Genomic DNA, 144179 nt, shown 5'->3' with positions numbered 1-144179 from the left:
TGAAGATATCCACTAAATGAGGGAATAATATGTGTGAGGGTACCCCAGGAGAGTTCCAAATGTGTTTGGGTAGAATATATATCCCACGGGAGTAAAATTGAATCAAGTTTAAAAAAAAATTTTTTTGGACTTAGTCATTTTTCCGGCGTTTATCAGACTTTCAGATAGGGGAAATGTCAGTGAGCATTCCGATTTCAGTTCCAGAGCGATTTGCCCAATGAGTCCTTGATATTTAGTCGTTTTCAGCCAATTTTCTGGATTTTTGAAAATTTCACTTTTTTGTGAAAATATCCACTAAATGAGGGAATAATATGTGTGAGGGTACACCAGGAGAGTTCCAAATGTGTGTGGGTAGAATATATATCCCACGGTTGTAAAATTGAAAAAAGTTGAAAAAATTTTTTTTTGTACTTACTCATTTTTCCGGCGTTTATCAGACTTTCAGGTAGGTGAAATGTCAGTGAGCTTTCCGATTTCAGTTCCAGAGCGATTCGCCGGATCAGTCCTTGATATTTAGTCGTTTTCAGCCAATTTTCTGAATTTTTGAAAATTTCACTTTTTTGTGAAGATATCCACTAAATGAGGGAATAATATGTGTGAGGGTACACCAGGAGAGTTCCAAATGTGTGTGGGTAGAATATATATCCCACGGGGGTAAAATTGAAAAAAGTTGAAAAAATTTTTTTTTGGACTTAGTCTTTTTTCCGGCGTTTATCAGACTTTCAGATAGGGGAAATGTCAGTGAGCATTCCGATTTCAGTTCCAGAGCGATTCGCCCAATGAGTGCTTGATATTTAGTCGTTTTCAGCCAATTTTCTGGATTTTTGAAAATTTCACTTTTTTGTGAAAATATCCACTAAATGAGGGAATAATATGTGTGAGGGTACCCCAGGAGAGTTCCAAATGTGTTTGGGTAGAATATATATCCCACAGGGTTAAAATTGAAAAAAGTTGAAAAAAAATTTTTTTTGGACTTAGTCATTTTCCGGCGTTTATCAGACTTTCAGATAGGGGAAATGTCAGTGAGCTTTCCGATTTCAGTTCCAGAGCGATTCGCCCAATGAGTCCTTGATATTTAGTCATTTTCAGCCAATTTTCTGGATTTTTGAAAATTTCACTTTTTTGTGAAGATATCCACTAAATGAGGGAATAATATGTGTGAGGGTACCCCAGGAGAGTTCCAAATGTGTGTGGGTAGAATATATATCCCACAGGGGTAAAATTGAAAAAAGTTGAAAAAATTTTTTTTTGTACTTAGTCATTTTTCCGGCGTTTATCAGACTTTCAGATAGGGGAAATGTCAGTGAGGGTTCCAATTTCAGTTCCAGAGCGATTCACTCAATGAGTCCTTGATATTTAGTCGTTTTCAGCCAATTTTCTGGATTTTTGAAAATTTCACTTTTTTGTGAAAATATCCACTAAATGAGGCAATAATATGTGTGAGGGTACCCCAGGAGAGTTCCAAATGTGTGTGGGTAGAATATATATCCCACGGGAGTAAAATTGAATCAAGTTTAAAAAAAAAATTTTTTGGACTTAGTCATTTTTCTGGCGTTTATCAGACTTTCAGATAGGGGAAATGTCAGTGAGCATTCTGATTTCAGTTCCAGAGCGATTCGCCCAATGAGTCCTTGATATTTAGTCGTTTTCAGCCAATTTTCTGGATTTTTGAAAATTTCACTTTCTTGTGAAAATATCCACTAAATGAGGGAATAATATGTGTGAGGGTACCCCAGGAGAGTTCCAAATGTGTGGGTAGAATATATTTCCCACAGGGTTAAAATTGAAAAAACTTGAAAAAATTTTTTTTTATACTTACTCATTTTTCCGGCGTTTATCAGACTTTCAGATAGGTGAAATGTCAGTGTGCTTTCCGATTTCAGTTCCAGAGCGATTCGCCGGATGAGTCCTTGATATTTAGTCGTTTTCAGCCAATTTTCTGAATTTTTGAAAATTTCACTTTTTTGTGAAGATATCCACTAAATGAGGGAATAATATGTGTGAGGGTACCCCAGGAGAGTTCCAAATGTGTGTGGGTAGAATATATTTCCCACAGGGTTAAAATTGAAAAAACTTGAAAAAAATTTTTTTTTGTACTTACTCATTTTTCCGGCGTTTATCAGACTTTCAGATAGGTGAAATGTCAGTGAGCTTTCCGATTTCAGTTCCAGAGCGATTCGCCGGATCAGTCCTTGATATTTAGTCGTTTTCAGCCAATTTTCTGAATTTTTGAAAATTTCACTTTTTTGTGAAGATATCCACTAAATGAGGGAATAATATGTGTGAGGGTACACCAGGAGAGTTCCAAATGTGTGTGGGTAGAATATATATCCCACGGGGGTAAAATTGAAAAAAGTTGAAAAAAATTTTTTTTGGACTTAGTCATTTTCCGGCGTTTATCAGACTTTCAGATAGGGGAAATGTCAGTGAGCTTTCCGATTTCAGTTCCAGAGCGAATCGCCCAATGAGTCCTTGATATTTAGTCATTTTCAGCCAATTTTCTGGATTTTTGAAAATTTCACTTTTTTGTGAAGATATCCACTAAATGAGGGAATAATATGTGTGAGGGTACCCCAGGAGAGTTCCAAATGTGTTTGGGTAGAATATATATCCCACGGGAGTAAAATTGAATCAAGTTTAAAAAAAAATTTTTTTGGACTTAGTCATTTTTCCGGCGTTTATCAGACTTTCAGATAGGGGAAATGTCAGTGAGCATTTCGATTTCAATTCCAGAGCGATTTGCCCAATGAGTCCTTGATATTTAGTCGTTTTCAGCCAATTTTCTGGATTTTTGAAAATTTCACTTTCTTGTGAAAATATCCACTAAATGAGGGAATAATATGTGTGAGGGTACCCCAGGAGAGTTCCAAATGTGTGGGTAGAATATATTTCCCACAGGGTTAAAATTGAAAAAACTTGAAAAAATTTTTTTTTTGTACTTACTCATTTTTCCGGCGTTTATCAGACTTTCAGATAGGTGAAATGTCAGTGAGCTTTCCGATTTCAGTTCCAGAGCGATTCGCCGGATGAGTCCTTGATATTTAGTCGTTTTCAGCCAATTTTCTGAATTTTTGAAAATTTCACTTTTTTGTGAAGATATCCACTAAATGAGGGAATAATATGTGTGAGGGTACACCAGGAGAGTTCCAAATGTGTGTGGGTAGAATATATATCCCACAGGGTTAAAATTGAAAAAAGTTTAAAAAAAAAATTTTTTGTACTTAGTCATTTTCCGGCGTTTATCAGACTTTCAGATAGGGGAAATGTCAGTGAGCTTTCCGATTTCAGTTCCAGAGCGATTCGCCGGATGAGTCCTTGATATTTAGTCGTTTTCAGCCAATTTTCTGAATTTTTGAAAATTTCACTTTTTTGTGAAGATATCCACTAAATGAGGGAATAATATGTGTGAGGGTACCCCAGGAGAGTTCCAAATGTGTTTGGGTAGAATATATATCCCACGGGAGTAAAATTGAATCAAGTTTAAAAAAAAATTTTTTTGGACTTAGTCATTTTTCCGGCGTTTATCAGACTTTCAGATAGGGGAAATGTCAGTGAGCATTCCGATTTCAGTTCCAGAGCGATTTGCCCAATGAGTCCTTGATATTTAGTAGTTTTCAGCCAATTTTCTGGATTTTTGAAAATTTCACTTTTTTGTGAAAATATCCACTAAATGAGGGAATAATATGTGTGAGGGTACACCAGGAGAGTTCCAAATGTGTGTGGGTAGAATATATATCCCACGGTTGTAAAATTGAAAAAAGTTGAAAAAATTTTTTTTTGTACTTACTCATTTTTCCGGCGTTTATCAGACTTTCAGGTAGGTGAAATGTCAGTGAGCTTTCCGATTTCAGTTCCAGAGCGATTCGCCGGATCAGTCCTTGATATTTAGTCGTTTTCAGCCAATTTTCTGAATTTTTGAAAATTTCACTTTTTTGTGAAGATATCCACTAAATGAGGGAATAATATGTGTGAGGGTACACCAGGAGAGTTCCAAATGTGTGTGGGTAGAATATATATCCCACGGGGGTAAAATTGAAAAAAGTTGAAAAAATTTTTTTTTGGACTTAGTCTTTTTTCCGGCGTTTATCAGACTTTCAGATAGGGGAAATGTCAGTGAGCATTCCGATTTCAGTTCCAGAGCGATTCGCCCAATGAGTGCTTGATATTTAGTCGTTTTCAGCCAATTTTCTGGATTTTTGAAAATTTCACTTTTTTGTGAAAATATCCACTAAATGAGGGAATAATATGTGTGAGGGTACCCCAGGAGAGTTCCAAATGTGTGTGGGTAGAATATATATCCCACAGGGTTAAAATTGAAAAAAGTTGAAAAAAAATTTTTTTTGGACTTAGTCATTTTCCGGCGTTTATCAGACTTTCAGATAGGGGAAATGTCAGTGAGCTTTCCGATTTCAGTTCCAGAGCGATTCGCCGGATGAGTCCTTGATATTTAGTCGTTTTCAGCCAATTTTCTGAATTTTTGAAAATTTCACTTTTTTGTGAAGATATCCACTAAATGAGGGAATAATATGTGTGAGGGTACACCAGGAGAGTTCCAAATGTGTGTGGGTAGAATATATATCCCACAGGGTTAAAATTGAAAAAAGTTTAAAAAAAAAATTTTTTGTACTTAGTCATTTTCCGGCGTTTATCAGACTTTCAGATAGGGGAAATGTCAGTGAGCTTTCCGATTTCAGTTCCAGAGCGATTCGCCGGATGAGTCCTTGATATTTAGTCGTTTTCAGCCAATTTTCTGAATTTTTGAAAATTTCACTTTTTTGTGAAGATATCCACTAAATGAGGGAATAATATGTGTGAGGGTACCCCAGGAGAGTTCCAAATGTGTTTGGGTAGAATATATATCCCACGGGAGTAAAATTGAATCAAGTTTAAAAAAAAATTTTTTTGGACTTAGTCATTTTTCCGGCGTTTATCAGACTTTCAGATAGGGGAAATGTCAGTGAGCATTCCGATTTCAGTTCCAGAGCGATTTGCCCAATGAGTCCTTGATATTTAGTCGTTTTCAGCCAATTTTCTGGATTTTTGAAAATTTCACTTTTTTGTGAAAATATCCACTAAATGAGGGAATAATATGTGTGAGGGTACACCAGGAGAGTTCCAAATGTGTGTGGGTAGAATATATATCCCACGGTTGTAAAATTGAAAAAAGTTGAAAAAATTTTTTTTTGTACTTACTCATTTTTCCGGCGTTTATCAGACTTTCAGGTAGGTGAAATGTCAGTGAGCTTTCCGATTTCAGTTCCAGAGCGATTCGCCGGATCAGTCCTTGATATTTAGTCGTTTTCAGCCAATTTTCTGAATTTTTGAAAATTTCACTCTTTTGTGAAGATATCCACTAAATGAGGGAATAATATGTGTGAGGGTACACCAGGAGAGTTCCAAATGTGTGTGGGTAGAATATATATCCCACGGGGGTAAAATTGAAAAAAGTTGAAAAAATTTTTTTTTGGACTTAGTCTTTTTTCCGGCGTTTATCAGACTTTCAGATAGGGGAAATGTCAGTGAGCATTCCGATTTCAGTTCCAGAGCGATTCGCCCAATGAGTGCTTGATATTTAGTCGTTTTCAGCCAATTTTCTGGATTTTTGAAAATTTCACTTTTTTGTGAAAATATCCACTAAATGAGGGAATAATATGTGTGAGGGTACCCCAGGAGAGTTCCAAATGTGTGTGGGTAGAATATATATCCCACAGGGTTAAAATTGAAAAAAGTTGAAAAAAAATTTTTTTTGGACTTAGTCATTTTCCGGCGTTTATCAGACTTTCAGATAGGGGAAATGTCAGTGAGCTTTCCGATTTCAGTTCCAGAGCGATTCGCCCAATGAGTCCTTGATATTTAGTCATTTTCAGCCAATTTTCTGGATTTTTGAAAATTTCACTTTTTTGTGAAGATATCCACTAAATGAGGGAATAATATGTGTGAGGGTACCCCAGGAGAGTTCCAAATGTGTTTGGGTAGAATATATATCCCACGGGAGTAAAATTGAATCAAGTTTAAAAAAAAATTTTTTTGGACTTAGTCATTTTTCCGGCGTTTATCAGACTTTCAGATAGGGGAAATGTCAGTGAGGGTTCCAATTTCAGTTCCAGAGCATTTCACCCAATGAGTCCTTGATATTTAGTCGTTTTCAGCCAATTTTCTGAATTTTTGAAAATTTCACTTTTTTGTGAAGATATCCACTAAATGAGGGAATAATATGTGTGAGGGTACACCAGGAGAGTTCCAAATGTGTGTGGGTAGAATATATATCCCACGGGGGTAAAATTGAAAAAAGTTGAAAAAATTTTTTTTTGGACTTAGTCTTTTTTCCGGCGTTTATCAGACTTTCAGATAGGGGAAATGTCAGTGAGCATTCCGATTTCAAGTCCAGAGCGATTCGCCCAATGAGTGCTTGATATTTAGTCGTTTTCAGCCAATTTTCTGGATTTTTGAAAATTTCACTTTTTTGTGAAAATATCCATTAAATGAGGGAATAATATGTGTGAGGGTACCCCAGGAGAGTTCCAAATGTGTGTGGGTAGAATATATATCCCACAGGGGTAAAATTGAAAAAAGTTGAAAAAATTTTTTTTTGTACTTAGTCATTTTTCCGGCGTTTATCAGACTTTCAGATAGGGGAAATGTCAGTGAGGGTTCCAATTTCAGTTCCAGAGCGATTCACTCAATGAGTCCTTGATATTTAGTCGTTTTCAGCCAATTTTCTGGATTTTTGAAAATTTCACTTTTTTGTGAAAATATCCACTAAATGAGGGAATAATATGTGTGAGGGTACCCCAGGAGAGTTCCAAATGTGTGTGGGTAGAATATATATCCCACGGGAGTAAAATTGAATCAAGTTTAAAAAAAAAATTTTTTGGACTTAGTCATTTTTCTGGCGTTTATCAGACTTTCAGATAGGGGAAATGTCAGTGAGCATTCTGATTTCAGTTCCAGAGCGATTCGCCCAATGAGTCCTTGATATTTAGTCGTTTTCAGCCAATTTTCTGGATTTTTGAAAATTTCACTTTCTTGTGAAAATATCCACTAAATGAGGGAATAATATGTGTGAGGGTACCCCAGGAGAGTTCCAAATGTGTGTGGGTAGAATATATATCCCACAGGGTTAAAATTGAAAAAAGTTGAAAAATAAATTTTTTTTGACTTAGTCATTTTTCCGGCGTTTCTCAGACTTTCAGATAGGGGAAATGTCAGTGAGCGTTACGATTTCAGTTCCAGAGCGATTCGCCCAATGAGTGCTTGATATTTAGTCGTTTTAAGCCAATTTTCTGGATTTTTGAAAATTTCACTTTTTTGTGAAAATATCCACTAAATGAGGGAATAATATGTGTGAGGGTACCCCAGGAGAGTTCCAAATGTGTGTGGGTAGAATATATATCCCACAGGGTTAAAATTGAAAAAAGTTTAAAAAAAAAATTTTTTGTACTTAGTCATTTTCCGGCGTTTATCAGACTTTCAGATAGGGGAAATGTCAGTGAGCTTTCCGATTTCAGTTCCAGAGCGATTCGCCGGATGAGTCCTTGATATTTAGTCGTTTTCAGCCAATTTTCTGAATTTTTGAAAATTTCACTTTTTTGTGAAGATATCCACTAAATGAGGGAATAATATGTGTGAGGGTACCCCAGGAGAGTTCCAAATGTGTGTGGGTAGAATATATATCCCACGGGAGTAAAATTGAATCAAGTTTAAAAAAAAATTTTTTGGACTTAGTCATTTTTCCGGCGTTTATCAGACTTTCAGATAGGGGAAATGTCAGTGAGCATTCCAATTTCAGTTCCAAAGCGATTCGCTCAATGAGTCCTTGATATTTAGTCTTTTTCAGCCAATTTTCTGGATTTTTGAAAATTTCACTTTCCTGTGAAAATATCCACTAAATGAGGGAATAATATGTGTGAGGGTACCCCAGGAGAGTTCCAAATGTGTGTGGGTAGAATATATTTCCCACAGGGTTAAAATTGAAAAAACTTGAAAAAAAATTTTTTTTGTACTTACTCATTTTTCCGGCGTTTATCAGACTTTCAGATAGGGGAAATGTCAGTGAGCATTCCGATTTCAGTTCCAGAGCGATTCACGCAATGAGTCCTTGATATTTAGTCGTTTTCAGCCAATTTTCTGGATTTTTGAAAATTTCACTTTTTTGTGAAAATATCCACTAAATGAGGGAATAATATGTGTGAGGGTAGCCCACGAGAGTTCCAAATGTGTGTGGGTAGAATATATTTCCCACAGGGTTAAAATTGAAAAAGATTTTTTTTTGTACTTACTCATTTTTCCGGCGTTTATCAGCCTTTCAGATAGGGGAAATGTCAGTGAGCGTTCCGATTTCAGTTCCAGAGCGATTCGCGCAATGAGTTCTTGGTATTTCGTCGTTTTCAGCCAATTTTCTGGATTTTTGAAAATTTCACTTTTTTGTGAAAATATCCACTAAATGAGGGAATAATATGTGTGAGGGTACACCAGGAGAGTTCGAAATGTGAGTGGGTAGAATATATATCCCACAGGGGTAAAATTGAAAAAAGTTGAAAAAATTTTTTTTTGTACTTAGTCATTTTTCCGGCGTTTATCAGACTTTCAGATAGGGGAAATGTCAGTGAGGGTTCCAATTTCAGTTCCAGAGCGATTCACCCAATGAGTCCTTGATATTTAGTCGTTTTCAGCCAATTTTCTGGATTTTTGAAAATTTCACTTTTTTGTGAAAATATCCACTAAATGAGGGAATAATATGTGTGAGGGTACCCCAGGAGAGTTCCAAATGTGTGTGGGTAGAATATATATCCCACGGGAGTAAAATTGAATCAAGTTTAAAAAAAAATTTTTTGGACTTAGTCATTTTTCCGGCGTTTATCAGACTTTCAGATAGGGGAAATGTCAGTGAGCATTCCCATTTCAGTTCCAAAGCGATTCGCTCAATGAGTCCTTGATATTTAGTCTTTTTCAGCCAATTTTCTGGATTTTTGAAAATTTCATTTTCCTGTGAAAATATCCACTAAATGAGGGAATAATATGTGTGAGGGTACCCCAGGAGAGTTCCAAATGTGTGTGGGTAGAATATATTTCTCACAGGGTTAAAATTGAAAAAACTTGAAAAAAAATTTTTTTTGTACTTACTCATTTTTCCGGCGTTTATCAGACTTTCAGATAGGGGAAATGTCAGTGAGCGTTCCGATTTCAGTTCCAGAGCGATTCACGCAATGAGTCCTTGATATTTAGTCGTTTTCAGCCAATTTTCTGGATTTTTGAAAATTTCACTTTTTTGTGAAAATATCCACTAAATGAGGGAATAATATGTGTGAGGGTAGCCCAGGAGAGTTCCAAATGTGTGTGGGTAGAATATATTTCCCACAGGGTTAAAATTGAAAAAGATTTTTTTTTGTACTTACTCATTTTTCCGGCGTTTATCAGCCTTTCAGATAGGGGAAATGTCAGTGAGCGTTCCGATTTCAGTTCCAGAGCGATTCGCGCAATGAGTTCTTGGTATTTCGTCGTTTTCAGCCAATTTTCTTGATTTTTGAAAATTTCACTTTTTTGTGAAAATATCCACTAAATGAGGGAATAATATGTGTGAGGGTACCCCAGGAGAGTTCCAAATGTGTGTGGGTAGAATATATATCCCACGGGAGTAAAATTGAATCAAGTTTAAAAAAAATTTTTTTGGACTTAGTCATTTTTCCGGCGTTTATCAGACTTTCAGATAGGGGAAATGTCAGTGAGCATTCCGATTTCAGTTCCAGAGCGATTCGCCCAATGAGTCCTTGATATTTAGTCTTTTTCAGCCAATTTTCTGGATTTTTGAAAATTTCACTTTCCTGTGAAAATATCCACTAAATGAGGGAATAATATGTGTGAGGGTACCCCAGGAGAGTTCCAAATGTGTGTGGGTAGAATATATTTCCCACAGGGTTAAAATTGAAAAAACTTGAAAAAAATTTTTTTTTGTACTTACTCATTTTTCCGGCGTTTATCAGACTTTCAGATAGGGGAAATGTCAGTGAGGGTTCCAATTTCAGTTCCAGAGCAATTCACCCAATGAGTCCTTGATATTTAGTCGTTTTCAGCCAATTTTCTGGATTTTTGAAAATTTCACTTTTTTGTGAAAATATCCACTAAATGAGGGAATAATATGTGTGAGGGTACCCCAGGAGAGTTCCAAATGTGTGTGGGTAGAATATATATCCCACAGGGTTAAAATTGAAAAAAGTTGAAAAAAAATTTTTTTTTGACTTAGTCATTTTTCCGGCGTTTCTCAGACTTTCAGATAGGGGAAATGTCAGTGAGCGTTCCGATTTCAGTTCCAGAGCGATTCGCCCAATGAGTGCTTGATATTTAGTCGTTTTAAGCCAATTTTCTGGATTTTTGGAAATTTCACTTTTTTGTGAAAATATCCACTAAATGAGGGAATAATATGTGTGAGGGTACCCCAGGAGAGTTCCAAATGTGTGTGGGTAGAATATATATCCCACAGGGTTAAAATTGAAAAAAGTTTAAAAAAAAAAATTTTTGTACTTAGTCATTTTCCGGCGTTTATCAGACTTTCAGATAGGGGAAATGTCAGTGAGCTTTCCGATTTCAGTTCCAGAGCGATTCGCCGGATGAGTCCTTGATATTTAGTCGTTTTCAGCCAATTTTCTGAATTTTTGAAAATTTCACTTTTTTGTGAAGATATCCACTAAATGAGGGAATAATATGTGTGAGGGTACCCCAGGAGAGTTCCAAATGTGTGTGGGTAGAATATATATCCCACGGGAGTAAAATTGAATCAAGTTTAAAAAAAAATTTTTTGGACTTAGTCATTTTTCCGGCGTTTATCAGACTTTCAGATAGGGGAAATGTCAGTGAGCATTCCCATTTCAGTTCCAAAGCGATTCGCTCAATGAGTCCTTGATATTTAGTCTTTTTCAGCCAATTTTCTGGATTTTTGAAAATTTCACTTTCCTGTGAAAATATCCACTAAATGAGGGAATAATATGTGTGAGGGTACCCCAGGAGAGTTCCAAATGTGTGTGGGTAGAATATATTTCCCACAGGGTTAAAATTGAAAAAGATTTTTTTTTTGTACTTACTCATTTTTCCGGCGTTTATCAGCCTTTCAGATAGGGGAAATGTCAGTGAGCGTTCCGATTTCAGTTCCAGAGCGATTCGCGCAATGAGTTCTTGATATTTCGTCGTTTTCAGCCAATTTTATGGATTTTTGAAAATTTCACTTTTTTGTGAAAATATCCACTAAATGAGGGAATAATATGTGTGAGGGTACACCAGGAGAGTTCGAAATGTGAGTGGGTAGAATATATATCCCACAGGGGTAAAATTGAAAAAAGTTGAAAAAAAATTTTTTTGGACTTAGTCATTTTTCCGGTGTTTATCAGACTTTCAGATAGGGGAAATGTCAGTGAGCGTTCCGATTTCAGTTCCAGAGCGATTCACCCAATGAGTCCTTGATATTTAGTTGTTTTCAGCCAATTTTCTGGATTTTTGAAAATTTCACTTTTTTGTGAAAATATCCACTAAATGAGGGAATAATATGTGTGAGGGTACCCCAGGAGAGTTCCAAATGTGTGTGGGTAGAATATATATCCCACGGGAGTAAAATTGAATCAAGTTTAAAAAAATTTTTTTTTGAACTTAGTCATTTTTCCGGCGTTTATCAGACTTTCAGATAGGGGAAATGTCAGTGAGCATTCCGATTTCAGTTCCAGAGCGATTCGCCCAATGAGTCCTTGATATTTAGTCATTTTCAGCCAATTTTCTGGATTTTTGAAAATTTCACTTTTTTGTGAAAATATCCACTAAATGAGGGAATACTATGTGTGAGGGTACCCCAGGAGAGTTCCAAATGTGTGTGGGTAGAATATATTTCCCACAGGGTTAAAATTGAAAAAAGTTTAAAAAAATTTTTTTTTTGTACTTGGTCATTTTTCTGGCGTTTATCAGACTTTCAGATAGGGGAAGTGTCAGTGAGCTTTCCGATTTCAGTTCCAGAGCGATTCGCCCAATGAGTCTGTGATATTTCGTCGTTTTCAGCCAATTTTCTGGATTTTTGAAAATTTCACTTTTTTGTGAAAATATCCACTAAATGAGGGAATAATATGTGTGAGGGTACTCCAGGAGAGTTCCAAATGTGTGTGGGTAGAATATATATCCCACGGGGGTAAAATTGAAAAAAAACTTTTTTTGGACTTAGTCATTTTTCCAGAGTTTATCAGACTTTCAGATAGGGGAAATGTCAGTGAACATTCTGATTTCAGTTCCAGAGCGATTCGCCCAATGAGTGCTTGATATTTAGTCGTTTTCAGCCAATTTTCTGGATTTTTGAAAATTTCACTTTTTTGTGAAGATATCCACTAAATGAGGGAATAATATGTGTGAAGGTACCCCAGGAGAGTACCAAATGTGTGCGAGTAGAATATATATCCCACAAGGGTAAAATTAAAAAAAGTTGAAAGAAATTTTTTTTTTACTTAGTCATTTTTCCGGCGTTTATCAGACTTTCAGATAGGGGAAATGTCTGTGAGCGTTCTGATTTCAGTTCCAGAGCGATTCGCCCAATGAGTCCTTGATATTTAGTCGTTTTCAGCCTATTTTCTGGATTTTTGAAAATTTCACTTTTTTGTGAAAATATCCACTAAATGAGGGAATAATATGTGTGAAGGTACCCCAGGAGAGTTCCAATTGTGTTTTGGTAGAATATATATCCCATAGGGTTAAAATTGAAAAAAGTTGAAAAATTTTATTTTTTGGACTTAGTCTATTTTTCGGCGTTTATCAGATTTTCAGATAGGGAAAATGTCAGTGAGCATTCCGATTTCAGTTCCAGAGCGATTCGCCCAATGAGTCCTTGATATTTAGTCGTTTTCAGCCAATTTTCTGGATTTTTGAAAATTTCACTTTTTTGTGAAAATATCCACTAAATGAGGGAATAATATGTGTGAAGGTACCCCAGGAGAGTTCCAAATGTGTGTGTTTAGAATATATATCCCACGGGGGTAAAATTGAATTAAGTTGAGAACATTTTTTTTTTGGACTTAGTCATTTTTCCGGCGTTTATCAGACTTTCAGATAGAGGAAATGTCATTGAGCGTTGCGATTTCAGTTCCAGAGCAATTCGCCCAATGAGTCCTTGATCTATCGTCGTTTTCAGGCAATTTTCTGAATTTTTGAAAATTTCACTTTTTTGTGAAAATATCCACTAAATGAGAGAATAATATGTGTGAGGGTACCCCAGGAGAGTACCAAATGTGTGTGTGTAGAATATATATCCCACGGGGGTAAAATTGAAAAAAGTTGAGAAAATATTTTTTTTAGACTTAGTCATTTTTCCGGCGTTTATCAGACTTTCAGATAGTGGAAATGTCAGTGAGCATTCCGATTTCATTTCCAGGGCGATTCGCCCAATGAGTCCTTGATATTTAGTCGTTTTCAGCCAATTTTCTGGATTTTTGAAAATTTCACTTTTTTGTGAAAATATCCACTAAATGAGGGAATAATATGTGTGAAGGTACCCCAGGAGAGTTCCAAATGTGTGTGTTTAGAATATATATCCCACGGGGGTAAAATTGAATTAAGTTGAGAACATTTTTTTTTTGGACTTAGTCATTTTTCCGGCGTTTATCAGACTTTCAGATAGAGGAAATGTCATTGAGCGTTGCGATTTCAGTTCCAGAGCAATTCGCCCAATGAGTCCTTGATCTATCGTCGTTTTCAGGCAATTTTCTGAATTTTTGAAAATTTCACTTTTTTGTGAAAATATCCACTAAATGAGAGAATAATATGTGTGAGGGTACCCCAGGAGAGTACCAAATGTGTGTGTGTAGAATATATATCCCACGGGGGTAAAATTGAAAAAAGTTGAGAAAATATTTTTTTTGGACTTAGTCATTTTTCCGGCGTTTATCAGACTTTCAGATAGGGGAAATGTCAGTGAGCATTCCGATTTCATTTCCAGGGCGATTCGCCCAATGAGTCCTTGATATTTAGTCGTTTTCAGCCAATTTTCTGGATTTTTGAAAATTTCACTTTTTTGTGAAAATATCCACTAAATGAGGGAATAATATGTGTGAGGGTACCCCAGGAGAGTTCCAAATGTGTGTGGGTAGAATATATATCCCACGGGAGTAAAATTGAATCAAGTTTAAAAAAATTTTTTTTTGAACTTAGTCATTTTTCCGGCGTTTATCAGACTTTCAGATAGGGGAAATGTTAGTGAGCATTCCGATTTCAGTTCCAGAGCGATTCGCCCAATGAGTCCTTGATATTTAGTCATTTTCAGCCAATTTTCTGGATTTTTGAAAATTTCACTTTTTTGTGAAAATATCCAATAAATGAGGGAATACTATGTGTGAGGGTACCCCAGGAGAGTTCCAAATGTGTGTGGGTAGAATATATTTCCCACAGGGTTAAAATTGAAAAAAGTTTAAAAAATTTTTTTTTTTGTACTTGGTCATTTTTCTGGCGTTTATCAGGCTTTCAGATAGGGGAAATGTCAGTGAGCTTTCCGATTTCAGTTCCAGAGCGATTCGCCCAATGAGTCCTTGATATTTCGACGTTTTCAGCCAATTTTCTGGATTTTTGAAAATTTCATTTTTTGTGAAAATATCCACTAAATGAGGGAATAATATGTGTGAGGGTACTCCAGGAGAGTTCCAAATGTGTGTGGGTAGAATATATATCCCACGGGGGTAAAATTGAAAAAAAACTTTTTTTGGACTTAGTCATTTTTCCAGAGTTTATCAGACTTTCAGATAGGGGAAATGTCAGTGAACATTCTGATTTCAGTTCCAGAGCGATTCGCCCAATGAGTGCTTGATATTTAGTCGTTTTCAGCCAGTTTTCTGGATTTTTGAAAATTTCACTTTTTTGTGAAGATATCCACTAAATGAGGGAATAATATGTGTGAGGGTACCCCAGGAGAGTACCAAATGTGTGCGAGTAGAATATATATCCCACAGGGGTAAAATTAAAAAAAGTTGAAAGAAATTTTTTTTTTACTTAGTCATTTTTCCGGCGTTTATCAGACTTTCAGATAGGGGAAATGTCTGTGTGCGTTCTGATTTCAGTTCCAGAGCGATTCGCCCAATGAGTCCTTGATATTTAGTTGTTTTCAGCCTATTTTCTGGATTTTTGAAAATTTCACTTTTTTGTGAAAATATCCACTAAATGAGGGAATAATATGTGTGAAGGTACCCCAGGAGAGTTCCAAATGTGTGTGTGTAGAATATATATCCCACGGGGGTAAAATTGAATTAAGTTGAGAACATTTTTTTTTGGACTTAGTCATTTTTCCGGCGTTTATCAGACTTTCAGATAGAGGAAATGTCAGTGAGCGTTCCATTTCAGTTCCAGAGCGATTCGCCCAATGAGTCCTTGATATTTAGTCGTTTTTAGACAATTTTCTGGATTTTTGAAAATTTCACTTTTTTGTGAAAATATCCTCTAATTGATGGAATAATATGTGTAAGGGTACCCCAGGAGAGTTCCAATTGTGTTTTGGTAGAATATATATCCCATGGGGTTAAAATTGAAAAAAGTTGAAAAATTTTATTTTTTGGACTTAGTCTATTTTTCGGCGTTTATCAGACTTTCAGATAGGGAAAATGTCAGTGAGCGTTCCAATTTCAGTTCCAGAGCGATTCGCCCAATGAGTCCTTGATATTTAGTCGTTTTGAGCCAATATTTTGGATTTTTGAAAATTTCACTTTTTTGTGAAAATATCCACTAAATGAGGGAATAATATGTGTGAGGGTACCCCAGGAGAGTTCCAAATGTGTGTGGGTAGAATATATATCCCACGGGGGTAAAATTGAAAAAAGTTGAAAAAATTTTTTTTTTGGACTTAGTCATTTTTCCGGCGTTTATCAGACTTTCAGATAGGGGAAATGTCAGTGAGCATTCCGATTTCAGTTCCAGAGCGATTCGCCCAATGAGTCCTTGATATTTAGTCGTTTTCAGCCAATTTTCTGGATTTTTGAAAATTTCACTTTTTTGTGAAAATATCCACTAAATGAGGGAATAATATGTGTGAAGGTACCCCAGGAGAGTTCCAAATGTGTGTGGGTAGAATATATATCCCACGGGGGTAAAATTGAATTAAGTTGAGAACATTTTTTTTTTGGACTTAGTCATTTTTCCGGCGTTTATCAGACTTTCAGATAGAGGAAATGTCATTGAGCGTTGCGATTTCAGTTCCAGAGCAATTCGCCCAATGAGTCCTTGATGTATCGTCGTTTTCAGGCAATTTTCTGAATTTTCGAAAATTTCACTTTTTTGTGAAAATATCCACTAAATGATGGAATAATATGTGTCAGGGTACCCCAGGAGAGTTCCAAATGTGTGTGGGTAGAATATATATCCCACGGAGGTAAAATTGAATTAAGTTGAGAACATTTTTTTTTTGGACTTAGTCATTTTTCCGGCGTTTATCAGATTTTCAGATAGAGGAAATGTCAGTGAGCGTTCCGATTTCAGTTCCAGAGCGATTCACCCAATGAGTCCTTGATATTTAGTCGCTTTCAGGCAATATTTTAGATTTTTGAAAATTTCACTTTTTTGTGAAAATATCCACTAAATGAGGGAATAACATTTGTGAAGGTACCCCAGGAGAGTTCCAAATGTGTGTGGGTAGAATATATATCCCACGGGAATAAAATTGAAAAAAGTTGAAAAAAATTTTTTTTTGGACTTAGTCATTTTTCCTGCGTTTATCAGACTTTCAGATAGGGGAAATGTCAGTGAGCATTCCGATTTCATATCAAGGGCGATTCGCCCAATGAGTCCTTGATATTTAGTCGTTTTCAGCCAATATTTAGGATTTTTGAAAATTTCACTTTTTTGTGAAAATATCCACTAAATGAGGGAATAATATGTGTGAGGGTACCCCAGGAGAGTTCCAAATGTGTGTGGTTAGAATATATATCCCACGGGGGTAAAATTGAATTAAGTTGAGAACATTTTTTTTTTTGGTCTTAGTCATTTTTCCGGCGTTTATCAGACTTTCAGATAGAGGAAATGTCAGTGAGCATTCCGATTTCAGTTCCAGAGCGATTTGCCCAATGAGTCCTTGATATTTAGTCGTTTTCAGCCAATTTTCTGGATTTTTGAAAATTTCACTTTTTTGTGAAAATATCCACTAAATGATGGAATAATATGTGTAAGGGTACCCCAGGAGAGTTCCACATGTGTGTTGGTAGAATATATATCCCACAGAGTTAAAATTGAAAAGAGTTGAAAAATTTTTTTTTTTGGACTTAGTCTATTTTTCGGCGTTTATCAGACTTTCAGATAGGGAAAATGTCAGTGAGCGTAACAATTTCAGTTCCAGAGCGATTCGCCCAATGAGTCCTTGATATTTAGTTGTTTTCCGCCAATTTTCTGGATTTTTGAAAATTTCACTTTTTTGTGAAAATATCCACTAAATGAGGGAATAATATGTGTGAAGGTACCCCAGGAGAGTTCCAAATGTGTGTGCGTAGAATATATATCCCACGGGGGTAAAATTGAATTAAGTTGAGAACATTTTTTTTTTGGACTTAGTCATTTTTTCTGCGTTTATCAGACTTTCAGATAGGGGAAATGTCAGTGAGCATTCCGATTTCAGTTCCAGAGCGATTCGCCCAATGAGTCCTTGATATTTAGTCGTTTTCAGCCAATTTTCTGGATTTTTGAAAATTTCACTTTTTTGTGAAAATATCCACTAAATGAGGGAATAATATGTGTGAAGGTACCCCAGGAGAGTTCCAAATGTGTGTGTTTAGAATATATATCCCACGGGGGTAAAATTGAATTAAGTTGAGAACATTTTTTTTTTGGACTTAGTCATTTTTTCTGCGTTTATCAGACTTTCAGATAGGGGAAATGTCAGTGAGCATTCCGATTTCAGTTCCAGAGCGATTCGCCCAATGAGTCCTTGATATTTAGTCGTTTTCAGCCAATTTTCTGGATTTTTGAAAATTTCACTTTTTTGTGAAAATATCCACTAAATGAGGGAATAATATGTGTGAAGGTACCCCAGGAGAGTTCCAAATGTGTGTGTTTAGAATATATATCCCACGGGGGTAAAATTGAATTAAGTTGAGAACATTTTTTTTTTGGACTTAGTCATTTTTCCGGCGTTTATCAGACTTTCAGATAGAGGAAATGTCATTGAGCGTTGCGATTTCAGTTCCAGAGCAATTCGCCCAATGAGTCCTTGATCTATCGTCGTTTTCAGGCAATTTTCTGAATTTTTGAAAATTTCACTTTTTTGTGAAAATATCCACTAAATGAGGGAATAATATGTGTGAGGGTACCCCAGGAGAGTTCCAAATGTGTGTGGGTAGAATATATATCCCACGGGGGTAAAATTGAAAAAAGTTGAAAAAAATTGTTTTTTGGACTTAGTCATTTTTCCGGCGTTTATCAGACTTTCAGATAGGGAAAATGACAGTGAGCGTTCCAATTTCAGTTCCAGAGCGATTCGCCCAATGAGTCCTTGATATTTAGTCGTTTTGAGAAAATATTTTGGATTTTTGAAAATTTCACTTTTTTGTGAAAATATCCACTAAATGAGGGAATAATATGTGTGAGGGTACCCCAGGAGAGTTCCAAATGTGTGTGGGTAGAATATATATCCCACGGGGGTAAAATTGAAAAAAGTTGAAAAAATTTTTTTTTTGGACTTAGTAAAGTCATTTTTCCGGCGTTTATCAGACTTTCAGATAGGGGAAATGTCAGTGAGCATTCCGACTTCAGTTCCAGAGCGATTCGCTCAATGAGTCCTTGATATTTAGTCGTTTTCAGCCAATTTTCTTGATTTTTGAAAATTTCACTTTTTTGTGAAAATATCCACTAAATGAGGGAATAATATGTGTGAAGGTACCCCAGGAGAGTTCCACATGTGTGTGGGTAGAATACGTATCCCACCGGGGTAAAATTGAATTAAGTTGAGAACATTTTTTTTTTGGACTTAGTCATTTTTCCGGCGTTTAACAGACTTTCAGATATGGCAAATGTCAGTGAGCATTCCGATTTCAGTTCCAGAGCGATTCGCCCTATGAGTAGATGATATTTAATCGTTTTCAGCCAATATTTTGAATTTTTGAAAATTTCACTTTTTTTGTGAAAATATCCACTAAATGAGGGAATAATATGTGTGAGGGTACCCCAGGAGAGTTCCAAATGTGTGTGGGTAGAATATATATCCCACGGGGGTAAAATTGAAAAAAGTTGAGAAAATTTTTTTTTTGGACTTAGTCATTTTTCCGGCGTTTATCAGACTTTCAGATAGGGCAAAAGACAGTGAGCATTCCGATTTCAGTTCCAGAGCGATTCGCCCAATGAGTCCTAGTTATTTAGTCGCTTTCAGGCAATATTTTAGATTTTTGAAAATTTCTCTTTTTTGTGAAAATATCCACTAAATGAGGGAATAATATGTGTGAGGGTACCCCAGGAGAGTCCAAATGTGTGTGGGTAGAATATATATCCCACGGGGTAAAATTGAAAAAAGTTGAAAACATTTTTTTTTGGACTTAGTCATTTTTCCGGCGTTTATCAGACTTTCAGATAGGGGAAATGTTAGTGAGCGTTCCGATGTCAGTTCCAGAGCGATTCGCCCAATGAGTCCTTGATGTATCGTCGTTTTCAGCCAATTTTCTGGATTTTTGAAAATTTCACTTTTTTGTGAAAATATCCACTAAATGAGGGAATAATATGTGTGAGGGTACCCCAGGAGAGTTCCAAATGTGTGTGGGTAGAATATATATCCCACGGGGGTAAAATTGAAAAAAGTTGAAAACATTTTTTTTTTTGGACTTAGTCATTTTGCCGGCGTTTATCAGACTTTCAGATAGGGGAAATGTCAGTGAGCGTTCCGATTTCAGTTCCAGTGAAATTCGCCCAATGAGTCCTTGATGTATTGTCGTTTTCAGTCAATTTTCAGAATTTTTGAAAATTTCACTTTTTTGTGAAAATATCCACTAAATGAGGGAATAATATGTGTGAGGGTACCCCAGGAGAGATCCAAATGTGTGTGGGTACAATATATATCCCACGGGGGTAAAATTGAAAAAAAACTTTTTTTGGACTTAGTCATTTTTCCGGTGTTTATCAGACTTTCAGATAGGGGAAATGTCAGTGAGCGTTCCGATTTCAGTTCCAGAGCGATTCTCCCAATGAGTGCTTGATATTTAGTAGTTTTCAGCCAATTTTCTGGATTTTTGAAAATTTCACTTTTTTGTGAAAATATCCACTAAATGAGGGAATAATATGTGTGAGGGTACCCCAGGAGAGTTCCAAATGTGTGTGGGTAGAATATATATCCCACGGGGGTAGAATTGAATTAAGTTGAGAACATTTTTTTTTTGGACTTAGTCATTTTTCCGGCGTTTATCAGACTTTCTGATAGAGGAAATGTCATTGAGCGTTGCGATTTCAGTTCCAGAGCAATTCGCCCAATGAGTCCTTGATGTATCGTCGTTTTCAGGCAATTTTCTGAATTTTTGAAAATTTCACTTTTTTGTGAAAATATCCACTAAATGAGGGAATAATATGTGTGAGGGTACCCCAGGAGAGTTCCAAATGTGTGTGGGTAGAATATATATCCCACGGGGGTAAAATTGAAAAAAGTAAAAAAAAATTTTTTTTTGGACTTAGTCATTTTTCCGGCGTTTATCAGACTTTCAGATAGGGCAAATGTCAGTGAGCATTCCGATTTCAGTTCCAGAGCGATTCGCCCAATGAGTCCTTGATATTTAGTTGCTTTCAGGCAATATTTTAGATTTTTGAAAATTTCACTTTTTTGTGAAAATATCCACTAAATGAGGGAATAACATTTGTGAGGGTACCCCAGGAGAGTTCCAAATGTGTGTGGGTAGAATATATATCCCACGGGGGTAAAATTGAAAAAAGTTGAGAAAATGTTTTTTTGGACTTAGTCATTTTTCCGACGTTGGTCAGACTTTCAGATAGGTGAAATGTCAGTGAGCTTTCCGATTTCAGTTCCAGAGCGATTCGCCCAATGAGTCCTTGATATTTAGTCGTTTTCAGCCAATTTTCTGGATTTTTGAAAATTTCACTTTTTTGTGAAAATATCCACTAAATGATGGAATAATATGTGTAAGGGTACCCCAGGAGAGTTCCAAATGTGTTTCGGTAGAATATATATCCGACGGGGTTAAAATTGAAAAAAGTTTAAAAATTTTTTTTTGGACTTAGTCTATTTTTCGGCGTTTATCAGACTTTCAGATAGGGAAAATGTCAGTGAGCGTTCCAATTTCAGTTCCAGAGCGATTCGCCCTATGAGTCCTTGATATTTAGTCGTTTTGAGCCAATATTTTGGATTTTTGAAAATTTCACTTTTTTGTGAAAATATCCACTAAATGAGGGAATAATATGTGTGAGGGTACCCCAGGAGAGTTCCAAATGTGTGTGGGTAGAATATATATCCCACGGGGGTAAAATTGAATTAAGTTGAGAACATTTTTTTTTGGACTTAGTCATTTTTCCGGCGTTTATCAGACTTTCAGATAGAGGAAATGTCAGTGAGCGTTCCGATTTCACTTCCAGAGCGATTCGCCCAATGAGTCCTTGATATTTAGTCGTTTTCAGCCAATTTTCTGGATTTTTGAAAATTTCACTTTTTTGTGAAAATATCCTCTAATTGATGGAATAATATGTGTAAGGGTACCCCAGGAGAGTTCCAAATGTGTTTTGGTAGAATATATATCCCACGGGGGTAAAATTGAAAAAAGTTGAAAAATTTTTTTTTTGGACTTAGTCTATTTTTCTGCGTTTATCAGACTTTCAGATAGGGAAAATGTCAGTGAGCATTCCAATTTCAGTTCCAGAGCGATTCGCCCAATGAGTCCTTGATATTTAGTCGTTTTGAGCCAATATTTTGGATTTTTGAAAATTTCACTTTTTTGTGAAAATATCCACTAAATGAGGGAATAATATGTGTGAGGGTACCCCAGGAGAGTTCCAAATGTGTGTGGGTAGAATATATATCCCACGCGGGTAAAATTGAAAAAAGTTGAAAAAATTTTTTTTTTGGACTTAGTCATTTTTCCGGCGTTTATCAGACTTTCAGATAGGGGAAATGTCAGTGAGCTTTCCGATTTCAGTTCCAGAGCGATTCGCCCAATGAGTCCTTGATATTTAGTCGTTTTCAGCCAATTTTCTGGATTTTTGAAAATTTCACTTTTTTGTGAAAATATCCACTAAATGATGGAATAATATGTGTGAAGGTACCCCAGGAGAGTTCCAAATGTGTGTGTGTAGAATATATATCCCACGGGGGTAAAATTGAATTAAGTTGAGAACATTTTTTTTTTGGACTTAGTCATTTTTCCGGCGTTTATCAGACTTTCAGATAGAGGAAATGTCATTGAGCGTTGCGATTTCAGTTCCAGAGCGATTCGCCGAATGAGTCCTTGATATTTAGTCGTTTTCAGCCAATTTTCTGGATTTTTGAAAATTTCACTTTTTTTTGAAAATATCCACTAAATGAGGGAATAATATGTGTGAAGGTACCCCAGGAGAGTTCCAAATGTGTGTGTGTAGAATATATATCCCACGGGGGTAAAATTGAAAAAAGTAAAAAAAAAAATTTTTTTTGGACTTAGTCATTTTTCCGGCGTTTATCAGACTTTCAGATAGGGCAAATGTCAGTGAGCATTCCGATTTCAGTTCCAGAGCGATTCGCCCAATGAGTCCTTGATATTTAGTCGCTTTCAGGCAATATTTTAGATTTTTGAAAATTTCACTTTTTTGTGAAAATATCCACTAAATGAGGGAATAACATTTGTGAGGGTACCCCAGGAGAGTTCCAAATGTGTGTGGGTATAATATATATCCCCCAGGGTGATAAAATTGAAAAAAGTTGAAAAAAATTTTTTTTTGGACTTAGTCATTTTTCCGGCGTTTATCAGACTTTCAGATAGGGGAAATGTTAGTGAGCATTCCGATTTCATTTCCAGGGCGATTCTCCCAATGAGTCCTTGATATTTAGTCGTTTTCAGCTAATTTTCTGGATTTTTGAAAATTTCACTTTTTTGTGAAAATATCCACTAAATGAGCGAATAATATGTGTGAAGGTACCCCAGGAGAGTTCCAAATGTGTGTGGGTAGAATATATATCCCACGGGGGTAAAATTGAAAAAAGTTGAGAAATTTTTTTTTTTGGACTTAGTCATTTTTCTGACGTTTATCAGACTTTCAGATAGGGGAAATGTCAGTGAGCATTCCAATTTCAGTTCCAGAGCGATTCGCCCAATGAGTCCTTGATATTTAGTCGTTTTTAGCCAATTTTCTGGATTTTTGAAAATTTCACTTTTTTGTGAAAATATCCACTAAATGATGGAATAATATGTGTAAGGGTACCCCAGGAGAGTTCCAAATGTGTTTTGGTAGAATATATATCCCACGGGGTTAAAATTGAAAAAAGTTTAAAAATTTTTTTTTTTGGACTTAGTCTATTTTTCGGCGTTTATCAGACTTTCAGATAGGGAAAATGTCAGTGAGCGTTCCAATTTCAGTTCCAGAGCGATTCGCCCAATGAGTCCTTGATATTTAGTCGTTTTGAGCCAATATTTTGGATTTTTGAAAATTTCACTTTTTTGTGAAAATATCCACTAAATGAGGGAATAATATGTGTGAGGGTACCCCAGGAGAGTTCCAAATGTGTGTGGGTAGAATATATATCCCACGGGGGTAAAATTGAATTAACTTGAGAACATTTTTTTTTTGGACTTAGTCATTTTTCCGGCGTTTATCAGACTTTCAGATAGAGGAAATGTCAGTGAGCGTTCCGATTTCAGTTCCAGAGCACTTCGCCCAATGAGTCCTTGATGTATCGTCGTTTTCAGGCAATTTTCTGAATTTTTGAAAATTTCACTTTTTGTGAAAATATCCACTAAATGAGGGAATAATATGTGTGAGGGTACCCCAGGAGAGTTCCAAATGTGTGTGGGTAGAATATATATCCCACGGGGGTAAAATTGAAAAAAGTAAAAAAAAAATTTTTTTTTGGACTTAGTCATTTTTCCGGCGTTTATCAGACTTTCAGATAGGGCAAATGTCAGTGATCATTCCGATTTCAGTTCCAGAGCGATTCGCCCAATGAGTCCTTGATATTTAGTCGCTTTCAGGCAATATTTTAGATTTTTGAAAATTTCACTTTTTTGTGAAAATATCCACTAAATGAGGGAATAACATTTGTGAGGGTACCCCAGGAGAGTTCCAAATGTGTGTGGGTAGAATATATATCCCACGGGGATAAAATTGAAAAAAATTTTTTTTTGGACTTAGTCATTTTTCCGACGTTTATCAGACTTTCAGATAGGGGAAATGTCAGTGAGCATTCCGATTTCATTTCCAGGGCGATTCTCCCAATGAGTCCTTGATATTTAGTCGTTTTCAGCTAATTTTCTGGATTTTTGAAAATTTCACTTTTTTGTGAAAATATCCACTAAATGAGGGAATAATATGTGTGAAGGTACCCCAGGAGAGTTCTAAATGTGTGTGGGTAGAATATATATCCTACGGGGGTAAAATTGAAAAAAGTTGAGAAATTTTTTTTTTTGGACTTAGTCATTTTTCTGGCGTTTATCAGACTTTCAGATAGGGGAAATGTCAGTGAGCATTCCAATTTCAGTTCCAGAGCGATTCGCCCAATGAGTCCTTGATATTTAGTCGTTTTCAGCCAATTTTCTGGATTTTTGAAAATTTCACTTTTTTGTGAAAATATCCACTAAATGATGGAATAATATGTGTAAGGGTACCCCAGGAGAGTTCCAAATGTGTTTTGGTAGAATATATATCCCACGGGGTTAAAATTGAAAAAAGTTTAAAAATTTTTTTTTTTGGACTTAGTCTATTTTTCGGCGTTTATCAGACTTTCAGATAGGGAAAATGTCAGTGAGCGTTCCAATTTCAGTTCCAGAGCGATTCGCCCAATGAGTCCTTGATATTTAGTCGTTTTGAGCCAATATTTTGGATTTTTGAAAATTTCACTTTTTTGTGAAAATATCCACTAAATGAGGGAATAATATGTGTGAGGGTACCCCAGGAGAGTTCCAAATGTGTGTGGGTAGAATATATATCCCACGGGGGTAAAATTGAATTAACTTGAGAACATTTTTTTTTTGGACTTAGTCATTTTTCCGGCGTTTATCAGACTTTCAGATAGAGGAAATGTCAGTGAGCGTTCCGATTTCAGTTCCAGAGCGATTCGCCCAATGAGTCCTTGATATTTAGTCGTTTTCAGCCAATTTTCTGGATTTTTGAAAATTTCACTTTTTTGTGAAAATATCCTCTAATTGATGGAATAATATGTGTAAGGGTACCCCAGGAGAGTTCCAAATGTGTTTTGGTAGAATATATATCCCACGGGGTTAAAATTGAAAAAAGTTGAAAAATTTTATTTTTTGGACTTAGTCTATTTTTCGGTGTTTATCAGACTTTCAGATAGGGAAAATGTCAGTGAGCGTTTCAATTTCAGTTCCAGAGCGATTCGCCCAATGAGTCCTTGATATTTAGTCGTTTTGAGCCAATATTTTGGATTTTTGAAAATTTCACTTTTTTGTGAAAATATCCACTAAATGAGGGAATAATATGTGTGAGGGTACCCCAGGAGAGTTCCAAATGTGTGTGGGTAGAATATATATCCCACGGGGGTAAAATTGAATTAACTTGAGAACATTTTTTTTTTGGACTTAGTCATTTTTCCGGCGTTTATCAGACTTTCAGATAGAGGAAATGTCAGTGAGCGTTCCGATTTCAGTTCCAGAGCGATTCGCCCAATGAGTCCTTGATATTTAGTCGTTTTCAGCCAATTTTCTGGATTTTTGAAAATTTCACTTTTTTGTGAAAATATCCACTAAATGATGGCATAATATGTGTAAGGGTACCCCAGGAGAGTTCCAAATGTGTTTTGGTAGAATATATATCCCACGGGGTTAAAATTGAAAAAAGTTTAAAAATTTTTTTTTTTGGACTTAGTCTATTTTTCGGCGTTTATCAGACTTTCAGATAGGGAAAATGTCAGTGAGCGTTCCAATTTCAGTTCCAGAGCGATTCGCCCAATGAGTCCTTGATATTTAGTCGTTTTGAGCCAATATTTTGGATTTTTGAAAATTTCACTTTTTTGTGAAAATATCCACTAAATGAGGGAATAATATGTGTGAGGGTACCCCAGGAGAGTTCCAAATGTGTGTGGGTAGAATATATATCCCACGGGGGTAAAATTGAATTAACTTGAGAACATTTTTTTTTTGGACTTAGTCATTTTTCCGGCGTTTATCAGACTTTCAGATAGAGGAAATGTCAGTGAGCGTTCCGATTTCAGTTCCAGAGCGATTCGCCCAATGAGTCCTTGATATTTAGTCGTTTTCAGCCAATTTTCTGGATTTTTGAAAATTTCACTTTTTTGTGAAAATATCCTCTAATTGATGGAATAATATGTGTAAGGGTACCCCAGGAGAGTTCCAAATGTGTTTTGGTAGAATATATATCCCACGGGGTTAAAATTGAAAAAAGTTGAAAAATTTTATTTTTTGGACTTAGTCTATTTTTCGGCGTTTATCAGACTTTCAGATAGGGAAAATGTCAGTGAGCGTTCCAATTTCAGTTCCAGAGCGATTCGCCCAATGAGTCCTTGATATTTAGTCGTTTTGAGCCAATATTTTGGATTTTTGAAAATTTCACTTTTTTGTGAAAATATCCACTAAATGAGGGAATAATATGTGTGAGGGTACCCCAGGAGAGTTCCAAATGTGTGTGGGTAGAATATATATCCCACCGGGGTAAAATTGAAAAAAGTTGAGAACATTTTTTTTTTGGACTTAGTCATTTTTCCTGCGTTTATCAGACTTTCAGATAGGGGAAATGTCAGTGAGCATTCCGATTTCAGTTCCAGAGCGATTCGCCGAATGAGTCCTTGATATTTAGTCGTTTTGAGACAATATTTTGGATTTTTGAAAATTTCGCTTTTTTGTGAAAATATCCACTAAATGAGGGAATAATATGTGTGAGGGTACCCCAGGAGAGTTCCAAATGTGTGTGGGTAGAATATATATCCCACGGGGGTAAAATTGAATTAACTTGAGAACATTTTTTTTTTGGACTTAGTCATTTTTCCGGCGTTTATCAGACTTTCAGATAGAGGAAATGTCAGTGAGCGTTCCGATTTCAGTTCCAGAGCGATTCGCCCAATGAGTCCTTGATATTTAGTCGTTTTCAGCCAATTTTCTGGATTTTTGAAAATTTCACTTTTTTGTGAAAATATCCTCTAATTGATGGAATAATATGTGTAAGGGTACCCCAGGAGAGTTCCAAATGTGTTTTGGTAGAATATATATCCCACGGGGTTAAAATTGAAAAAAGTTGAAAAATTTTATTTTTTGGACTTAGTCTATTTTTCGGCGTTTATCAGACTTTCAGATAGGGAAAATGTCAGTGAGCGTTCCAATTTCAGTTAAAGAGCGATTCGCGCAATGAGTCCTTGATATTTAGTCGTTTTGAGCCAATATTTTGGATTTTTGAAAATTTCACTTTTTTGTGAAAATATCCACTAAATGAGGGAATAATATGTGTGAGGGTACCCCAGGAGAGTTCCAAATGTGTGTGGGTAGAATATATATCCCACCGGGGTAAAATTGAAAAAAGTTGAGAACATTTTTTTTTTGGACTTAGTCATTTTTCCGGCGTTTATCAGACTTTCAGATAGAGGAAATGTCATTGAGCGTTGCGATTTCAGTTCCAGAGCAAGTCGCCCAATGAGTCCTTGATGTATCGTCGTTTTCAGCCAATTTTCTGAATTTTTGAAAATTTCACTTTTTTGTGAAAATATCCACTAAATGAGGGAATAATATGTGTGAGGGTACCCCAGGAGAGTTCCAAATGTGTGTGGGTAGAATATATATCCCACGGGGGTAAAATTGAAAAAAGTAAAAAAAAATTTTTTTTTGGACTTAGTCATTTTTCCTGCGTTTATCAGACTTTCAGATAGGGAAAATGTCAGTGAGCGTTCCAATTTCAGTTCCAGAGCGATTCGCCCAATGAGTCCTTGATATTTAGTCGTTTTGAGACAATATTTTGGATTTTTGAAAATTTCACTTTTTTGTGAAAATATCCACTAAATGAGGGAATAATATGTGTGAGGGTACCCCAGGAGAGTTCCAAATGTGTGTGGGTAGAATATAAATCCCACGGGGGTAAAATTGAAAAAAGTTGAAAAATTTTTTTTTTTGGACTTAGTCATTTTTCCGGCGTTTATCAGACTTTCAGATAGGGGAAATGTCAGTGAGCATACCTATTTCATTTCCAGACGATTCGCCCAATGAGTCCTTGATATTTAGTTGTTTTCCGCCAATTTTCTGGATTTTTGAAAATTTCACATTTTTGTGAAAATATCCACTAAATGAGAGAATAATATGTGTGAAGGTACCCCAGGAGAGTTCCAAATGTGTGTGTGTAGAATATATATCCCACGGGGTTAAAAATGAATTAAGTTGAGAACATTTTTTTTTTGGACTTAGTCATTTTTCCTGCGTTTATCAGACTTTCAGATAGGGGAAATGTCAGTGAGCATTCCGATTTCAGTTCCAGAGCGATTCGCCGAATGAGTCCTTGATATTTAGTCGTTTTCAGCCAATTTTCTGGATTTTTGAAAATGTCACTTTTTTGTGAAAATATCCACTAAATGAGGGAATAATATGTGTGAAGGTACCCCAGGAGAGTTCCAAATGTGTGTGTGTAGAATATATATCCCACGGGGGTAAAATTGAATTAAGTTGAGAACATTTTTTTTTTGGACTTAGTCATTTTTCCGGCGTTTATCAGACTTTCAGATAGAGGAAATGTCATTGAGCGTTGCGATTTCAGTTCCAGAGCAATTCGCCCAATGAGTCCTTGATGTATCGTCGTTTTCAGGCAATTTTCAGAATTTTTGAAAATTTCACTTTTTGTGAAAATATCCACTAAACGAGAGAATAATATGTGTGAGGGTACCCCAGGAGAGTTCCAAATGTGTGTGGGTAGAATATGTATCCCACGGGGGTAAAATTGAAAAAAGTTGAGAACATTTTTTTTTTGGACTTAGTCATTTTTCCTGCGTTTATCAGACTTTCAGATAGGGGAGACGTCAGTGAGCATTCCGATTTCAGTACCAGAGCGATTCGCCGAATGAGTCCTTGATATTTAGTCGTTTTCAGCCAATTTTCTGGATTTTTGAAAATTTCACTTTTTTGTGAAAATATCCACTAAATGAGGGAATAATATGTGTGAAGGTACCCCAGGAGAGTTCCAAATGTGTGTGGGTAGAATATATATCCCACGGGGGTAAAATTGAAAAAAGTTGAGAAAATTTTTTTTTTGGACTTAGTCATTTTTCCGGCGTTTATCAGACTTTCAGATAGGGCAAAAGTCAGTGAGCATTCCGATTTCAGTTCCAGAGCGATTCGCACAATGAGTCCTTGATATTTAGTCGTTTTCAGCCAATTTTCTGGATTTTTGAAGATTTCACAATTTTGTGAAAATATCCACTAAATGAGGGAATGATATGTGTGAGGGTACCCTAGGAGAGTTCCAAATGTGTGTGGGTAGAATATATATCACACGGGGGTAAAATTGAAAAAAGTTGAAAAAAATTTTTTTTTTGACTTATTCATTTTTCCGGCGTTTATCATACTTTCAGATAGGGCAAATGTCAGTGAGCATTCCGATTTCAGTTCCAGAGCGATTCGCCCAATGAGTACTTGATATTTAGTCGTTTTCAGCCAATATTTTGGATTTTTGAAAATTTCACTTTTTTGTGAAAATATCCACTAAATGAGGGAATAATATGTGTGAGAAGTACCCCAGGAGACTTCCAAATGTGTGTGGGTAGAATATATATCCCACGGGGGTAAAATTGAAAAAAGTTGAAAAAATTTTTTTTTTGGACTTAGTCATTTTTGCGGCGTTTATCAGACTTTCAGATATTGGAAATGTCAGTGAGCGTTCCGATTTCAGTTCCAAAGCGATTCGCTGGATGAGTTCTTGATGTATTGTCGTTTTCAGCCAATTTTCTGAATTTTTGAAAATTTCACTTTTTTGTGAAAATATCCACTAAATGAGGGAATAATGTGTGTGAGGTTACCCCAGGAGAGTTCCAAATGTGTGTGGGTAGAATATATATCCCACGGGGGTAAAATTGAAAAAAGTTGAAAAAAATTTTTTTTTGGACTTAGTCATTTTTCCGGCGCTTATCATACTTTCAGATAGGGCAAATGTCAGTGAGCATTCCGATTTCAGTTCCAGAGCGATTCGCCCAATGAGTACCTAATATTTAATCGTTTTTAGCCAATATTTTGAATTTTTGAAAATTTCACTTTTTTGTGAAAATATCCACTAAATGAGGGAATAATATGTGTGAGGGTACCCCAGGAGAGTTCCAAATGTGTGTGGGTAGAATATATATCCCATGGGGGTAAAATTGAAAAAAGTTGAGAAAATTTTTTTTTTGGACTTAGTCATTTTTCCAGCGTTTATCAGACTTTCAGATAGGGCAAAAGTCAGTGAGCATTCCGATTTCAGTTCCAGAGCGATTCGCCCAATGAGTCCTAGTTATTTAGTCGCTTTCAGGCAATATTTTGAATTTTTGAAAATTTCACTTTTTTGTGAAAATATCCACTAAATGAGGGAATAATATGTGTGAGGGTACCCCAGGAGAGTTCCAAATGTGTGTGGGTAGAATATATATCCCACGGGGGTAAAATTGAAAAAAGTTGAGAAAATTTTTTTTGGGACTTAGTCATTTTTCCGGCGTTTATCAGACTTTCAGATAGGGGAAATGTCAGTGAGCGTTCCGATTTCAGTTCCAGAGCGATTCGCCCAATGAGTCCTTGATGTATCGTCGTTTTCAGCCAATTTTCTGGATTTTTGAAAATTTCACTTTTTTGTGAAAATATCCACTAAATGAGGGAATAATATGTGTGAGGGTACCCCAGGAGAGTTCCAAATGTGTGTGGGTAGAAAATATATCCCACGGGGGGTAAAATTGAAAAAAGTTTAAACAATTTTTTTTTTGGACTTAGTCATTTTTCCGGCGTTTATCAGACTTTCAGATAGGGTAAATGTCAGTGAGCATACCTATTTCATTTCCAGAGCGATTCGCCCAATGAGTCCTTGATATTTAGTTGTTTTCCGCCAATTTTCTGGATTTTTGAAAATTTCACTTTTTTGTGAAAATATCCACTAAATGAGGGAATAATATGTGTGAAGGTACCCCAGGAGAGTTCCAAATTTGTGTGTGTAGAATATATATCCCACGGGGTTAAAAATGAAATAAGTTGAGAACATTTTTTTTTTGAACTTAGTCATTTTTCCTGCGTTTTTCAGACTTTCAGATAGGGGAAATGTCAGTGAGCATTCCGATTTCAGTTCCAGAGCGATTCGCCCAATGAGTCCTTGATATTTAGTCGTTTTCAGCCAATTTTCTGGATTTTTGAAAATTTCACTTTTTTGTGAAAATATCCACTAAATGAGGGAATAATATGTGTGAAGGTACCCCAGGAGAGTTCCAAATGTGTGTGTGTAGAATATATATCCCACGGGGGTAAAATTGAATTAAGTTGAGAACATTTTTTTTTTGGACTTAGTCATTTTTCCGGCGCTTATCATACTTTCAGATAGGGCAAATGTCAGTGAGCATTCCGATTTCAGTTCCAGAGCGATTCGCCCAATGAGTACTTGATATTTAGTCGTTTTCAGCCAATATTTTGGATTTTTGAAAATTTCACTTTTTTGTGAAAATATCCACTAAATGAGGGAGTAATATGTGTGAGGGTACCCCAGGAGAGTTCCAAATGTGTGTGGGTAGAATATATATCCCACGGGGGTAAAATTGAAAAAAGTTGAGAAAATTTTTTTTTTGGACTTAGTCATTTTTCCGGCGTTTATCAGACTTTCAGATAGGGCAAAAGTCAGTGAGCATTCCGATTTCAGTTCCAGAGCGATTCGCCCAATGAGTCCTTGATATTTAGTCGTTTTCAGCCAATTTTCTGGATTTTTGAAAATTTCACTATTTTGTGAAAATATCCACTAAATGAGGGAATGATATGTGTGAGGGTACCCTAGGAGAGTTCCAAATGTGTGTGGGTAGAATATATATCCCACGGGGGTAAAATTGAAAAAAGTTGAAAAAATTTTTTTTTTTGACTTATTCATTTTTCCGGCGTTTATCATACTTTCAGATAGGGCAAATGTCAGTGAGCATTCCGATTTCACTTCCAGAGCGATTCGCCCAATGAGTACTTGATATTTAGTCATTTTCAGCCAATATTTTGGATTTTTGAAAATTTCACTTTTTTGTGAAAATATCCACTAAATGAGGGAATAATATGTGTGAGAAGTACCCCAGGAGACTTCCAAATGTGTGTGGGTAGAATATATATCCCACGGGGGTAAAATTGAAAAAAGTTGAAAAAATTTTTTTTTTGGACTTAGTCATTTTTGCGGCGTTTATCAGACTTTCAGATATTGGAAATGTCAGTGAGCGTTCCGATTTCAGTTCCAAAGCGATTCGCTGGATGAGTCCTTGATGTATTGTCGTTTTCAGCCAATTTTCAGAATTTTTGAAAATTTCACTTTTTTGTGAAAATATCCACTAAATGAGGGAATAATATGTGTGAGGGTACCCCAGGAGAGTTCCAAATGTGTGTGGGTAGAATATATATCCCACGGGGGTAAAATTGAAAAAAGTTGAGAAAATTTTTTTTTTGGACTTAGTCATTTTTCCGGCGTTTATCAGACTTTCAGATAGGGCAAAAGTCAGTGAGCATTCCGATTTCAGTTCCAGAGCGATTCGCCCAATGAGTCCTAGTTATTTAGTCGCTTTCAGGCAATATTTTAGATTTTTGAAAATTTCTCTTTTTTGTGAAAATATCCACTAAATGAGGGAATAACATTTGTGAGGGTACCCCAGGAGAGTTCCAAATGTGTGTGGGTAGAATATATATCCCACGGGGGTAAAATTGAAAAAAGTTGAGAAAATTTTTTTTGGGACTTAGTCATTTTTCCGGCGTTTATCAGACTTTCAGATAGGGGAAATGTCAGTGAGCGTTCCGATTTCAGTTCCAGAGCGATTCGCCCAATGAGTCCTTGATGTATCGTCGTTTTCAGCCAATTTTCTGGATTTTTGAAAATTTCACTTTTTTGTGAAAATATCCACTAAATGAGGGAATAATATGTGTGAGGGTACCTCAGGAGAGTTCCAAATGTGTGTGGGTAGAATATATATCCCACGGGGGTAAAATTGAAAAAAGTTGAGAAAATTTTTTTTTGGGACTAAGTCATTTTTCCGGCGTTTATCAGACTTTCAGATAGGGCAAAACTCAGTGAGCATTTCGATTTCAGTTCCAGAGCGATTCGCCCAATGAGTCCTTGATATTTAGTCGTTTTCAGCCAATATTTTGGATTTTTGAAAATTTCACTTTTTTTGTGAAAATATCCACTAAATGAGGGAATAATATGTAAGAGGGTACCCCATTAGAGTTCCAAATGTGTGTGGGTAGAATATATATCCCACGGGGGTAAAATTGAAAAAAGTTGAAAACATTTTTTTTTTGGACTTAGTCATTTTGCCGGCGTTTATCAGACTTTCAGATAATTGAAATGTCAGCGAGCGTTCCGATTTCAGTTCCAAAGCGATTCGCTGGATGAGTCCTTGATGTATTCTCGTTTTCAGCCAATTTTCTGAATTTTTGAAAATTTCACTTTTTTGTGAAAATATCCACTAAATGAGGGAATAATATGTGTGAGGTTACCCCAGGAGAGTTCCAAATGTGTGTGGGTAGAATATATATCCCACGGGGGTAAAATTGAAAAAAGTTGAAAAAAAAATTTTTTTATACTTAGTCATTTTTCCGGCGTTTACCAGACTTTCAGATAGGGGAAATGTCAGTGAGCGTTCCGATTTCAGTTCCAGAGCGATTCGCCCAATGAGTGCTTGATATTTAGTCGTTTTCAGCCAATTTTCTGGATTTTTGAAAATTTCACTTTTTTGTGAAAATATCCACTAAATGAGGGAATAATATGTGTGAGGGTACCCCAGGAGAGTTCCAAATGTGTGTGGGTAGAATATATATCCCACGGGGGTAAAATTGAAAAAAGCTGAGAAAAATTTTTTTTGGGACTTAGTCATTTTTCCGGCGTTTATCAGACTTTCAGATAGGGCTAAACTCAGTGAGCATTCCGATTTCAGTTCCAGAGCGATTCGCCCAATGATTCCTTGATATTTAGTCGTTTTCAGCCAATATTTTGGATTTTTGAAAATTTCACTTTTTTGTGAAAATATCCACTAAATGAGGGAATAATATGTGTGAGGGTACCCCAGGAGAGATCCAAATGTGTGTGGGTAGAATATATATCCTAGGGGGTAAAATTGAAAAAAGTTGAAAACATTTTTTTTTTGCACTTAGTCATTTTTCCCACGTTTATCAAACTTTCAGATAGGGGAAATGTCAGTGAGCATTCCAATTTCATTTCCAGTGCGATTCGCCCAATGAGTCCTTGATATTTAGTCGTTTTCAGCCAATTTTCTGGATTTTTGAAAATTTCACTTTTTTGTGAAAATATCCACTAAAAGAGGGAATAATATGTGTGAGGGTACCCCAAGAGAGTTCCAAATGTGTGTGGGTAGAATATATATCCCACAGGGGTAAAATTGAAAAAAGTTGAAAACATTTTTTTTTGGACTTAATCATTTTTCTGGCGTTTATCAGACTTTCAGATAGGGGAAATGTCAGGGCGCGTTCCGATTTCAGTTCCAGAGTGATTCGCCCAATGAGTCCTTGATATTTAGTCATTTTCAGCCAATTTTCTGGATTTTTGAAAATTTCACTTTTTTGTGAAAATATCCACTAAATGAGGGAATAATATGTGTGAGGGTACCCCAGGAGAGTTCCAAATGTGTGTGGGTAGAATATATATCCTACATGGGTAAAATTGAAAAAAGTTGAAAACATTTTTTTTTTGCACTTAGTCATTTTTCCCACGTTTATCAAACTTTCAGATAGGGGAAATGTCAGTGAGCATTCCAATTTCATTTCCAGTGCGATTCGCCCAATGAGTCCTTGATATTTAGTCGTTTTCAGCCAATTTTCTGGATTTTTGAAAATTTCACTTTTTTGTGAAAATATCCACTAAAAGAGGGAATAATATGTGTGAGGGTACCCCAAGAGAGTTCCAAATGTGTGTGGGTAGAATATATATCCCACAGGGGTAAAATTGAAAAAAGTTGAAAACATTTTTTTTTGGACTTAATCATTTTTCTGGCGTTTATCAGACTTTCAGATAGGGGAAATGTCAGGGCGCGTTCCGATTTCAGTTCCAGAGTGATTCGCCCAATGAGTCCTTGATATTTAGTCGTTTTCAGCCAATTTTCTGGATTTTTGAAAATTTCACTTTTTTGTGAAAATATCCACTAAATGAGGGAATAATATGTGTGAGGGTAACCCAGGAGAGTTCCAAATGTGTGTGGGCAGAATATATATCCCACGGGGGTAAAATTGAAAAAAGTTGAAAAAAATTTTTTTTTGGACTGTCATTTTTCCGGTGTTTATCAGACTTTCAGATAGGGCAAATGTCAGTGAGCATTCCGATTTCAGTCCCAGAGCGATTCGCCCAATGAGTCCTTGATATTTAGTCGTTTTCAGCCAAAATTTTGGATTTTTGAAAATTTCACTTTTTTGTGAAAATATCCACTAAATGAGGGAATAATATGTGTGAGGGTACCCCAGGAGAGTTCCAAATGTGTGTGGGTAGAATATATATCCTACAGGGGTAAAATTGAAAAAAGTTGAAAACATTTTTTTTTGGACTTAGTCATTTTTCCGGCGTTTATCAGACTTTCAGATAGGGGAAATGTCAGTGCGCATTCCGATTTCAGTTCCAGAGCGATTCGCCCAATGAGTCCTTGATATTTAGTCGTTTTCAGCCAATTTTCTGGATTTTTGAAAATTTCACTTTTTTGTGAAAATATCCACTAAATGAGGGAATAATATGTGTGAGGGTACCCCAGGAGAGGTCCAAATGTGTGTGGGTAGAATATATATCCCACGGGGGTAAAATTGAAAAAAGTTGAAAAAAATTTTTTTTTTGGACTGTAATTTTTCAGCCGTTTATCAGACTTTCAGATAGGGGAAATGTCAGTGAGCTTTCCGATTTCAGTTCCAAAGCGATTCGCCCAATGAGTCCTTGATATTTAGTCGTTTTCAGCCAATTTTCGGGATTTTTGAAAATTTCACTTTTTTGTGAAAATATCCACTAAATGAGGGAATAATATGTGTGACGGTACCCCAGAAGAGTTCCAAATGTGTGTGGGTTGAATATATATCCCATGGGGGTAAAATTGAAAAAAGTTGAAAACATTTTTTTTTGGACTTAGTCATTTTTCCGGCGTTTATCAGACTTTCAGATAGGGGAAATGTCAGTGCGCGTTCCGATTTCATTTCCAGAGCGATTTGCCCAATGAGTCCTTGATATTTAGTCATTTTCATCCAATTATCTGGATTTTTGATAATTTCACTTTTTTGTGAAAATACACACTAAATGAGGGAATAATATGTGTGAGGGTACCCCAGGAGAGTTCCAAATGTGTGTGGGTAGAATATATATCCCACGGGGGTAAAATTGAAAAAAGTTGAAAAAATTATTTTTTTGGACTTACTCATTTTACCGGCGTTTATCAGACTTTCAGATAGGGGAAATGTCACTGAGCATTACAATTTCAGTTCCAGTGCGATTCGCCCAATGAGTACTTGATATTTAGTCGTTTTCAGCCAATTTTCTGGATTTTTGAAAATTTCACTTTTTTGTGAAAATATCCACTAAATGAGGGAATAATATGTGTGAGGGTACCCCAGGAGAGATCCAAATGTGTGTGGGTAGAATATATATCCTACAGGGGTAAAATTGAAAAAAGTTGAAAACATTTTTTTTTTGGACTTAGTCATTTTTCCGGCGTTTATCAGACTTTCAGATAGGGGAAATGTCACTGAGCATTCCAATTTCAGTTCCAGTGCGATTCGCCCAATGAGTCCTTGATATTTAGTCGTTTTCAGCCAATTTTCTGAATTTTTGAAAATTTCACTTTTTTGTGAAAATATCCACTAAATGAGGGAATAATATGTGTGAAGGTACCCCAGGAGAGATCCAAATGTGTGTGGGTACAATATATATTCCATGGGGGTAAAATTGAAAAAAGTTGAGAAAATTTTTTTTTAGACTTAGTCATTTTTCCGGCGTTTATCAGACTTTCAGATAGGGCAAAAGTCAGTGAGCATTCCGATTTCAGTTCCAGAGCGATTCGCCCAATGAATCCTTGATACTTAGTCGTTTTCAGCCAATATTTTGGATTTTTGAAAATTTCACTTTTTTGTGAAAATATCCACTAAATGAGGGAATAATATGTGTGAGGGTACCCCAGGAGAGTTCCAAATGTGTGTGGGTAGAATATATATCCTACAGGGGTAAAATTGAAAAAAGTTGAAAACATTTTTTTTTTGCACTTAGTCATTTTTCCCTCGTTTATCAAACTTTCAGATAGGGGAAATGTCAGTGAGCATTCCAATTTCATTTCCAGTGCGATTCGCCCAATGAGTCCTTGATATTTACTCGTTTTCAGCCAATTTTCTGGATTTTTGAAAATTTCACTTTTTTGTGAAAATATCCACTAAAAGAGGGAATAATATGTGTGAGGGTACCCCAGGAGAGTTCCAAATGTGTGTGGGTAGAATATATATCCCACGGGGGTAAAATTGAAAAAAGTTGAAAAAATTATTTTTTTGGACTTACTCATTTTACCGGCGTTTATCAGACTTTCAGATAGGGGAAATGTCACTGAGCATTACAATTTCAGTTCCAGTGCGATTCGCCCAATGAGTACTTGATATTTAGTCGTTTTCAGCCAATTTTCTGGATTTTTGAAAATTTCACTTTTTTGTGAAAATATCCACTAAATGAGGGAATAATATGTGTGAGGGTACCCCAGGAGAGATCCAAATGTGTGTGGGTAGAATATATATCCTACAGGGGTAAAATTGAAAAAAGTTGAAAACATTTTTTTTTTGGACTTAGTCATTTTTCCGGCGTTTATCAGACTTTCAGATAGGGGAAATGTCACTGAGCATTCCAATTTCAGTTCCAGTGCGATTCGCCCAATGAGTCCTTGATATTTAGTCGTTTTCAGCCAATTTTCTGAATTTTTGAAAATTTCACTTTTTTGTGAAAATATCCACTAAATGAGGGAATAATATGTGTGAAGGTACCCCAGGAGAGATCCAAATGTGTGTGGGTACAATATATATTCCATGGGGGTAAAATTGAAAAAAGTTGAGAAAATTTTTTTTTAGACTTAGTCATTTTTCCGGCGTTTATCAGACTTTCAGATAGGGCAAAAGTCAGTGAGCATTCCGATTTCAGTTCCAGAGCGATTCGCCCAATGAATCCTTGATACTTAGTCGTTTTCAGCCAATATTTTGGATTTTTGAAAATTTCACTTTTTTGTGAAAATATCCACTAAATGAGGGAATAATATGTGTGAGGGTACCCCAGGAGAGTTCCAAATGTGTGTGGGTAGAATATATATCCTACAGGGGTAAAATTGAAAAAAGTTGAAAACATTTTTTTTTTGCACTTAGTCATTTTTCCCTCGTTTATCAAACTTTCAGATAGGGGAAATGTCAGTGAGCATTCCAATTTCATTTCCAGTGCGATTCGCCCAATGAGTCCTTGATATTTACTCGTTTTCAGCCAATTTTCTGGATTTTTGAAAATTTCACTTTTTTGTGAAAATATCCACTAAAAGAGGGAATAATATGTGTGAGGGTACCACAAGAGAGTTCCAAATGTGTGTGGGTAGAATATATATCCCACGGGGGTAAAATTGAAAAAAGTTGAAAACATTTTTTTTTGGACTTAATCATTTTTCTGGCGTTTATCAGACTTTCAGATAGGGGAAATGTCAGGGCGCGTTCCGATTTCAGTTCCAGAGTGATTCGCCCAATGAGTCCTTGATATTTATTCGTTTTCAGCCAATTTTCTGGATTTTTGAAAATTTCACTTTTTTGTGAAAATATCCACTAAATGAGGGAATAATATGTGTGAGGGCACCCCAGGAGAGTTCCAAATGTGTGTGGGTAGAAAATATATCCCACGGGGGGTAAAATTGAAAAAAGTTTAAACAATTTTTTTTTTGGACTTAGTCATTTTTCCGGCGTTTATCAGACTTTCACATAGGGGAAATGTCAGTGAGCGTTCCGATTTCAGTTCCAGAGCGATTCGCCCAATGAGTCCTTGATATTTAGTCGTTTTCAGCCAATATTTTGGATTTTTGAAAATTTCACTTTTTTGTGAAAATATCCACTAAATGAGGAAATAATATGTGTGAGGGTACCCTAGGAGAGTTCCAAATGTGTGTGGGTAGAATATATCCCACGGGGGTAAAATTGAAAAAAGTTGAAAACATTTTTTTTTTGGACTTAGTCATTTTTCCGGCGTTTATCAGACTTTCAGATAGGGCAAAACTCAGTGAGCGTTCCAATTTCAGTTCCAGTGCGATTCTCCCAATGAGTCCTTGATATTTAGTCGTTTTCAGCCAATTTTCTGGATTTTTGAAAATTTCACTTTTTTGTGAAAATATCCACTAAATGAGGGAATAATATGTGTGAGGGTACCCCAGGAGAGTTCCAAATGTGTGTGGGTAGAATATATATCCCACGGGGGTTAAATTGAAAAAAGTTGAAAACATTATTTTTTTGAACTTAGTCATTTTTCCGGCGTTTATCAGACTTCCAGATAGGGGAAATGCCAGTGAGCGTTCCGATTTTAGTTCCAGTGCGATTCGCCCAATGAGTCCTTGATATTTAGTCGTTTTCAGCCAATTTTCGGGATTTTTGAAAATTTCACTTTTTTGTGAAAATATCCACTAAATGAGGGAATAATATGTGTGAGGGTACCCCAGGAGAGTTCCAAATGTGTTTGGGTAGAATATATATCCCACGGGGGTAAAATTGAAAAAAGTTGAAAAAATTTTTTTTTTGGACTGTCATTTTTCCGGCGTTTATCAGACTTTCAAATAGGGGAAATGTCAGTGAGCTTTCCGATTTCAGTTCCAGAGCGATTCGCCCAATGAGTCCTTGATATTTAGTCGTTTTCAGCCAATTTTCGGGATTTTTGAAAATTTCACTTTTTTGTGAAAATATCCACTAAATGAGGGAATAATATGTGTGAGGGTACCCCAGGAGAGTTCCAAATGTGTGTGGGTAGAATATATATCCCACGGGGGTAAAATTGAAAAAAGTTGAAAAAATTTTTTTTTTGGACTGTCATTTTTCTGGCGTTTATCAGACTTTCAAATAGGGGAAATGTCAGTGAGCTTTCCGATTTCAGTTCCAGAGCGGTTCGCCCAATGAGTCCTTGATATTTAGTCGTTTTCAGCCAATTTTCTGGATTTTTGAAAATTTCACTTTTTTGTGAAAGTATCCACTAAATGAGGGAATAATATGTGTGAGGGTACCCCAGGAGAGTTCCAAATGTGTGTGGGTAGAATATATATCCCACGGGGGTAAAATTGAAAAAAGTTGAAAAATTTTTTTTTTTGGACTTAGTCATTTTTCCGGCGTTTATCAGACTTTCAGATAGGGGAAATGTTAGTAAGCATTCCGATTTCATTTCCAGAGCGATTTGCCCAATGAGTCCTTGATATTTAGTCGTTTTCAGCCAATTTTTTGGATTTTTGAAAATTTCACTTTTTTGTGAAAATATCCACTAAAAGAGGGATTTATATGTGTGAGGGTACCCCAGGAGAGTTGCAAATGTGTGTGGGTAGAATATATATCCCACGGGGTAAATTTGAAAAAAGTTGAAAAAATGTTTTTTTTGGACTTAGTCATTTTTCCAGCGTTTATCAGACTTTAAGATAGGGCAAATGTCAGTGAGCGTTCCGATTTCAGTTCCAGAGCGATTCGCCCAATGAGTCCTTGATATTTAGTCGTTTTCAACCAATATTTTGGATTTTTGAAAATTTCACTTTTTTGTGAAAATATCCACTAAATGAGGAAATAATATGTGTGAGGGTACCCTAGGAGAGTTCCAAATGTGTGTGGGTAGAATATATATCCCACGGGGGTAAAATTGAAAAAAGTTGAAAAAAATTTTTTTTTTGGACTGTAATTTTTCAGCCGTTTATCAGACTTTCAGATAGGGGAAATGTCAGTGAGCTTTCCGATTTCAGTTCCAAAGCGATTCGCCCAATGAGTCCTTGATATTTAGTCGTTTTCAGCCAATTTTCGGGATTTTTGAAAATTTCACTTTTTTGTGAAAATATCCACTAAATGAGGGAATAATATGTGTGACGGTACCCCAGAAGAGTTCCAAATGTGTGTGGGTTGAATATATATCCCATGGGGGTAAAATTGAAAAAAGTTGAAAACATTTTTTTTTGGACTTAGTCATTTTTCCGGCGTTTATCAGACTTTCAGATAGGGGAAATGTCAGTGCGCGTTCCGATTTCATTTCCAGAGCGATTTGCCCAATGAGTCCTTGATATTTAGTCATTTTCATCCAATTATCTGGATTTTTGATAATTTCACTTTTTTGTGAAAATACACACTAAATGAGGGAATAATATGTGTGAGGGTACCCCAGGAGAGTTCCAAATGTGTGTGGGTAGAATATATATCCCACGGGGGTAAAATTGAAAAAAGTTGAAAAAATTATTTTTTTGGACTTAGTCATTTTACCGGCGTTTATCAGACTTTCAGATAGGGGAAATGTCACTGAGCATTACAATTTCAGTTCCAGTGTGATTCGCCCAATGAGTACTTGATATTTAGTCGTTTTCAGCCAATTTTCTGGATTTTTGAAAATTTCACTTTTTTGTGAAAATATCCACTAAATGAGGGAATAATATGTGTGAGGGTACCCCAGGAGAGATCCAAATGTGTGTGGGTAGAATATATATCCTACAGGGGTAAAATTGAAAAAAGTTGAAAACATTTTTTTTTTGGACTTAGTCATTTTTCCGGCGTTTATCAGACTTTCAGATAGGGGAAATGTCACTGAGCATTCCAATTTCAGTTCCAGTGCGATTCGCCCAATGAGTCCTTGATATTTAGTCGTTTTCAGCCAATTTTCTGAATTTTTGAAAATTTCACTTTTTTGTGAAAATATCCACTAAATGAGGGAATAATATGTGTGAAGGTACCCCAGGAGAGATCCAAATGTGTGTGGGTAGAATATATATTCCATGGGGGTAAAATTGAAAAAAGTTGAAAAATTTTTTTTTTTGGACTTAGTCATTTTTCCGGCGTTTATCAGACTTTCAGATAGGGGAAATGTTAGTAAGCATTCCGATTTCATTTCCAGAGCGATTTGCCCAATGAGTCCTTGATATTTAGTCGTTTTCAGCCAATTTTTTGGATTTTTGAAAATTTCACTTTTTTGTGAAAATATCCACTAAAAGAGGGATTAATATGTGTGAGGGTACCCCAGGAGAGTTGCAAATGTGTGTGGGTAGAATATATATCCCACGGGGGTAAATTTGAAAAAAGTTGAAAAAATGTTTTTTTTGGACTTAGTCATTTTTCCAGCGTTTATCAGACTTTAAGATAGGGCAAATGTCAGTGAGCGTTCCGATTTCAGTTCCAGAGCGATTCGCCCAATGAGTCCTTGATATTTAGTCGTTTTCAACCAATATTTTGGATTTTTGAAAATTTCACTTTTTTGTGAAAATATCCACTAAATGAGGGAATAATATGTGTGAGGGTACCCCAGGAGAGTTCACAATGTGTGTGGGCAGAATATATATCCCACGGGGGTAAAATTGAAAAAAGTTGAAAAATTATTTTTTTTGGACTTAGTCATTTTTCCGCCGTTAATCAGAATTTCAGATAGGGCAGATGTCAGTGAGCTTTCCGATTTCAGTTCCAGAGCGATTCGCCCAATGAGTCCTTGATATTTAGTCGTTTTCAGCCAATTTTCTGGATTTTTGAAAATTTCACTTTTTTGTGAAAATATCCACTAAATGAGGGAATAATATGTGTGAGGGTACCCCAGGAGAGTTCCAAATGTGTGTGGTTAGAATATATATCCCACGGGGGTAAATTTGAAAAAAGTTGAAAAAATGGTTTTTTTGGACTTAGTCATTTTTCCGGCGTTTATCAGACTTTCAGATACGGCAAATGTCAGAGAGCGTTCTGATTTCAGTTCCAGAGCGATTCACCCAATGAGTCCTTGATATTTAGTCGTTTTCAGCCAATTTTCGGGATTTTTGAAAATTTCACTTTTTTGTGAAAATATCCACTAAATGAGGGAATAATATGTGTGAGGGTACCCCAGAAGAGTTCCAAATGTGTGTGGGTTGAATATATATTCCACGGGGGTAAAATTGAAAAAAGTTGAAAACATTTTTTTTTGGACTTAGTCATTTTTCCGGCGTTTATCAGACTTTCATATAGGGGAAATGTCAGTGCGCGTTCCGATTTCAGTTCCAGAGCGATTCGCCCAATGAGTCCTTGATATTTAGTCGTTTTCAGCCAATTTTCTGTTTTTTTGAAAATTTCACTTTTTTGTGAAAATATCCACTAAATGAGGAAATAATATGTGTGAGGGTACCCCAGGAGAGTTACAAATGTGTGTGCGTAGAATATATATCCCACGGGAGTAAATTTGAAAAAAGTTGAAAAAAATTTTTTTTGGACTTAGTCATTTTTCCGGCGTTTATCAGACTTTCAGATAGTGCAAATGTCAGTGAGCATTCCGATTTCAGTTCCAGAGTGATTCGCCCAATGAGTCCTTGATATTTAGTCGTTTTCAGCCAATTTTCTGGATTTTTGAAAATTTCACTTTTTTGTGAAAATATCCACTAAATGAGGGAATAATATGTGTGAGGGTACCCCAGGAGAGTTCCAAATGTGTGTGGTTAGAATATACAGTTATGTGAAAAAGTTTGGGCACCCCTATTAATCTTAAGCTTATTGTTTTATAAAAATTGGTGTTTTTGCAACAGCTATTTCAGTTTGATATATGTAATAACTGTTGGACACAGTAATGTTTCTGCCTTGAAATGAGGTTTATTGTACTAACAGAAAATGTGCAATCTGCATTCAAACAAAATTTGACAGGTGCATAAGTATGGGCACCTCACCAGAAAAGTGATATTAATATTTAGTAGATCCTCCTTTTGCAAAAATAACAGCCTCTAGTCGCTTCCTGTAGCTTTTAATGAGTTCCTGGATCCTGGATGAAGGTATTTTTGACCATTCCTCTTTACAAAACAATTCCAGTTCAGTTAAGTTTGATGGTCGCCGAGCATGGACAGCCCTCTTCAAATGATCCCACAGATGTTCAATGATATTCATGTCTGGGGACTGGGATGGCCATTCCAGAACATTGTAATTGTTCCTCTGCATGAATGCCTGAGTAGATTTGGAGCGGTGTTTTGCATCATTGTCTTGCTGAAAGATCCATCCCCTGCGTAACTTCAACTTTATCACTATTTCTTGAACATTATTGTCAAGAATCTGCTGATACTGATTGGAATCCATGCGTCCCTCAACTTTAACAAGATTCCCGGTGCCGGCATTGGCCACACAGCCCCAAAGCATGATGGAACCTCCACCAAATTTTACTGTGGGTAGCAAGTGTTTTTCTTGGAATGCTGTGTTTTTTGCCGCCATGCATAATGCCTTTTTGTATGACCAAACAACTCAATCTTGGTTTCATCAGTCCACAGGACCTTCTTCCAAAAAGAAATTGGCTTCTCCAAATGTGCTTTTGCATACCTCAGCCGACTCTGTTTGTGGCGTGCTTGCAGAAACGGCTTCTTATGCATCACTCTCCCATACAGCTTCTCCTTGTGCAAAGTGCGTTGTATAGTTGACCGATGCACAGTGACACCATCTGCAGCAAGTTGATGCTGCAGCTCTCTGGAGGTGGTCTGAGGATTGTCCTTGATTGATCTCACCATTCTTCTTCTCTGCCTTTCTGATGTTTTTCTTGGCCTGCCACTTCTGGCCTTAACAAGAATTGTCCCTGTGTTCTTCCATTTCCTTACTATGTTCCTCACAGTGGAAACTGACAGGTTAAATCTCTGAGACAGCTTTTTGTATCCTTCCCCTGAACAACTATGTTGAATTATCTTTGTTTTCAGATCATTTGACAGTTGTTTTGATGAGCCCATGATGCCACTCTTCAGAGGAGATTCAAACAGGAGAACAACTTGCAAGTGGCCACTTTAAGTAGCTTTTCTCATGATTGCATACACCTGGCTCTGAAGTTCAAAGCTCAATGAGGTTACAAAACAAAAAAAAGTGCTTTAGTAAGTCAGTAAAAAGTAGGTAGGAGCATTTAAAACAAGAAAATGATAAGGGTGCCCATACTTATGCACCTGTCAAGTTTTGTTTGAATGCAGATTGCACATTTTCTGTTAGTACAATAAACCTCATTTCAAGGCAGAAACATTACTGTGTCCAAAAGTTATTACATATATCAAACTGAAATAGCTGTTGCAAAAACACCAATTTTTATAAAACATTAAGCTTAAGATTAATAGAGGTGCCCAAACTTTTTCAAATAACTGTATATCCCACGGGGGTAAATTTGAAAAAAGTTGAAAAAAATTTTTTTTTAGACTGTAATTTTTCTGGCGTTTATCAGACTTTCAGATAGGGGAAATGTCAGTGAGCTTTCCGATTTCAGTTCCAGAGCGATTCGCCCAATGAGTCCTTGATATTTAGTCGTTTTCAGCCAATTTTCGGGATTTTTGAAAATTTCACTTTTTTGTGAAAATATCCATTAAATGAGGGAATAATATGTGTGAGGGTACCCCAGGAGAGTTCCAAATGTGTGTGGGTAGAATATATATCCCACGGGGGTAAAATTGAAAAAAGTTGAAAAAAATTTTTTTTTTGGACTGTAATTTTTCAGCCGTTTATCAGACTTTCAGATAGGGGAAATGTCAGTGAGCTTTCCGATTTCAGTTCCAAAGCGATTCGCCCAATGAGTCCTTGATATTTAGTCGTTTTCAGCCAATTTTCGGGATTTTTGAAAATTTCACTTTTTTGTGAAAATATCCACTAAATGAGGGAATAATATGTGTGACGGTACCCCAGAAGAGTTCCAAATGTGTGTGGGTTGAATATATATCCCATGGGGGTAAAATTGAAAAAAGTTGAAAACATTTTTTTTTGGACTTAGTCATTTTTCCGGCGTTTATCAGACTTTCAGATAGGGGAAATGTCAGTGCGCGTTCCGATTTCATTTCCAGAGCGATTTGCCCAATGAGTCCTTGATATTTAGTCATTTTCATCCAATTATCTGGATTTTTGATAATTTCACTTTTTTGTGAAAATACACACTAAATGAGGGAATAATATGTGTGAGGGTACCCCAGGAGAGTTCCAAATGTGTGTGGGTAGAATATATATCCCACGGGGGTAAAATTGAAAAAAGTTGAAAACATTTTTTTTTGGACTTAGTCATTTTTCCGGCGTTTATCAGACTTTCAGATAGGGGAAATGTCACTGAGCATTCCAATTTCAGTTCCAGTGCGATTCGCCCAATGAGTCCTTGATATTTAGTCGTTTTCAGCCAATTTTCTGAATTTTTGAAAATTTCACTTTTTTGTGAAAATATCCACTAAATGAGGGAATAATATGTGTGAAGGTACCCCAGGAGAGATCCAAATGTGTGTGGGTAGAATATATATTCCATGGGGGTAAAATTGAAAAAAGTTGAAAAATTTTTTTTTTTGGACTTAGTCATTTTTCCGGCGTTTATCAGACTTTCAGATAGGGGAAATGTTAGTAAGCATTCCGATTTCATTTCCAGAGCGATTTGCCCAATGAGTCCTTGATATTTAGTCGTTTTCAGCCAATTTTTTGGATTTTTGAAAATTTCACTTTTTTGTGAAAATATCCACTAAAAGAGGGATTAATATGTGTGAGGGTACCCCAGGAGAGTTGCAAATGTGTGTGGGTAGAATATATATCCCACGGGGGTAAATTTGAAAAAAGTTGAAAAAATGTTTTTTTTGGACTTAGTCATTTTTCCAGCGTTTATCAGACTTTAAGATAGGGCAAATGTCAGTGAGCGTTCCGATTTCAGTTCCAGAGCGATTCGCCCAATGAGTCCTTGATATTTAGTCGTTTTCAACCAATATTTTGGATTTTTGAAAATTTCACTTTTTTGTGAAAATATCCACTAAATGAGGGAATAATATGTGTGAGGGTACCCCAGGAGAGTTCACAATGTGTGTGGGCAGAATATATATCCCACGGGGGTAAAATTGAAAAAAGTTGAAAAATTATTTTTTTTGGACTTAGTCATTTTTCCGCCGTTAATCAGAATTTCAGATAGGGCAGATGTCAGTGAGCTTTCCGATTTCAGTTCCAGAGCGATTCGCCCAATGAGTCCTTGATATTTAGTCGTTTTCAGCCAATTTTCTGGATTTTTGAAAATTTCACTTTTTTGTGAAAATATCCACTAAATGAGGGAATAATATGTGTGAGGGTACCCCAGGAGAGTTCCAAATGTGTGTGGTTAGAATATATATCCCACGGGGGTAAATTTGAAAAAAGTTGAAAAAATGGTTTTTTTGGACTTAGTCATTTTTCCGGCGTTTATCAGACTTTCAGATACGGCAAATGTCAGAGAGCGTTCCGATTTCAGTTCCAGAGCGATTCACCCAATGAGTCCTTGATATTTAGTCGTTTTCAGCCAATTTTCGGGATTTTTGAAAATTTCACTTTTTTGTGAAAATATCCACTAAATGAGGGAATAATATGTGTGAGGGTACCCCAGAAGAGTTCCAAATGTGTGTGGGTTGAATATATATTCCACGGGGGTAAAATTGAAAAAAGTTGAAAACATTTTTTTTTGGACTTAGTCATTTTTCCGGCGTTTATCAGACTTTCATATAGGGGAAATGTCAGTGCGCGTTCCGATTTCAGTTCCAGAGCGATTCGCCCAATGAGTCCTTGATATTTAGTCGTTTTCAGCCAATTTTCTGTTTTTTTGAAAATTTCACTTTTTTGTGAAAATATCCACTAAATGAGGAAATAATATGTGTGAGGGTACCCCAGGAGAGTTACAAATGTGTGTGCGTAGAATATATATCCCACGGGAGTAAATTTGAAAAAAGTTGAAAAAAATTTTTTTTGGACTTAGTCATTTTTCCGGCGTTTATCAGACTTTCAGATAGTGCAAATGTCAGTGAGCATTCCGATTTCAGTTCCAGAGTGATTCGCCCAATGAGTCCTTGATATTTAGTCGTTTTCAGCCAATTTTCTGGATTTTTGAAAATTTCACTTTTTTGTGAAAATATCCACTAAATGAGGGAATAATATGTGTGAGGGTACCCCAGGAGAGTTCCAAATGTGTGTGGTTAGAATATACAGTTATGTGAAAAAGTTTGGGCACCCCTATTAATCTTAAGCTTATTGTTTTATAAAAATTGGTGTTTTTGCAACAGCTATTTCAGTTTGATATATGTAATAACTGTTGGACACAGTAATGTTTCTGCCTTGAAATGAGGTTTATTGTACTAACAGAAAATGTGCAATCTGCATTCAAACAAAATTTGACAGGTGCATAAGTATGGGCACCTCACCAGAAAAGTGATATTAATATTTAGTAGATCCTCCTTTTGCAAAAATAACAGCCTCTAGTCGCTTCCTGTAGCTTTTAATGAGTTCCTGGATCCTGGATGAAGGTATTTTTGACCATTCCTCTTTACAAAACAATTCCAGTTCAGTTAAGTTTGATGGTCGCCGAGCATGGACAGCCCTCTTCAAATGATCCCACAGATGTTCAATGATATTCATGTCTGGGGACTGGGATGGCCATTCCAGAACATTGTAATTGTTCCTCTGCATGAATGCCTGAGTAGATTTGGAGCGGTGTTTTGCATCATTGTCTTGCTGAAAGATCCATCCCCTGCGTAACTTCAACTTTATCACTATTTCTTGAACATTATTGTCAAGAATCTGCTGATACTGATTGGAATCCATGCGTCCCTCAACTTTAACAAGATTCCCGGTGCCGGCATTGGCCACACAGCCCCAAAGCATGATGGAACCTCCACCAAATTTTACTGTGGGTAGCAAGTGTTTTTCTTGGAATGCTGTGTTTTTTGCCGCCATACATAATGCCTTTTTGTATGACCAAACAACTCAATCTTGGTTTCATCAGTCCACAGGACCTTCTTCCAAAAAGAAATTGGCTTCTCCAAATGTGCTTTTGCATACCTCAGCCGACTCTGTTTGTGGCGTGCTTGCAGAAACGGCTTCTTATGCATCACTCTCCCATACAGCTTCTCCTTGTGCAAAGTGCGTTGTATAGTTGACCGATGCACAGTGACACCATCTGCAGCAAGTTGATGCTGCAGCTCTCTGGAGGTGGTCTGAGGATTGTCCTTGATTGATCTCACCATTCTTCTTCTCTGCCTTTCTGATGTTTTACTTGGCCTGCCACTTCTGGCCTTAACAAGAATTGTCCCTGTGTTCTTCCATTTCCTTACTATGTTCCTCACAGTGGAAACTGACAGGTTAAATCTCTGAGACAGCTTTTTGTATCCTTCCCCTGAACAACTATGTTGAATTATCTTTGTTTTCAGATCATTTGACAGTTGTTTTGATGAGCCCATGATGCCACTCTTCAGAGGAGATTCAAACAGGAGAACAACTTGCAAGTGGCCACTTTAAGTAGCTTTTCTCATGATTGCATACACCTGGCTCTGAAGTTCAAAGCTCAATGAGGTTACAAAACAAAAAAAAGTGCTTTAGTAAGTCAGTAAAAAGTAGGTAGGAGCATTTAAAACAAGAAAATGATAAGGGTGCCCATACTTATGCACCTGTCAAGTTTTGTTTGAATGCAGATTGCACATTTTCTGTTAGTACAATAAACCTCATTTCAAGGCAGAAACATTACTGTGTCCAAAAGTTATTACATATATCAAACTGAAATAGCTGTTGCAAAAACACCAATTTTTATAAAACATTAAGCTTAAGATTAATAGAGGTGCCCAAACTTTTTCAAATAACTGTATATCCCACGGGGGTAAATTTGAAAAAAGTTGAAAAAAATTTTTTTTTAGACTGTAATTTTTCTGGCGTTTATCAGACTTTCAGATAGGGGAAATGTCAGTGAGCTTTCCGATTTCAGTTCCAGAGCGATTCGCCCAATGAGTCCTTGATATTTAGTCGTTTTCAGCCAATTTTCTGGATTTTTGAAAATTTCACTTTTTTGTGAAAATATCCTCTAAATGAGGGAATAATATGTGTGAGGGTACCCGAGGAGAGTTCCAAATGTGTGTGGGTAGAATATATATCCCACGGGGGTAAATTTGAAAAATGTTGAAAAAAATTTTTTTTGGACTGTCATTTTTCCGGCGTTTATCAGACTTTCAAATAGGGGAAATGTCAGTGAGCTTTCCGATTTCAGTTCCAGAGCGATTCGCCCAATGAGTCCTTGATATTTAGTCGTTTTCAACCAATTTTCTGGAATTTTGAAAATTTCACTTTTTTGTGAAAGTATCCACTAAATGAGGGAATAATATATGTGAGTGTACCCCAGGAGAGTTCCAAATGTGTGTGGTTAGAATATATATCCCACTGGGGTAAATTTGAAAAAAGTTGAAAAAATTTTTTTTTTAGACTGTCATTTTTCTGGCATTTATCAGACTTTCAAATAGGGGAAATGTCAGTGAGCTTTCCTATTTCAGTTCCAGAGCGATTCGCCCAATGAGTCCTTTATATTTAGTCGTTTTCAGCCAATTTTCTGGATTTTTGAAAATTTCACTTTTTTGTGAAAATATCCACTAAGTGAGGGAATAATATGTGTGAGGGTACCCCAGGAGAGTTCCAAATGTGTGTGGGTAGAATATATATCCCACGGGGGTAAAATTGAAAAAAGTTGAAAAATTTTTTTTTTTGGACTGTAATTTTTCTGGCGTTTATCAGACTTTCAGATAGGGGAAATGTCAGTGAGCTTTCCGATTTCAGTTCCAGAGCGATTCACGCAATGAGTCCTTGATATTTAGTCGGTTTCAGCCAATTTTCGGGATTTTTGAAAATTTCACTTTTTTGTGAAAATATCCACTAAATGAGGGAATAATATGTGTGAGGGTACCCCAGGAGAGTTCCAAATGTGTGTGGTTAGAATATATATCCCACTGGGGTAAATTTGAAAAAAGTTGAAAAAATTTTTTTTTCAAACTGTAATTTTTCTGGCGTTTATCAGACTTTCAGATAGGGGAAATGTCAGTGAGCTTTCCGATTTCAGTTCCAGAGCGAGTCACGCAATGAGTCCTTGACATTTAGTCGTTTTCAGCCAATTTTCGGGATTTTTGAAAATTTCACTTTTTTGTGAAAATATCGACTAAATGAGGGAATAATATGTGTGAGGGTACCCCAGGAGAGTTCCAAATGTGTGTGGGTATAATATATTTCCCACGGGGGTAAATTTGAAAAAAGTTGAAAAAAATTTTTTTTTTGGACTTAGTCATTTTTCCGGCATTTATCAGACTTTCAGATAGAGCAAATGTCAGTGAGCGTTCCGATTTCAGTTCCAGAGCGATTCGCCCAATGAGTCCTTGATATTTAGTCGTTTTCAGGCAATTTTCTGGATTTTTGAAAATTTCACTTTTTTGTGAAAATATCCACTAAATGAGGGAATAATATGTGTGAGGGTACCCCAGGAGAGTTCCAAATGTGTGTGGGTAGAATATATATCCCACGGGGGTAAAATTGAAAAAAGTTGAAAAATTTGTTTTTTTTGGACTTAGTCATTTTTCCTTCGTTTATCAGACTTTCAGATAGGGCAAATGTCAGTGAGCATTCCGATTTCAGTTCCAGAGTGATTTACCCAATGAGTCCTTGATATTTAGTCGTTTTCAGCCAATTTTCTGGATTTTTGAAAATTTCACTTTTTTGTGAAAATATCCACTAAGTGAGGGAATAATATGTGTGAGGGTACCCCAGGAGAGTACCAAATGTGTGTGGGTAGAATATATATCCCACGGGGGTAAAATTGAAAAAAGTTGAAAATTTTTTTTTTTTGGACTTAGTCATTTTTTCGGCATTTATCAGACTTTCAGATAAGGCAAATGTCATTGAGCATTCCGATTTCAGTTCCAGAGCGATTCGTCCAATGAGTCCTTGATATTTAGTCGTTTTCAGCCAATTTTCTGGATTTTTTAAAATTTCACTTTTTTGTGAAAATATCCACTAAATGAGGGAATAATATGTGTGAGGGTACCCCAGGAGAGTTCCAAATGTGTGTGGTTAGAATATATATCCCACGGGGGTAAATTTGAAAAAAGTTGAAAAAATGGTTTTTTTGGACTTAGTCATTTTTCCGGCGTTTATCAGACTTTCAGATACGGCAAATGTCAGAGAGCGTTCCGATTTCAGTTCCAGAGCGATTCACCCAATGAGTCCTTGATATTTAGTCGTTTTCAGCCAATTTTCGGGATTTTTGAAAATTTCACTTTTTTGTGAAAATATCCACTAAATGAGGGAATAATATGTGTGAGGGTACCCCAGAAGAGTTCCAAATGTGTGTGGGTTGAATATATATTCCACGGGGGTAAAATTGAAAAAAGTTGAAAACATTTTTTTTTGGACTTAGTCATTTTTCCGGCGTTTATCAGACTTTCATATAGGGGAAATGTCAGTGCGCGTTCCGATTTCAGTTCCAGAGCGATTCGCCCAATGAGTCCTTGATATTTAGTCGTTTTCAGCCAATTTTCTGTTTTTTTGAAAATTTCACTTTTTTGTGAAAATATCCACTAAATGAGGAAATAATATGTGTGAGGGTACCCCAGGAGAGTTACAAATGTGTGTGCGTAGAATATATATCCCACGGGAGTAAATTTGAAAAAAGTTGAAAAAAATTTTTTTTGGACTTAGTCATTTTTCCGGCGTTTATCAGACTTTCAGATAGTGCAAATGTCAGTGAGCATTCCGATTTCAGTTCCAGAGTGATTCGCCCAATGAGTCCTTGATATTTAGTCGTTTTCAGCCAATTTTCTGGATTTTTGAAAATTTCACTTTTTTGTGAAAATATCCACTAAATGAGGGAATAATATGTGTGAGGGTACCCCAGGAGAGTTCCAAATGTGTGTGGTTAGAATATACAGTTATGTGAAAAAGTTTGGGCACCCCTATTAATCTTAAGCTTATTGTTTTATAAAAATTGGTGTTTTTGCAACAGCTATTTCAGTTTGATATATGTAATAACTGTTGGACACAGTAATGTTTCTGCCTTGAAATGAGGTTTATTGTACTAACAGAAAATGTGCAATCTGCATTCAAACAAAATTTGACAGGTGCATAAGTATGGGCACCTCACCAGAAAAGTGATATTAATATTTAGTAGATCCTCCTTTTGCAAAAATAACAGCCTCTAGTCGCTTCCTGTAGCTTTTAATGAGTTCCTGGATCCTGGATGAAGGTATTTTTGACCATTCCTCTTTACAAAACAATTCCAGTTCAGTTAAGTTTGATGGTCGCCGAGCATGGACAGCCCTCTTCAAATGATCCCACAGATGTTCAATGATATTCATGTCTGGGGACTGGGATGGCCATTCCAGAACATTGTAATTGTTCCTCTGCATGAATGCCTGAGTAGATTTGGAGCGGTGTTTTGCATCATTGTCTTGCTGAAAGATCCATCCCCTGCGTAACTTCAACTTTATCACTATTTCTTGAACATTATTGTCAAGAATCTGCTGATACTGATTGGAATCCATGCGTCCCTCAACTTTAACAAGATTCCCGGTGCCGGCATTGGCCACACAGCCCCAAAGCATGATGGAACCTCCACCAAATTTTACTGTGGGTAGCAAGTGTTTTTCTTGGAATGCTGTGTTTTTTGCCGCCATACATAATGCCTTTTTGTATGACCAAACAACTCAATCTTGGTTTCATCAGTCCACAGGACCTTCTTCCAAAAAGAAATTGGCTTCTCCAAATGTGCTTTTGCATACCTCAGCCGACTCTGTTTGTGGCGTGCTTGCAGAAACGGCTTCTTATGCATCACTCTCCCATACAGCTTCTCCTTGTGCAAAGTGCGTTGTATAGTTGACCGATGCACAGTGACACCATCTGCAGCAAGTTGATGCTGCAGCTCTCTGGAGGTGGTCTGAGGATTGTCCTTGATTGATCTCACCATTCTTCTTCTCTGCCTTTCTGATGTTTTACTTGGCCTGCCACTTCTGGCCTTAACAAGAATTGTCCCTGTGTTCTTCCATTTCCTTACTATGTTCCTCACAGTGGAAACTGACAGGTTAAATCTCTGAGACAGCTTTTTGTATCCTTCCCCTGAACAACTATGTTGAATTATCTTTGTTTTCAGATCATTTGACAGTTGTTTTGATGAGCCCATGATGCCACTCTTCAGAGGAGATTCAAACAGGAGAACAACTTGCAAGTGGCCACTTTAAGTAGCTTTTCTCATGATTGCATACACCTGGCTCTGAAGTTCAAAGCTCAATGAGGTTACAAAACAAAAAAAAGTGCTTTAGTAAGTCAGTAAAAAGTAGGTAGGAGCATTTAAAACAAGAAAATGATAAGGGTGCCCATACTTATGCACCTGTCAAGTTTTGTTTGAATGCAGATTGCACATTTTCTGTTAGTACAATAAACCTCATTTCAAGGCAGAAACATTACTGTGTCCAAAAGTTATTACATATATCAAACTGAAATAGCTGTTGCAAAAACACCAATTTTTATAAAACATTAAGCTTAAGATTAATAGAGGTGCCCAAACTTTTTCAAATAACTGTATATCCCACGGGGGTAAATTTGAAAAAAGTTGAAAAAAATTTTTTTTTAGACTGTAATTTTTCTGGCGTTTATCAGACTTTCAGATAGGGGAAATGTCAGTGAGCTTTCCGATTTCAGTTCCAGAGCGATTCGCCCAATGAGTCCTTGATATTTAGTCGTTTTCAGCCAATTTTCTGGATTTTTGAAAATTTCACTTTTTTGTGAAAATATCCTCTAAATGAGGGAATAATATGTGTGAGGGTACCCGAGGAGAGTTCCAAATGTGTGTGGGTAGAATATATATCCCACGGGGGTAAATTTGAAAAATGTTGAAAAAAATTTTTTTTGGACTGTCATTTTTCCGGCGTTTATCAGACTTTCAAATAGGGGAAATGTCAGTGAGCTTTCCGATTTCAGTTCCAGAGCGATTCGCCCAATGAGTCCTTGATATTTAGTCGTTTTCAACCAATTTTCTGGAATTTTGAAAATTTCACTTTTTTGTGAAAGTATCCACTAAATGAGGGAATAATATATGTGAGTGTACCCCAGGAGAGTTCCAAATGTGTGTGGTTAGAATATATATCCCACTGGGGTAAATTTGAAAAAAGTTGAAAAAATTTTTTTTTTAGACTGTCATTTTTCTGGCATTTATCAGACTTTCAAATAGGGGAAATGTCAGTGAGCTTTCCTATTTCAGTTCCAGAGCGATTCGCCCAATGAGTCCTTTATATTTAGTCGTTTTCAGCCAATTTTCTGGATTTTTGAAAATTTCACTTTTTTGTGAAAATATCCACTAAGTGAGGGAATAATATGTGTGAGGGTACCCCAGGAGAGTTCCAAATGTGTGTGGGTAGAATATATATCCCACGGGGGTAAAATTGAAAAAAGTTGAAAAATTTTTTTTTTTGGACTGTAATTTTTCTGGCGTTTATCAGACTTTCAGATAGGGGAAATGTCAGTGAGCTTTCCGATTTCAGTTCCAGAGCGATTCACGCAATGAGTCCTTGATATTTAGTCGGTTTCAGCCAATTTTCGGGATTTTTGAAAATTTCACTTTTTTGTGAAAATATCCACTAAATGAGGGAATAATATGTGTGAGGGTACCCCAGGAGAGTTCCAAATGTGTGTGGTTAGAATATATATCCCACTGGGGTAAATTTGAAAAAAGTTGAAAAAATTTTTTTTTCAAACTGTAATTTTTCTGGCGTTTATCAGACTTTCAGATAGGGGAAATGTCAGTGAGCTTTCCGATTTCAGTTCCAGAGCGAGTCACGCAATGAGTCCTTGACATTTAGTCGTTTTCAGCCAATTTTCGGGATTTTTGAAAATTTCACTTTTTTGTGAAAATATCGACTAAATGAGGGAATAATATGTGTGAGGGTACCCCAGGAGAGTTCCAAATGTGTGTGGGTATAATATATTTCCCACGGGGGTAAATTTGAAAAAAGTTGAAAAAAATTTTTTTTTTGGACTTAGTCATTTTTCCGGCATTTATCAGACTTTCAGATAGAGCAAATGTCAGTGAGCGTTCCGATTTCAGTTCCAGAGCGATTCGCCCAATGAGTCCTTGATATTTAGTCGTTTTCAGGCAATTTTCTGGATTTTTGAAAATTTCACTTTTTTGTGAAAATATCCACTAAATGAGGGAATAATATGTGTGAGGGTACCCCAGGAGAGTTCCAAATGTGTGTGGGTAGAATATATATCCCACGGGGGTAAAATTGAAAAAAGTTGAAAAATTTGTTTTTTTTGGACTTAGTCATTTTTCCTTCGTTTATCAGACTTTCAGATAGGGCAAATGTCAGTGAGCATTCCGATTTCAGTTCCAGAGTGATTTACCCAATGAGTCCTTGATATTTAGTCGTTTTCAGCCAATTTTCTGGATTTTTGAAAATTTCACTTTTTTGTGAAAATATCCACTAAGTGAGGGAATAATATGTGTGAGGGTACCCCAGGAGAGTACCAAATGTGTGTGGGTAGAATATATATCCCACGGGGGTAAAATTGAAAAAAGTTGAAAATTTTTTTTTTTTGGACTTAGTCATTTTTTCGGCATTTATCAGACTTTCAGATAAGGCAAATGTCATTGAGCATTCCGATTTCAGTTCCAGAGCGATTCGTCCAATGAGTCCTTGATATTTAGTCGTTTTCAGCCAATTTTCTGGATTTTTTAAAATTTCACTTTTTTGTGAAAATATCCACTAAATGAGGGAATAATATGTGTGAGGGTACCCCAGGAGAGTTCCAAATGTGTGTGGTTAGAATATATATCCCACGGGGGTAAATTTGAAAAAAGTTGAAAAAATTTTTTTTTTAGACTGTAATTTTTCTGGCGTTTATCAGACTTTCAGATAGGGGAAATGTCAGTGAGCTTTCCGATTTCAGTTCCAGAGCGATTAACCCAATGAGTCCTTGATATTTAGTCGTTTTCAGCCAATTTTCGGGATTTTTGAAAATTTCACTTTTTTGTGAAAATATCCACTAAATGAGGGAATAATATGTGTGAGGGAACCCCAGGAGAGTTCCAAATGTGTGTGGTTAGAATATATATCCCACGGGGGTAAATTTGAAAAAAGTTGAAAAAATTTTCTTTTTGGACTTAGTCATTTTTCTGGCGTTTATCAGACTTTCAGATAGGGGAAATGTCAGTCAGCGTTCCGATTTCAGTTCCAGAGTGATTCGCCCAATGAGTCCTTGACATTTAGTCGTTTTCAGCCAATTTTCTCGATTTTTGAAAATTTCACTTTTTTGTGAAAGTATCCACTAAATGAGGGAATAATATGTGTGAGGGTACCCCAGGAGAGTTCCAAATGTGTGTGGGTAGAATATATATCCCATGGGGGTAAAATTGAAAAAAGTTGAAAAAATATTTTTTTTGGACTTAGTCATTTTTCCGGCGTTTATCAGACTTTCAGATAGGGCAAATGTCAGTGAGCGGTCCTATTTCAGTTCCAGAGCGATTCGCCCAATGAGTCCTTGATATTTAGTCGTTTTCAGCCAATTTTCTGGATTTATGAAAATTTCACTTTTTTGTGAAAATATCCACTAAATGAGGGAATGATATGTGTGAGGGTACCCCAGGAGAGTTCCAAATGTGTGTGGTTAGAATATATATACCACGGGGGTAAATTTGAAAAAAGTTGAAAAAAATTTTCTTTTGGATTTAGTCATTTTTCCGGTGTTTATCAGACTTTCAGATAGGGCAAATGTCAGTGAGCATTCCGATTTCAGTTCCAGAGGGATTCGCCCAATGAGTTCTTGATATTTAGTCGTTTTCAGCCAATTTTCTGGATTTATGAAAATTTCACTTTTTTGTGAAAATATCCACTAAATGAGGGAATGGTATGTGTGAGGGTACCCCAGGAGAGTTCCAAATGTGTGTGGTTAGAATATATATCCCACGGGGGTAAATTTGAAAAAAGTTTAAAAAAATTTTTTTTTGGACTTAGTCATTTTTCCGGCGTTTATCAGACTTTCAGATAGGGCAAATGTCAGTGAGCGTTCCGATTTCAATTCCAGAGCGATTCGCCCAATGAGTCCTTGATATTTAGTCGTTTTCTGCCAATTTTCTGGATTTTTTAAAATTTCACTTTTTTGTGAAAATATCCACTAAATGAGGGAATAATGTGTGAGGGTACCCCAGGAGAGTTCCAAATGTGTGTGGGCAGAATATATATTCCACGGGGGTAAAATTGAAAAAAGTTGAAACAATTTTTTTTTTGGACTTACTCATTTTTCCGGCGTTTATCAGACTTTCAGATAGGGGAAATGTCAGTGAGCGTTCCGATTTCAGTTCCAAAGCGATTCGCCCAATGAGTAGTGTTGAGCGATACCTTCCGATATCGGGAAATATCGGATCGGATTGGATCGGACCGATACCGAAAAAGTATCGGATATCGCCGATTCCGATACCGGAAACCAATGCAAGTCAATGGGACAGAAATATCGGAATGAAAATAAACCCTTTCTTTCCTTGTAGGTTAATTCTACATGAAGGAAAACAACTAAGAATAATGTAGAATGTATTGAGGGAGGTGGGGGAGACAATAAAGGCATAGAGGTTTAGCCCAATCAAATGGAATAGCAGGAATTAATATTTTTTTTTAAGACGTTCTGAGTTACGGAAATATTGACTATGTTAAGTATTTTAGTATTTTGTCAGATATTTATGTTTCACTACTTCCATGCTCTTCACCTTCTTTTTTACTTCTCCCACACTTTCTCCTTCATCATCTTCAGCATCTTTTTCATCCACTTCTTCTTCACCTTCTTCATCTTCTTCACCTTCTTCGTATTATTCTTTTTTTTTACATTCTTCATATTCTACTTCTTCATCTTCTTCATCTTCTTCTTCTTCATCATATTCTTATTTGTGGCAGGCATTCCTGTAGTTGTTATCTATAAAAGGTTGGACATTACACCTTTCATTCTGCCCGTCACAAAAGATTTACAACAGGATTTGTCCGCGTTCAGTTTGGCCTGCAGCAGCAGGTCTTTTCCAGGGGCACCACGAGGAGGAACACACTCACCCCCATACACTGCTTAGTCATCTTCTGCTTATAATTTAGATATTATCTTTTGCTCTGATTTTTAGTCTTATGCTTAATGTTCTTCCGCTTTTTGTTCTGCAGCTTCTTGTATTTCTGCTTCTTGGTTTTCTGTCTCTTGTTCTTCTGTATCTTGGTGCTTGTCTTCTCTTCTTTGTCCTCTTGGTCAACTTCTTCAGGGTCATCTTCTTGGTCTTCTTCGGGGTGGTCTTCAGGGTCGTCCTCTTCGGGGGTCCTCGTCTTCGGGGTCCTCGTCTTCTTCGGGTTGGTCTTCTGGGTCCTCGTCTTCGGGGTCCTCGTCTTCTTCGGGGTGGTCTTCAGGGTCCTCGTCTTCTTCGGGGTGGTCTTCAGGGTCCTCGTCTTCAGGGTCGTCATCTTCGGGGTCCTCGTCTTCTTAGGGTTGGTCTTCAGGGTCCTCGTCTTCAGGGTCCTCGTCAGGGAGATCTAGAGTGATTACCAAGAACCATTTCAAAAAGCTTGAACTTGGAAATGTAGCAGAAGGTACAAGAAAGCTGAGGAACTACCGAGGACCAGCTGACGGTTCTGGAACCCGGATGGGTAGCAGAAGGTACAAGAGCCAATGGAACTGCCGAAGACCAGCTGACGGTACTGGAACTCGGTTACTAAGCAGGAGGTACCTGTGCCAGAAAGCACTACCAAGGACCAGCAGACGTTGGTGGAACTTGGATACCGAGAAGGAGGCACCTAATCCAAAGGCACTGCCGAGAACCAGCTGACGGTACTGGAACCCGGATGGGTAGCAGAAGGTACCCATGTAAAAAAAAGTTCAAGGCCGCGAGCCGGCCGCAGTTACCAAAACCCACAGTCCTACAGGGGGTGCTTGTCCTATTGGCACTATGGAACCAGCCTTCATTGCCAGATCCCGCAGCCCACATAGGAGTCACCTAAACTGCAGGCACCATAGAGTCAGCTAACCCGACCGCAACACGATAGGACAACGCCTTGGAGGCAAAGTGACGTTGACACTACCCGGAAACAGCTGGCATGCTGGAACCAGGCTGGGCAGGAGGGAGTACCCATGCCAAAGTCACTGCCGAGAACCAGCTGACGGTACTGGAACCCGGATGGGTAGTAGAAGGTACAAGAGCAAATGGAACTACCGAGAACCAGCTGGCGGTGCTGGAACCCAGGGTAAATACTAAAAACAGAGTGGAGCCAGAGGTGTAATTGGAGCAAGTTTTAAATCCGTAGTACAGTGGATGTGGACAAAGCAGGAGAATTTGCCGGACACACAGCTGGGGATCAGCTGACGTTACTGAACCCCAATAACACTGGAGCAAGCGTTGACTGTGCAGATGGCACTTCTGAGCAGCAACTAGCGGTATTGGAGCCAAGGGTAAATACTAAAAACGAAGGAGCCAGAGGTGTATTTGGAGGAGGTTTTAAATCCGTGGTACAGTGGATGTGGACTGCAACATACCTGGCGGCGTCCTTGCATAGTGGTCCATCTCCCACTGTGCAAGAACGCGCACTTGATCTCCAGTCCAGGGTGTCTCTCTGGCTTCCCTCCATGCTGTCTGTTTGCTTCAGTGTCCGCTGCTTAAGGGCGGCGCCCGATCACTTCCTGCTTTTTGTACCTGCTGCAGGCACACCCCTTGTGCTTCCTCAGCCTATTGCTGTCTGTCACCTGTTATTTAAACAGCTGCCCCAATTAACCCATGCCTGAGCATCTTGCCCTGTCAGTTGGCTTTTGTCTCTGACATGCCAGGTCCTGTCTATGTTACCTGTCTTGCAGTATCTGTTCCCATGTCTGTACTGTGTCCTATCTGTGTATCTTAACCTGCAGTCTGTACTCGTTCCTTGCCTGTTTGTTCCGCCTTCCTGGAGGCTGTATTTCCAGGCTAGTCTGAACACGCTCCTTGCCTGTTCGTCTCGCCTCTCTGGGGGCCGTATTCCCAGACCCGCTCCTGTATCCCGCTGCAGTGTCGGTCTCCTCCGTGCACTCAGTACCAGTCTGAACTCTCTCCTATCTTTTACCTGTTTTTTCTCTATGTCCGTTCCTTTCCTTTTTCTGCAGAGTCTGAACTCGTACCTAACTCCTGCTCGTTGTCACTGTACTTCCGTTTGTGAGTTTGTGGTCCACTCGCTACTTCTCTGTAAGTACCCTGTGGGTATCTGGTTCTGCCTTTCCCTTCTAGTCTGTTCCGTGTGAACAGAGTCCTGTTCCCTCTGCGTCTGCGGTTTTCGCTTTGCTCAGCTCTGTCCGCCGCGTCTGCGGTTTTCGCTTTGCTCAGCTCTGTCCGCCGCGTCTGCGGTTTTCGCTTTGCTCAGCTCTGTCCGCCGCGTCTGCGGTTTTCGCTTTGCTCAGCTCTGTCCGCCGCGTCTGTGGTTTTCGCTTTGCTCAGCTCTGTCCGCCGCGTCTGCGGTTTTCGCTTTGCTCAGCTCTGTCCGCCGCGTCTGCGGTTTTCGCTTTGCTCAGCTCTGTCCGCCGCGTCTGCGGTTTTCGCTTTGCTCAGCTCTGTCCGCCGCGTCTGCGGTTTTCGCTTTGCTCAGCTCTGTCCGCCGCGTCTGCGGTTTTCGCTTTGCTCAGCTCTGTCCGCCGCGTCTGCGGTTTTCGCTTTGCTCAGCTCTGTCCGCCGCGTCTGCGGTTTTCGCTTTGCTCAGCTCTGTCCGCCGCGTCTGCGGTTTTCGCTTTGCTCAGCTCTGTCCGCCGCGTCTGCGGTTTCGAATTTGTCTCCCAGTCTGTACTGGACCCTACGCAGCCTGTGCTCTAGTCTGCCTGTTCCTGTATTCCCCGGTGTGGGTCAACAGCCGTGTCCGGAGTCTGACCTGGAGTAGACCCTGGTTCCTCTACTCAGTTCCTCCCTGGTGCACTGGCGTCGTATGCCGTCGTGTGACCTTGGTCGGATCGGGCAGATACTTAGTTACGCCCCTCCAGGCACTCTCCGGTTCATGGCACAGTGGAATCACTACATAAACACGCACACGCCAGTCAGTCCGGGCGTCTGCATTACCGCATGCTCAGGCCATGGTTCCCGTTGAGCCCCACGGCCTTCGCTCTCTGAGATGTTTTCCAGCGAATACGTGCATTAAAAATAAATAAATTCATTTTTTTTTTTTTTTTTTTTTTTCCTTAGCTGAGTTCCAGGCGAATTACGCACCCGTCCAGATGGATCTATCAGCTCTCGTTCCTGCGGATCCGCCACATTACTATGGGGATCCAAGACAGAGTCATGCATTTGTGGAGCAATGCATGCTACACTTCAAGTTCTACCCTCTATGTTTTCCCACAGATCGGGTTAAGGTGGGATTCATGATGTCTTACCTAGCGGGTGATGCCTTGAATTGGATCATTCCCCTATGGGACGCACAGGATCCTATCGTCCTAGACATAATGGCCTTCCTGGTGGCCTTTCTAATGGTCTTCGATGATCCTAACCCGGAGGCTCCTGCTGAAGCTTCACTTCCCAGTATCCCCGAGCAGCCCCGATGGGTAATGTGTGTGGGTAGCGCAATAGTCCTTCAGCCCAATGAGACTACTGCCCACCCAGAATCCTCACAGGGTGACTTCACTCTCCGGAATACTTCTCCCAACCTCAAGAGGCAGTCCAGACGTGCTAGACGTGGAGGCAAGCCGTCACGCCAGGGTCTGTCCTCCCTGAGACCTCCTGACCCCAACCTTGAAGTCCGTACTGAAGCTTCATCTCCCTGTATCCTGAAGAAGCCCCAACGGGTAATGTGTGTGGGTAGTGCACCAGTTCTCCTGCCCGAAGAGACTGCTGCCCACCCAGAATTTACACCGGAGGACCCACTGTTGCCTCCTGAATCCCCCGGGATACCACTTGAGGACAATTGGAGAGAGACTTCCCTATACCCTGCACCTGATACCTCGCCCGCTTCATCCAGTGAGTTCGACCTAGTGTTCTCCGAAGCAGAGGTTACCCCTGAGTCTCTACACCCCTCCGATCAGGCGGAGGATCTCCAGTTGTCTCCTGAACCCTTCTGGGTGCTACCTGGTAGCGAATGGACAGAGACTTTCCTATACTCGGTACCTGATATCTCGGCTGCTTCATCCAGTGAGTCCAACCTAGTGTACTCTGAAGCAGAGGTTACCCATGAGTCTCTTCACCCCTCCGACCTGGCGGAGGACCTCCAGTTGTCTCCTGAGCCCTTCGGGGTGCTACCTGGTAGCGAAAGGACAGAGACTCTCCTATACTCTGTACCTGATACCTTGCTCGCTTCGTCCAGTGAGTCCCACCTAGTGTACTCCGAAGCAGAGGTTACTCCCGAGTCTCTACATCCCTCCGACCAGGCGGAGGACGTCCAGTTGTCTCTAGAACCCTTCGGGGTGCCAACTGGTGGTGAATGGACAGAGACTTTCCTATATCCTGGATCTGATACCTCGCTTGCTTCGTCCAGTGAGTCCGACCTAGTGTACTCTGAAGCAGAGGTTACCCATGAGTCTCTACACCCCTCTGACCAGGCAGAGGACCTCCAGTTGTTTCCTGACTCCTCCGGGGTACCACCAGATAACAAAGAGACAGTGACTTTTTCTCACCCTGTACCTGATAACCCGTCTATTTCTTCCTGTGAATTTGACAAGATGTACCTCGAAGCAGAGGTTATCCCCGAGTCTCTACACCCCTCCGACCAGGCGGAGGACCTCCAGTTGTCTCCTGAACCCTTCGGGGTGCTACCTGATAACGAATGGACAGGTACTCTTCTATATTCGGTACCTGATACCTCGCCCGCTTCATCCAGCGAGTCCGACCTAGTGTACTCCGAAGCAGAGGTTACCCCCGAGTCTCTGCACTATTCCGACCCGGCGGAGGACCCCCAGTTGTTTTCTGAATCCTCCTGGGTACAACCAGATAACAAGGTAACAGGGACTTTTCTACACCTTGTACCTGATACCTCGCCCATTTCATCCTGTGAGTTTGACAAGATGTACCCCAAAGCAGAGGTTACCCCCGAGTCTCTGCACTCCTTCAACCCGGCGGAGGACTTCCAGTTGTCTCCTGAACCCTCTGGGGTGCTACCTGATAATAAGTGGAGAGAGACTTCCCTGTGTGCTGTTCCTGGTACTCCACCTGTTTCGTCTGTTGCTGAGGATGGCTGGATAGGAGGTAGCATCCTAGCTAACCAGATGAGATCAATTTTTCCTGTGGACAGTGGAAGTGATCTCCTTGAAGTGAACGACTGGTCCTCGAATTCCCTGCGGAAGATTCTGGCAGGCCTGAAGAAGAGGGGGCGTAAGGGGGGGGGTACTGTAACATACCTGGCGGCGTCCTTGCATAGTGGTCCATCTCCCACTGTGCAAGAACGCGCACTTGATCTCCAGTCCAGGGTGTCTCTCTGGCTTCCCTCCATGCTGTCTGTTTGCTTCAGTGTCTGCTGCTTAAGGGCGGCGCCCGATCACTTCCTGCTTTTTGTACCTGCTGCAGGCACACCCCTTGTGCGTCCTCAGCCTATTGCTGTCTGTCACCTGTTATTTAAACAGCTGCCCCAATTAACCCATGCCTGAGCATCTTGCCCTGTCAGTTGGCTTTTGTCTCTGACATGCCAGGTCCTGTCTATGTTACCTGTCTTGCAGTATCTGTTCCCATGTCTGTACTGTGTCCTATCTGTGTATCTTAACCTGCAGTCTGTACTCGTTCCTTGCCTGTTTGTTCCGCCTTCCTGGAGGCTGTATTTCCAGGCTAGTCTGAACACGCTCCTTGCCTGTTCGTCTCGCCTCTCTGGGGGCCGTATTCCCAGACCCGCTCCTGTATCCCGCTGCAGTGTCGGTCTCCTCCGTACACTCAGTACCAGTCTGAACTCTCTCCTATCTTTTACCTGTTTTTTCTCTATGTCCGTTCCTTTCCTTTTTCTGCAGAGTCTGAACTCGTACCTAACTCCTGCTCGTTGTCACTGTACTTCCGTTTGTGAGTTTGTGGTCCACTCGCTACTTCTCTGTAAGTACCCTGTGGGTATCTGGTTCTGCCTTTCCCTTCTAGTCTGTTCCGTGTGAACAGAGTCCTGTTCCCTCTGCGTCTGCGGTTTTCGCTTTGCTCAGCTCTGTCTGCCGCGTCTGCGGTTTTCGCTTTGCTCAGCTCTGTCCGCCGCATCTGCGGTTTTCGCTTTGCTCAGCTCTGTCCGCCGCGTCTGCGGTTTTCGCTTTGCTCAGCTCTGTCCGCCGCGTCTGCGGTTTTCGCTTTGCTCAGCTCTGTCCGCCGCGTCTGCGGTTTTCGCTTTGCTCAGCTCTGTCCGCCGCGTCTGCGGTTTTCGCTTTGCTCAGCTCTGTCCGCCGCGTCTGCGGTTTTCGCTTTGCTCAGCTCTGTCCGCCGCGTCTGCGGTTTTCGCTTTGCTCAGCTCTGTCCGCCGCGTCTGCGGTTTTCGCTTTGCTCAGCTCTGTCCGCCGCGTCTGCGGTTTTCGCTTTGCTCAGCTCTGTCCACCGCGTCTGCGGTTTTCGCTTTGCTCAGCTCTGTCCGCCGCGTCTGCGGTTTTCGCTTTGCTCAGCTCTGTCCGTTGCGTCTGCGGTTTTCGCTTTGCTCAGCTCTGTCCACCGCGTCTGCGGTTTTTGCTTTGCTCAGCTCTGTCCGCCGCGTCTGCGGTTTTCGCTTTGCTCAGCTCTGTCCGCCGCGTCTGCGGTTTCGAATTTGTCTCCCAGTCTGTACTGGACCCTACCCAGCCTGTGCTCTAGTCTGCCTGTTCCTGTATTCCCCGGTGTGGGTCAACAGCCGTGTCCGGAGTCTGACCTGGAGTAGACCCTGGTTCCTCTACTCAGTTCCTCCCTGGTGCACTGGCGTCGTATGCCGTCGTGCGACCTTGGTCGGATCGGGCAGATACTTAGTTACGCCCCTCCAGGCACTCTCCGGTTCATGGCACAGTGGAATCACTACATAAACACGCACACGCCAGTCAGTCCGGGCGTGCATTACATGGACAAAGCAGGAGAATTTGCCGGACACACAGCTGGGGATCAGCTGACGTTACTGAACCCCAATAACACTGGAGCAAGCGTTGACTGTGCAGACGGCACTTCTGAGCAGCAACTAGCGGTATTGGAGCCCAGGGTAAATACTAAAAACGGAGGAGCCAGAGGTGTATTTGGAGGAGGTTTTAAATCCGTAGTACAGTGGATGTGGACAAAGCAGGAGAATTTGCCGGACACACAGCTGGGGATCAGCTGACGTTACTGAACCCCAATAACACTGGAGCAAGCGTTGACTGTGCAGACGGCACTTCTGAGCAGCAATTAGCGGTATTGGAGCCCAGGGTAAATACTAAAAACGGAGGAGCCAGAGGTGTATTTGGAGGAGGTTTTAAATCCGTAGTACAGTGGATGTGGACAAAGCAGGAGAATTTGCCGGACACACAGCTGGGGATCAGCTGACGTTACTGAACCCCAATAACACTGGAGCAAGCGTTGACTGTGCAGACGGCACTTCTGAGCAGCAACTAGCGGTATTGGAGCCCAGGGTAAATACTAAAAACGGAGGAGCCAGAGGTGTATTTGGAGGAGGTTTTAAATCCGTAGTACAGTGGACGTGGACAAAGCAGGAGAATTTGCCGGACACACAGCTGGGGATCAGCTGACGTTACTGAACCCTAATAACACTGGAGCAAGCGTTGACTGTGCAGACGGCACTTCTGAGCAGCAACTAGCGGTATTGGAGCCCAGGGTAAATACTAAAAACGGAGGAGCCAGAGGTGTATTTGGAGGAGGTTTTAAATCCGTAGTACAGTGGATGTGGACAAAGCAGGAGAATTTGCCGGACACACAGCTGGGGATCAGCTGACGTTACTGAACCCCATTAACATTGGAGCAAGCGTTGACTGTGCAGACGGCACTTCTGAGCAGCAACTAGCGGTATTGGAGCCCAGGGTAAATACTAAAAACGGAGGAGCCAGAGGTGTATTTGGAGGAGGTTTTAAATCCGTAGTACAATGGATGTGGACAAAGCAGGAGAATTTGCCGGACACACAGCTGGGGATCAGCTGACGTTACTGAACCCCAATAACACTGGAGCAAGCGTTGACTGTGCAGACGGCACTTCTGAGCAGCAACTAGCAGTATTGGAGCCCAGGGTAAATACTAAAAACGGAGGAGCCAGAGGTGTATTTGGAGGAGGTTTTAAATCCGTAGTACAGTGAATGTGGACAAAGCAGGAGAATTTGCCGGACACACAGCTGGGGATCAGCTGACTTTACTGAACCCCAATAACACTGGAGCAAGTGTTGACTGTGCAGATGGCACTTCCGAGCGCCAACTGGCGGTGTTGGAGCTCAGGGATAATACTGAAAACAGAGGAGCCAGAGGTGTAATTGGAGCAACTTTAAAATCTGTGGTAGTGAGAATGTGGACAGAGCAGGAGAAATTGCCGTCCGCACAGCAGGGGAACAGCTGACGTTACTGAACCCCAATAACACGGCAGCAAGTGTTGACTGTGCAGACGGCACTTCTGAGCGCCAACTGGCGGTGTTGGAGCTCAGGGATAATACTGAAAACAGAGGAGCCAGAGGTGTAATTGGAGCAACTTTAAAATCTGTAGTAGTGAGAATGTGGACAGAGCAGGAGAAATTGCCGTCCGCACAGCAGGGGAACAGCTGACATTACTGAACCCCAATAACACGGCAGCAAGTGTTGACTGTGCAGACGGCACTTCCGAGCACCAACTGGCGGTGTTGGAGCTCAGGGATTACAGTTCAGGTGGTAGAAACATGAACAGAACAGGAGACCTGGATACTGTTGCCAACCAATTATTTATTCTGGAAGAGGACTGGCAAATTCATGAGAGATCCAGGCTTTGTTCATTTTGAGAAAAGTAAGCCGGTCAACGTTATCGGAGGATAGTCGCATGCGACGGTCTGTTAGTACACCACCTGCGGCACTAAAGACGCGTTCCGATAATACACTAGCAGCAGGGCAAGCTAGCACCTCCAATGCATACTGACTAAGCTCTGGCCATGTATCCAGCTTACAGACCCAAAACTTGAAGGGAGAAGAGCCGTCTGGGAGTACACTAAGAGGGCAAGACATGTAGTCTGTCACCATCTGACGGAAACGTTTCCTCCTTCTGACTGGAGCCGTCTGTGATGGTGTAGACATTTGTGGCGGCGGGGACACAAAACTTTGCCACATTTCGGCCATACTGGTCTTGCCTTGTGCTGAGGCGCTGCTTCTGCTCCCTCTTTGTGCAGAGCTTCCTCCACTGCCTCGACGCACTGAGCTGCTTTGTAAAGCACTAGCAGCACTGCTCTCGGTTGGAATGGAGAACATGATGGAATGCACCAGTGCGTCTTGGTACTCCCGCATTTTACGCTCCCGGTTCAACGGTGTTATGAGGCTTTGTAAGTTGACCCGGTGGCGAGGATCTAGAAGGGTGGACACCCAATAATCAGCCGTGTTGAGAATGTGGGCGATGCGGCGGTCATTTCTCAGGCACTGCAGCATGAAATCAACCATGTGCTGCAGACTGCCAACTGGCCAAGAAACGCTGTCCCCTGCTTGAGGCGTGATCTCTGCCTGCTCTGCATCACCCCACCCTCGCTCTAGATACTGACTACTAGAGCATTGTGTACCTCCCTCCTCTGGACAGATGTCTTCCTCATCCATTGACTCCTCCTCATCCTCCTCACAAAGTGTCCCCTGCCTAGGCCTTTGTGAGGAACCACGTTGCGCAGACTGTAGAGACGCAGATGGCATTTGTGACTCCTCATCCTCCACCTCTTCCAAAACCTCGTCCCTTAGTGCTTGCAGTGTTTTTTCAAGCAGGCAGATAAGGGGGATAGTCATGCTGACTAGTGCATCATCTGCACTCGCCATCCGCGTGGAATAATCGAAGGCACGCAAAACGTGGCAAATGTCCTTCATAGAGGCCCACTCAGTGGTGGTGAAGTGTGAACGGCGCGCACTGCGACTTGTTTGCGCCTGCTGCAGCTGGTACTCCATTACTGCTGCCTGCTGCTCACACAACCTCTCCAACATATGTAACGTTGAATTCCACCTGGTGGGTAGGTCACATATGATGCGATGTTCCGGAAGACGTAATCGGCGCTGCAGAGCTGCAATACGTGATCTTGCATTGCTGGAACGCCGCAAGTGAGCGCACTCTATGCGGACCTTGTGAAGCAGTGCATCAAGATCCGGATAGTCCCTCAAAAAACTCTGCACGACCAAGTTGAGCACATGTGCCAGACATGGGATGTGAGTGAGGTTGCCTAGGCCCAGAGCTGCCACCAGATTTCGGCCATTGTCACACACTACCATGCCTGGCTGGAGATTCGCTGGCACAAACCACACGTCGCTCTGCTGCTTGATGGCATTCCAGAGCTCCTGCGCTGTGTGGCTTCGATTCCCCAAAGAAATTAATTTCAATACGGCCTGTTGACGTTTGGCCACGGCTGTGCGCATATCGGTCGTAACAGGTAACCGTTCACGGGTCGATGTGGAGGTAGACCATGACGGCTCCTGCAGCGCTGATTCAGAGGAACTGGAGTATGAGGAGGAGTCAATGTGTACAGACTGGATTCCTGCAATCCTTGGAGTTGGCAGAACACGTACAGCGCCACTCTCAAGATTTAAACCCAGCTCCACAACATTTACCCAATGGGCAGTGAGGGAAAGGTATCGTCCCTGTCCATGCTTACTGGTCCACGCATCGGTGGTCAGGTGGACCTTGCTACTGACGGCGTTTTGTAGCGCATGTTTAATTTTTCCCTCCACATGATGTTGCAGGGCAGGGACGGCTTGCCTGCTGAAATAAAAGCGGCTGGGCGCGTTGTATTGTGGGACTGCCAATGCCATAAAGTTACGGAATGTGTCAGTCTCCACCAGCCTGAATGATAGCATTTCAAGGGACAGTAGTTTAGCAATGCCAGCATTCAGAGCCTGTGCTCGGGGGTGGTTTGCCGAGTATGGGCGCCTTTTTTCCCATGCCTGTGCTAACGATGGCTGTAGACTGGCCTAGGAGTGTGAGGATGACTGGGAAAGTGGTGCTGTGGGTTGAATTACACTGTGTCTCTGTACAACAGTGCCAGAGATTCTTCCATGGCGATCCTGTGAGGAAGCCGAACCAGCTGTGTGTGAGCTGGAGGAAGAGGCTACAACACGAGCTGAAGAGGTGGTAGGTGGCACTGTAGGTTGGCCTAGGTCTTCAGTGTGTTTTTGTAACTCCACCACGTGCTTGGTCCGCACATGTTTCCACATATTTGTGGTATTGAGGTTGCTGACACTTTTCCCTCTTTTCACCTTCTGATTACACAGCTTGCATTTGACAAAGCAAATGTCATCTGCAACTGTGTCAAAAAAGGACCAGGCACTGCAAGTCTTGAGAGCGCCCGCTTTGGATTTTGGAAGAGCCATGCTCCTAATGGGTGCCGAAGTGGAGGCTACAGGCAACCAAGTCTGCCCCCTCCCTCTCCCTCCTTTTTGGGCCGTTCGGGGAATCTCTTCCTCAGAGCTCCTCCCACCACCTTGCTGTCCCTCACGCCATGATGGGTCAAGGACCTCATCATCTACACCACCCTCTTCAAACAACTGCTTCTCCTGGGTAGTCTCGACAGCACAGTACGCACCAGAAAGTGGCACCTGAGTCTCATCATCAGATGCGTACTGAGGTGTGCTGCTGACCATAGGCACTGGCCCACCCGCCTCTTCAGATTCAGAGAGACAATACGGTTGCGCATCACTGCATACTACCTCTTCTTCAAATTCTCGAATTCTGCTTGGCTGGCCCCCTCTTTCCAAGCCAAGAGATTCAGAGAACAGAAGTAAAGATGGCTCCTGTCCAGGGCTCTCTGACTGCCTGGGCAATTTGGCAGGTGGTGAAGAGACAGATGGGTGCTCTTCAGTGCTCAGGACCTGAGAGGATCTGGAACTAATTGAAGTCGATGTGTTAGCTGCCATCCATCCGACAACGGCTTCAATTTGGTCCTCGCGCAGCAGTGGGGTACGGCTAGCTCCTACAAAGCTGCGCATAAAGGACTGTTCCCTGGTAAAACTGGGGGATGCTGAGTCACTGGTGCCCGCAGCAGGCACAGAATCCCCACGTCCTCTCCCTGCAGGCACAGAATCCTCACGTCCTCTCCCTGCAGAAACTCCACGCCCACGCCCACACCCACGCCCACGACCACATGCCTTACTCCCTGCCTTCTTCATCTTGGTAGACTGATAAAGATAGGCAGAAAAGTACTAAGGGCTTAGTGTGCTTATTCCTGAACAGCTGCTAACAGGTATAAGAAACACTAATTTTATAAAGTGTGGACTAGACTTTAATATGAGCTAATGTGGCCTACACAACTGTAAAGTGGAGTGTTTGGTGAACTTTATTTAGGTTTTTTTTGTCACAAAAAGACACTGGATGTGCCTAAAGATGTAATAACGATAGTATCACAAACTTTTTGTAGCTATTACAATGTAGGAAGGTAACCTACAATGCAATAGATGAGGATGAAAAAATAGGCTAATACTAATCTGGCTGGGGCTGCAGGGCCCAATGCTGCAGAAAGGCTCCTCTAACTACTCCTATATAGTGTGTTTGGAACCAATTTAGCTGAATACGGATGGAACCACCACACTAATAGGAGAAATCAGGAAAAATTATGAATTGGCAAAAAAGGACAATGTATGAGGCAGTGACTAGTGTTGAGCCACCCCCGTAGTGTTCGAGTTCGGTTCGGTTCGTCGAACACCCGTGTGTTCGCCGAACTGTTCGTCGAACTGTTCGTCGAACACCTTCGAACACCGTTAAAACCAATGGCAGGCAAACAAAAACACATAGAAACACATAGAAAACACCTTCAAAGGTGTCCAAAAGCTGACAAACTGCTCAGAAGACACAACTAACACATGGAAAAGTGACAAGTACATATAGTCATGCGAAAAGAAAAGAGGTGGAGGAGTAAAAGGAGGGGGAGACACAGATATAGGCATGTCATGCCCTTCTAAAATCCAAAAAGTGAGAAGCCGAGACGGCCAGTCCGCTCCTGCCCGTGCCACCTCCGTGTCGCCGGGTTTGTGCCAGAGCCGCGGTGAACCCTGACGGCCAGCCCCCCTCTCCCAATACTGGTGCCTGTCCGCTGGTGGGTCGAGAGAGCCCCCCTGTGGTGGAGGCAGCTCTAAGCTTTTTAATTTAAATTGTCCCTCTAATTTGAATGAATACACTTTAAATCCATTTACAAGGATCTATTGGAGGGCAAGTCTCATGCCAGCAGCCGCGTAATTCCAGCTCCAGTAGCGTCCACTAAAGCTGCTGCAGTTAAAAAGCTTTTATAAGGATCGAGCTCGGCTGTCCACCGCAAGGCATCCTAGTGCCAGTCCCAGCCCCTATGCCTTGGGGTGCCTCCTGATGCTCTTCACTAAGTATCCCGTGGTCCCGAAGCATTTCCTTTGAAAAAATTAAGTGTCCAAACTACAGGTGGTGTAGCTTGCTTAACAGCCGGGATAATCCGCTGACTAGCAGACACTGCTACTAGGCACAAAGTATTTCCTGGGCTAGATGCAGTTAAAAATTTGTAAGTAGATACTCTCGTTGGATGCTGAGAAAGCATTCCATAGAGTCTCCTGGCACGCCATATATGATTCTCTTAAAAAGCTTGGGTTAGGGGTCTAGGGGACCCTTTTATAGCCAAAATCACGGCCCTGTATCACAATACGTCACCTAGGCTGAAGATAAATGGAACTGTAGCACCGAGGGCTCGGTTGCTACAGACGTATTGCACCTCACCCAGAGGTGTGATATCTCACTCTCAGATAAGGATGGAGTGTGGATCAGGACCCGACACCTGCATGCATTACACCACATTGCCGTGGGGCAGGGCGACCAATATGCCCCTGAGATGGGCACGACAGTCCCTGTCCCTGGCTGGAGTGGGGGGAGGGAACACTGAGGAAGGGGAACCCTGCAGTGCAGGAGCAGGGAGGAAGCAGTTCCTGGGTGCATTGAGAAGGGAGTATAAAAGGTGGGCACCATCTTAGTTCAGTGCAGAGAAGTCTGAGCAGAAGTGGCAGGGAGCAGGGGCTCTGCATGAGCTCTGCTCCGGAGGCGGGCCTAGTAACAGAGGCCCAGGCCTGCAAGAGGGAGAAGGAAGGAAGAGGAGCGGAGAAGGCTCCAGGAACGAGGAATGAAGGGATCCCAGGGGTGCGGACGGGCGAGTCGCCACCGCACGCCCGAATCCACCTGCGTGGAGGGGTCAGGCCAAAGGGGGAGACCGGTCCCCGAACTAGTGGAGGCAGGAAACGACCCTCAGCTAGAAACCGGAGGCTCTGACATTTTATGTGGCGCAGCCCCTTGCTCCACCCGCTAGGAAGGCACCACATAGGGTCAGGGAAACTGGCGCCAAGTTTACCAAGAGGAGGCCCGAAGCAGCTGGACAGAAGTGTTGGTAAGAAAGGCCAGACAAAGGACACACAAAGGGGGTCCTGTGAAGCGCTCCAAAGTTATCTGGGAGTTGTCTGAGCCCCTCACCTGGTGAGCACAGTACGACGTGGGCAGCCGTTACCTGCAGACGTGGTCTGGATAATAAGAACTGTGAGTAAAGGCCCTGAACTGCATCACTGACTCCGTGTCGTTACTGCTGCTGCCCTGCACCATCACCCCCATCCTCCGCATACACTGCCCTGAGGCTATACTCCTCCCGTGGGGAGTTATGCTACGCTCTGCTGCACCCACAACACCAGCCTTAGCGGTCTGCCCTGTAGCGGCGGTTCACTCTGACCGCAATCCACGGGTGGCGTAGTCGGACATTTAAACATCAAAACCACATAAATAGTTCCGCCACTGGTTTGACCGCCCTGAGCCACGGAACCGGATCGCCGCCACGAAGACTACAACCACCAGCATCCACCAAAAATGGTCCGGCTCCGGGTGTCCCAAGGCCCAGGGGGTGCGTCAGAACATTTTCATCACCTTTCACAATCACCAATGGGACAAGGCAGGGATGTCCTCTGTCCCCTCTCTTATACATCCTAGTGACGGAGCACCTGCTCTCATCAATTCGCCATAACCCCAATATTAGGTGGATTGAGGTGGGAGGCACCGAGTACAAGTGCTCTCTATTTGCTGATGATGTCCTAGTATATATCACTCAATCACATATATCCATCCCTGCTGTTATGGCTGAAATAGATCACTTTGTTACATGGTAAAATTTTAAAATCAATGCAGCGAAGTCTGAGGCCCTCGATGTCTCCCTCCCTAAATCCATATAGGATTCCATCCAGTCCAACTTTCCCTTTGCCTGGCCCTCACAGGGTATCAAATACTTAGGAATTCCTATTCATAGAGACCTCTCCCATCTATGTTATCTTAATTTTGGGCCCTTTATTGAACAATTCCATACAGACCACGGTTGGCAAGTTAGAACTGTAAGATTCACTACGTGAACCACTGGTGTTTTGTGGAAAAGCACATGTACACCGCGTTCCAAATTATTATGCAAAAAGTGTTTAGGAGTGATAAGGGAAGAATTTGTTTGTTTGTCAGTTAAACTCATTGATGGTGATGTGTGTCAGGGCTCTTTATATCACTGTAAGCAATTGCAGACACCTGTGCTAATTAGTTTGGCAGGTGTGTCCAATGAAAGGCAAGACTACTTAAGAAGGCTCTCTCACATTATTAAGCAGCCTACATTTTCTGCCAAAATGGGAAAGAAAAAGGATGTGTCGGCTGCTGAGAAGCAACAAATTGTGGAGTGTTTAGGTCAAGGCATGACTACAATCAACATTGTGCGATGATCAGGATGAAGTGTCTTGGCAATCAAGAAGTATGTAGCTGATTCACAGTACACACGTGTGCGTGCTGATAAGGGCAAATTGAGGACTCTTTCCTACAGGCAATTACGTCAGGTTTAAAGAGCAGCGGCAAAAAAGCCTTGTCATAGCAGCAGACAAGTTTTTGAAGCTGCTTGTGCCTCCAACGTCCCCCGAACAACAAGATGCAGGGTCCTTCAGAGGTTTGCAGCTGTGCATACGCCATCCTGTCGACCTCCTCTATCCACTTCACACAAGCAGAAACGGCTCCAGTGGGCCAAACATTACATGAAGACTGATTTCAAAACTGTTTTGTTCACGGATGAGTGCCGTGCAGCGCTCGATGGTCCAGATGAATGGAGTGGAGGATGGCTGGTTGATGGACACCCCACGCAAACACGGCTACAGCGCCAACAAGGAGGAGGTGGAGTAATGTTTTGGGCTGGAATCATGGGGAGAGAGATTGTCGGCCCCTTTAGGATCCCTGAAGGCGCTAAAGATGAACTCCATAATGTATGTGGATTTTCTCAAACAGCACTTCCTGCCATGGTTCAAGAAGAAGAACCGTGTATTTCACAGCAAGATCATTTTTCTGCATGATAATGCACCATCTCATGCTGCACATAAAACATCTGCATCTCTGGCTGATATGGGCATAAAAGGGGACAAACTTATGGTGTGACCCCCATGCTCCCCTGACCTCTACCCCATTCAGAACCTTTGGAGCATCATTAAAAGGAGTGTCTATGATGGCGGGAGGCAGTTCACATCTAAGCAACAGCTCTGGGAGGGTATTCTGTCCTCATGTAAAACAATTGAAGCAGAAACCATCCAAAACCTGACAAATTCAATGGACGAGAGAGTTCAGAAGCTCCTTTCGAACAAGGGGTCCTATGTGAAAATGTAACATCACCTAGAATAAAGTTTTGAGTTGAAAACTGTTTGATTTCAGTTTCTAACAACCTGCTAATGCTTATAATTTCAAAAATGACCATTTTTTTGGTCTTTATTAAAATGAAAAGGTTGATCGAAAAGTTTGGGGGATCTAAGAGTGTGGCAACCCAGTAGTCATGATTACTTCGAATTCTGACAATATGAGGGTCATGCTGCAGGTAGTGCAGCAAGAAGGCACTTATGTGTCTTGCGCATCTCGGAGCCCCAAAATTATTTTCCGGGCTAGATGCAGCTAAAAATTATTTTTAATTTTAAATCTGGTGAAGCTTATTATAGATGGCCTAATAGGATCAGTGCTGCACACTGCTACAAAGCCCAAATTATTTTCCAGTCAAGATACAGATAAACATGATTAGTAATTTGAAAGCTTAAAACGGTTGGTAGGGTGATTTTAACCAATCATCAAGCTTTTACTCTCCCCAGGATGACACAGGGGTAGAAAAGTCGTTTCGGATCCATGATTTGTTCATCTTTATGAACGTGAGTCTGTCTACATTATCAGTGGAGAGCCGCGTGCGCTTATCTGTCAGCACACCACCAGCAGCGCTGAACACACGTTCAGACAGAACGCTGGCTGCGGGGCATGACAAGATCTCCAAGGCGTAAGTGGCTAGCTCCGGCCATTTATCCAGATTGGAAGCCCAAAAAGAGCAAGGGTCCAGTGACACAGTCGTGGCTTCAATGTTTACTTGGAGATACTCCTGTACCATCGTCTCTAGGCGTTGACTATGTGTCAGACTTCTTGTCTCCTGTGGCCTTGCAAAGGATGGGCTAAAAAAGTGGTGAAATGATTCCGCAAAATTGATGTTACCAGCAGATACTGTGGTTCTGTTACGGTTTGAGTGCTGAACACTTGACGGTCCCACGGTTGGCAAGTTGGAACTGTGAGATTCACTACGTGCACCACTGGTATTTTGTGGAAAAGCACATGTAAGATTCTGCAACAGTCTCTGCTGATACTCCTGCATGCGTGCATCCCTTTCTATGGCAGGAATATTTTCTGCAAATTTACTTTTGTACCGGGGATCTAACAGTGTGGCAACCCAGTAGTCAGGATTATTTCTAATTCTCACAATTCGAGGGTCATGTTGCAGGTAGTGCAGCAAGAAGGCACTCATGTGTGTTGCGCATCCAGGAGCACCAAGTCCCTGTTGTGTTGGTGGCGAGGTAACAATCATGCTTCCTTCCTCTGTCCTCTCCCCCCAACCTCGCACAACAGAAATGTGATCAAGGTCTCCCTCATCTGATGAGTCTTCCATCAGTTCGTCCTCCACTTCTTCCTGGGCTCCTGCACCTTCCTCACTAGTTTGGCTGCTACCATGCGCCCTGGTAAAATCATCTCCCCCACCCTCACATGCCTGCCGCCCTGGTGCTGCCGACCGTCTGGACCTTGCAGATGTTAGCCCTTCCGCATACAACTCCTCCTCCTCTACTTCCTCCACCTCCTCTTGTGCCACCACCTGACTCCGAATTCTGTTTAACATGTGCTCCAGCATGTAAATCACCGGAATAGTCATGCTGATAATGGCATCGTCAGCACTAAACATCTTCGTCGCCATTTCAAAACTGTGCAGAAGGGTGCATAGGTCCCTGATCTGAGACCACTCCTCCAGCGTGATTTGCCCCACCTCTGAATCTCGTTGGCCCAGGCTATACGTCAGAACGTATTGCACCAGGGCTTGTCGGTGCTGCCACAGTCGCTGCAACATGTGCAGAGTTGAATTCCACCGGGTAGGCACATCGCATTTTAGCCGGTGAAGTGGCAGGCCCAACGACTTCTGTAGAGATGTAAGTCGCTGAGCTGCGGGATGCGAACGGCGGAAGTGAGCACACAGCGACCGTGCCCTCTGCAGAAGGCCATCTAGTCTGGGATAGTGGGCTAAAAATTGCTGGACAACCAGGTTCAACACGTGAGCCATACAAGGCACGTGTGTGACATTGCCCCGGTGAAGGGCCGCACCCAGGTTTGCAGCATTGTCGCACACGGCCTTCCCTGGTTTCAGGTCCAGTGGAGACAACCATTCATGAAATTGGTTCTCCAGAGCTGACCACAACTCCTCAGCTGTGTGACTCACATTTCCCAGACATTTCAATGTAAAAACCGCCTGATGACGTTGAGCCCTACTGCCAGCATAGTAAGGAGGTGTGCAGGATCCCTTCTGCGCAGTTAGAAAGCTTGTGGCATGACCAGACAGGCTTTGGGTGCAGGTGGAAGACCGAGAGGAGGTTGAGGAGGCAGAAGCAGTGGAGGAAAAATGACATAAAGAGGATTGACGCACAACTCGTGGGGACGGCAAGACTTGGACAGCAGCCCCTTGTCCTGCTGTCACCATAGTTACACAGTGCCCAGTCAGCGACATGTAACGCCCCTGTCCATGCCTACTCGTCCAAGTGTCTGTGGTGAAATGCACCCTGTCACACACAGAGTTTCTCAAAGAAGCGGTGATGTTGTGTGCGACATGCTGGTGGAGCGCAGGCACACCTTTCTTTGAGAAGTAGTGCCGACTGGGCATCTGGTACTGGGGCACTGCGACGGACATAAGGTCTCGAAAATCCTCTGTGTCCACCAGGCGGAAAGGCAGCATTTCTGTAGCCAAGAGCTTGCAGATGGTGAAATTCAACCTCTTAGCTTTCTCATGGCTAGGAGGAAATGGTCTTTTACTTGTCCACATCTGAGGGACCGAGGGCTGGCTATTGTGCTTAGACGGGGTTGATAAGGGTGTCCCCGGCAAACTGCCGGTCTGTGAGGAAGATGCAGGCGGACATGTTAGGTTGCCTTGATCCAAAGGTGGTGCTATCGATGTCGGACAGCGCTCAAGACCAGCTGGTGTTACCACCTCCAAAGAAAATGGTGACCTGCCAATCACGCTGGCTGTTGCGGGTAAAGAGGTGGCAGGTCTGCGCCCCAAAACAGGTGTGACTGCTGTCCCCCCAGTCACAGAGGATGAAGAGGCCGCGGATGCACAAGATATGGCAGACGGTGGTTGGCCCGGCCGGCTAGACCGCATTGTAGCACACTGAGCTTCCCACTGCAACTTATGCTTCATGTCCATGTGCCGGTTCATGCATGAAGTACTCAAACTATGTATTTTTTGGCCTCTACTTAGCTTTTGCTGACAAATGTTACAGATAACACGAGTTGGGTCATCTTTATCGATCTGAAAAAATGCCCAGGCTATGCAAGGCTTAGCACCCATGCGACCTGAAGAGCCACCACGACTTGTGGTGAGAGGCAGAGTTGTGTTTGAGGATGCAGTTGTTGACGTGCTTCCAGTACTACGTCTCTGTCCAGGAAGGCGCAACCTGACCTCGTCGTCACTAGCATCTTCCTCCACCTCCTCTGCTGACCTCATCTCTTGGCTGACTGTGGGTTGACAGTAAGTGAGATCTCCGACCTCATCATCATCACCCTGTGCGTTATCACACCCGTCGTCCTCAGAGCCAACCTGTTCCTGCCCTGACAAAAAACTAAAGTTGTCGCTCCAATCAGGTATTTGAGTCTTATCATCGTCTTCCTCATTGTCTCCACCAACAGGAGTTACAGTTTGGGAATGAGGGTCTACATTATGGTCAGAACCTTCTGCGTCTGGTCCTGGATCCGACTCATAAAGATTCTGGGCATCAGTGCAGATCATTTCCTCGTCTGGATTCACAGAAGCGCTGGAGTCGACCTCTGATTCCCAGGCTATAGTATGAGTAAACAGCTCTGCAGACTCAACCATCTGTTCTACCTCATACTCAGACGGGCAGCTGGAGATTTGGGAGCTGTGAGGAAGCAAGTGCGATTTGGGTGACACCTTTGAGGACTGGAGTATTTGTGATGTTGAAGTTGATGTGGAGGAGAGCCCACTTAAAGGAGCACTTGATATCCGTTAAAGCACCTGCTGTTTTTGTGCCTCATCTGGAATTTGTAGCGATTGGCGTGGCCGTAAGAAAGGGATCTTATCACATTGTCCGCTAAAAGAAGTAGACATTTTAGTTTGGCTGGAAGATGGTCTTTCTTCTGCACCTACCCCACGGACACAACCTTTTTTCCCCTTCCCAACACGCCTATTCCCCTTTCCACCAGCAGCAGGCCTTTTTCCACTCATTTTGGTGGTTAACTAATTCACAACTCTGGAGTTGTTTGCACAAAAAAACAATGGATGGTAACCGAGCAGAGCTGAGTGGCCAAACTGTGGTATTAGGCCAAAACTATTGGCTGGGTTAGATGCAGAAAAAAATTATTTTTAATTTGCAACCTGATGGAGGTCAGTATAGATGGACTAATAGACCAAGTCCCACACACCGCTAGAAGCCCAAATATTTTTTCAGAGCTAGATGCAGAAAATTTTTTTATTCAATTTGCAACCTGATGGAGGTCAGTATAGATGGACTAATAGACCAAGTCCCACACACTGCTAGAAGCCCAAATATTTTTTCAGAGCTAGATGCAGAAAAAAATTATTTTTAATTTGCAACCTGATGGAGGTCAGTATAGATGGACTAATAGACCAATTCCCACACACTGCTAGAAGCCCAAATATTTTTTCAGAGCTAGATGCAGAAAAAAATTATATTCAATTTGCAACCTGCTGGACGTCAGTATAGAAGGACTAATAGAACAAGTCCCACACACTGCTAGAAGCCCAAATATTTTTTCAGAGCTAAATGAAGAAAAAAAATATTTTTAATTTGCAACCTGATGGAGGTCAGTATAGATGGACTAACCAAGTCCCACACACTGCTAGAAGCCCAAATATTTTTTCAGAGCTAGATGCAGAAAAAAATTATTTTTAATTTGCAACCTGATGGAGGTCAGTATAGATGGACTAATAGACCAAGTCCCACACACCGCTAGAAGCCCAAATATTTTTTCAGAGCTAGATGCAGAAAAAAATTATATTCAATTTGCAACCTGCTGGAGGTCAGTATAGAAGGACTAATAGAACAAGTCCCACACACTGCTAGAAGCCCAAATATTTTTTCAGAGCTAAATGAAGAAAAAAATTATTTTTAATTTGCAACCTGATGGAGGTCAGTATAGATGGACTAATAGACCAAGTCCCACACACTGCTAGAAGCCCAAATATTTTTTCAGAGCTAGATGCAGAAAAAAATTATATTCAGTTTGCAACCTGATGGAGGTCAGTATAGATGGACTAATAGAATGATGCTATGCCCAAAAGATTTTACTTCACTAGGTGCAGTAAAAAAATTGGTATTCTATACACAGGTGGTATATCTTGCAACACAGATAGGCTACTCCACTGACTAACACACTCTGCAATAGGCCAAAAAGGATTAGCTTTGCTAGATTCAGCCAAATGCTGTGAAAAAAACTTGCACAGCACTGGCACAGACCTGCCTGGCAAAAACTGATAGGAACTGATGTAACCTAGTCCTGAAAAGGACTCCAATTACAATTAGTCTTTACTCCCACAATCTATCTATTTAAGAGCACAGACCTGCCTGATAAAAGTCGTAGGAAATGCTGTAACCTAGTCCTTAAAAGGACTGCAATCACAACTATTCCCTACTCCCAAGCTATCTGTATATTTGTGCGAAAATTGGCTTGAAATTAACAAGGTATAGCGCACACAGCAACAGCGGTGCCGTCTAACACGCAGCTGCAGCAGTGAGAAAATGGTGGCGACGGGGAAAATGGCTTGGTCTTATAGGGCAAGGACATGTGACATACACTGCCAATCACACATGCCCTTGCTTGTGTGAAAAAAAGCACTTCGCTCCGTGTGTGCGCTGCTGATAGGCTGACAGATTGCACCTCCCCACTGCAAATGCGGGAAAGAGAAAAAAAAATGGAGATCTTCATTGTTCCTGCAGAGATCCATCCCCTGCCCCTCCCCCCGCCCCGCTGTACACTCAAACTGCGTATTAACATTAATTTTCATCATTACTGAGAAAAAATCCAGTTATGATTTTGGTGCACGAACAGTTATCGAACATAACCTCGAACAGCCGAATTTTTCTCAAATTGTTCGTGTTCGCCGACCGGCTCGAACACCGCCCAAAACAGCTCGAATTTGAGATTGGCGAACAGTTCGAGTAGAACAACGCTCATCTCTAGCAGTGACACACACTGAGTGCACTACAACCAGACGTGGTTGAAGCACACACTACAGGGTGAGCAGCACTCACACACCAGACCTTGCAGACAGCGGTGAACAGTACAGATGCAGAGCACTGTGCACTAGCGCTGCAAGACCAAAAAAATTTCTCTATCTACTCCTATATAGTGTGTTTGGAACCAATTTAGCTGAATACGGATGGAACCACCACACTAATAGGAGATATCAGGAAAAATTATGAATTGGCAAAAAAGGACAATGTATGAGGCAGTGACACACACTGAGTGCACTACAACCAGACGTGGTTGAAGCACACACTACAGGGTGAGCTGCACTCACACACCAGACCTTGCAGACAGCAGTGAACAGTACAGATGCAGAGCACTGTGCACTAGCGCTGCAAGAACAAAAAAATTTCTCTATCTACTCCTATATAGTGTGTTTGGAACCAATTTAGCTGAATACAGATGGAACCACCACACTAATAGGAGATATCAGGAAAAATTATGAATTGGCAAAAAAGGACAATGTATGAGGCAGTGACACACACTGAGTGCACTACAACCAGACGTGGTTGAAGCACACACTACAGGGTGAGCTGCACTCACACACAGAGACCTTGCAGAAAGCGGTGAACAGCAGAGAACTGTGCACTAGCACTGCAAGGCACAGCGATTTATGAAGTAGATTGGGTAAAGCAGAATAGATCAAATAGGTAGCTAAAACTGTCCCTCAGAACAACAGCGTCCTATCCCTAACTGAATTCACAGCAGAGTGAGCTCAAAATGGCGGAGGCGGCTTTTATAGTGCATCATGACATCATTTCAGCAGCCAATCACAGCCATGCCTTTAGTTAAGATGCCTACATGCCTTACATGATGTTCCCACACTTCTTAGGATCCTCATTGGCTGAATAAAATGAAAATGGCTCATTGCATTATGGGAACTTCCGATTCCGGTATACGATATTGCAAAAGTATCGGAATTAAGTATCGGAATTCCGATACCGCGAATATCGGCCGATACCCGATATTTCAGTATCGGAATGCTCAACACTACCAATGAGTCCTTGATATTTAGTCGTTTTCAGCCAATTTTTTGGATTTTTGAAAATTTCACTTTTTTGTGAAAATATCCACTAAATGAGGGAATAATATGTGTGAGGGTACCCCAGGAGAGTTCCAAATGTGTGTGGTTATGTGTGTGGTTAGAATATATATCCCACGGGGGTAAATTTGAAAAAAGTTGAAAAAAATTTTTTTTTTGGACTTAGTCATTTTTGCCTGCGTTTATCAGACTTTCAGATAGGGCAAATGTCATTGAGCATTCCGATTTCAGTTCCAGAGCGATTCGCCCAATGAGTCCTTGATATTTAGTCGTTTTCAGCCAATTTTCTGGATTTTTGAAAATTTCACTTTTTTTGTGGAAATATCCACTAAATGAGGGAATAATATGTGTGAGGGTACCCCATGAGAGTTCCAAATGTGTGTGGGTAGAATATATATCCCACGGGGGTAAAATTGAAAAAAGTTGAAAAATTATTTTTTTTTGGACTTAGTCATTTTTCCGGCATTTATCAGACTTTCAGATAGAGGAAATGTTAGTGAGCGTTCCGATTTCATTTCCAGAGCGATTTGCCCATTGAGTCCTTGATATTTTGTCATTTTCAGCCAATTTTCTGGATTTTTGAAAATTTCACTTTTTTGTGAAAATACACACTAAATGAGGGATTAATATGTGTGAGGGTATCCCAGGAGAGTTCCAAATGTGTGTGGGTAGAATATATATCCCACGGGGGTAAAATTGAAAAAGGTTGAAAACAATTTATTTTTGGACGTAGTCATTTTTTGGGCGTTTATCAGACTTTCAGGTAGGGGAAATGTTAGTGAGCGTTCCGATTTCAGTTCCAAAGCGATTCGCCCAATGAGTCCTTGATATTTAATCGTTTTCAGCCAATTTTCTGGATTTTTGAAAATTTCACTTTTTTGTGAAAATATCCACTAAATGAGGGATAATATGTGTGAGGGTACCCAAGGAGAGTTCCAAATGTGTGTGGTTAGAATATATATCCCACGGGGGTAAATTTTAAAAAAGTTAAAAAAAAATTTTTTTGGGCTGTGATTTTTCCGGCGTTTATCAGACTTTCAGATAGGGGAAATGTCAGTGTGCTTTCCGATTTCAGTTCCAGAGCGATTCGCCCAATGAGTCCTTGATATTTAGTCGTTTTCAGCCAATTTTCTGGATTTTTGATAATTTCACTTTTTTGTGAAAATATCCACTAAATGAGGGAATAATATGTGTGAGGGTTGCCCAGGAGAGTTCCAAATGTGTGAGGGTAGAATATATATCCCACGGGGGTAAAATTGAAAAAAGTTGAAAAAAAATTTTTTTTGGGCTGTCATTTTTCCGGCGTTTATCAGACTTTCAGATATGGCAAATGTCAGTGAGCGTTCCGATTTCAGTTCCAGAGCGATTCGCCCAATGAGTCCTTGATATTTAGTCGTTTTCAGCCAATTTTCTGGATTTTTAAAAATGTCACTTTTTTGTGAAAACATCCACTAAATGAGGGAATAATATGTGTGAGGGTAGCCCAGGAGAGTTCCAAATGTGTGTGGGTAGAATATATATCCCAAGGGGGTAAAATTGAAAAAAGTTGAAAACAATTTATTTTTGGACTTAGTCATTTTTCCGGCGTTTATCAGACTTTCAGATAGGGGAAATGTTAGTAAGCGTTCTGATTTCAGTTCCAGAGCGATTCGCCCAATGAGTCCTTGATATTTAGTCGTTTTCAGCCAATTTTCTGGATTTTTGAAAATTTCACTTTCTTGTGAAAATATTCACTAAATGAGAGAATAAAATGTGTGAGGGTAACCCAGGAGAGTTCCAAGTGTGTGTGGTTAGAATTAGTGTTGAGCCACCCCCGTAGTGTTCGAGTTCGTTTCGGTTCGTCGAACACCCGTGTGTTCGCCGAACTATTCGTCGAACTGTTCGTCGAACACCTTCGAACACCGTTAAAACCAATGGCAGGCAAACAAAAACACATAGAAACACATAGAAAACACCTTCAAAGGTGTCCAAAAGCTGACAAACTGCTCTGAAGACACAACTAACACATGGAAAAGTGACAAGTACATATAGTCATGTGAAAAGAAAAGAGGTGGAGGAGTAAAAGGAGGGGGAGACACAGATATAGGCATGTCATGCCCTTCTAAAATCCAAAAAGTGAGAAGCCGACACGTTCAGTCCGCTCCTGCCCGTGCCACCTCCGTGTGGCCGGGTTTGTGCCAGAGCCGCGGTGAACCCTGACGGCCAGCCCCCCTCTCCCAATACTGGTGCCTGTCCGCTGGTGGGTCGAGCGAGCCCCCCTGTGGTGGAGGCAGCTCTAAGCTTTTTAATTTAAATTGTCTCTCTAATTTAAATGAATACACTTTAAATCCATTTACAAGGATCTATTGGAGGGCAAGTCTCATGCCAGCAGCAGTGTAATTCCAGCTCCAGTAGCATCCACTAAAGCTGCTGCAGTTAAAAAGCTTTTATAAGGATCGAGCTCGGCTGTCCACCGCAAGGCATCCTACTGCCAGTCCCAGCCCCTATGCCTTGGGGTGCCTCCTGATGCTCTTCACTGAGTATCCCGTGGTCCCGAAGCATTTCCTTTGAAAAAATTAAGTGTCAAAAATACAGGTGGTGTAGCTTGCTTAACAGCCGGGATAATCCGCTGACTAGCAGACACTGCTACTAGGCACAAAGTATTTCCTGGGCTAGATGCAGTTAAAAATTTGTAATTAGATACTCTCGTTGGATGCTGAGAAAGCATTCCATAGAGTCTCCTGGCACGCCATATATGATTCTCTTAAAAAGCTTGGGGTAGGGGTCTAGGGGACCCTTTTATAGCCAAAATCACGGCCCTGTATCGCAATACGTCACCTAGGCTGAAGATAAATGGAACTGTATTACCCTGAGGGCTCGGTTGCTACAGAGGTATTGCACCTCACCCAGAGGTGTGATATCTCACTCTCAGGTAAGGATGGAGTGTGGATCAGGACCCCACACCTGCATGCATTACACCACATTGCCGTGGGGCAGGGCAACCAATATGCCCCTGAGATGGGCACGACAGTCCCTGTCCCTGGCTGGAGTGGGGGGAGGGAACACTGAGGAAGGGGAACCCTGTAGTGCAGGAGCAGGGAGGAAGCAGTTCCTGGGTGCATTGAGAAGGGAGTATAAAAGGTGGGCACCATCTTAGTTCAGTGCAGAGAAGTCTGAGCAGAAGTGGCAGGGAGCAGGGGCTCTGCATGAGCTCTGCTCCGGAGACGGGCCTAGTAACAGAGGCCCAGGCCTGGAAGAGGGAGAAGGAAGGAAGAGGAGCGGAGAAGGCTCCAGGAACGAGGGATGAAGGGATCCCAGGGGTGCGGACGGGCGAGTCGCCACCGCACGCCCGAATCCACCTGCGTGGAGGGGTCAGGCCAAAGGGGGAGACCGGTCCCCGAAACTAGTGGAGGCAGGAAACGACCCTCAGGTAGAAACAGGAGGCTGTGACATTTTATGTGGCGCAGCCCCTCGCTACACCCACTAGGAAGGCACCACATAGGGTCAGGGAAACTGGCGCCAAGTTTACCAAGAGGAGGCCCGAGGCAGCCGGACAGAAGGGTTGGTAAGAAAGGCCAGACAAAGGACACACAAAGGGGGTCCTGTGAAGCACTCCAAAGTTATCTGGGAGTTGTCTGAGCCCCTCACCTGGTGAGCACAGTACGACGTGGGCAGCTGTTACCTGCAGACGTGGTCTGGATAATAAGAACTGTGAGTAAAGGCCCTGGACTGCATCACTGACTCCGTGTCATTACTGCTGCTGCCCTGCACCATCACCCCCATCCTCTGCATACACTGCCCTGAGGCTATACTCCCCCCGTGGGGAGTTATGCTACGCTCTGCTGCACCCACAACACCAGCCTCAGCAGTCTGCCCTGGAGCGGCGGTTCACTCTGACCGCAATCCACGGGTGGCGTTGTCGGACATTTAAACATCAAAACCACATAAATAGTTCCGCCACTGGTGTGACCGCCCTGAGCCACAGAACCGGGTCGCCGCCACGGAGACTACAACCACCTGCATCCACCAAAAAGGGTCCGGCTCCGGGTGTCCCAAGGCCCAGGGGGCGCGTCAGAACATTTTCATCACCTTTCACAATCACCAATGGGAGAAGGCAGGGATGTTCTCTGTCCCCTCTCTTGTACATCCTAGTGACGGAGCACCTGCTCTCATCAATTCGCCATAACCCCAATATTAGGTGGATTGAGCTGGGAGGCACCGAGTACAAGTGCTCTCTATTTGCTGATGATGTCCTAGTATATATCACTCAATCACATTTATCCATCCATGCTGTTATGGCTGAAATAGATCACTTTGTTACATGGTCAAATTTTAAAATCAATGCAGCGAAGTCTGAGGCCCTCGATGTCTCCCTCCCCAAATCCATATAGGATTCCATCCAGTCCAACTTTCCCTTTGCCTGGCCCTCACAGGGTATCAAATACTTAGGAATTCCTATTCATAGAGACCTCTCCCATCTATGTTATCTTAATTTTGGGCCCTTTATTGAACAACTCCATACAGACCACGGTTGGCAAGTTAGAACTGTAAGATTCACTACGTGAACCACTGGTGTTTCGTGGAAAAGCAAATGTACACTGTGTTCCAAATTATTATGCAAAAAGTGTTTAGGAGTGATAAGGGAAGAATTTGTTTGTTTGTCAGTTAAACTCATTGATGATGATGTGTGTCAGGGCTCTTTATATCACTGTAAGCAATTGCAGACACCTGTGCTAATTAGTTTGGCAGGTGTGTCCAATGAAAGGCAAGACTACTTAAGAAGGCTGTCTCACATTATTAAGCAGCCTACATTTTCTGCCAAAATGGGAAAGAAAAAGGATGTGTCGGCTGCTGAGAAGCAACAAATTGTGGAGTGTTTAGGTCAAGGCATGACTACAATCAACATTGTGCGATGATCAGGATGAAGTGTCTTGGCAATCAAGAAGTATGTAGCTGATTCACAGTACACACGTGTGCGTGCTGATAAGGGCAAATTGAGGACTCTTTCCTACAAGCAATTACGTCAGGTTAAAAGAGCAGCGGCAAAAAAGCCTTGTCATAGCAGCAGACAAGTTTTTGAAGCTGCTGGTGCCTCCAACGTCCCCCGAACAACAAGATGCAGGGTCCTTCAGAGGTTTGCAGCTGTGCATACGCCATCCTGTCGACCTCCTCTATCCACTTCACACAAGCAGAAACGGCTCCAGTGGGCCAAACATTACATGAAGACTGATTTCAAAACTGTTTTGTTCACGGATGAGTGCCGTGCAGCGCTCGATGGTCCAGATGGATGGAGTGGAGGATGGCTGGTTGATGGACACCCCACGCAAACACGGCTACAGCGCCAACAAGGAGGAGGTGGAGTAATGTTTTGGGCTGGAATCATGGGGAGAGAGATTGTCAGCCCCTTTAGGATCCCTGAAGGCGCTAAAGATGAACTCCATAATGTATGTGGATTTTCTCAAACAGCACTTCCTGCCATGGTTCAAGAAGAAGAACCGTGTATTTCACAGCAAGATCATTTTTTTGCATGATAATGCACCATCTCATGCTGCACATAAAACATCTGCATCTCTGGCTGATATGGGCATAAAAGGGGACAAACTTATGGTGTGAGCCCCATGCTCCCCTGACCTCAACCCCATTCAGAACCTCTGGAGCATCATCAAAAGGAGTGTCTATGATGGCGGGAGGCAGTTCACATCTAAGCAACAGCTCTGGGAGGGTATTCTGTCCTCATGTAAAACAATTGAAGCAGAAACCATCCAAAACCTGACAAATTCAATGGACGAGAGAGTTCAGAAGCTCCTTTCGAACAAGGGGTCCTATGTGAAAATGTAACATCACCTAGAATAAAGTTTTGAGTTGAAAACTGTTTGATTTCAGTTTCTAATAACCTGCTAATGCTTATAATTTCAAAATTGACCATTTTTTTGGTCTTTATTAAAATGAAAAGGTTGATCGAAAAGTTTTGCGGATCTAAGAGTGTGGCAACCCAGTAGTCACGATTACTTCGAATTCTGACAATATGAGGGTCTTGTTGCAGGTAATGCAGCAAGAAGGCACTTATGTGTCTTGCGCATCTCGGAGCCCCAAAATTATTTTCCGGGCTAGATGCAGCTAAACATTATTATTAATTTTAAATCTGGTGGAGCTTAGTATAGATGGCCTAATAGGATCAGTGCTGCACACTGCTACAAAGCCCAAATTATTTTTCAGCCAAGATACAGATAAACATGATTAGTAATTTTAAATCTGGTGGAGCTTATTATAGATGGCCTAATAGAATCAGTGCTGCACACTGCTACAAAGCCCAAATTATTTTCCAGCCAAGATACAGATAAACATGATTAGTAATTTGAAAGCTTAAAATGGTTGGTAGGGTGATTTTAACCAATCATCCATCTTTTACTCTCCCCAGGATGACACATGGGTAGAAAAGTCGTTTCGGATCCATGATTTGTTCATCTTTATGAACTTGAGTCTGCCTACATTATAAGTGGAGAGCCGCGTGAGCTTATCTGTCAGCACACCACCAGCAGCGCTGAACACATGTTCAGACAGAACGCTGGCTGCGGGGCATGACAAGATCTCCAAGGCGTAAGTGGCTAGCTCCGGCCATTTATCCAGATTGGAAGCCCAAAAAGAGCAAGGGTCCAGTGACACAGTCATGGCTTCAATGTTTACTTGGAGATACTCCTGTACCATCGTCTCTAGGCGTTGACTATGTGTCAAACTTCTTGTCTCCTGTGGCCTTGCAAAGGATGGGCTAAAAAAGTGGTGAAATGATTGCGCAAAATTGATGTTACCAGCAGATACTGTGGTTCTGTTACGGTTTGAGTGCTGAACACTTGACGGTCCCACGGTTGGCAAGTTGGAACTGTGAGATTCACTACGTGCACCACTGGTGTTTTGTGGAAAAGCACATGTAAGATTCTGCAACAGTCTCTGCTGATACTCCTGCATGCGTGGCAGGAATAATTTCTGCAAATTTACTTTTGTACCGGGGATCTAACAGTATGGCAACCCAGTAGTCAGGATTATTTCTAATTCTCCCAATTCGAGGGTCATGTTACAGGTAGTGCAGCAAGAAGGCACTCATGTGTGTTGCGCATCCAGGAGCACCAAGTCCCTGTTGTGTTGGTGGCGAGGTAACAATCATGCTTCCTTCCTCTGTCCTCTCCCCCCAACCTCGCACAACAGAAATGTGATCAAGGTCTCCCTCATCTGATGAGTCTTCCATCAGTTCGTCCTCCACTTCTTCCTGGGCTCCTGCACCTTCCTCCCTAGTTTGGCTGCTACCATGCGCCCTGGTAAAACCATCTCCCCCACCCTCACATGCCTGCCGCCTTGGTGCTGCCGACCGTCTGGACCTTGCAGATGTTAGCCCATACAACTCCTCCTCCTCTACTTCCTCCACCTCCTCTTGTGCCACCACCTGACTCCGAATTCTGTTTAACATGTGCTCCAGCATGTAAATCACCGGAATAGTCATGCTGATAATGGCATCGTCAGCACTAAACATCTTCGTCGCCATTTCAAAACTGTGCAGAAGGGTGCATAGGTCCCTGATCTGAGACCACTCCTCCAGCGTGATTTGCCCCACGTCTGGATCTCGTTGGCCCAGGCTATACGTCAGAACGTATTGCACCAGGGCTTGTCGGTGCTGCCACAGTCGCTGCAACATGTGCAGAGTTGAATTCCACCGGGTAGGCACATCGCATTTTAGCCGGTGAAGTGGCAGGCCCAACGACTTCTGTAGAGATGTAAGTCGCTGAGCTGCGGGATGCGAACGGCGGAAGTGAGCACACAGCGACCGTGTCCTCTGCAGAAGGCCATCTAGTCTGGGATAGTGGGCTAAAAATTGCTGGACAACCAGGTTCAACATGTGAGCCATACAAGGCACGTGTGTGACATTGCCCCGGCGAAGGGCCGCACCCAGGTTTGCAGCATTGTCGCACACGGCCTTCCCTGGTTTCAGGTCCAGTTGAGACAACCATTCATGAAATTGGTTCTCCAGAGCTGACCACAACTCCTCAGCTGTGTGACTCACATTTCCCAGACATTTCAAAGTAAAAAGCACCTGATGACGTTGAGCCCTACTGCCAGCAGAGTAAGGAGGTGTGCAGGATCCATTCTGCGCAGTTAGAAAGCTTGTGGCATGACCAGACAGGCTTTGGGTGCAGGTGGAAGACCGAGAGGAGGTTGAGGAGGCAGAAGCAGTGGAGGAACTTTGACATAAAGAGGATTGACGCACAACTCGTGGGGACGGCAAGACTTGGACAGCAGCCCCTAGTCCTGCTGTCACCATACTTACCCAGTGCCCAGTCAGCGACATGTAACGCCCCTGTCCATGCCTACTCGTCCAAGTGTCTGTGGTGAAATGCACCCTGTCACAAACAGAGTTTCTCAAAGTATTGGTGATGTTGTGTGCGACATGCTGGTGGAGCGCAGGCACACCTTTCTTTGAGAAGTAGTGCCGACTGGGCATCTGGTACTGGGGCACTGCGACGGACATAAGGTCTCGAAAATCCTCTGTGTCCACCAGGCGGAAAGGCAACATTTCTGTAGCCAAGAGCTTGCAGATGGTGAAATTCAACCTCTTAGCTTTCTCATGGCTAGGAGGAAATGGTCTTTTACTTGTCCACATCTGAGGGACCGAGGGCTGGCTATTGTGCTTAGACGGGGTTGATAAGGGTGTCCCCGGCAAACTGCCTGTCTGTGAGGAAGATGCAGGCAGACATGTTAGGTTGCCTTGATCCAAAGGTGGTGCTATCGATGTCGGACAGCGCTCAACACCAGCTGGTGTTACCACCTCCAAAGAAAATGATGACCTGCCAATCACGCTGGCTGTTGCGGGTAAAAAGGTGGCAGGTCTGCGCCCCAAAACAGGTGTGACTGCCGCGGATGCACAAGATATGGCAGACGGTGGTTGGCCCGGCCGGCTAGGCCGCATTGTAGCACACTGAGCTTCCCACTGCAACTTATGCTTGATGTCCATGTGCCGGTTCATGCATGAAGTACTCAAACTATGTATTTTTTGGCCTCTACTTAGCTTTTGCTGACAAATGTTACAGATAACACGAGTTGGGTCATCTTTATCGATCTGAAAAAATGCCCAGGCTATGCAAGGCTTAGCACCCATGCGACCTGAAGAGCCACCACGACTTGTGGTGAGAGGCAGAGTTGTGTTTGAGGATGCAGTTGTTGATGTGCTTCCAGTACTACGTCTCTATCCAGGAAGGCGCAACCTGACCTCGTCGTCACTAGCATCTTCCTCCACCTCCTCTGCTGACCTCATCTCTTGGCTGACTGTGGGTTGACAGTAAGTGGGATCTCCAACCTCATCATCATCACCCTGTGCGTTATCACACCCGTCGTCCTCAGAGCCAACCTGTTCCTGCCCTGACAAAAAACTAAAGTTGTCGCTCCAATCAGGTATTTGAGTCTCATCATCGTCTTCCTCATTGTCTCCACCAACAGGAGTTACAGTTTGGGAATGAGGGTCTACATTATGGTCAGAACCTTCTGCGTCTGGTCCTGGATCCGACTCATAAAGATTCTGGGCCTCAGTGCAGATCATTTCCTCGTCTGGATTCACAGAAGTGCTGGAGTCGACCTCTGATTCCCAGGCTATAGTATGAGTAAACAGCTCTGCAGACTCAACCATCTGTTCTACCTCATACTCAGACGGGCAGCTGGAGATTTGGGAGCTGTGAGGAAGCAAGTGCGTTTGGGGTGACACCTTTGAGGACTGGAGTATTTGTGATGTTGAAGTTGATGTGGAGGAGAGCCCACTTAAAGGAGCACTTGATATCCGTTGAAGCACCTGCTGTTTTTGTGCCTCATCTGGAATTTGTAGCGATTGGCGTGGCCGTAAGAAAGGGATCTTATCACATTGTCCGCTAAAAGAAGTAGACATTTTAGTTTGGCTGGAAGATGGTCTTTCTTCTGCAGATATTACTGTTGCTTTAACACCTACCCCACGGACACAACCTTTTTTCCCCTTCCCAACATGCCTATTCCCCTTTCCACCAGCAGCAGGCCTTTTTCCACTCATTTTGGTGGTTAACTAATTCACAACTCTGGAGTTGTTTGCACAAAAAAACAATGGATGGGAACCGAGCAGAGCTGAGTGGCCAAACTGTGGTATTAGGCCAAAACTATTGGCTGGGTTAGATGCAGAAAAAAATTATATTCAATTTGCAACCTGATGGAGGTCAGTATAGATGGACTAATAGAGAAAGTCCCACACACTGCTAGAAGGCCAAATATTTTTTCAGAGCTAGATGCAGAAAAAAATTATATTCAGTTTGCAACCTGATGGAGGTCAGTATAGATGGACTAATAGAGAAAGTCCCACACACAGCTAGAAGGCCAAATACTTTTTCAGAGCTAGATGCAGAAAAAAATTATATTCAGTTTGCAACCTGATGGAGGTCAGTATAGATGGACTAATAAAGAAAGTCCCACACACTGCTAGAAGGCCAAATATTTTTTCAGAGCTAGATGCAGAAAAAAATTATATTCAGTTTGCAACCTGATGGAGGTCTGTATAGATGGATTAATAGAACAAGTCCCACACACAGCTAGAAGCCCAATATTTTTTCAGAGGTAGATGCAGAAAAAAATATATTCAGTTTGCAACCTGATGGAGGTCAGTATAGATGGACTAATACAACAAGTCCCACACACAGCTAGAAGCCCAATATTTTTCAGAGCTAGATGCAGAAAAAAATTATATTCAATTTGCAACCTGAAGGAGGTCAGTATAGATGGAGTAATAGAACAAGTCCCACACACAGCTAGAAGCCCAAATATTTTTTCAGAGCTAGATGCAGATAAAAATTATTTTTAATTTGCAACCTGATGGAGGTCAGTATAGATGGACTAATAGAGAAAGTCCCACACACTGCTAGAAGGCCAAATATTTTTTCAGACCTAGATGCAGAAAAAAATTATATTCAGTTTGCAACCTGATGGAGGTCAGTATAGATGGACTAATAGAGAAAGTCCCACACACTGCTAGAAGGCCAAATATTTTTTCAGAGCTAGATGCAGAAAAAAATTATATTCAGTTTGCAACCTGATGGAGGTCAGTATAGATGGACTAATAGAGAAAGTCCCACACACTGCTAGAAGGCCAAATATTTTTTCAGAGCTAGATGCAGAAAAAAATTATATTCAGTTTGCAACCTGATGGAGGTCTGTATAGATGGATTAATAGAACAAGTCCCACACACAGCTAGAAGCCCAATATTTTTTCAGAGGTAGATGCAGAAAAAAATATATTCAGTTTGCAACCTGATGGAGGTCAGTATAGATGGACTAATACAACAAGTCCCACACACAGCTAGAAGCCCAATATTTTTTCAGAGCTAGATGCAGAAAAAAATTATATTCAATTTGCAACCTGATGGAGGTCAGTATAGATGGAGTAATAGAACAAGTCCCACACACAGCTAGAAGCCCAAATATTTTTTCAGAGCTAGATGCAGATAAAAATTATTTTTAATTTGCAACCTGATGGAGGTCAGTATAGATGGACTAATAGAGAAAGTCCCACACCTGCTAGAAGGCCAAATATTTTTTCAGAGCTAGATGCAGAAAAAAATTATATTCAGTTTGCAACCTGATGGAGGTCTGTATAGATGGATTAATAGAACAAGTCCCACACAAAGCTAGAAGCCCAATATTTTTTCAGAGGTAGATGCAGGAAAAAATATATTCAGTTTGCAACCTGATGGAGGTCAGTATAGATGGACTAATACAACAAGTCCCACACACAGCTAGAAGCCCAATATTTTTTCAGAGCTAGATGCAGAAAAAAATTATATTCAATTTGCAACCTGATGGAGGTCAGTATAGATGGAGTAATAGAACAAGTCCCACACACTGCTAGAAGCCCAAATATTTTTTCAGAGGTAGATGCAGAAAAAAATTATATTCAGTTTGCAACCTGATGGAGGTCAGTATAGATGGACTAATAGAGAAGTCCCACACACTGCTAGAAGGCCAAATATTTTTTCAGAGCTAGATGCAGAAAAAAATTATATTCAATTTGCAACCTGATGGAGGTCAGTATAGATGGACTAATAGAATGATGCTATGCCCAAAAGATTTTACTTCACTAGGTGCAGCAAAAAAATTGGTATTCTATACACAGGTGGTATATCTTGCAACACAGATAGGCTACTCCACTGACTAACACACTCTGCAATAGGCCAAAAAGGGTTAGCTTTGCTAGATTCAGCCAAATGCTGTGAAAAAAACTTGCACAGCACTGGCACAGACCTGCCTGGCAAAAACTGATAGGAACTGATGTAACCTAGTCCTGAAAAGGACTCCAATTACAATTAGTCTTTACTCCCACAACCTATCTATTTAAGAGCACAGACCTGCCTGATAAAAGTCGTAGGAAATGCTGTAACCTAGTCCTTAAAAGGACTGCAATCACAACTATTCCCTACTCCCAAGCTATCTGTAGATTTGTGCGAAAATTGGCTTGAAATTAACAAGGTATAGCGCACACAGCAACAGCGGTGCCGTCTAACACGCAGCTGCAGCAGTGAGAAAATGGTGGCGACGGGGAAAATGGCTTGGTCTTATAGGGCAAGGACATGTAACATACACTGCCAATGACACAAGCCCTTGCTTGTGTGAAAAAAAGCACTTCGCTCCGTTTGTGCGCTGCTGATAGGCTGACAGATTGCACCTCCCCACTGTAAATGCGGGAAAGAGAAAAAAAAATGGAGATCTTCATTATTCCTGCAGAGATCCATCCCCTGCCCCTCCCCCCACCCCGCTGTACACTCAAACTGCGTATTAACATTAATTTTCATCATTACTGAGAAAAAATCCAGTTATGATTTTGGTGCACGAACAGTTATCGAACATAACCTCGAACAGCCGAATTTTTCTCAAATCGTTTGTGTTCGTCGAACGGCTCGAACACCGCCCAAAACAGTTCGAATTTGAGATTGGCGAACAGTTCGAGTAGAACAACGCTCATCTCTAGTTAGAATATATATCCCACAAGGGGTAAAATTGAAAAAAGTTGAAAACAACTTATTTTTGGACTTAGTCATTTTTCGGGCGTTTATCAGACTTTCAGATAGGGCAAATGTCAGTGAGCGTTCCGATTTCAGTTCCAGAGTGATTCGCCCAATGAGTTCTTGATATTTAGTCATTTTCAGCCAATTTTCTGGATTTTTGATAATTTCACTTTTTGTGAAAATAAACACTAAATGAGGGAATAATATGTGTGAGGGTACCCCAGGAGAGTTCCAAATGTGTGTGGGTAGAATATATATCACACGGGGGTAAAATTGAAAAAAGTTGAAAAAAATTTTTTTTTGGACTTAGTCATTTTTCCGGCATTTATCAGACTTTCAGATAGAGCAAATGTCAGTGAGCGTTCCGATTTCAGTACCAGAGCGATTCGCCCAATGAGTCCTTGATATTTAGTCGTTTTCAGCCAATTTTCTCGATTTTTGAAAATGTCACTTTTTTGTGAAAATATCCACTAAATGAGGGAATAATATGTGTAAGGGTAGCCCAGGAGAGTTCCAAATGTGTGTGGGTAGAATATATATCCCACGGGGGTAAAATTGAAAAAGTTGAAAACAATTTATTTTTGGACTTAGTCATTTTTCGGGCGTTTATCAGACTTTCAGATAGGGGAAATGTTAGTGAGCGTTCTGATTTCAGTTCCAGAGCGATTCGCCCTATGAGTCTTTGATATTTAGTCGTTTTCAGCCAATTTTCTGGATTTTTGAAAATTTCACTTTTTTGTGAAAATATTCACTAAATGAGAGAATAATATGTGTGAGGGTAACCCAGGAGCGTTCCAAATGTGTGTGGTTAGAATATATATCCCACGGGGGTAAAATTGAAAAAAGTTGAAAACAATTTATTTTTGGACTTAGTCATTTTTCGGGCGTTTATCAGACTTTCAAATAGGGCAAATGTCAGTGAGCGTTCCGATTTCAGTTCCAGAGCGATTCGCCCAATGAGTCCTTGATATTTATTTGTTTTCAGCCAATTTTCTGGATTTTTGAAAATTTCACTTTTTGTGAAAATATCCACTAAATGAGGGAATAATATGTGTGAGGGTTGCCCAGGAGAGTTCCAAATGTGTGAGGGTAGAATATATATCCGACGGGGGTAAAATTGAAAAAAGTTGAAAAAAAATTTTTTTTGGGCTGTCATTTTTCCGGCGTTTATCAGACTTTCAGATAGGGGAAATGTCAGTGTGCTTTCCGATTTCAGTTCCAGAGCGATTCGCCCAATGAGTCCTTGATATTTAGTCGTTTTCAGCCAATTTTCTGGATTTTTGAAAATTTCACTTTTTTTGTGAAAATATCCACTAAATGAGGGAATAATATGTGTGAGGGTAGCCCAGGAGAGTTCCAAATGTGTGTGGGTAGAATATATTTCCCACGGGGGTAAAATTTAAAAAAGTTGAAAAAAAATTTTTTTTGGACTTAGTCATTTTTCCGGCGTTTATCAGACTTTCAGATAGGGGAAATGTCAGTGAGCTTTCCGATTTCAGTTCCAGAGCGAATCGTCCATTGAGTCCTTGATATTTAGTCGTTTTCAGCCAATTTTCTGGATTTTTGAAAATTTCACTTTTTTGTGAAAATATGCACTAAATGAGGGAATAATATGTGTGAGGGTACCCCAGGAGAGCTCTAAATGTGTGTGGGTAGAATATATATCCCACGGGGTAAAATTGAAAAAAGTTGAAACATTTTTTTTTTGGACTTAGTCATTTTTCCGGCATTTATCAGACTTTCAGATAGGGCAAATGTCATTGAGCATTCCGATTTCAGTTCCATAGCAATTCGCCCAATGAGTCCTTGATATTTAGTCGTTTTCAGCCAATTTTCTAGATTTTTGAAAATTTCACTTTTTTGTGAAAATATCCACTAAATGAGGGAATAATATGTGTGAGGGTTGCCCATTAGAGTTCCAAATGTGTGAGGGTAGAATATATATCCCACGGGGGTAAAATTGAAAAAAGTTGAAAAAAAATTTTTTTTGGGCTGTCATTTTTCCGGCGTTTATCAGACTTTCAGAGAGGGGAAATGTCAGTGTGCTTTCCGATTTCAGTTCCAGAGCGATTCGCCCAATGAGTCCTTGATATTTAGTTGTTTTCAGCCAATTTTCTGGATTTTTGAAAATTTCACTTTTTTGTGAAAATATTCACTAAATGAGAGAATAATATGTGTGAGGGTAACCCAGGAGAGTTCCAAATGTGTGTGGTTAGAATATATATCCCACGGGGGTAAAATTGAAAAAAGTTGAAAACAATTTATTTTTGGACTTAGTCATTTTTCGGGCGTTTATCAGACTTTCAGATAGGGCAAATGTCAGTGAGCGTTCCGATTTCAGTTCCAGAGCGATTCGCCCAATGAGTCCTTGATATTTATTCGTTTTCAGCCAATTTTCTGGATAATTGAAAATTTCACTTTTTTGTGAAAATATCCACTAAATGAGGGAATAATATGTGTGAGGGTACCCCAGGAGAGTTACAAATGTGTGTGGGTAGAATATATTTCCCACGGGGGTAAAATTGAAAAAAGTTGAAACATTTTTTTTTGGACTTAGTCATTTTTCCGGCATTTATCAGACTTTCAGATAGGGCAAATGTCATTGAGCATTCCGATTTCAGTTCCATAGCGATTCGCCCAATGAGTCCTTGATATTTAGTCGTTTTCAGCCAATTTTCTGGATTTTTGAAAATTTCACTTTTTTGTGAAAATATGCACTAAATGAGGGAATAATATGTGTGAGGGTACCCCAGGAGAGCTCTAAATGTGTGTGGGTAGAATATACATCCCACGGGGTAAAATTGAAAAAAGTTGAAACATTTTTTTTTTGGACTTAGTCATTTTTCCGGCATTTATCAGACTTTCAGATAGGGCAAATGTCATTGAGCATTCCGATTTCAGTTCCATAGCAATTCGCCCAATGAGTCCTTGATATTTAGTCGTTTTCAGCCAATTTTCTAGATTTTTGAAAATTTCACTTTTTTGTGAAAATATCCACTAAATGAGGGAATAATATGTGTGAGGGTTGCCCATTAGAGTTCCAAATGTGTGAGGGTAGAATATATATCCCATGGGGGTAAAATTGAAAAAAGTTGAAAAAAAATTTTTTTTGGGCTGTCATTTTGCCGGCGTTTATCAGACTTTCAGAGAGGGCAAATGTCAGTGAGCGTTCCGATTTCAGTTCCAGAGCGATTCGCCCAATGAGTCCTTGATATTTATTAGTTTTCAGAAAATTTTCTGGATAATTGAAAATTTCACTTTTTTGTGAAAATATCCACTAAATGAGGGAATAATATGTGTGAGGGTACCCCAGGAGAGTTACAAATGTGTGTGGGTAGAATATATTTCCCACGGGGGTAAAATTGAAAAAAGTTGAAACATTTTTTTTTGGACTTAGTCATTTTTCCGGCATTTATCAGAATTTCAGATAGGGCAAATGTCATTGAGCATTCCGATTTCAGTTCCATAGCGATTCGCCCAATGAGTCCTTGATATTTAGTCGTTTTCAGCCAATTTTCTAGATTTTTGAAAATTTCACTTTTTTGTGAAAATATCCACTAAATGAGGGAATAATATGTGTGAGGGTTGCACAGGAGAGTTCCAAATGTGTGAGGGTAGAATATATATCCCACGGGGGTAAAATTGAAAAAAGTTGAAAAAAATTTTTTTTTGGACTTAGTCATTTTTCCGGCGTTTATCAGACTTTCAGATAGGGCAAATGTCAATGAGCGTTCCGATTTCAGTTCCAGAGCGATTTGCCCAATGAGTCCTTGATATTTAGTCGTTTTCAGCCAATTTTCTGGATTTTTGATAATTTCACATTTTTGTGAAAATAAACACTAAATGAGGGAATAATATGTGTGAGGGTACCCCAGGAGAGTTCCAAATGTGTGTGGGTAGAATATATATCCCACGGGAGTAAAATTGAAAAAAGTTGAAAAATTTTTTTTTTTGGACTTAGTCATTTTTCCGGCATTAATCCGACTTTCAGATAGGGCAAATGTCATTGAGCATTCCGATTTCAGTTCCAGAGCGATTCACCCAATGAGTTCTTGATATTTAGTCGTTTTCAGCCAATATTTTGGATTTTTGAAAATTTCACTTTTTTGTGAAAATATCCACTAAATGAGGGAATAATATGTGTGAGGGTAGCCCAGGAGAGTTCCAAATATGTGTGGGTAGCATATATATCCCACGGGGGTAAAATTGAAAAAAGTTGAAAAAAAATTTTTTTTTGACTTAGTCATTTTTCCAGCGTTTATCAGACTTTCAGATAGGGCAAATGTGAGTGAGCGCTCCGATTTCAGTTCCAGAGCGATTCGCCCAATGAGTCCTTGATATTTAGTCGTTTTCAGCCAATTTTCTGGATTTTTGAAAATTTCACTTTTTTGTGAAAATATCCACTAAATGAGGGAATAATATGTGTGAGGGTACCCCAGGAGAGTTCCAAATGTGTGTGGGTAGAATATATATCCCACGGGGGTAAAATTGAAAAAAGTTGAAAAAATTTTTTTGGGACTTAGTTATTTTTTCGGCGTTTATCAGACTTTCAGAAAGGGGAAATGTCAGTGAGCGTTACGATTTCAGTTCCAGAGCGATTCGCCCAAAGAGTACTTGATATTTAGTCGTTTTCAACCAATATTTTGGATTTTTGAAAATTTCACTTTTTTGTGAAAATGTCCACTAAATGAGGGAATAATGTGTGAGGGTACCCCAGGAGAGTTCCAAATGTGTGTGGGTAGAATATATATCCCACGGGGGTAAAATTGAAAAAAGTTGAAAACATTTTTTTTTTGGACTTTAGTCATTTTTCCGGCGTTTATCAGACTTTCAGATAGGGGAAATGTCATTGAGCATTCCGATTTCAGTTCCAGAGCGATTCTCCCAATGAGTCCTTGATATTTAGTCATTTTCAGCCAATTTTCTGGATTTATGAAAATTTCACTTTTTTGTGAAAATATCCACTAAATGAGGGAATAATATGTGTGAGGGTACCCCAGGAGAGTTCCAAATGTGTGTGGGTAGAATATATATCCCACGGGGGTAAAATTGAAAAAAGTTGAAAAATTTTTTTTTTTGGACTTAGTCATTTTTCCGCCGTTAATCAGACTTTCAGATAGGGCAAATGTCAATGAGCGTTCTGATTTCAGTTCCAGAGCGATTCGCCCAAAGAGTCTTTGATATTTAGTCGTTTTCAACCAATATTTTGGATTTTTGAAAATTTCACTTTTTTGTGAAAATGTCCACTAAATGAGGGAATGATGTGTGAGGGTACCCCAGGAGAGTTCCAAATGTGTGTGGGTAGAATATATATCCCACGGGGGTAAAATTGAAAAAAGTTGAAAACATTTTTTTTTGGACTTTAGTCATTTTTCCGGCTTTTATCAGACTTTCAGATAGGGGAAATGTCATTGAGCATTCCGATTTCAGTTCCAGAGCGATTCGCCCAATGAGTCCTTGATATTTAGTCGTTTTCAGCCAATTTTCTGAATTTTTGAAAATTTCACTTTTTTGTGAAAATATCCACTAAATGAGATAATAATATGCCTGATTGTAGCCCAGGAGAGTTCCAAATGTGTGTGAGTAGAATATATGTCCCACGGGGGAAAAAATTGAAGAAAGTTTAAAAAATTTTTTTTTTGGACTTAGTCATTTTTCTGGCGTTTATCAGACTTTCAGATAGGGGAAATGTCTGTGAGCGTTCCGATTTCAGTTCCAAAGCGATTCGCCCAATGAGTCCTGGATATTTCGTCGTTTTCAGCAAATTTTTTGGATTTTTGAAAATTTCACTTTTTTGTGAAAATATCCACTAAATGAGGGAATAATATGTGTGAGGGTACCCCAGGAGAGTTCCAAATGTGTGTGGGTAGAATATATATCCCACGGGGGTAAAATTGAAAAAAATTGAAAAAATTTTTTTTTCGACTTAGTCATTTTTCCGGCATTTATCAGACTTTCAGATAGGGCAAATGTCATTGAGCATTCCGATTTCAGTTCCAGAGCGATTCACCCAATGAGTCCTTGATATTTAGTCGTTTTCAGCCAATATTTTGGATTTTTGAAAATTTCACTTTTTTGTGAAAATATCCACTAAATGAGGGAATAATATGTGTGAGGGTACCCCAGGAGAGTTCCAAATGTGTGTGGGTAGAATATATATCCCACGGGGGTAAAATTGAAAAAAGTTGAAAAAATTATTTTTTTGGACTTAGTCATTTTTTCGGTGTTTATCAGACTTTCAGATAGGGGATATGTCTGTGAGCATTCCGATTTCAGTTCCAAAGCGATTCGCCCAATGAGTCCTTGATATTTAGTCGTTTTCAGCCAATTTTTTGGATTTTTGAAAATTTCACTTTTTTGTGAAAATATCCACTAAATGAGGGAATAATATGTGTGAGGGTACCCCAGGAGAGTTCCAAATGTGTGTGGGTAGAATATATATCCCACGGGGGTAAAATTTAAAAAAGTTAAAAAAAATTTTTTTTTGGACTTAGTCATTTTTCCGGCGTTTATCAGACTTTCAGATAGGGCAAATGTCAGTGAGCATTCTGATTTCAGTTCCAGAGCGATTCGCCCAATGAGTCCTTGATATTTAGTTTTCAGCCAATTTTCTGGATTTTTGAAAATTTCACTTTTTTGTGAAAATATCCACTAAATGAGGGAATAATATGTGTGAGGGTACCCCAGGAGAGTTCCAAATGTGTGTGGGTAGAATATATATCCCACGGGGGTAAAATTGAAAAAAGTTGAAAAAATTATTTTTTTGGACTTTGTCATTTTTTCGGCATTTATCCGACTTTCAGATAGGGCAAATGTCATTGAGCATTCCGATTTCAGTTCCAGAGCGATTCGCCCAATGAGTCCTTGAGATTTAGTTTTCAGCCAATTTTCTGGATTTTTGAAAATTTCACTTTTTTGTGAAAATGTCCACTAAATGAGGGAATGATGTGTGAGGGTACCCCAGGAGAGTTCCAAATGTGTGTGGGTAGAATATATATCCCACGGGGGTAAAATTGAAAAAAGTTGAAAACATTTTTTTTTGGACTTTAGTCATTTTTCCGGCGTTTATCAGACTTTCAGATAGGGGAAATGTCATTGAGCATTCCGATTTCAGTTCCAGAGCGATTCGCCCAATGAGTCCTTGATATTTAGTCGTTTTCAGCCAATTTTCTGGATTTTTGAAAATTTCACTTTTTTGTGAAAATATCCACTAAATGAGATAATAATATGCCTGATTGTAGCCCAGGAGAGTTCCAAATGTGTGTGGGTAGAATATATATCCCACGGGGGTAAAAATGAAAAAAGTTGAAAAATTTTTTTTTTTGGACTTAGTCATTTTTCCGCCGTTAATCAGACTTTCAGATAGGGCAAATGTCAATGAGCGTTCCGATTTCAGTTCCAGAGCGATTCGCCCAATGAGTCCTTGATATTTAGTCGTTTTCAGCCAATTTTCTGGATTTTTGAAAATTTCACTTTTTTGTGAAAATATCCACTAAATGAGATAATAATATGCCTGATTGTAGCCCAGGAGAGTTCCAAATGTGTGTGGGTAGAATATATATGTCCCACGGGGGAAAAAATTGAAGAAAGTTTAAAAAATTTTTTTTTTTGGACTTAGTCATTTTTCTGGCGTTTATCAGACTTTCAGATAGGGGAAATGTCTGTGAGCGTTCCGATTTCAGTTCCAAAGCGATTCGCCCAATGAGTCCTTGATATTTAGTTTTCAGCCAATTTTCTGGATTTTTGAAAATTTCACTTTTTTGTGAAAATATCCACTAAATGAGGGAATAATATGTGTGAGGGTACCCCAGGAGAGTTCCAAATGTGTGTGGGTAGAATATATATCCCACGGGGGTAAAATTGAAAAAAGTTGAAAAAATTATTTTTTTGGACTTAGTCATTTTTTCGGCGTTTATCAGACTTTCAGATAGGGGAAATGTCAGTGAGCATTCCGATTTCAGTTCCAGAGCGATTCTCCCAATGAGTCCTTGATATTTAGTCATTTTCAGCCAATTTTCTGGATTTATGAAAATTTCACTTTTTTGTGAAAATATCCACTAAATGAGGGAATAATATGTGTGAGGGTACCCCAGGAGAGTTCCAAATGTGTGTGGGTAGAATATATATCCCACGGGGGTAAAATTGAAAAAAGTTGAAAAATTTTTTTTTTTGGACTTAGTCATTTTTCCGCCGTTAATCAGACTTTCAGATAGGGCAAATGTCAATGAGCGTTCTGATTTCAGTTCCAGAGCGATTCGCCCAAAGAGTCTTTGATATTTAGTCGTTTTCAACCAATATTTTGGATTTTTGAAAATTTCACTTTTTTGTGAAAATGTCCACTAAATGAGGGAATGATGTGTGAGGGTACCCCAGGAGAGTTCCAAATGTGTGTGGGTAGAATATATATCCCACGGGGGTAAAATTGAAAAAAGTTGAAAACATTTTTTTTGGACTTTAGTCATTTTTCCGGCGTTTATCAGACTTTCAGATAGGGGAAATGTCATTGAGCATTCCGATTTCAGTTCCAGAGCGATTCGCCCAATGAGTCCTTGATATTTAGTCGTTTTCAGCCAATTTTCTGGATTTTTGAAAATTTCACTTTTTTGTGAAAATATCCACTAAATGAGATAATAATATGCCTGATTGTAGCCCAGGAGAGTTCCAAATGTGTGTGAGTAGAATATATGTCCCACGGGGGAAAAAATTGAAGAAAGTTTAAAAAATTTTTTTTTTGGACTTAGTCATTTTTCTGGCGTTTATCAGACTTTCAGATAGGGGAAATGTCTGTGAGCGTTCCGATTTCAGTTCCAAAGCGATTCGCCCAATGAGTCCTGGATATTTCGTCGTTTTCAGCAAATTTTTTGGATTTTTGAAAATTTCACTTTTTTGTGAAAATATCCACTAAATGAGGGAATAATATGTGTGAGGGTACCCCAGGAGAGTTCCAAATGTGTGTGGGTAGAATATATATCCCACGGGGGTAAAATTGAAAAAAATTGAAAAAATTTTTTTTTCGACTTAGTCATTTTTCCGGCATTTATCAGACTTTCAGATAGGGCAAATGTCATTGAGCATTCCGATTTCAGTTCCAGAGCGATTCACCCAATGAGTCCTTGATATTTAGTCGTTTTCAGCCAATATTTTGGATTTTTGAAAATTTCACTTTTTTGTGAAAATATCCACTAAATGAGGGAATAATATGTGTGAGGGTACCCCAGGAGAGTTCCAAATGTGTGTGGGTAGAATATATATCCCACGGGGGTAAAATTGAAAAAAGTTGAAAAAATTATTTTTTTGGACTTAGTCATTTTTTCGGTGTTTATCAGACTTTCAGATAGGGGATATGTCTGTGAGCATTCCGATTTCAGTTCCAAAGCGATTCGCCCAATGAGTCCTTGATATTTAGTCGTTTTCAGCCAATTTTTTGGATTTTTGAAAATTTCACTTTTTTGTGAAAATATCCACTAAATGAGGGAATAATATGTGTGAGGGTACCCCAGGAGAGTTCCAAATGTGTGTGGGTAGAATATATATCCCACGGGGGTAAAATTTAAAAAAGTTAAAAAAAATTTTTTTTTGGACTTAGTCATTTTTCCGGCGTTTATCAGACTTTCAGATAGGGCAAATGTCAGTGAGCCTTCTGATTTCAGTTCCAGAGCGATTCGCCCAATGAGTCCTTGATATTTAGTTTTCAGCCAATTTTCTGGATTTTTGAAAATTTCACTTTTTTGTGAAAATATCCACTAAATGAGGGAATAATATGTGTGAGGGTACCCCAGGAGAGTTCCAAATGTGTGTGGGTAGAATATATATCCCACGGGGGTAAAATTGAAAAAAGTTGAAAAAATTATTTTTTTGGACTTAGTCATTTTTTCGGCATTTATCCGACTTTCAGATAGGGCAAATGTCATTGAGCATTCCGATTTCAGTTCCAGAGCGATTCGCCCAATGAGTCCTTGATATTTAGTTTTCAGCCAATTTTCTGGATTTTTGAAAATTTCACTTTTTTGTGAAAATGTCCACTAAATGAGGGAATGATGTGTGAGGGTACCCCAGGAGAGTTCCAAATGTGTGTGGGTAGAATATATATCCCACGGGGGTAAAATTGAAAAAAGTTGAAAACATTTTTTTTTGGACTTTAGTCATTTTTCCGGCGTTTATCAGACTTTCAGATAGGGGAAATGTCATTGAGCATTCCGATTTCAGTTCCAGAGCGATTCGCCCAATGAGTCCTTGATATTTAGTCGTTTTCAGCCAATTTTCTGGATTTTTGAAAATTTCACTTTTTTGTGAAAATATCCACTAAATGAGATAATAATATGCCTGATTGTAGCCCAGGAGAGTTCCAAATGTGTGTGGGTAGAATATATATCCCACGGGGGTAAAATTGAAAAAAATTGAAAAAATTTTTTTTTCGACTTAGTCATTTTTCCGGCATTTATCAGACTTTCAGATAGGGCAAATGTCATTGAGCATTCCGATTTCAGTTCCAGAGCGATTCACCCAATGAGTCCTTGATATTTAGTCGTTTTCAGCCAATATTTTGGATTTTTGAAAATTTCACTTTTTTGTGAAAATATCCACTAAATGAGGGAATAATATGTGTGAGGGTACCCCAGGAGAGTTCCAAATGTGTGTGGGTAGAATATATATCCCACGGGGGTAAAATTGAAAAAAGTTGAAAAAATTATTTTTTTGGACTTAGTCATTTTTTCGGTGTTTATCAGACTTTCAGATAGGGCAAATGTCAGTGAGCATTACGATTTCAGTTCCAGAGTGATTCGCCGAATGAGTCCTTGATATTTAGTCGTTTTCAGCCAATTTTCTGGATGTTTGAAAATTTCACTTTTTTGTGAAAATATCCACTAAATGAGGGAATAATATGTGTGAGGGTACCCCAGGAGAGTTCCAAATGTGTGTGGGTAGAATATATATCCCACGGGGGTAAAATTGAAAAAAGTAAAAAAAATTTTTTTTTGGGCTTAGTCATTTTTCTGGCGTTTATCAGACTTTCAGATAGGGGAAATGTCAGTGAGCGTTCCAATTTCAGCTCCAAAGCGATTCACCCAATGAGTCCTTGATATTTAGTCGTTTTCAGCAAATTTTTTGGTTTTTGAAAATTTCACTTTTTTGTGAAAATAAACACTAAATGAGGGAATAATATGTGTGAGGGTACCCCAGGAGAGTTCCAAATGTGTGTGGGTAGAATATATATCCCACGGGGGTAAAATTGAAAAAAGTTAAAAAAAAATTTTTTTTGGACTTAGTCATTTTTCCGGCGTTTATCAGACTTTCAGATAGGGGATATGTCTGTGAGCGTTCCGATTTCAGTTACAAAGCGATTCGCCCAATGAGTCCTTGATATTTAGTCGTTTTCAGCCAATTTTTTGGATTTTTGAAAATTTCACTTTTTTGTGAAAATATCCACTAAATGAGATAATAATATGCCTGATTGTAGCCCAGGAGAGTTCCAAATGTGTGTGGGTAGAATATATGTCCCACGGGGGAAAAAATTGAAGAAAGTTTAAAAAATTTTTTTTTTGGACTAAGTCATTTTTCCGGCGTTTGTCAGACTTTCAGAAAGGGCAAATGTCAGTGAGCATTACGATTTCAGTTCCAGAGTGATTCGCCCAATGAGTCCTTGATATTTAGTCGTTTTCAGCCAATTTTCTGGATGTTTGAAAATTTCACTTTTTTGTGAAAATATCCACTAAATGAGGGAATAATATGTGTGAGGGTACCCCAGGAGAGTTCTAAATGTGTGTGGGTAGAATATATATCCCACGGGGGTAAAATTGAAAAAAATTGAAAAAATTTTTTTTTCGACTTAGTCATTTTTCAGGCATTGATCAGACTTTCAGATAGGGCAAATGTCATTGAGCATTCCGATTTCAGTTCCAGAGCGATTCACCCAATGAGTCCTTGATATTTAGTCGTTTTCAGCCAATATTTTGGATTTTTGAAAATTTCACTTTTTTGTGAAAATATCCACTAAATGAGGGAATAATATGTGTGAGGGTACCCCAGGAGAGTTCCAAATGTGTGTGGGTAGAATATATATCCCACGGGGGTAAAATTGAAAAAAGTTGAAAAAATTATTTTTTTGGACTTCGTCATTTTTTCGGCGTTCATCAGACTTTCAGATAGGGGAAATGTCAGTGAGCATTCCGATTTCAGTTCCAGAGCGATTCGCCCAATGAGTCCTTGATATTTAGTCGTTTTCAGCCAATTTTCTGGATTTATGAAAATTTCACTTTTTTGTGAAAATATCCACTAAATGAGGGAATAATATGTGTGAGAGTACCCCAGAAGAGTTCCAAATGTGTGTGGGTAGAATATATATCCCACGGGGGTAGAATTGAAAAAAGTTGAAAAAATTATTTTTTTGGACTTAGTCATTTTTTCGGTGTTTATCAGATTTTCAGATAGGGCAAATGTCAGTGAGCATTACGATTTCAGTTCCAGAGTGATTCGCCCAATGAGTCCTTGATATTTAGTCGTTTTCAGCCAATTTTCTGGATGTTTGAAAATTTCACTTTTTTGTGAAAATATCCACTAAATGAGGGAATAATATGTGTGAGGGTACCCCAGGAGAGTTCCAAATGTGTGTGGGTAGAATATATATCCCACGGGGGTAAAATTGAAAAAAGTTAAAAAAATTTTTTTTTGGGCTTAGTCATTTTTCTGGCGTTTATCAGACTTTCAGATAGGGGAAATGTCAGTGAGCGTTCCAATTTCAGTTCCAAACCGATTCACCCAATGAGTACTTGATATTTAGTCGTTTTCAGCAAATTTTTTGGTTTTTGAAAATTTCACTTTTTTGTGAAAATAAACACTAAATGAGGGAATAATATGTGTGAGGGTACCCCAGGAGAGTTCCAAATGTGTGTGGGTAGAATATATATCCCACGGGGGTAAATTTGAAAAAAGTTGAAAATTTTTTTTTTTTGGACTTAGTCATTTTTCCGACATTTATCCGACTTTCAGATAGGGCAAATGTCATTGAGCATTCCGATTTCAGTTCCAGAGCGATTTGCCCAATGAGTCTTTGATATTTAGTCGTTTTCAGCCAATTTTCTGGATTTTTGAAAATTTCACTTTTTTGTGAAAATATCCACTAAATGAGGGAATAGTATGTGTGAGGGTACCCCAGGAGAGTTCCAAATGTGTGTGGGTAGAATATATATCCCACGGGGGTAAAATTTAAAAAAGTTAAAAAAAAATTTTTTTTGGACTTAGTCATTTTTCCGGCGTTTATCAGACTTTCAGATAGGGGAAATGTCATTGAGCGTTCCGATTTCAGTTCCAAAGCGATTCGCCCAATGAGTCCTTGATATTTAGTCGTTTTCAGCCAATTTTTTGGATTTTTGAAAATTTCACTTTTTTGTGAAAATATCCACTAAATGAGGGAATAATATGAGTGAGGGTTGCCCAGGAGAGTTCCAAATGTGTGTGGGTAGAATATATATCCCACGGGGGTAAAATTTAAAACAGTTGAAAAATTTTTTTTTTTTGTCTTAGTCCTTTTTCCGGCGTTTATCAGACTTTCAGATAGGGCAAATGTCAGTGAGCGTTCAGATTTTAGTTCCAGAGCGATTCGCCCAATGAGTCCTTGATATTTACTTGTTTTCAACCAATATTTTGGATTTTTGAAAACTTCACTTTTTTGTGAAAATATCCACTAAATGAGGGAATAATATGTGTGAGGGTACCCCAGGAGAGTTCCAAATGTGTGTGGGTAGAATATATATCCCACGGGGGTAAAATTGAAAAAAGTTGAAAAAATTATTTTTTTGGACTTAGTCATTTTTTCGGCGTTTATCAGACTTTCAGATAGGGGAAATGTCAGTGAGCATTCCGATTTCAGTTCCAGAGCGATTCGCCCAATGAGTCCTTGATATTTAGTCGTTTTCAGCCAATTTTCTGGATTTATGAAAATTTCACTTTTTTGTGAAAATATCCACTAAATGAGGGAATAATATGTGTGAGGGTACCCCAGGAGAGTTCCAAATGTGTGTGGGTAGAATATATATCCAATAGGGGTAAAATTGAAAAAAGTTGAAAATTTTTTTTTTTTGGACTTAGTCATTTTTCCGGCGTTTATCAGACTTTCAGATAGGGCAAATGTCAATAAGCGTTTCGATTTCAGTTCCAGAGTGATTCGCCCAATGAGTCCTTGATATTTAGTCGTTTTCAACCAATATTTTGGATTTTTGAAAATTTCACTTTTTTGTGAAAATATCCACTAAATGAGGGAATAATGTGTGAGGGTACCCCAGGAGAGTTCCAAATGTGTGTGGGTAGAATATATATCCCACGGGGGTAAAATTGAAAAAAGTTGAAAAAATTATTTTTTTGGACTTAGTCATTTTTCCGGCGTTTATCAGACTTTTAGATAGGGCAAATGTCAGTGAGCATTCCGATTTCAGTTCCAGAGCGATTCGCCCAATGAGTCCTTGATATTTAGTTTTCAGCCAATTTTCTGGATTTTTGAAAATTTCACTTTTTTGTGAAAATATCCACTAAATGAGGGAATAATATGTGTGAGGGTACCCCAGGAGAGTTCCAAATGTGTGTGGATAGAATATATATCCCACGGGGGTAAATTTGAAAAAAGTTGAAAAAATTTTTTTTTTGGACTTAGTCATTTTTCCAGCGTTTATCAGACTTTCAGATAGGACAAATGTCAGTGAGCATTCCGATTTCAGTTCCAGAGCGATTCGCCCAATGAGTCCTTGATATTTAGTCGTTTACAGCCAATTTTCTGGATTTTTGAAAATTTCACTTTTTTGTGAAAATATCCACTAAATGAGGGAATAATATGTGTGAGGGTACCCCAGTAGAGTTCCAAATGTGTGTGGGTAGAATATATGTCCCACGGGGGTAAAATTGAAAAAAGTTTAAAAATTTTTTTTTTTGGACTAAGTCATTTTTCCGGCGTTTATCAGACTTTCAGATAGGGCAAATGTTAGTGAGCATTACGATTTCAGTTCCAGAGTGATTCGCCCAATGAGTCCTTGATATTCAGTCGTTTTCAACCAATATTTTGGATTTTTGAAAATTTCCCTTTTTTGTGAAAATATCCACTAAATGAGGGAATAATATGTGTGAGGGTACCCCAGGAGAGTTCCAAATGTGTGTGGGTAGAATATATATCCCACGGGGGTAAAATTGAAAAAAGTTGAAAAATTTTTTTTTTGTACTTAGTCATTTTTCCGGCATTTATCAGACTTTCAGATAGGGCAAATGTCATTGAGCATTCCGATTTCAGTTCCAGAGCGATTCGCACAATGAGTCCTTTATATTTAGTCGTTTTCAGCCAATTTTCTGGATTTTTGAAAATTTCACTTTTTTGTGAAAATATCCACTAAATGAGGGAATAATATGTGTGAGGGTACCCCAGGAGAGTTCCAAATGTGTGTGGGTAGAATTTATATCCCACGAGGGTAAAATTGAAAAAAGTTGAAAAAATTTTTTTTTTGGACTTAGTCATTTTTCCGGCGTTTATCAGTCTTTCAGATAGGGCAAATGTCAGTGAGTGTTCCAATTTCAGTTCCAGAGCGATTCGCCCAATGAGTCCTTGATATTTAGTTTTCAGCCAATTTTCTGGATTTTTGAAAATTTCACTTTTTTGTGAAAATATCCACTAAATGAGGGAATAATATGTGTGAGGGTACCCCAGGAGAGTTCCAAATGTGTGTGGATAGAATATATATCCCACGGGGGTAAATTTGAAAAAAGTTGAAAAAATTTTTTTTTTGGACTTAGTCATTTTTCCAGCGTTTATTAGACTTTCAGATAGGGCAAATGTCAGTGAGCTTTCCGATTTCAGTTCCAGAGCGATTCGCCCAATGAGTCCTTGATATTTAGTCGTTTTCAGCCAATTTTCTGGATTTTTGAAAATTTCACTTTTTTGTCAAAATATCCACTAAATGAGATAATAATATGCGTGATGGTAGCCCAGGAGAGTTCCAAATGTGTGTGGGTAGAATATATGTCCCACGGGGGTAAAATTGAAAAAAGTTTAAAAAATTTTTTTTTTGGACTAAGTAATTTTCCGGCGTTTATCAGACTTTCAGATAGGGCAAATGTCCGTGAGCATTACAATTTCAGTTCCAGAGTGATTCGCCCAATGAGTCCTGGATATTCAGTCGTTTTCAACCAATATTTTGGATTTTTGAAAATTTCACTTTTTTGTGAAAATTTCCACTAAATGAGGGAATAATGTGTGAGGGTACCCCAGGAGAGTTCCAAATGTGTGTGGGTAGAATATATATCCCACGGGGGTAAATTTGAAAAAAGTTGAAAAAATTTTTTTTTTGGACTTAGTCATTTTTCCGGCGTTTATCAGACTTTCAGATAGGGCAAATGTCAGTGAGCGTTCCGATTTCAGTTCCAGAGCATTTCGCCCAATGAGTCCTTGAAATTTAGTCGTTTTCTGCCTATTTTCTTGATTTTTGAAAATTTCTCTTTTTGTGAAAATATCCACTAAATGAGGGAATAATATGTGTGAGGGTACCCCAGGAGAGTTCCAAATGTGTGTGGGTAGAATATATATCAAACGGGGGTAAAATTCAAAAAAGTTGAAAATTTTTTTTTTTGGACTTAGTCATTTTTCCGGTGTTTATCAGACTTTCAGATAGGGCAAATGTCAGTGAGCATTACGATTTCAGTTCTAGAGTGATTCGCCCAATGAGTCCTTGATATTCAGTCGTTTTCAACCAATATTTTGGATTTTTGAAAATTTCCCTTTTTTGTGAAAATATCCACTAAATGAGGGAATAATATGTGTGAAGGTACCCCAGGAGAGTTCCAAATGTGTGTGGGTAGAATATATATCCCACGGGGGTAAAATTGAAAAAAGTTGAAAAATTTTTTTTTTGTACTTAGTCATTTTTCCGGCATTTATCAGACTTTCAGATAGGGCAAATGTCATTGAGCATTCCGATTTCAGTTCCAGAGCGATTCGCACAATGAGTCCTTTATATTTAGTCGTTTTCAGCCAATTTTCTGGATTTTTGAAAATTTCACTTTTTTGTCAAAATATCCACTAAATGAGATAATAATATGCGTGATGGTAGCCCAGGAGAGTTCCAAATGTGTGTGGGTAGAATATATGTCCCACGGGGGTAAAATTGAAAAAAGTTTAAAAAATTTTTTTTTTGGACTAAGTAATTTTCCGGCGTTTATCAGACTTTCAGATAGGGCAAATGTCAGTGAGCATTACGATTTCAGTTCCAGAGTGATTCGCCCAATGAGTCTTTGATATTCAGTCGTTTTCAACCAATATTTTGGATTTTTGAAAATTTCACTTTTTTGTGAAAATATCCACTAAATGAGGGAATAATATGAGTGAGGGTTGCCCAGGAGAGTTCCAAATGTGTGTGGGTAGAATATATATCCCACGGGGGTAAAATTTAAATCAGTTGAAAATTTTTTTTTTTTGGACTTAGTCCTTTTTCCGGCGTTTATCAGACTTTCAGATAGGGCAAATGTCAGTGAGCATTACAATTTCAGTTCCAGAGTGATTCGCCCAATGAGTCCTTGATATTTAGTCGTTTTCAGCCAATTTTCTGGATGTTTGAAAATTTCACTTTTTTGTGAAAATATCCACTAAATGAGGGAATAATATGTGTGAGGGTACCCCAGGAGAGTTCCAAATGTGTGTGGGTAGAATATATGTCCCACGGGGGTAAAATTGAAAAAAGTTTAAAAATTTTTTTTTTTTGGACTGTCATTTTTCCGGCGTTTATCAGACTTTCAGATAGGGCAAATGTCAGTGAGCATTGCGATTTCAGTTCCAGAGTGATTCGCCCAATGAGTCCTGGATATTCAGTCGTTTTCAGCCAATTTTTTGGATTTTTGAAAATTTCACTTTTTTGTGAAAATATCCACTAAATGAGGGAATAATGTGTGAGGGTACCCCAAGAGAGTTCCAAATGTGTGTGGGTAGAATATATATCCCACGGGGGTAAATTTGAAAAAAGTTGAAAAAATTTTTTTTTTGGACTTAGTCATTTTTCCGGCGTTTATCAGACTTTCAGATAGGGCAAATGTCATTGAGCATTTCGATTTCAGTTCCAGAGCGATTCGCACAATGAGTCCTTGATATTTAGTCGTTTTCAGCCAATTTTCTGGATTTTTGAAAATTTCACTTTTTTGTGAAAAAATCCACTAAATGAGGGAATAATATGAGTGAGGGTTGCCCAGGAGAGTTCCAAATGTGTGTGGGTAGAATATATATCCCACGGGGGTAAAATTTAAAACAGTTGAAAAATTTTTTTTTTTGGACTTAGTCCTTTTTCCGGCGTTTATCAGACTTTCAGATAGGGCAAATGTCAGTGAGTGTTCCAATTTCAGTTCCAGAGCGATTCGCCCAATGAGTCCTTCATATTTAGTCGTTTTCAGCCAATTTTCTGGATTTTTGAAAATTTCACTTTTTTGTGAAAATATCCACTAAATGAGGGAATAATATGTGTGAGGGTACCCCAGGAGAGTTCCAAATGTGTGTGGTTAGAATATATGTCCCACGGGTGTAAATTTGAAAAAAGTTGAAAAAATTTTTTTTTTGGACTTAGTCATTTTTCTGGCGTTTATCAGACTTTCAGATAGGGCAAATGTCAGTGAGCATTCCGATTTCAGTTCCAGAGCGAATCGCCCAATGAGTCCTTGATATTTAGTTTTTAGCCAATTTTCTGGATTTTTGAAAATTTCACTTTTTTGTGAAAATATCCACTAAATGAGGGAATAATATGTGTGAGGGTACCCCAGGAGAGTTCCAAATGTGTGTGGGTAGAATATATATCCCACGGGGGTAAAATTGAAAAAAGTTGAAAACATTTTTTTTTTGGACTTAGTCATTTTTTCGGCGTTTATCAGACTTTCAGATAGGGCAAATGTCAGTGAGTGTTCAAATTTCAGTTCCAGAGCGATTCGCCCAATGAGTCCTTGATATTTAGTCGTTTTCAGCCAATTTTCTGGATTTTTGAAAATTTCACTTTTTTGTGAAAATATCCACTAAATGAGGGAATAATATGTGTGAGGGTACCCAAGGAGAGTTCCAAATGTGTGTGGTTAGAATATATATCCCACGGGGGTAAATTTGAAAAAAGTTGAAAAAATTTTTTTTTTGGACTTAGTCATTTTTCCACCTTTTATCAGACTTTCAGATAGGGCAAATGTCAGTGAGCATTACGATTTCAGTTCCAGAGTGATTCGCCCAATGAGTCCTTGATATTTAGTCGTTTTCAGCCAATTTTCTGGATTTTTGAAAATTTCACTTTTTTGTGAAAATATCCACTAAATGAGGGAATAATATGTGTGAGGGTACCCCAGTAGAGTTCCAAATGTGTGTGGGTAGAATATATGTCCCACGGGGGTAAAATTGAAAAAAGTTTAAAAATTTTTTTTTTTGGACTAAGTCATTTTTCCGGCGTTTATCAGACTTTCAGATAGGGCAAATGTTAGTGAGCATTACGATTTCAGTTCCAGAGTGATTCGCCCAATGAGTCCTTGATATTCAGTCGTTTTCAACCAATATTTTGGATTTTTGAAAATTTCACTTTTTTGTGAAAATATCCACTAAATGAGGGAATAATATGAGTGAGGGTTGCCCAGGAGAGTTCCAACTGTGTGTGGGTAGAATATATATCCCACGGGGGTAAAATTTAAAACAGTTGAAAATTTTTTTTTTTTGGACTTAGTCCTTTTTCCGGCGTTTATCAGACTTTCAGATAGGGCAAATGTCAGTGAGCATTACGATTTCAGTTCCAGAGTGATTCGCCCAATGAGTCCTTGATATTTAGTAGTTTTCAGCCAATTTTCTGGATGTTTGAAAATTTCACTTTTTTGTGAAAATATCCACTAAATGAGGGAATAATATGTGTGAGGGTACCCCAGGAGAGTTCCAAATGTGTGTGGGTAGAATATATGTCCCACGGGGGTAAAATTGAAAAAAGTTTAAAAAATTTTTTTTTTGGACTAAGTCATTTTTCCGGCGTTTATCAGACTTTCAGATAGGGCAAATGTCAGTGAGCATTCCGATTTCAGTTCCAGAGCGATTCGCCCAATGAGTCCTTGATATTTAGTCGCTTTCAGCCAATTTTCTGGATTTTTGAAAATGTCACTTTTTTGTGAAAATATCCACTAAATGAGGGAATAATGTGTGAGGGTACCCCAGGAGAGTTCCAAATGTGTGTGGGTAGAATATATATCCTACGGGGGTAAAATTGAAAAAAGTTGAAAAATTATTTTTTTTGGACTTAGTCATTTTTCCGGCGTTTATCAGACTTTCAGATAGGGGAAATGTTAGTGATCGTTCCGATTTCAGTTCCAGAGCGATTTGCCCAATGAGTCCTAGATATTTAGTCATTTTCAGCCAATTTTCTGGATTTTTGAAAATTTCACTTTTTTGTGAAAATATCCACTAAATGAGGGAATAATATGTGTGAGAGTACCCCAGGAGAGTTCCAAATGTGTGTGGGTAGAATATATATCCCACGGGGGTAAAATTGAAAAAAGTTGAAAATTTTTTTTTTTTGGACTTAGTCATTTTTCCGACATTTATCCGACTTTCAGATAGGGCAAATGTCATTGAGCATTCCGATTTCAGTTCCAGAGCGATTTGCCCAATGAGTCTTTGATATTTAGTCGTTTTCAGCCAATTTTCTGGATTTTTGAACATTTCACTTTTTTGTGAAAATATCCACTAAATGAGGGAATAATATGTGTGAGGGTACCCCAGGAGAGTTCCAAATGTGTGTGGGTAGAATATATATCAAACGGGGGTAAAATTCAAAAAAGTTGAACATTTTTTTTTCTTGGACTTAGTCATTTTTCCGGCGTTTATCAGACTTTCAGATAGGGCAAATGTCAGTGAGCATTACGATTTCAGTTCTAGAGTGATTCGCCCAAGGAGTCCTTGATATTCAGTCGTTTTCAACCAATATTTTGGAGTTATGAAAATTTCACTTTTTTGTGAAAATATCCACTAAATGAGGGAATAATATGTGTGAGGGTACCCCAGGAGAGTTCCAAATGTGTGTGGGTAGAATATATATCCCACGGGGGTAAAATTGAAAAAAGTTGAAAAATAATTTTTTTGTACTTAGTCATTTTTCCGGCATTTATCAGACTTTCAGATAGGGCAAATGTCATTGAGCATTCAGATTTCAGTTCCAGAGCGATTCGCACAATGAGTCCTTGATATTTAGTGGTTTTCAGCCAATTTTCTGGATTTTTGAAAATTTCACTTTTTTGTGAAAATATCCACTAAATGAGGGAATAATATGTGTGAGGGTACCCCAGGAGAGTTCCAAATGTGTGTGGTTAGAATATATGTCCCACGGGGGTAAATTTGAAAAAAGTTGAAAAAATTTTTTTTTGGACTGTCATTTTTCCGGCGTTTATCAGACTTTCAGATAGGGCAAATGTCAATGAGCGTTCCGATTTCAGTTCCAGAGCGATTCACCCAATGAGTCCTTGATATTTAGTCGTTTTCAACCAATATTTTGGATTTTTGAAAATTTCACTTTTTTGTGAAAATATCCACTAAATGAGGGAATAATGTGTGAGGGTACCCCAGGAGAGTTCCAAATGTGTGTGGGTAGAATATATATCCCACAGGGGTAAAATTGAAAAAAGTTGAAAAAAATTTATTTTTGGACTTGGTCATTTTTCGGACGTTTATCAGACTTTCAGATAGGGCAAATGTCAGTGAGCGTTCCGATTTCAGTTCCAGAGCGATTTGCCTAATGAGTCCTTGATATTTAGTCGTTTTCAGCCAATTTTCTGGATTTTTGAAAATTTCACTTTTTTGTGAAAATATCCACTAAATGAGGGAAAAATGTGTGAGGGTACCCCAGGAGAGTTCCAAATGTGTGTGGGTAGAATATATATCCCACGGGGGTAAATTTGAAAAAAGTTTAAAACATTTTTTTTTTGGACTTAGTCATTTTTCCGGCGTTTATCAGACTTTCAGATAGGGCAAATGTCAGTGAGCGTTCCGATTTCAGTTCCAGAGCGATTCGCCCAATGAGTCCTTGATATTTAGTCGTTTTCTGCCAATTTTCTTGATTTTTGAAAATTTCTCTTTTTGTGAAAATATCCACTAATTGAGGGAATAATATGTGTGAGGGTACCCCAGGAGAGTTCCAAATGTGTGTGGGTAGAATATATATCAAACGGGGGTAAAATTCAAAAAAGTTGAAATTTTTTTTTTCTTGGACTTAGTCAGTTTTCCGGCGTTTATCAGACTTTCAGATAGGGCAAATGTCAGTGAGCATTACGATTTCAGTTCAAAAGTGATTCGCCCAATGAGTCCTTGATATTCAGTCGTTTTCAACCAATATTTTGGATTTTTGAAAATTTCACTTTTTTGTGAAAAGATCCACTAAATGAGGGAATAATGTGTGAGGGTACCCCAGGAGAGTTCCAAATGTGTGTGGGTAGAATATATGTCCCACGGGGGTAAAATTGAAAAAAGTTTAAAAAATTTTTTTTTTGGACTGTTATTTTTCCGGCGTTTATCAGACTTTCAGATAGGGCAAATGTCAGTGAGCATTACGATTTCAGTTCCAGAGTGATTCGCCCAATGAGTTCTTGATATTTAGTCGTTTTCAGCCAATTTTCTGGATTTTTGAAAATTTCACTTTTTTGTGAAAATATTCACTAAATGAGGGAATAATATGTGTGAGGGTACCCCAGGAGAGTTCCAAATGTGTGTGGGTAGAATATATATCCCACGGGGGTAAAATTTAAAACAGTTGAAAAATTTTTTTTTTTGGACTTAGTCCTTTTTCCGGCGTTTATCAGACTTTCAGATAGGGCAAATGTCAGTGAGTGTTCCAATTTCAGTTCCAGAGCGATTCGCCCTTGATAGTTAGTCGTTTTCAGCCAATTTTCTGGATTTTTGAAAATTTCACTTTTTTGTGAAAATATCCACTAAATGAGGGAATAATATGTGTGAGGGTACCCCAGGAGAGTTCCAAATGTGTGTGGGTAGAATATATGTCCCACGGGGGTAAAATTGAAAAAAGTTGAAAATTTTTTTATTTTGGACTGTCATTTTTCCGGCGTTTATCAGACTTTCAGATAGGGCAAATGTCATTGAGCATTCCGATTTCAGTTCCAGAGCGATTCGCCCAATGAGTCCTTGATATTTAGTCGTTTTCAGCCAATTTTCTGGATTTTTGAAAATTTCACTTTTTTGTGAAAATATCCACTAAATGAGGGAATAATATGTGTGAGGGTAGCCGAGGAGAGTTCCAAATGTGTGTGGGTAGAATATATATCCCACGGGGGAAAATTGAAAAAAGTTGAAAAAAATTTATTTTTGGACTTAGTCATTTTTCGGGCGTTTATCAGACTTTCAGATAGGGGAAATGTTAGTGAGCGTTCCGATTTCAGTTCCAGAGCGATTCACCCAATGAGTCCTTGATATTTAGTCGTTTTCAGCCAATTTTCTGGATTTTTGAAAATTTCACTTTTTTTGTGAAAATATCCACTAAATGAGGGAATAATATGTGTGAGGGTACCCCAGGAGAGTTCCAAATGTCTGTGGTTAGAATATATATCCCACGGGGGTAAATTTGCAAAAAGTTGAAAAAAATTTGTTTTGGACTTAGTCATTTTGCCGGCGTTTATCAGACTTTCAGATAGGGCAAATGTCAGTGAGCATTCCGATTTCAGTTCCAGAGCGATTCGCCCAATGAGTCCTTGATATTTAGTCGTTTTCAGCCAATTTTCTGGATTTTTGAAAATGTCTCTTTTTGTGAAAATATCCACTAAATGAGGGAATAATATGTGTGAGGGTACCCCAGGAGAGTTCCAAATGTGTATGGGTAGAATATATATCCCACGGGGGTAAAATTGAAAAAAGTTGAAAAATTTTTATTTTTGGACTTAGTCATTTTTCGGGCGTTTATCAGACTTTCAGATAGGGGAAATGTCAGTGAGAGTTCCGATTTCAGTTCCAGACCGATTCGCCCAATGAGTCCTTGATATTTAGTCGTTTTCAACCAATATTTTGGATTTTTGAAAATTTCACTTTTTTGTGAAAATATCCACTAAATGAGGGAATAATGTGTGAGGGTACACCAGGAGAGTTCCAAATGTGTCTGGTTAGAATATGTATCCCACGGGGGTAAATTTGAAAAATGTTGAAAAAAATTTTTTCTTGGACTTAGTCATTTTTCCGGCGTTTATCAGACTTTCAGATAGGGGAAATGTTAGTGAGCGTTCCGATTTCAGTTCCAGAGCGATTTGCCCAATGAGTCCTTGATAATTAGTCGTTTTCAGCCAATTTTCTGGATTTTTGAAAATTTCACTTTTTTGTGAAAATATCCACTAAATGAGGGAATAATATGTGTGAGGGTACCCCAGGAGAGTTCCAAATTTGTGTGGGCAGAATATATATCCCACGGGGGTAAAATTGAAAAAAGTTGAAGATTTTTTTTTTTGGGACTTAGTCATTTTTCCGGCGTATATCAGACTTTCAGATAGGGCAAATGTCAGTGAGTGTTCCATTTTCAGTTCCAGAGCGATTCGCCCAATGAGTCCTTGATATTTAGTCGTTTTCAGCCAATTTTCTGGATTTTTGAAAATTTCACTTTTTTTGTGAAAATATTCACTAAATGAGTGAATAATATGTGTGAGGGTACCCCAGGAGAGTTCCAAATGTGTGTGGGTAGATTATATATCCCACGGGGGTAAAATTGAAAAAAGTTTAAAATTTTTATTTTTGGACTTAGTCATTTTTCCGGCATTTATAAAACTTTCAGATAGGGCGAATGTCATTGAGCATTCCGATTTCACTTCCACAGCGATTCACCCAATGAGTCCTTGATATTTAGTCGTTTTCAGCCAATTTTCTGGATTTTTGAAAATTTCACTTTTTTGTGAAAATATCCAATAAATGAGGGAATAATATGTGTGAGGGTACCCCAGGAGAGTTCCAAATGTGTGTGCGTAGAATGTATATCCCACGGGGGTAAAATTGAAAAAAGTTGAAAAATTATTTTTTTGTACTTAGTCATTTTTCCGGCATTTATCAGACTTTCAGATAGGGCAAATGTCATTGAGCATTCCGATTTCAGTTCCAGAGCGATTCGCTCAATGAGTCCTTGATATTTAGTCGTTTTCAGCCAATTTTCTGGATTTTTGAAAATTTCACTTTTTTGTGAAAATATCCACTAAATGAGGGAATAATATGAGTGAGGGTTGCCCAGGAGAGTTCCAAATGTGTGTGGGTAGAATATATATCCCACGGGGGTAAAATTTAAAACAGTTGAAAAATTTTTTTTTTTGGACTTAGTCCTTTTTCCGGCGTTTATCAGACTTTCAGATAGGGCAAATGTCAGTGAGTGTTCCAATTTCAGTTCCAGAGCGATTTGACAAATTAGTTCTTGATATTTAGTCGTTTTCAGCCAATTTTCTGGATTTTTGAAAATTTCACTTTTTTGTGAAAATATTCACTAAATGAGGGAATAATATGTGTGAGGGTACCCCAGGAGAGTTCCAAATGTGTGTTTGTAGAATATATATCCCACGGGGGTAAAATTTAAAACAGTTGAAAAATTATTTTTTTTGGACTTAGTCCTTTTTCCGGCGCTTATCAGACTTTCAGATAGGGCAAATGTCAGTGAGTGTTCCAATTTCAGTTCCAGAGCGATTCGCCCTTGATATTTAGTCGTTTTCAGCCAATTTTCTGGATTTTTGAAAATTTCATTTTTTTGTGAAAATATCCACTAAATGAGGGAATAATATGTGTGAGGGTACCCCAGGAGAGTTCCAAATGTGTGTGGGTAGAATATATGTCCCACGGGGGTAAAATTGAAAAAAGTTGAAAAAAATTTTTTTTTGGACTAAGTCATTTTTCCGGCGTTTATCAGACTTTCAGATAGGGCAAATGTCATTGAGCATTCCGATTTCAGTTCCAGAGCGATTCGCCCAATGAGTCCTTGATATTTAGTCGTTTTCTGCCAATTTTCTTGATTTTTGAAAATTTCTCTTTTTGTGAAAATATCCACTAAATGAGGGAATAATATGTGTGAGGGTACCCCAGGAGAGTTCCAAATGTGTGTGGGTAGAATATATATCAAACGGGGGTAAAATTCAAAAAAGTTGAAAATTTTTTTTTCTTGGACTTAGTCATTTTTCCGGCATTTATCAGACTTTCAGATAGGGCAAATGTCAATGAGTGTTCCAATTTCAGTTCCAGAGCCCTTGATATTTAGTCGTTTTCAGCCAATTTTCTGGATTTTTGAAAATTTCACTTTTTTGTGAAAATATCCACTAAATGAGGGAATAATATGTGTGAGGGTACCCCAGGAGAGTTCCAAATGTGTGTGGGTAGAATATATATCCCACGGGGGTAAAATTGAAAAAAGTTGAAATAAAAATTTTTTTTTGGACTTGGTCATTTTTCCGGCGTTTATCAGACTTTCAGATAGGGCAAATGTCAGTGAACGTTCCGATTTCAGTTCCTGAGCGATTCGCCCAATGAGTCCTTGATATTTAGTCATTTTCAAGCCAATTTTCTGGATTTTTTAAAATTTCATTTTTTTGTGAAAATATCCACTAAATAAGGGAATAATATGTGTGAGGGTACCCCAGGAGAGGACCAAATGTGTGTGGGTAGAATATATATCCCACGGGGGTAAAATTGAAAAAAGTTGAAAACATTTTTTTTTGGACTTAGTCATTTTTCAGGCGTTTATCAGACTTTCAGATAGGGGAAATGTCAGTGAGCGTTCCGATTTCAGTTCCAGAGCGATTCGCCCAATGATTCCTTGATATTTAGTCGTTTTCAGCCAATTTTCTGGATTTTTGAAAATTTCACTTTTTTGTGAAAATATCCATTAAATGAGGGAAGAATATGTGTGAGGGTACCGCAGGAGAGTTCCAAATGTGTGTGGGTAGAATATATATCCCACGGGGGTAAAATTGAAAAAAGTTTTAAAATTTTTTTTTTTGGAATTAGTCATTTTTCCGGCGTTTATCAGACTTTCAGATAGGGGAAATGTCAGTGAGCGTTCCGATTTCAGTTCCAGAGCGATTCGCCCAATGAGTCCTTGATATTTAATCGTTTTCAGCCAATTTTCTTGATTTTTGAAAATTTCTCATTTTGTGAAAATATCCACTAAATGAGGGAATAATATGTGTGAGGGTACCCCAGGAGAGTTCCAAATGTGTGTGCGTAGAATATATATCCCACGGGGGTAAAATTGAAAAAAGTTGAAAAAATTTTTTTTTGGACTTAGTCATTTTTCCGGCATTTATCAGACTTTCAGATAGGGCAAATGTCATTGAGCATTCCGATTTCAGTTCCAGAGCGATTCGCACAATGAGTCCTTGATATTTAGTCGTTTTCAGCCAATTTTCTGGATTTTTGTAAATTTCACTTTTTTGTGAAAATATCCACTAAATGACGGAATAATATGTGTGAGGGTACCCCAGGAGAGCTCCAAATGTGTGTGGTTAGAATATATATCCCACGGGGTTAAATGTGAAAAAATATTTTTTTTGGACTTAGTCATTTTTCCGGCGTTTATCAGACGTTCAGATAGGGAAATGTCAGTCCGCGTTCTGATTTCAGTTCCTGAGCGATTCGCCCAATGAGTCCTTGATATTTAGTCATTTTCAAGCCAATTTTCTGGATTTTTTAAAATTTTATTTTTTTGTGAAAATATCCACTAAATAAGGGAATAATATGTGTGAGGGTACCCCAGGAGAGTTCCAAATGTGTGTGGGTAGAATATATATCCCAAGGGGGTAAAATTGAAAAAAGTTGAAAAATTTTTTTTTTGGACTTAGTCATTTTTCCGGCGTTTATCAGACGTTCAGATAGGGAAATGTCAGTGCACGTTCTGATTTCAGTTCCAGAGCGATTCGCCCAATGAGTCCTTGATATTTAGTCATTTTCAAGCCAATTTTCTGGATTTTTTAAAATTTCATTTTTTTGTGAAAATATCCACTAAATAAGGGAATAATATGTGTGAGGGTACCCCAGGAGAGGACCAAATGTGTGTGGGTATTATATATATCCCACGGGGGTAAAATTGAAAAAAGTTGAAAACATTTTTTTTTGGACATAGTCATTTTTCAGGCGTTTATCAGACTTTCAGATAGGGGAAATGTCAGTGAGCGTTCCGATTTCAGTTCCAGAGCGATTCGCCCAATGATTTCTTGATATTTAGTCGTTTTCAGCCAATTTTCTGGATTTTTGAAAATTTCACTTTTTTGTGAAAATATCCATTAAATGAGGGAAGAATATGTGTGAGGGTACCCCAGGAGAGTTCCAAATGTGTGTGGGTAGAATATAAATCCCACGGGGGTAAAATTGAAAAAAGTTTTAAAATTTTTTTTTTTGGAATTAGTCATTTTTCCGGCGTTTATCAGACTTTCAGATAGGGGAAATGTCAGTGAGTGTTCCGATTTCAGTTCCATAGTGATTCGTCGGATGAGTCCTTGATATTTTCTCGTTTTCAGGCAATTTTCTGAATTTTTGAAAATTTCACTTTTTTGTGAAAATATCCACTAAATGAGGGAATAATATGTGTGAGGGTACCCCAGGAGAGTTCCAAATGTGTGTGGATAGAATATATATCCCACGGGGGTAAAATTTAAAAAAGTTTAAAAAAATTTTTTTTTGGACTTAGTCATTTTTCCGGCATTTATCAGACTTTCAGATAGGGCAAATGTCATTGAGCATTCTGATTTCAGATCCAGAGCGATTCGCCCAATGAGTCCTTGATATTTAGTCGTTTTCAGCCAATTTTCTTGATATTTGAAAATTTCTCTTTTTGTGAAAATATCCACTAAATGAGGGAATAATATGTGTGAGGGTTGCCCAGGAGAGTTCCAAATGTGTGTGGGTAGAATATATATCCCACGGGGGTAAAATTGAAAAAAGTTGAAAACATTTTTTTTTGGACTTACTCATTTTTCCGGCGTTTATCAGACGTTCAGATAAGGAAATGTCAGTGCGCATTCCGATTTCAGTTCCAGAGCGATTCGCCCAATGAGTCCTTGATATTTTGTCATTTTCAGCCAATATTTTGGATTTTTGAAAATTTCACTTTTTTGTGAAAATATCCACTAAATGAGGGAATAATATGTGTGAGGGTACCCCAGGAGAGTTCCAAATGTGTGTGGGTAGAGTATATATCCCACGGGGTAAAATTGAAAAAAGTTGAAAAAAAATTTTTTTTGGACACTAATTAGTCATTTTTCCGGCGTTTATCAGACTTTCAGATAGTGGAAATGTCAGTGAGCGTTCCGATTTCAGTTCCAGAGCGATTCGCCCAATGATTCCTTGATATTTACTCGTTTTCATCCAATTTTCTGGATTTTTGAAAATTTCACTTTTTTGTGAAAATATCCACTAAATGAGGGAATAATATGTGTGAGGGTACCCCAGGAGAGTTCCAAATGTGTGTGGGTAGAATCTATGTCCCATGGGGGTAAAATTGAAAAAAGTTTTAAAAAATTTTTTTTTGGACTTACTCATTTTTCCGGTGTTTATCAGACTTTCAGATAGGGCAAAAGTCAGTGAGCGTTCCGATTTCAGTTCCAGAGCGATTCGACCAATGAGTCCATGATATTCAGTCGTTTTCAGCCAATATTTTGGATTTTTGAAAATTTCACTTTTTTGTGAAAATATCCACTAAATGAGGGAATAATATGTGTAAGGGTACCCCAGGAGAGTTCCAAATGTGTGTGGGTAGAATATATATCCCACGGGGCTAAAATTAAAAAAAGTTGAAAATTTTTTTTTTTTGGAATTAGTCATTTTTCCCGCGTTTATCAGACTTTCAGATACGGGAAATGTCAGTGAGCGTTCCGATTTCAGTTCCAGAGCAATTCGCCCAATGAGTCCTTGATATTTAGTCATTTTCAGCCAATTTTCTGGATTTTTGAAAATTTCATTTTTTCGTGAAAATATCCACTAAATAAGGGAATAATATGTGTGAGGGTACCCCAGGAGAGTTCCAAATGTGTGTGGGTAGAATATATATCCCACGGGGGTAAAATTGAAAAAAGTTGGAAAATTTTTTTTTTTTGAATTAGTCATTTTTCCGGTGTTTATCAGACTTTCAAATAGGGGAAATGTCAGTGAGCATTACGATTTCAGTTCCAGAGTGATTCGTCGGATGAGTCCTTGATATTTTGTCGTTTTCAGGCAATTTTCTGAATTTTTTGAAAATTTCACTTTTTTGTGAAAATATCCACTAAGTGAGGGAATAATATGTGTGAGGGTACCCCAGGAGAGGTCCAAATGTGTGTGGGTAGAATATATATCCCACGGGGGTAAAATTGAAAAAAGTTGAAATAAAAATTTTTTTTTGGACTTAGTCATTTTTCCTGCATTTATCAAACTTTCAGATAGGGTAAATGTCAGTGAGCGTTCCGATTTCAGTTCTAGAGCGATTCGCCCAATGAGTCCTTGATATTTAGTCGTTTTCAGCCAATTTTCTGGATTTTTGAAAATTTCACTTTTTTGTGAAAATATCCACTAAATGAGGGAATAATATGTGTGAGGGTACCCCAGGAGAGTTCCAAATGTATGTGCGTAGAGTATATATCCCACGGGGGTAAAATTGAAAAAAGTTTAAAAAAATTTTTTTTTGGACTTAGTCATTTTTCCTGCATTTATCAAACTTTCAGATAGGGGAAATGTCAGTGAGCGTTCCGATTTCAGTTCCAGAGCGATTCGCCCAATGAGTCCTTGATGTTTAGTCGTTTTCAGCCAATTTTCTGGATTTTTGAAAATTTCACTTTTTTGAGAAAATATCCACTAAATGAGGGAATAATATGTGTGAGGGTACCCCAGGAGAGTTCCAAATGTGTGTGGGTAGAATATATATCCCACGGGGCTAAAATTGAAAAAAGTTGAAAATTTTTTTTTTTTGGAATTAGTCATTTTTCCGGCGTTTATCAGACTTTCAGATAGGGGAAATGTCAGTGAGCATTCCGATTTCAGTTCCAGAGTGATTCGTCGGATGAGTCCTTGATATTTTGTCGTTTTCAGGCAATTTTCAGAATTTTTGAAAATTTCACTTTTTTGTGAAAATATCCACTAAGTGAGGTAATAATATGTGTGATGGTACCCCAGGAGAGTTCCAAATGTGTGTGGATAGAATACATATCCCACGGGGGTAAAATTGAAAAAAGTTGAAAAAAAATTTTTTTGGGACTTAGTCATTTTTCCGGCGTTTATCAGACTTTCAGATAGGGGAAATGTCAGTGAGCGTTTTGATTTCAGTTCTAGAGCGATTCGCCCAATGAGTCCTTGATATTTAGTCGTTTTCAGCCAATTTTCTTGATTTTTGAAAATGTAACTTTTTTGTGAAAATATCCACTAAATGAGGGAATAATATGTGTGAGGGTACCCCAGGAGAGTTGCAAATGTGTCTGGGTAGAATATATATCCCACGGGGGTAAAATTGAAAAAAGTTGAAATAAAAATTTTTTTTTGGACTTGGTCATTTTTCCGGCGTTTATCAGACTTTCAGATAGGGCAAATGTCAGTGAGCGTTCCGATTTCAGTACCAGAGCGATTCGCCCAATGAGTCCTTGATATTTAGTCGTTTTCAGCCAATAATTTGGATTTTTGAAAATTTCACTTTTTTGTGAAAATATCCACTAAATGAGGGAATAATATGTGTGAGGGTACCCCAGGAGAGTTCCAAATGTGTGTGGGTAGAATATATATCTCACGGGGGTAAAATTGAAAAAAGTTAAAAAAAATTTTTTTTGGACTTAGTCATTTTTCCGGCGTTTTTCAGACTTTCAGATAGGGGAAATGTCAGTGAGCGTTCCAATTTCAGTTCCAGAGCGATTCGCCCAATGAGTCTTTGATATTTCGTCGTTTTCAGCCAATTTTCTGGATTTTTGAAAATTTCACTTTTTTGTGAAAATATCCACTAAATGAGGGAATAATATGTGTGAGGGTACCCCAGGAGAGTTCCAAATGTGTGTGGGTAGAATATACATCCCACGGGGGTAAAATTGAAAAAAGTTTTAAAAATTTTTGGGGGGAATTAGTCATTTTTCCTGCGTTTATCAGACTTTCAGATAGGGCAAATGTCAGTGATTTCAGTTCCAGAGCGATTCGCCCAATGATTACTTGATATTTAGTATTTTTCAGCCAATCTTCTGGATTTTTGAAAATTTCACTTTTTTGTGAAAATATCCACTAAATGACGGAATAATATGTGTGAGGGTACCCCAGGAGAGTTCCAAATGTGTGTGGGTAGAATATATATCCCACGGGGGTAAAATTGAAAAAAGTTGAAAATATGTTTTTTTGTACTTAGTCATTTTTCCGGTGTTTATCAGACTTTCAGATAGGGCAAATATCAGTGAGCGTTCCAATTTCAGTTCCAGAGCGATTCGCTGAATGATTCCTTGATATTTAGTCGTTTTCAGCCAATTTTCTGGATTTTTGAAAATTTCACTTTTTTGTGAAAATATCCACTAAATAAGGGAATAATATGTGTGAGGGTACCCCAGGAGAGTTCCAAATGTGTGTGGGTAGAATATAAATCCCACGGGGGTAAAATTGAAAAAAGTTTTAAAATTTTTTTTTTTGGAATTAGTCATTTTTCCGGCGTTTATCAGACTTTCAGATAGGGGAAATGTCAGTGAGTGTTCCGATTTCAGTTCCATAGTGATTCGTCGGATGAGTCCTTGATATTTTCTCGTTTTCAGGCAATTTTCTGAATTTTTGAAAATTTCACTTTTTTGTGAAAATATCCACTAAATGAGGGAATAATATGTGTGAGGGTACCCCAGGAGAGTTCCAAATGTGTGTGGATAGAATATATATCCCACGGGGGTAAAATTTAAAAAAGTTGAAAAAAATTTTTTTTTGGACTTAGTCATTTTTCCGGCATTTATCAGACTTTCAGATAGGGCAAATGTCATTGAGCATTCTGATTTCAGATCCAGAGCGATTCGCTCAATGAGTACTTGATATTTAGTCGTTTTCAGCCAATTTTCTTGATATTTGAAAATTTCTCTTTTTGTGAAAATATCCACTAAATGAGGGAATAATATGTGTGAGGGTTGCCCAGGAGAGTTCCAAATGTGTGTGGGTAGAATATATATCCCACGGGGGTAAAATTGAAAAAAGTTGAAAACATTTTTTTTTGGACTTACTCTTTTTTCCGGCGTTTATCAGACGTTCAGATAAGGAAATGTCAGTGCGCGTTCCGATTTCAGTTCCAGAGCGATTCGCCCAATGAGTCCTTGATATTTTGTCGTTTTCAGCCAATATTTTGGATTTTTGAAAATTTCACTTTTTTGTGAAAATATCCACTAAATGAGGGAATAATATGTGTGAGGGTTCCCCAGGAGAGTTCCAAATGTGTGTGGGTAGAGTATATATCCCACGGGGTAAAATTGAAAAAAGTTGAAAAAAAATTTTTTTTGGACACTAATTAGTCATTTTTCCGGCGTTTATCAGACTTTCAGATAGTGGAAATGTCAGTGAGCGTTCCGATTTCAGTTCCAGAGCGATTCGCCCAATGATTCCTTGATATTTACTCGTTTTCAGCCAATTTTCTGGATTTTTGAAAATTTCACTTTTTTGTGAAAATATCCACTAAATGAGGGAATAATATGTGTGAGGGTACCCCAGGAGAGTTCCAAATGTGTGTGGGTAGAATCTATGTCCCACGGGGGTAAAATTGAAAAAAGTTTTAAAAAATTTTTTTTTGGACTTACTCATTTTTCCGGTGTTTATCAGACTTTCAGATAGGGCAAAAGTCAGTGAGCGTTCCGATTTCAGTTCCAGAGCGATTCGACCAATGAGTCCTTGATATTCAGTCGTTTTCAGCCAATATTTTGGATTTTTGAAAATTTCACTTTTTTGTGAAAATATCCACTAAATGAGGGAATAATATGTGTAAGGGTACCCCAGGAGAGTTCCAAATGTGTGTGGGTAGAATATATATCCCACGGGGCTAAAATTAAAAAAAGTTGAAAATTTTTTTTTTTTGGAATTAGTCATTTTTCCCGCGTTTATCAGACTTTCAGATACGGGAAATGTCAGTGAGCGTTCCGATTTCAGTTCCAGAGCAATTCGCCCAATGAGTCCTTGATATTTAGTCATTTTCAGCCAATTTTCTGGATTTTTGAAAATTTCATTTTTTTGTGAAAATATCCACTAAATAAGGGAATAATATGTGTGAGGGTACCCCAGGAGAGTTCCAAATGTGTGTGGGTAGAATATATATCCCACGGGGGTAAAATTGAAAAAAGTTGGAAAATTTTTTTTTTTTGAATTAGTCATTTTTCCGGTGTTTATCAGACTTTCAAATAGGGGAAATGTCAGTGAGCGTTACGATTTCAGTTCCAGAGTGATTCGTCGGATGAGTCCTTGATATTTTGTCGTTTTCAGGCAATTTTCTGAATTTTTTGAAAATTTCACTTTTTTGTGAAAATATCCACTAAGTGAGGGAATAATATGTGTGAGGGTACCCCAGTAGAGTTCCAAATGTGTGTGGGCAGAATATATATCCCACGGGGGTAAAATTGAAAAAATTTAAAAAAAATTTTTTTTTTGGACTTAGTCATTTTTCAGGCGTTTATCAGACTTTCACATAAGGGAAATGTCAGTGAGCGTTCCGATTTCAGTTCTAGAGCGATTCGCCCAATGAGTCCTTGATATTTAGTCGTTTTCAGCCAATTTTCTGGATTTTTGAAAATGTAACTTTTTTGTGAAAATATCCACTAAATGAGGGAATAATATGTGTGAGGGTACCCCAGGAGAGTTCCAAATGTGTCTGGGTAGAATATATATCCCACGGGGGTAAAATTGAAAAAAGTTGAAATAAAAATTTTTTTTTGGACTTGGTCATTTTTCCGGCGTTTATCAGACTTTCAGATAGGGCAAATGTCAGTGAGCGTTCCGATTTCAGTACCAGAGCGATTCGCCCAATGAGTCCTTGATATTTAGTCGTTTTCAGCCAATAATTTGGATTTTTGAAAATTTCACTTTTTTGTGAAAATATCCACTAAATGAGGGAATAATATGTGTGAGGGTACCCCAGGAGAGTTCCAAATGTGTGTGGGTAGAATATATATCCCACGGGGGTAAAATTGAAAAAAGTTAAAAAAATTTTTTTTTGGACTTAGTCATTTTTCCGGCGTTTTTCAGACTTTCAGATAGGGGAAATGTCAGTGAGCGTTCCGATTTCAGTTCCAGAGCGATTCGCCCAATGAGTCTTTGATATTTCGTCGTTTTCAGCCAATTTTCTGGATTTTTGAAAATTTCACTTTTTTGTGAAAATATCCACTAAATGAGGGAATAATATGTGTGAGGGTACCCCAGGAGAGTTCCAAATGTGTGTGGGTAGAATATACATCCCACGGGGGTAAAATTGAAAAAAGTTTTAAAAATTTTTGGGAGGAATTAGTCATTTTTCCTGCGTTTATCAGACTTTCAGATAGGGCAAATGTCAGTGATTTCAGTTCCAGAGCGATTCGCCCAATGATTACTTGATATTTAGTATTTTTCAGCCAATCTTCTGGATTTTTGAAAATTTCACTTTTTTGTGAAAATATCCACTAAATGACGGAATAATATGTGTGAGGGTACCCCAGGAGAGTTCCAAATGTGTGTGGGTAGAATATATATCCCACGGGGGTAAAATTGAAAAAAGTTGAAAATATGTTTTTTTGTACTTAGTCATTTTTCCGGTGTTTATCAGACTTTCAGATAGGGCAAATATCAGTGAGCGTTCCAATTTCAGTTCCAGAGCGATTCGCTGAATGATTCCTTGATATTTAGTCGTTTTCAGCCAATTTTCTGGATTTTTGAAAATTTCACTTTTTTGTGAAAATATCCACTAAACGAGGGAATAATATGTGTGAGGGTACCCCAGGAGAGTTCCAAATGTGTGTGGGTAGAATATATATCCTACGGGGGTAAAATTGAAAAAAGTTTTACATTTTTTTTTTGTGAATTAGTCATTTTTCCGCCGTTTATCAGACTTTCAGATAGGAGAAATGTCAGTGAGCATTCCGATTTCAGTTCCAGAGCGATTCACCCAATGATTCCTTGATATTAAGTCGTTTTCAGCCAATTTATTGGTTTTTGAAAATTTCACTTTTTTGTGAAAATATCCTCTAAACGAGGGAATAATATGTGTGAGGGTACCCCAGGAGAGTTCCAAATGTGTGTGGTAGAATATATATCCCACGGGGGTAAAATTGAAAAAAGTTGAAAACAATTTTTTTTTTGGACTTATTCATTTTTCCTGCGTTTATCAGACTTTCAGATAGGGGAAATGTCAGTGAGCATTCCGATTTCAGTTCCAGAGTGATTCACCCAATGATTCCTTGATATTTAGTCGTTTTCAGCCAATATTTTGGATTTTTGAAAATTTTACTTTTTTGTGAAAATATCCACTAAATGAGGGAATAATATGTGTGAGGGTACCCCAGGAAAGTTCCAAATGTGTGTGGGTAGAATACATATCCCACGGGGGTAAAATTGAAAAAAGTTGAACAATTTTTGGGGGGGGAATTATTCATTTTTCCGGCGTTTATCAGGCTTTCAGATAGGGGAAATGTCAGTGAGCGTTCCGACTTCAGTTCCAGAGCGATTCGACCAATGAATCCTTGATATTTCGTCGTTTTCAGCCAATTTTCTGGATTTTTGAAAATTTCACTTTTTTTGTGAAAATATCCACTAAATGAGGGAATAATATGTGTGAGGGTACCCCAGGAGAGTTCCAAATGTGTGTGGGTAGAATATATATCCCACGGGGGTAAAATTGAAAAAAGTTGAAAATATGTTTTTTTGGACTTAGTCATTTTTCCGGCGTTTATCAGACTTTCAGATAGGGGAAATGTCAGTGAGCGTTCCAATTTCAGTTCCAGAGCGATTCGCCCAATGATTCCTTGATATTTAGTCGTTTTCAGCCAATTTTCTGGATTTTCGAAAATTTCACTTTTTTGTGAAAATATCCACTAAATGAGGGAATAATATGTGTGAGGGTACCTCAGGAGAGTTCCAAATGTGTGTGGGTAGAATATATATCCCACGGGAGTAAAATTGAAAAAAGTTGAAAATATGTTTTTTTGGACTTAGTCATTTTTCCGGTGTTTATCAGACTTTCAGATTGGGCAAATATTAGGGAGCGTTCCGATTTCAGTTCCAGAGCGATTCGCCCAATGAGTCCTTGATATTTAGTCGTTTTCAGCCAATATTTTGGATTTTTGAAAATTTTACTTTTTTGTGAAAATATCCACTAAATGAGGGAATAATATGTGTGAGGGTACCCCAGGAGAGTTCCAAATGTGTGTGGGTAGAATATATATCCCACGGGGGTAAAATTGAAAAAAGTTGAACAATTTTTTGGGGGGGAATAAGTCATTTTTCCGGCGTTTATCAGGCTTTCAGATAGGGGAAATGTCAGTGAGCGTTCCGATTTCAGTTCCAGAGCGATTTGCCCAATGAACCATTGATATTTAGTCGTTTTCAGCTAATTTTCTGGATTTTTGAAAATTTCACTTTTTTGTGAAAATATCCACTAAATGAGGGAATAATATGTGTGAGGGTACCCCAGGAGAGTTCCAAATGTGTGTGGGTAGAATATATATCCCACGGGGGTAAAATTGAAAAAAGTTGAAAAAAAATTTTTTTTTGGACTTAGTCATTTTTCCGGCGTTTATCTGACTTTCAGATAGGGGAAATGTCAGTGAGCATTCCGATTTCAGTTCCAGAGCATTCACCCAATGATTCCTTGATATTTAGTCATTTTCAGCCAATCTTCTGGATTTTTGAAAATTTCAATTTTGTGAAAATATCCACTAAACGAGGGAATAATATGTGTGAGGGTACCCCAGGAAAGTTCCAAATGTGTGTGGGTAGAATGTATATCCCACGGGGGTAAAATTGAAAAAAGTTGAAAAAATTTTTATTTTGGAATTAGTCATTTTTCCCGCGTTTATCAGACTTTCAGATAGGGCAAATGTCAGTGAGCGTTCCGATTTCAGTTCCAGAGCGATTCGCCCAATGAGTCCTTGATATTTAGTTGTTTTCAGCCAATATTTTGGATTTTTGAAAATTTTACTTTATTATGAAAATATCCACTAAATGAGGGAATAATATGTGTGTGGGTACCCCAGGAGAGTTCCAAATGTGTGTGGGTAGAATATATATTCCACGGGCTAAAATTGAAAAAAGTTGAAAAAATGTTTTTTTGGACTTAGTCATTTTTCTGGCGTTTATCAGACTTTCAGATAGGGGAAATGTCAGTGAGCGTTCCGATTTCAGTTCCAGAGCGATTCGCCCAATGATTCCTTGATATTTAGTCGTTTTCAGCAAATTTTCTGGATTTTTGAAAATTTCACTTTTTTGTGAAAATATCCACTAAATGAGGGAATAATATGTGTGAGGGTACCCCAGGAGAGTTCCAAATGTGTGTGGGTAGAATATATATCCCACGGGGGTAAAATTGAAAAAAGTTGAAATAAAATCTTTTTTTTGGACTTAGTCATTTTTCTGGCGTTTATCAGACTTTCAGATAGGGCAAATGTCAGTGAGCATTCCGATTTCAGTTCCAGAGCGATTCGCCCAATGAGTCCTTGATATTTAGTTGTTTTCAGGGAATATTTAGGATTTTTGAAAATTTTACTTTTTTGTGAAAATATCCACTAAATGAGGGAATAATATGTGTGTGAGTACCCCAGGAGAGTTCCAAATGTGTGTGGGTAGAATATATATCCCACGGGGGTAAAATTGAAAAAAGTTTTAAACATTTTTTTTGGGGAATTAGTCATTTTTACGGCGTTTATCAGACTTTCATATAGGAGAAATGTCAGTGAGCATTCCGATTTCAGTTCCAGAGCGATTCCCCCAATGAGTCCTTGATATTTAGTTGTTTTCAGCCAATATTTTGGATTTTTGAAAATTTTACTTTTTTGTGAAAATATCCACTAAATGAGGGAATAATATGTGTGAGGGTACCCCAGGAGAGTTCCAAATGTGTGTGGGTAGAATATATATCCCACGGGGGTAAAATTGAAAAAAGTTTTAAACACTTTTTTTGGGGAATTAGTCATTTTTACGGCGTTTATCAGACTTTCAGATAGGAGAAATGTCAGTGAGCATTCCGATTTCAGTTCCAGAGCGATTCGCCCAATGAGTCCTTGATATTAAGTCGGTTTCAGCCAATTTTCTGGATTTTTGAAAATTTCACTTTTTTCTGAAAATATCCACTAAATGAGGGAATAATATGTGTGTGGGTACCCCAGGAGAGTTCCAAATGTGTGTGGGTAGAATATATATCCCACGGGGTAAAATTGAAAAAAGTTAAAAAAATGTTTTTTTGGACTTAGTCATTTTTCTGGCGTTTATCAGATTTTAAGATAGGGCAAATGTCAGTGAGCATTCCGATTTCAGTTCTAGAGCGATTCGCCCAATGAGTCCTTGATGTTTAGTCGTTTTCAGCCAATATTTTGGATTTTTGAAAATTTCACTATTTTGTGAAAATATCCACTAAATGAGGGAATAATATGTGTGAGGGTACCCCAGGAGAGTTCCAAATGTGTGTGGGTAGAATATATATCCCACGGGGGTAAAATTGAAAAAAGTTGAAATAAAATTTTTTTTTGGACTTAGTCATTTTTCCGGCGTTTATCAGACTTTCAGATAGGGCAAATGTCAGTGAGCATTCCGATTTCAGTTCTAGAGCGATTCGCCCAATGAGTCCTTGATATTTAGTCGTTTTCAGCCAATATTTTGGATTTTTGAAAATTTCACTTTTTCATGAAAATATCCACTAAATGAGGGAACAATATGTGTGAGGGTACCCCAGGAGAGTTCCAAATGTGTGTGGGTAGAATATATATCCCACGGGGGTAAAATTAAAAAAAGTTTTAAACATTTTTTTTTGGGAATTAGTTATTTTTACGGCGTTTATCAGACTTTCAGATAGGGGAAATGTCAGTGAGCGTTCCGATTTCAGTTCCAGAGCGATTCGCCCAATGAGTCCTTGATATTTAGTTGTTTTCAGCCAATATTTTGGATTTTTGAAAATTTTACTTTTTTGTGAAAATATCCACTAAATGAGGGAATAATATGTGTGTGGGTACCCCAGGAGAGTTCCAAATGTGTGTGGGTAGAATATATATTCCACGGGCTAAAATTGAAAAAAGTTGAAAAAATGTTTTTTTGGACTTAGTCATTTTTCTGGCGTTTATCAGACTTTCAGATAGGGGAAATGTCAGTGAGCGTTCCGATTTCAGTTCCAGAGCGATTCGCCCAATGATTCCTTGATATTTAGTCGTTTTCAGCCAATTTTCTGGATTTTTCAAAATGTCACTTTTTTTGTGAAAATATCCACTAAATGAGGGAATAATATGTGTGAGGGTACCCCAGGAGAGTCCGAAATGTGTGTGGGTAGAATATATATCCCACGGGGGTAAAATTGAAAAAAGTTTAAAAAAATTTTTTTTGGGAATTAGTAATTTTTCTGGTGTTTATCAGACTTTCAGATAGGGCAAACATCAGTGAGCGTTCTGATTTCAGTTCCAGAGCGATTCGCCCAATGAGTCCTTGATATTTAGTCGTTTTCAGCCAATATTTAGAATTTTTGAAAATTTTAATTTTTTGTGAAAATATCCACTAAATGAGGGAATAATATGTGTGAGGGTACCCCAGGAGAGTTCCAAATGTGTGTGGGTAGAATATATATCCCACGGGGGTAAAATTGAAAAAAGTTGAAAAAAATTTTTTTTTTTGGACTTAGTCATTTTTCCGGCGTTTATCAGACTTTCAGATAGGGCAAATATCAGTGAGCATTCCGATTTCAGTTCCAGAGCGATTTGCCCAATGAGTCCTTGATATTAAGTAGTTTTCACCCAATTTTCTGGATTTTTGAAAATTTCACTTTTTTGTGAAAATATCCACTAAATGAGGGAATAATATGTGTGAGGGTACCCCAGGAGAGTTCCAAATGTGTGTGGGTAGAATATATATCCCACGGGGGTAAAATTGAAAAAAGTTTTAAACACTTTTTTTGGGGAATTAGTCATTTTTACGGCGTTTATCAGACTTTCAGATAGGAGAAATGTCAGTGAGCATTCGGATTTCAGTTCCAGAGCGATTCGCCCAATGAGTCCTTGATATTTAGTTGTTTTCAGACAATATTTTGGATTTTTGAAAATTTTACTTTTTTGTGAAAATATCCACTAAATGAGGGAATAATATGTGTGTGGGTATCCCAGGAGAGTTCCAAATTTGTGTGGGTAGAATATATATTCCATGGGGTAAAATTGAAAAAAGTTGAAAAAATGTTTTTTTGGACTTAGTCATTTTTCTGGCGTTTATCAGACTTTCAGATAGGGGAAATGTCAGTGAGCGTTCCGATTTCAGTTCCAGAGCGATTTGCCCAATGATTCCTTGATATTTAGTCGTTTTCAGCCAATTTTCTGGATTTTTCAAAATTTCACTTTATTTGTGAAAATATCCACTAAATGAGGGAATAATATGTGTGAGGGTACCCCAGGAGAGTTCCAAATGTTTGTGGGTAGAATATATATCCCACGGGGGTAAAATTGAAAAAAGTTGAAATAAAATTTTTTTTTTGGACTTAGTCATTTTTCTGGCGTTTATCAGACTTTCAGATAGGGCAAATGTCAGTGAGCATTCCGATTTCAGTTCCAGAGCGATTCGCCCAATGAGTCCTTGATATTTAGTTGTTTTCAGGGAATATTTAGTATTTTTGAAAATTTTACTTTTTTGTGAAAATATCCACTAAATGAGGGAATAATATGTGTGTGAGTACCCCAGGAGAGTTCCAAATGTGTGTGGGTAGAATATATATCCCACGGGGGTAAAATTGAAAAAAGTTTTAAACATTTTTTTTGGGGAATTAGTCATTTTTACGGCGTTTATCAGACTTTCATATAGGAGAAATGTCAGTGAGCATTCCGATTTCAGTTCCAGAGCGATTCCCCCAATGAGTCCTTGATATTTAGTTGTTTTCAGCCAATATTTTGGATTTTTGAAAATTTTACTTTTTTGTGAAAATATCCACTAAATGAGGGAATAATATGTGTGAGGGTACCCCAGGAGAGTTCCAAATGTGTGTGGGTAGAATATATATCCCACGGGGGTAAAATTGAAAAAAGTTTTAAACACTTTTTTTGGGGAATTAGTCATTTTTACGGCGTTTATCAGACTTTCAGATAGGAGAAATGTCAGTGAGCATTCCGATTTCAGTTCCAGAGCGATTCGCCCAATGAGTCCTTGATATTAAGTCGGTTTCAGCCAATTTTCTGGATTTTTGAAAATTTCACTTTTTTCTGAAAATATCCACTAAATGAGGGAATAATATGTGTGTGGGTACCCCAGGAGAGTTCCAAATGTGTGTGGGTAGAATATATATCCCACGGGGTAAAATTGAAAAAAGTAAAAAAAATGTTTTTTTGGACTTAGTCATTTTTCTGGCGTTTATCAGATTTTAAGATAGGGCAAATGTCAGTGAGCATTCCGATTTCAGTTCTAGAGCGATTCGCCCAATGAGTCCTTGATATTTAGTCGTTTTCAGCCAATATTTTGGATTTTTGAAAATTTCACTATTTTGTGAAAATATCCACTAAATGAGGGAATAATATGTGTGAGGGTACCCCAGGAGAGTTCCAAATGTGTGTGGGTAGAATATATATCCCACGGGGGTAAAATTGAAAAAAGTTGAAATAAAATTTTTTTTTGGACTTAGTCATTTTTCCGGCGTTTATCAGACTTTCAGATAGGGCAAATGTCAGTGAGCATTCCGATTTCAGTTCTAGAGCGATTCGCCCAATGAGTCCTTGATATTTAGTCGTTTTCAGCCAATATTTTGGATTTTGGAAAATTTCACTTTTTCATGAAAATATCCACTAAATGAGGGAACAATATGTGTGAGGGTACCCCAGGAGAGTTCCAAATGTGTGTGGGTAGAATATATATCCCACGGGGGTAAAATTGAAAAAAGTTTTAAACATTTTTTTTTGGGAATTAGTTATTTTTACGGCGTTTATCAGACTTTCAGATAGGGGAAATGTCAGTGAGCGTTCCGATTTCAGTTCCAGAGCGATTCGCCCAATGAGTCATTGATATTTAGTTGTTTTCAGCCAATATTTTGGATTTTTGAAAATTTTACTTTTTTGTGAAAATATCCACTAAATGAGGGAATAATATGTGTGTGGGTACCCCAGGAGAATTCCAAATGTGTGTGGGTAGAATATATATTCCACGGGCTAAAATTGAAAAAAGTTGAAAAAATGTTTTTTTGGACTTAGTCATTTTTCTGGCGTTTATCAGACTTTCAGATAGGGGAAATGTCAGTGAGCATTCCGATTTCAGTTCCAGAGCGATTCGCCCAATGATTCCTTGATATTTAGTCGTTTTCAGCAAATTTTCTGGATTTTTGAAAATTTCACTTTTTTGTGAAAATATCCACTAACTGAGAGAATAATATGTGTGAGGGTACCCCAGGAGAGTTCCAAATATGTGTGGGTAGAATATATATCCCACGGGGGTAAAATTGAAAAAAGTTGAAAAAATTTTTTTTTTGGACTTAATCATTTTTCCGGCGTTTATCAGACTTTCAGATAGGGCAAATGTCAGTGAGCATTCCGATTTCAGTTCCAGAGCGATTTGCCCAATGAGTCCTTGATATTAAGTAGTTTTCAGCCAATTTTCTGGATTTTTGAAAATTTCACTTTTTTTTGAAAATATCCACTAAATGAGGGAATAATATGTGTGAGGGTACCCCAGGAGAGTTCCAAATGTGTTTGGGTAGAATATATATCCCACGGGTGTAAAATTGAAAAATGTTTTAAACATTTTTTTTGGGGAATTAGTCATTTTTACGGCGTTTATCAGACTTTCATATAGGAGAAATGTCAGTGAGCGTTCCGATTTCTGTTCCAGAGCGATTCGCCCAATGAGTCCTTGATATTTAGTTGTTTTCAGCAAATATTTTGGATTTTTGAAAATTTTACTTTTTTGTGAAAATATCCACTAAATGAGAGAATAATATGTGTGAGGGTACCCCAGGAGAGTTCCAAATGTGTGTGGGTAGAATATATATCCCACGGGGGTAAAATTGAAAAAAGTTTTAAACACTTTTTTTGGGGAATTAGTCATTTTTACGGTGTTTATCAGACTTTCAGATAGGAGAAATGTCAGTGAGCATTCCGATTTCAGTTCCAGAGCGATTCGCCCAATGAGTCCTTGATATTTAGTTGTTTTCAGCCAATATTTTGGATTTTTGAAAATTTTACTTTTTTGTGAAAATATCCACTAAATGAGGGAATAATATGTGTGTGGGTACCCCAGGAGAGTTCCAAATGTGTGTGGGTAGAATATATATTCCATGGGGTAAAATTGAAAAAAGTTGAAAAAATGTTTTTTTGGACTTAGTCATTTTTCTGGCGTTTATCAGACTTTCAGATAGGGGAAATGTCAGTGAGCCTTCCGATTTCAGTTCCAGAGCGATTCGCCCAATGATTCCTTGATATTTAGTCGTTTTCAGCCAATTTTCTGGATTTTTCAAAATTTCACTTTTTTTGTGAAAATATCCACTAAAAGAGGGAATAATATGTGTGAGGGTACCCCAGGAGAGTCCGAAATGTGTGTGGGTAGAATATATATCCCACGGGGGTAAAATTGAAAAAAGTTTAAAAAAATTTTTTTTTGGAATTAGTAATTTTTCTGGTGTTTATCAGACTTTCAGATAGGGCAAACATCAGTGAGCGTTCCGATTTCAGTTCCAGAGCGATTCGCCCAATGAGTCCTTGATATTTAGTCGTTTTCAGCCAATATTTAGAATTTTTGAAAATTTTAATTTTTTGTGAAAATATCCACTAAATGAGGGAATAATATGTGTGAGGGTACCCCAGGAGAGTTCCAAATGTGTGTGGGTAGAATATATATCCCACGGGGGTAAAATTGAAAAAAGTTGAAATAAATTTTTTTTTTGGACTTAGTCATTTTTCCGGCGTTTATCAGACTTTCAGATAGGGCAAATATCAGTGAGCATTCCGATTTCAGTTCCAGAGCGATTTGCCTAATGAGTCCTTGATATTAAGTAGTTTTCAGCCAATTTTCTGGATTTTTGAAAACTTCACTTTTTTGTGAAAATATCCACTAAATGAGGGAATAATATGTGTGAGGGTACCCCAGGAGAGTTCCAAATGTGTGTGGGTAGAATATATATCCCACGGGGGTAAAATTGAAAAAAGTTTTAAACACTTTTTTTGGGGAATTAGTCATTTTTACGGCGTTTATCAGACTTTCAGATAGGAGAAATGTCAGTGAGCATTCCGATTTCAGTTCCAGAGCGATTCGCCCAATGAGTCCTTGATATTTAGTTGTTTTCAGCCAATATTTTGGATTTTTGAAAATTTTACTTTTTTGTGAAAATATCCACTAAATGAGGGAATAATATGTGTGAGGGTACCCCAGAAGAGTTCCAAATGTGTGTGGGTAGAATATATATTCCACGGGGTAAAATTGAAAAAAGTTGAAAAAATGTTTTTTTGGACTTAGTCATTTTTCTGGTGTTTATCAGACTTTCAGATAGGGCAAATATCAGTGAGCGTTCCGATTTCAGTTCCAGAGCGATTCGCCCAATGAGTCCTTGATATTTAGTCGTTTTCAGCCAATATTTTGAATTTTTGAAAATGTAACTTTTTTGTGAAAATATCCACTAAATGAGGGAATAATATGTGTGAGGGTACCCCAGGAGAGTTCCAAATGTGTGTGGGTAGAATATATATCCCACGGGGGTAAAATTGAAAAAAGTTGAAATAAAATTTTTTTTTTGGACTTAGTCATTTTTCCGGCGTTTATCAGACTTTCAGATCGGGCAAATGTCAGTGAGCATTCCAATTTCAGTTCTAGAGCGATTCGCCCAATGAGTCCTTGATATTTAGTCGTTTAAAGCCAATATTTTGGATTTTTGAACATTTTACTTTTTTGTGAAAATATCCACTAAATGAGGGAATAATATGTGTGAGGGTACCCCAGGAGAGTTACAAATGTGTGTGGGTAGAATATATATTCCACGGGGTAAAATTGAAAAAAGTTGAAAAATTTTTTTTGTTGGACTTAGTCATTTTTCTGGTGTTTATCAGAATTTCAGATAGGGCAAATATCAGTGAGCATTCCGATTTCAGTTCCAGAGCGATTGACCCAATGAGTCCTTGATATTAAGTCGTTTTCAGCCAATTTATTGGATTTTTGAAAATTTTACTTTTTTGTGAAAATATCCACTAAATGAGGGAATAATATGTGTGAGGGTACCCCAGGAGAGTTCCAAATGTGTGTGTGTAGAATATATATCCCACGGGGGTAAAATTGAAAAAAGTTTTAAACATTTTTTTTGGGGAATTAGTCATTTTTACGGAGTTTATCAGACTTTCAGATAGGGGAAATGTCAGTGAGCGTTCCGATTTCAGTTCCAGAGCGATTCGCCCAATGAGTCCTTGATATTTAGTTGTTTTCAGCCAATATTTTGGATTTTTGAAAATTTTACTTTTTTGTGAAAATATCCACTAAATGAGGGAATAAAATGTGTGTGGGTACCCCAGAAGAGTTCCAAATGTGTGTGGGTAGAATATATATTCCACGGGGTAAAATTGAAAAAAGTTGAAAAAATGTTTTTTTGGACTTAGTCATTTTTCTGGCGTTTATCAGACTTTCAGATAGGGGAAATGTCAGTGAGCGTTCCGATTTCAGTTCCAGAGCGATTCGCCCATTGATTCCTTGATATTTAGTCGTTTTCAGCCAATTTTCTGGATTTTTGAAAATTTCACTTTTTTGTGAAAATATCCACTAAATGAGGGAATAATATGTGTGAGGGTACCCAGGAGAGTCCCAAATGTGTGTGGGTAGAATATATATCCCACGGGGGTAAAATTGAAAAAAGATTAAAAAAATTTTTTTTTGGACTTAGTCATTTTTCTGGTGTTTATCACACTTTCAGCTAGTGCAAATGTCAGTGAGCTTTACGATTTCAGTTCTAGAGCGATTTGCCCAATGAGTCCTTGATATTTAGTCGTTTTCAGCCAATATTTTGGATTTTTGAAAATTTCACTTTTTTGTGAAAATATCCTCTAAATGAGGGAATAATATGTGTGAGGGTACCCAAGGAGAGTTCCAAATGTGTGTGGGTAGAATATATATCCCACGGGGGTAAAATTGAAAAAAGTTGAAAATTTTTTTTTTTTTGGACTTAATCATTTTTCCGGAGTTTATCAGACTTTCAGATAGGGCAAATGTCAGTGAGCATTCCGATTTCAGTTCCAGAGCGATTTGCCCAATGAGTGCTTGATATTAAGTAGTTTTCAGCCAATTTTCTGGATTTTTGAAAATTTCACTTTTTTGTGAAAATATCCACTAAATGAGGGAATAATATGTCTGTGGGTACCCCAGGAGAGTTCCAAGTGTGTGTAGGTAGAATATATATCCTACGGGGGTAAAATTGAAAAAAGTTTAAAAAATTTTTTTTTGGACTTAGTCATTTTGCCGGCATTTATCAGACTTTCAGATAGGGGAAATGTCAGTGAGCGTTCCGATTTCAGTTCCAGAGCGATTCGCCCAATGAGTCCTTGATATTTAGATGTTTTCAGCCAATATTTTGGATTTTTGAAAGTTTTACTTTTTTGTGAAAATATCCACTAAATGAGGGAATAATATGTGTGTGGGTACCCCAGGAGAGTTCCAAATGTGTGTGGGTAGAATATGTATCCCACGGGGGTAAAATTGAAAAAAGTTGAAATAAAATTTTTTTTTTTGACTTAGTCATTTTTCCGGCGTTTATCAGACTTTCAGATAGGGGAAATGTCAGTGAGCGTTCCGATTTCAGTTCCAGAGCGATTCGCCCAATGAGTCCTTGATATTTAGTTGTTTTCAGCCAATATTTTGGATTTTTAAAAATTTTACTTTTTTGTGAAAATATCCACTAAATGAGGGAATAAT

This window comes from Phyllobates terribilis, unplaced genomic scaffold (genome assembly GCF_046119375.1).
Source record: "Phyllobates terribilis strain yellow unplaced genomic scaffold, ASM4611937v1 Scaffold_12__6_contigs__length_324123572, whole genome shotgun sequence".
NCBI lineage: Eukaryota > Metazoa > Chordata > Amphibia > Anura > Dendrobatidae > Phyllobates > Phyllobates terribilis.
Note: the sequence above shows the minus strand (reverse complement) of the source record.